The 114,805-nt window shown below is 39.9% G+C and overlaps 1 protein-coding gene, 1 long non-coding RNA gene and 1 pseudogene across 5 annotated transcripts; 2 read left to right on the top strand and 1 right to left on the bottom strand.

Annotated features, from left to right (window-relative positions):
• Positions 1-9,644: 9,644 nt before the first annotated feature.
• LOC308566183 lies at positions 9,645-12,073 on the top strand. Its single transcript, XR_014000136.1, has 3 exons — positions 9,645-9,742; positions 11,323-11,415; positions 11,550-12,073. It is a non-coding gene; the product is annotated as an uncharacterized lncRNA (long non-coding RNA).
• A 5,403-nt stretch (positions 12,074-17,476) lies between these two features.
• Positions 17,477-98,427, bottom strand: ASXL2 (ASXL transcriptional regulator 2). 3 transcript variants are annotated; one of them, XM_081157305.1, is made up of 12 exons: positions 98,116-98,427; positions 77,789-77,871; positions 63,089-63,197; positions 59,239-59,389; positions 50,226-50,341; positions 48,421-48,547; positions 47,213-47,353; positions 42,372-42,535; positions 39,710-39,806; positions 34,544-34,649; positions 31,611-32,319; positions 17,477-28,627 (listed from the first exon to the last, which is right to left on the bottom strand). In XM_081157305.1, the coding sequence occupies exons 1-12, from the start codon at positions 98,170-98,172 to the stop codon at positions 26,165-26,167; spliced, it is 4,323 nt and encodes a 1,440-aa protein (XP_081013431.1). In that variant the 5' UTR covers positions 98,173-98,427; the 3' UTR covers positions 17,477-26,164. The 3 variants fall into 3 exon arrangements, with proteins under 3 accessions (XP_081013431.1, XP_081013430.1, XP_081013432.1); XM_081157304.1 differs by having other exon boundaries at positions 47,213-47,356; XM_081157306.1 differs by lacking the exon at positions 77,789-77,871 and having other exon boundaries at positions 47,213-47,356; positions 98,116-98,183.
• On the top strand, positions 37,456-38,057 carry LOC308566134 (histone H2A.Z pseudogene; annotated as a pseudogene). The gene has a single exon. The product of its transcript is annotated as a histone H2A.Z pseudogene (transcript).
• Positions 98,428-114,805: the final 16,378 nt, after the last annotated feature.

Consider the following 114,805-nt stretch of genomic DNA (forward strand, 5'->3'; position numbering starts at 1 on the left):
CGCAAACACGTGGACCACGGGGAAACCCAAGCCCCACGCGCCCTGCGGGCAACTTCCCAGCAGCCACGCACAGCTCTGGGCTCCCCCTTGGGGCAGCCATCCCAGCTCCTTTCTTTCTCCCTTATACGTGCGACCGGACCCTTCAATTGCTCCCAGGGCAAAACCACCTCACTGTGAGGTGAGAACTCTCCAGGGGCTAACTTCATCCACAGAGGCCATCTCGGGGACCCAGATCACGCAGTGGGCACCGTCTGATTTGATTTGCTGTGGTTTTTAAACGCATATCTACCGCCTCACTGATTTATCTCCCCAACTTTTTTAGTGCCCTACCTCCACCATGTGCCTTGTGACCGCAGGTAAGGATGCCAGTCTAGCCGGAGGGAGACTGAGAGGCGTGTGGAGGGAGAGGAGGCGCCCTAGCTGTGGGTCAGCACCTCCTGCCAGGCAGCGAGTGAGGCCAGCTTGGACATTCAGTCACGCTGAACTTAGAGTTTAAGTGCAGCCCTGAGTGGCCCCTGGTGACACCAGCAGAGGAGCCTCCCCGCTGACCTGCAGAATGAGACAAATAATAATATTTTAAGACTCAAAATTTGGGGGGGATCTGTTACGCAACAATAGTGTACAGAAAGTGGTGCCTGGAAGGGGGTAATACCGTAACAAAAACACGAAGTGTTGGCTTTGGCTTGTGTGGCCGGTGGAGGCTGGAGGGTGGCACAGAGACCGAGCGCAGCCTGGAGGTTTTAGAGGGAGATGCTGCTGGAAGGACAGCCGCCTGCCTGTGTCTTGCAGTAGTGATGTGATTACAGTAGCGAAAGTAGTACTGCCACACTGTCACCTGCAGTAACTCAGAAGACAGAAAACACATCTATAAACTTGTGAATCTGGCTTGGGAAATTTCCAGGCAGAATGGTAAAGGTGCCAATTGTCTTTTCCGCAGCTTTAACCATAAGGTACGGGCAGGAGGAGCCGTTCAGTGTACAAGCAGAATTTAGAAGGACATGGAAGGTGGGAGATGTGCTGGGCTCCAAAATAAAATGTTTCACATTCCCAGTCTCTCCAACTCACAAAAGGGTCTCAAAGCAAGACTGGGCTTCAGGGTAAAGGTCAAATTAAGTTCACGGCTGTGACTCTTTGTTAAGACTGCAGAAAGATTTAAGGCGCTGCCCAGTAGATCCTCTCAGTCAGGAAAAGGAGCTTCTAAGAATCTTAGGTCACTAGGCCGGGCGTGGCTCAGCGGTTGAGCATCGCCCTAGGATCCAGGAGATGGCAGTTCGATTCCTGGTCAGGGCATATGCCCGGGTTGCGGGCTCGATCCCCAGCAGGGGGCGTGCAGGAGGCGGCCGATGAATGACGACTTTCTCATCATTGATGTTTCTGTCTCTCTCCCTTTCCCTTCCTCTCTCTGAAATCAATAAAGATATATTAAAAAAATAAATAAAATCTTAGGTTATTGCCCCCCAGCTCTCCAACATACCAGCCCCGCATACCATATACTGAATGGATGTTTTCAGGCCAAACCAGCAAGAGAAGCCGCTCAGCCAGCCCACAGAATCTACCGTGGGAAACTACAGATCATTATCAGTCTAACTGAAAATTTTCAGGATGGGTTTATAAGGCAGCAGTAGATAAATGCTACACAGGAAGATGGAAAAAGCTTTCATGGAGGAGCTAGTACTTGAAGATCAGACAGGGTGAGCACTTGGAGAGCCAGGGAGCGGGTACTCCTGGCATTGCAAGAGAAGTAGGAGTATAAGCAAAGGCCTGGGGGAGGAGGAGACTGGGCTTCACAGGCCACTTCACATGCCACAGTCCGCAGGAACTACTCCAAGGAGGACAGGAGCCCCTTTTAGAAAGCAGCGCCGGTAAGTCTTTCATTATTCAACAGAGGTGTTGGCTTAGCCATGGGGGCTTAAAGGTCCAGAGCTTTCCCAGCTCCACTGCCCAAATATACTGTGGAAGAGACTCACAGGATGGTGGTGGCCAGAGCACAAACGTGCAGTGTCCTTTCTCAGCTGTGCCTTAACAGGAAAGAAGCAAACACCCAAACTGCACCAGCTGGGCATGGCAGAAAGTACAGAGGCCTCAAGGTCCAGAGATTCAGGTTTACTATATATGTGCCATTGTTTTCAAACTTACAGCATGAACACTGTACATAATTTCTCAGGGTCTCATGTCTTTATTTACAAAGTGAGCAGATGTCCTCCAACTCTAAAGTCTAAGGTTCTAGGAAGAGATTTGAATGCATGAATAAATATAAAAGTGCCTCCCACATAAGCAGTCAAACACGTATTGAACCTGAGAAGGCATAGCAGTAAAATGGACTATGGTAGCACTGAAATACTATTCTCTCGGTGCAACCCTTTTGGAAAGCAATATGGGAACAAGAATCAGGAGTCATAAAAATGTTCGTCCCTTGACTTGTAATTCCATTCATGGGAATTTATCCCATGGGAATAATTAAATATAAGATAAAAGCTATAGTGCATCACCGCTAATGTAAAAAAAAAAAAAATCAGAAACAATCTAAATGTCTAATAAAAGGGGCAAATAAACTATTGCCTGGGCAATATTATAGAGACATTACAAGGATTACTATGAAAAGGGAACCATAGGAAAGTGTTTATGATTTCATAATTAGTGAAAAGGGCAATATATATAATATTGCTATTACTATTTAAAATAAACTATGCGTATGGCCAAAGGCTAAAATGAAACATGTAAATATGGAAACAGTTGTAAAAAAGAGCTGAGATTACAGTGAAGGTTTTCTTACTTCTCATAGGTTGCCCTTATAATAAAGTTATTGTTTCAACCCTGCTGTCTCTCTCTGCTCTTCATGCTCATGACTAATGAGACGTTCCTGTAGCAGCAGAACAGGGGAGCCCGCTGCTCATGGTCTGGGGGTGGCCTGGAGCCCTTCCAGCTGCAGCAGCCCGACACAGGCATGAGCACCTTCTGGTAGCGTCCAGCAAGCCCACCAGGGACCCAGAGGGGCTGACCAGGGGTCCCTACGCTAGGAGAGGGTCAGTTAGGCTATAACCCCATCAAAGAGGGCTACTCAGGAAGACCCTGCAGTGCCCTGCCTTTTGCCCAAGATGGTTCTGACAGAAGACCTGTAAAATCATTGATGCTGAGCTGAAATAAGGAACAGACAGGGTCCCTGAAAACCCTTGTGACCCCGGGGCATCAGCTCCAAGCAAAACAAAAAGAGTGGCCCCTGGCCAGGTAGCTCAGTTGGTTAGGATGTTGTCCCTGATACACCAAGGTTGCAGGTTTGATCCCCGGTCAGGGCACATGCAAGAATCAACCAATGATGCATAAATAAGTGGAAGAACAAATCGTTTCTCTCCCCGCCCCCCTCCTTTTCTCTCTCTCTCAAATCAATTTTTAAAAAAGGGTGGGTGAAGACAAGATGGGTAAGAATGTAATGAAGTTGAAAGGGAGATTTTTTTGCTGTGGGCTTGATGGCAATGTTGAAAAACCAAAAGCTTAAAGACAGCAAAAAGGATTTGGAAGAGTCACAGTGAAAAATGAGCGACTGCTTCAACCGGAGCTGGAAAACCTGGGATTTCCAAGCAACACAGAGGTGCCTGTTGAGCTGAGAGCGCGAGGAGCGCAGCCAGCTGGCACGGCCGGCGCGGGAGGCTGGCAGCCCCCAGCAGCGGCAGCGTGGGACGGTGATTATCCAGGTGGGGCTGACACAAGCCCAGCGGAAGGCTGGGACGTGAGGGGATTTCAGGAGCTTTCAAGGACATGCTGGAGAGAGCCAGCCCTTGCTGGGTTCCCTGTTTGCCAAGCCCGACAGCGGGGCTTTCTGTGCGCAGGGATGCGCTCCTTGGCTGCTCTCGGGGGGAGACAAAGCAGCTTTAAAGGGCAGGACACTAACAGCTTTGGACTATTTTCCATGGAATTTGTTTTTTAAGTTATGATAAATGGTACATAACTTAAAATCTGCCATTTTAACTGTTTTTAAGTGTACTGTTCTGCGGCATTAAGTACATTCACATTGCTGGGCAACCATGGCCATTGTCCATCCCAGGACTCTTCCATCTCCTCCATGGAAACTCGGTCCCCGTGAAACATGAATTCTCCATTTCTCTCTCCCCCCAGCCCTACCCTTGGTAACCACTGTTGTACTTTCTATCTCTGAATTTTCTTATTCCAAGTATTTCATATAAGTGAAACCGTACAATACTTGTCTTTTTGTGACTGGTTTATTTCACTTAGCACGATGTTTTCAAAGTTCATCCATATTGTTGCCTGAGTCAGGATCTCTTCCCTTTTTAGGGCTGCGTAATATTCCATTGCATGTGTACGCATATTGCTTATCCACTCCTCAGGGAATGGACACTTGGGTTGCTTCTGCCTTTTGGCTACTGTGAATAGTGCTGCTATGAACATGGGTGTACAAATACCTATGCAATCCCCATTTTCGATTCTTTTGTGCATTTACCCAGAAGTGGAATTGTCCATGATATTTTTTTAAAAAACAATGTGTATAACTGAATAAAAACAGATCAATGCAACTTTGACCAAAATGGGTGGTGCTGGGCATTTGAAAGCTGGGTACAAGGAGATCTGGGTACCAGCGCCCCTGCCCGGGCAGGGCTGATGGCACTGCATCGCTCATACTCATTTCCAGAGCCCTAGACTGGGATGTCTGGTTAGTCTTTTAGGATTCAAGGCCTGACCCTAAACACTGGCTATTTCGATTTTGGGAAAGAAAGGAGCCACGCCAGGCTCCCAAAGCCCATTCAGCCGGCAAAAGCACACATGTGGCTGTGTGAAGCATGAGGTACGCAAACAGCTGTGGTTTGGGCACAGATGATAAAAACCGAGCTGGTCACTGGGAAAAATAAAGCCAAGTTTCAGTGAGGAACCCTAGCCTTCCCTTTCTGGTATTATTTGGGCTCAAAGCTCAGGCTTTGGAGTCAAGATAGCCTCTATGCTCCACTAGTCTTAACTCTGTTATCTTGGGCAGGCTATTCTATCTCCCTGATTCTCAGTTTCCTCATCTGTAAAATGGGTAGCTAAAGGGATTAGATGAGATCTGTATGTGTAAGTGCTTAACACAGAATCTAGCACAGGATAGACTATCAACGAATATCAGTTTCCTTCTTTTCCCATCTCAGTGGCCTCCTTCACTGCCACCCCTCACCCTCTTTTGAACTTCAGGTGCCTAGGACCCCTGTGCTGTCTGGCACCTCCCCAGGTAGTTTGAAGTTACCAGAAAAAGAAAAAGGCAGAAACACCGCATCCTTGCCTCCTAGTGTTGAAAGAAGCCCATTGCAGGTACATACAATAAATCACAGGTTCATACTTTTTATTGGTTGATGAATCAGAGGTCAGCTCTAATTTACAAATACGTACCTGAGTCATCACTATAACTGGAGTTTACTGCGTGCTCTTATATATGATTAAATACTATCTAGCAGGATAATTACAAGGCATCATTAAATATATCCTGTAATTCTTAGGTCCCATCCTAGACCTACCATTCTGGGGTAGGGACTAAGAATCTATACTTTGGGTACGCCCCCCAAGGTGATTCCTATTCCTAGGGCTAATGACCTCTGCTTGACCAGCAGCAGGATGATCCCAGGTGCTTGGGCAGGGCCCAGTGGCTGTTGCTGAGATAAGGGCTGGGGGCGCAGGAAGTCCATATGTCACCCACTCCACAACCTCAAGCAGAAACGCCAGCGGCAGCCTTGCTGTCCTGGCACCGACAGAAATTTTACCCTGAGCTGACACATGGGCTCTGGCTTTGGGACCCTGATAGGCCACCATTTGATTCATGTAGTAAAAAGAATCACACTGGCCTCCACATTTTTTTCTTGACATAAGTTTTTTGTCTTTTTTTAAAGGTAAAGCATGAGTTGTACATAGAACCAGGGTTAGTGTCAAATCAAACAGGAGAGTGGTTTGTTTTTGGCTTCCTATTACAACCCCATCCCCAGGGTACCCGGTGGCAGTGGACACCCGAGCCCCTCTCTGTGGCCCCCTCACCACCGCCCTAGAAAGCACTGCGTCCTCTGGCACCTCCTTCAGCTATGTGACTCCTGCAGAAACCTAAGCACGCAACAAGCAAGGCATTAGGCAGTCGATAAAATTAGCATAAAGATTGTGTAGGAACTTAGGAAATCCTTATTAAAAACATTAAATAACATGGATTATTAAGTATAGAAAATATCGACGTCATTAGAGCTGTACAAACACGAAAAACAAAACAGTATGCCAAAAAGTGAAACTTTCGAGAGGGGTGACCATCTTTGTTTCCCTAAGACTTTTTAGAATGTGTTGCAGTGTTACAGTTATTAAAAGCCACCTTTCTACTGGCCCTTTTCCTGCCTGAATTACAGGACAGTAAGCCACAGTCAGGACTGAGGCCTTCACTAACGACCGAGTAGTCACTAACCTTGAAAGGTCAGAAGCCTCCCAGTGAAGCCCCCAGTAGATGCCGGGCTCTGAGCGCAGCCTGTTCTCAGCAGCCGGCCGAGCTACCTGTCCAAACAGCTTGTTAACGGCCCCGTGAGGCGCCAGTGGAGACGAGCAGCCCCTGAGCAGCTGCTTACGCAGCAGGCCGGGCGGCGCTCTCCCGCCAGCAGGCAGGAGCCACTCCGGGCCGGGTGGTGTGAAGCGCTCGGAATCTGGCTTCTCGTTTGGACTATTTCCAGCTGAGCTACACTGCGCGTCAGTTCATGCCTCGTCCCATGCTCTGCTCCAGCCTCTGCCCGCACATGGGTGGGGGAGAAGCTTCGAAGTGCGGCCTCCTTTCACAGCCTGTGAGGTGAGGGGGGCGGTGACAGGGGCCTCTAAATACCCCAGGGTTGCAATGCCTGAGGCTGGCCACGCCGGGGTGGAACTGCATAGACAAGTGGTGGGGTTATACGCAAGGAAACAGTCAGAGAAATATTCTTCTGAATGTCAAGTTTTCGTCCAGCCAACTGGGTGATTACATCATCTTTCCTTGAGGGAGAGAAGGCAATGGGAGGGAATGCCAGCTCCTGGGGCGTTCAGGAGAGATTTGGAGAATTTTGTTGGAAAGAGCGAGCCAACATAGATTATGCGTGGGCATGAATGTTGTGACCTGGAAGAGCCCTAGTCCCACAGTGCTGTGGGGTGCCCTGGGGAAGAGAGCTGGGAGAAGGTGAAGAAAAGCATCTTTGTCAGAGAAACAATAGGAGGTACAGTCTCACTGTGATGATTCCCTCTCAGCTTTTAGCTCTTCCGATCCCCAGGAATCCTAAGAATATAAGTACTCCATCATTGAGTTAATTCCAGCCATGAGTCTTAAGAACGGTTCTGTAAAATGGAGGCAATTAACTAAACAGAAAGTTGCTGGCTCACAGAGAACACTTGAAACAGTGATGCGCTGAAATAAAAAATGCAAACATCACATGTAATCTCAAGATTATAAGGTCTGTTGAGGCTTCTTCCTCCTACGCACAGCATCTGTGATTTGAGTAGCTGACAGGAGGTGTGCAATGGGACCAAGCTTTGGCCCTGTTAGCACCATGGTAAGACATAACCTAGGCATGAGCAGAAAAGAGAGGAATGTCTCTACGCTCTCTCTATAAACACTGTAATTCTTAACCCATGGCTACTGGTTTATTATTCAGTAAATGACCCTTACTCACTTAAAGGTGAAGAACCTATTTTGTACACGTTTATCTTCAAAATTTCAGTTCTAATACCCACATAATAAATTCAAGTCAAGCCTTAACATACAATAGTTTCTGAAGAAAATGTAGCACAATATACCAAAACTTATGGGCTGCAGCTAGTGCAGTGCATAGAGGGCAACTTATAGCTATAAATGCCTGGAGGGTCCAGCCAGAAAATTAGACAAGAAAATGAAAGAAAGGGCACCCAGATTGGAAAGTATGAAGAAAAATTAATATGGGTTGTTACGGGTTAAATTGTGTCCCCCAAAAAGATATGTTGAAGTCCTCTCCCTCTCCCTTCCTCTCTCTGTAAAATCAATAAAATCATATTTAAAAAAATAAATGAAAAACTTTAATTTAAAATTTTTAAATAAATTTTAAAATAGAAATAAATAAACGAGAATGAGGGACCTAGCATTTGAGTTCCTCTGTATCGACAGAATTTGATTAATGAAATAAATAATTTTAATATGTGATATATGGCATGAGCTCACATTATAAAGGGAAGGGGTGTAACAGGTACAAGTGTTCATATGTCATATCCCTGCAGAATGAAGAGAGCAGCTTGGGGTGAAGGTTAATGAGTAGAAACAGCGATGTCCTGCCAGGCCGGTGTGTCTCCTCGGTGGTAAACAGCAGCTCCACCTATGTGGGGGGAGGTAAACTCCGTCCCATGCCATTGCCCGGTCTGCCACCCTGGCCTCCTCCCATCACGTCACCTAGGCCTGCTCCCCGTCCAGGAAGAACCAGCCCCAGTCATGTCTGGGGAGGGGCGGGGAGGGCTGGCGTCGCCTGCTCGTTCGGACTGTTTCTCTTCTACACCCCCTGGCTCCGTTGCCATCTCCCAGGGCAGACCTGGCTTCCCCCCTGCCGCGGGATCCGGGGTAAGGAAGATGGGTCACTGTGCCCCTGGCTTCTCCCTGAATTTAAGTGTCTGGGCTTTGACCGTTTCTGCTAGAAATGGCCACGTGCCTGGCGCCACTCGCTGACGCACATCAACTACCGGACTGGTGACCGCACAACAGCCCAAAGCGCACCATTTTTTCAAGGACATGTATAAGGAACACTGGCTTACCCTGTGCCCAGCTAGCTTTCTTCCCCCAAACACTTGTACATGTGTGTAATTTGACATGCATGCTCCCCCGCAGGCAGGCTGCCCAGCCTCCTGGCTTATCTGACACCAGGCCTCCTGCTCAGGCCTCTCCGGGAGGCAGGCATCGCTCATGGTCTGGTCCCCACAGGAGTGATGCGGGCCCCGCCTCACCTTGCTCAGGCCGTAAGAGAGGCTGCGTTTCTGCCTCTGCCTGTTCTCCCCAGGCCGGCCCAGTCCTGCCTGCTCTTCACCCTGGCATGCCTGCTGCACTCCAGCCTGGCATAGCTTAGAGGCTGTTGGCTCCAAACCAGATCCTGCTCACTTGCCTCTCCCAAGCCTACACAATTGAGAATATACCCCGACCCCGAGCCATCCGGGGAGCTGCGCCGCGTGGGACTCAGGAACGGCGATCACCAGCGCTCTCTGGGGGAGCAGGTAGCTGTGCTCCGCCTGTACTGTGGGGCAGAGCATGGAGACTGGCCGGCCTTTCACGGTTCAAATCTCAAATTACCACAAAGCAGCTCTGTGACTTGAACAAATCATGCAACCTCTCAGGGCCTCAGGTTCCTCATTTGTACCATAAAGATGATACAGTAAAACCCCCGACATAAGGTGATGGGTGGGGCAAAAAGAGGTCAGTCTTGTGAAATGCTAGGGAGCACGTTTGAGAAGTTAATGAAATGACTTGGATCTCCAGGATTCTCACTATGGGAGCCAAATCCTTTCCAGTCTCAGCTGTGGTTTGTTGCCACCTGGGTGTTGTTTACCCTGGTTTAAATATTGACGGGAACAGGTATGGGTCCTGGCTGTGTGGCTGGCTAAGGTTCCCAGGCCAGCAGCGATAATTCCGGGAATCTCCAGTTACCTGACACCTGCTGTGTCTTTTGGATCCAGGGAAATTGGGCTGGAAGAATTCTGAGGACACAAGGACTCACTCTGCCTCCCCACTTTCCCAGGGGAGCTGCAGCCCTCCCCATTCTGCTCGGTAAGATCTTCAGCTCATCTCATTGAGAGGAGTAGCTGGGGGAAGGACAGGAACTGGGAGGCAAACAGCAATGAAGGGATATCTGAATTTGCTTTATTGTAGAGTTTTACTTTAAAACCTATCCTATTAGTGTTGTTGTGAGGATTAGGGTTAATATATGCATATGTTATAGTGTCGTGTAGTATTTGCTCATTTAATGCGGTATTCGTGTCGCAAATGTTTATTAAGCACCTACTATGTGCCGGTCACTATACTGGGTCTAGGACCATGACAGTAAATAAGATACATGTTGTTTCTGCCCTTATGAAACTTGAGGTTTAGCGGAACTAACAGCTTGGAGCAGTGCCTTGGAAGCTATGAAGGTTAAACTATCATATTTTTTTCTAAAATACCATCTTCCCCTAAACACTTCAAAACACTTAAGAACTTACATGCATATTTTGGGACAGAATATTTTCTCCACTTCTTTAAACAAATGGTTCTCAAAAGGGGTCAGTTTTGCTGCCCAGGGGTATTTGGCAACGTCTGAAGACATTCTTTTGTTTTCATAACCTGGGGGCTGGGGAGGATGCTACTGGGATCGAGTGGGTGGAGCCCAGGGATGCTGCTAAACATCCTACAATGCACAGGACAGCCCCACGACAAAGACTCACCTGGCCCAACACTTCAGTATGCCAAGGCCAGAAACCATGGTCTGAAGGGCACCTGCTGATCCACAATCAGTTATTTTTGGCAGCAAGGAGAGACAAACACAGGTCACCCTTAGGAAAGCTGGCCCTCTGTGCTGTGCTCTGTGGCACTCACCTGTGACTGCAGAGGGGGAGCTGAGGGGGCTCTTGGGCAGAGAGCTGGCCTGGGTGTGCGTTCAGAGTACTCGGCACCACAACCGCATTTGCCGTGTTATATCTGACCGAACCTTTTATGGAACTAGATTTTCAAACAAAAGCTCCTGGAAAATGCCTTGTCTTTTCTACCTTCTGAAAACCTTACCAAGATATGTCAAGGCCGCCGCACCCACGATTTCAGTTCACTTGGTGTTGTTTCTTGCTGTTTGAGTGTTTTAAGTTGCCTGGGAATCATGAATTGAGTTTGTCTTTGGGGCGCCCCGGCTCCCGCAGCGCCTGGCTTTGATCTGATGGTTTTCTCACACACGTGCAGCAAAGCAGTAGCATGTTGGAGACACCAGAGGATGGGGGAGAGGGAGGCCAAATAAAATGAAGCCAGAAGGACAGGGAGGGAGGAAGGGACGGAGGAAAGAGGGAGGGAGGGAAAGAGAGCGAGAACCAATGGGGGGGGGGGGCTAATAAGCACAGAAAGAGCAGAAATGGCCAGTTTAACGCTCTCGGCTTCAGGAGCCCTGGGTCCCAGCTTCAGCTCACCTCTTCGACTTCTGCAGCACTTTCCAAAGCCCTGCACTGGGAGCCCACTTCTCTCTCCTCCGGCTTCTGGCAGCTGCTGTCCCGTAGCTGGGCCCCGAAGCAGAATCCCGCGTGGAAACAGCACGCCTCTCTGAAGGGGAGCCAGGACGTGTGTGTGCACAAAACTCAAGATTATTTTTCCATCCCCATTTGCTTCGTCAGAGTGGATTATCAGCAAGTATGTCCCGTTGTTGGTGAAGCCTGAATATCCAGCAGTCAGTACCGGCAGAGAGGCACGAAGATTCAAGCTGTGATGTGAGTCCTTCGAACTCTGTATGTCTCATCCCATTTGCTGACCAAGCTACATCTCTTTTCTTAGAAATGAGATTTCGTTTTAAAATGTGCAAACATCTGATCTGAAATGTGCAAACCCCCTTTCCCCAGCGCAGCTCTTTCCTTGGGATTCGCGGCAGGTGTTAATGTGCTGCCACAGATCCTTTGACATAACGATTTCCCGAGCCCACCTGCAGACCTGCCGCCTCGTGAAGTCCTCCTCAACAGAAAGCAACAAATTCATCAGAATCGCTTGTGATACTTGCGGTTAACAGAATTTTGTGTTTTCTTAAGCATCATTCTTCATGCTCTTAAAAATGTGTTACTGGCTGATGCCGAGTGTTCTACAGCCCTTTCCTAATATAAAAAAGAATTCATAAAAGCTTCCGGAGATGGTATTTAATTGCTTAAACTTGCCCCCGACATAGTAGCCTTCAATAAGGAAACTCTTCTTTACCCCCAAAGTACCTTTCTTTCTCTTCAATTTCTCTAATTCTGGTGTGTGTGTTTTTTATTGTTGACACTATTACAGGTGTCCCCCAACTTCCCCGACTTTGCCTCCCTCCGCCCTGCCCCTGGCCCCCCTCTAACTTTGAACTCTTTAGAAATTCAGTGAGGCCCGGCTGGGCGTGGCTCAGTGGTTAAGCATCAACCTAGGATCCAGACGATCAGGGTTTGATTCCCGGTCAGGGCACATGCCTGGGTTGTGGGCTGCAGCCGATCAATGACTCTCTCATCATTGATGTTTCTAGCTCTCTCTCTCCCTCTCCTTTCCTCTCTCTGAAATCAATAAAGATATATTTAAAAAAAAGAAAAAAAGAAATTCAGTGAGTTTCTGCTGGTTTCTTTATAGCGTGATATCTAACAAACTCTCCACACGCCGTGCACATGGCAAGTGATCAGTAAGTGTGTCAGATAGAGAATGGGGGGGGGGCTTTGCAAAAATGGCTCATCAATACATTACGAGACTGTAGGGCCGCAGCATCCACTGAGGACCCTTCCTTGTTCTCAGCTCTCATCTGGGCATTTCCAGGACTGAGGGGTCTCTCACCCGCCAGCCTCCCTCCAGCTCTAAATAGGGCCATTGTGCTGGAGACGGAAGCAGGCTCCTCATGGGCAGGGGCCTCCTGGGCAGCCCAACGGCCCTCGGTCAGCCAGCACGTCTGCGCTCTCAGCGCTTGTCTCCAGGCCCGCAGGTCAGGCCGATCACATGGAAGCCCAAGCCAGTGAGAGGAATGGAAATGATGGGGCCTGAAAATCCTTCACTCTTTGTTCTTCTGATGGGTGACAGGATAATTAGTCCAAATGAGATGCAGCCTCTCCCAGACTATATTTAGTCTAATTGCAGAGCTTTCTTTCCCCTGAAGGAGGCTGGGATTCCTCCCTGGTAGATGGTAAGTGCCAGAAGGGGATCAGAGCCAAGCAGGCCAGCCACAGCCACGCCAGAGCACGCTCTCCCCTTCTCAGAAGGGAGGCAGTGGTGCCGCTTGGGTCCAGGAGTCAGGAAATGGGTGCCCCCAACTCACTAACTAGCTGTGTGACTGAGGACCCTTGATTCCCTCTGGGCCTCAGATTATATGTTAAATAAGCATGATAATCTCTAGCTCACAGAAGAGTGATGATAAAACGTGATAACTTGTGTAAAGCACTTTATGAGCTGTAGATGTGTGATAAAAATGGAGGTGTGTTGCTACAAATAATAGAAGTTCCCTGCCAGGCTGGTGTGGCTCAGTGGTTGAGCATCAACCCATGCACCAGGAGGTCACTGGTTCAGTTCCCTGTCAGGGCACATGCACACACGAGTTGTGGGTTCGATCCCTGGCAGGGGGCGTGCAGGAGGCAGCTGATCGATGTTGATGTTTCTCTCTCATCGATGTTTCTCTCTCTCTCCCTCTCCCTTTCTCTCTCTCTAAAATCAATAAAAACATATTTTTTAAAAATAATAGAAGTGCCCAGATTTCCCCCTTTACAAAGGGCCAGTGCCCACTTGACCTTGACATGTAAGGCTTCGTCTTACTTATGAAGTAAGTTTCTTATCATCTCTCCTTTCCTCCGTCTGGGACCACTGTTTCCCAATCTTTAAGCTCATGGTTAATGCTCAATAAATACTTGATTGCTAATATTACTATTGCAATTAAAATACAAAAATGGATCCCGGCTGGAGTGGCTCAGCGGTTGAGCATCGACCTAGGATCTAGGAGATCTTGGTTCAGTTCCGGGTCAGGGCACATGCCCAGGGTGCGGGCTCAAGCCCTTGTAAGGGGCATGCAGGGGGCAGCCGATAGATGGCTCTCTCTCATCACTGATGTTTCTATCTCTCTCTCCCTCTCCCTTCCTCTCTCTGAAATCAATAAAAACATTTAAATTTTAAAAAAAGATACTAAAATAGAGAAGTATTGATTCAGCAAACAGAAGAGATGCTCTATGTATTTAATTGTCTAAATATATATATTTGCAAGTAAATTGAGAGGGGAAGCTTAGAAGAGCACTTTTTCATTGCCAAGTACTCCTAAAAGACAACATAATATTGATATGCCTTTGCCTATTCCTTCAGCTATATATTTTTGAATTTAATAATTTTAATATAATTTGAAATTAGAGTGTTCAATGAACTCTTCTTTCTTTCAGATACTTTTTATTTTTATTTTTTTAAAACTATATCTTTATTGATTTCAGAGGGAGGAAAGGAGAGGGAGAGAGAGAGAGAGAAACATCAATGATGAGAGAGTCATTGATCGAGCCCGCAACCCCGGCATGTGCCCTGACCAGGAATCGAACCCCTATCGCCTGGATCCTAGGTCAACGCTCAACCGCTGAGCCGCGCCCGGCCGGGCTCAGATGCGACTTTTTAAAAAACTTCCTTACCCTTCTTGTCTTTTCTGTCCTATTTCCCCACCTCACATACGTCAAATGTTAAAATGCAAATGAAGGATTCTATTTAATTCAACATTATTTACTAAACACCTACTACGCAGAACTGAAGAAGATTGAAATCTATGGGGCTTTCTTCTCCAACTCACCCGTTGTGAAAGTCCAGGTACAATATACACAAGGACTTGCCATTCAGTACCCTGGGTCTCCATGTTTTGAACTTCTTCAACCTGTTTAACACCTGCAACCCACAGTTATTGGATAATTATGTACTTTCCCTTCTCAGTTCTACAGTTTCTACAAAACTAGACATACACTTACCATACAGTCCAGCAATCACACTCCTTGTTGTTTACCCAAATGAGTTGAAAACTCATGTCCACACGAGAACCAGCACCCTGATGGTCATAGCAGCTTTATTCATCATTTCCAACACTTGCAAGCAACCAAGATGTCCTTTGATATGTGGATGGATAAAATAAACTGTGGTACATCCAGAAGGTGGGCTATTACTCAGCGTTAAAAGAAATGGGCCACCAAGCCTTGAACAGCCACTGACGTGCATATTACTGAAAGCAGCCAGTCTGAAAAGGCTGCGTACTGCATGATTCCAACTAGCAGGCATTCTGGAGAAGGCCGGACTGTGGAGCCAGTGAAAACCTCGGCGTTTGCCAGAGGCTAGGGTGAGGAGAGAGGGCTGTAGGGCAGTGAAGCCGCCTGTAGGACACGGTGATGGTGAACACCTGTCATCATATGTTGATCAAAACTCAGGGAAGGTGCATCACCAACGTAAAGTATGAACTTTGGGTGATAATGTGTCAGTGTAGATTCATTGGTTTTAACAAACATACTGCTCTGGTATGGGGTGTTGATAGTGGGAGAGGTTGTGAATATGGGGGGCAGGGGGTATATGTTAATTCTCTGTACTGTCCCTTCAGTTTGCCGCAACCTAAAACTGCTCCAGAAAGTTTATTAAAAAATATACAAATCAAAAACAAGGAATTGCAAGGAAAGAAAATCTACCATTGCAGTTGAAGGTTTCAATATTCCTCTCTCAATAATTAGTAGAGCAAGTAGACACAAAAAAAAAATCAGTAAAAATATGGAAGTCACAAACAACTTTATCAAGCAAGCTGACCTAATTGACATTTATGGTACACTACCCCAACAGCTGCAGAATAGACGATTTTCTTTTCAAAAGCACACAGATTATGTAAGGGCCATTAAACAAGTCTCTCTCTCTTTTAAATATATCTTTATTGATTTCAGAGAGAGGAAGGGAGGGGGGAGAGAGAGAGAAACATCAATGATGAGAGAGTCATTGATGGGCTGCCTCCTGCATGCCCCCTGCCAGGGATCGAGCCCGCAACCCGGGCATGTGCCCTGACCAGGAATCAGACTGTGATCTGCATCCTAGGTTGACGCTCAACCGCTAAGCCACACCTGGCCAGGCCCATTAAACACGTCTTAATACCTTTAGAAGGATTCAAGTCACAAAAAGTATGTTCTTTGACTACAATGGAACTTAAATAAAATCTGTAAGAGAAAGGTATCTAAAATGTCTTTGAACATTTGGAAACTAGGTATCACACCTCTAAATTACATGAGTCAAAGAAGAAATCAAAATTGAAATTAGAAAGTGTTTTGAACTGAAGAGAAATGAATATCAGAATTGTTGGAATGCTACTAAAGCAGTACTTAGGGGGAAATTTATAGTACTAAACACTTTTATTAGAAAAGAATAAAGTTATCAAATTAATGACATCAGCCTCCATAGTAAGACATTAGATAAAGAACAAATTAAAAGAAGTGAAACATAGTATCAGAATGGAAAACGGTGAAATAGAAAACAGAGAAAAGCAATGAATCCAAAGCTGGTTTAATATTCTGAAGTTGATCAATGTAATTCATCATATTAACAAACAGAAAAACTATGAAATCAATAGATGCAGAAAAGGCATTTGACAAAATCCAACACCTACTCCTGATTAAAACACACACAAAGTAACAGCTCTCAGTGGGCAACAGTAGGGAACTTAGCCCGATGAAGGACATCTAGGAAAAACCTTTAGCTAGCATCCTATTAATATGAAATACTAGATGCTTTCTCTTCAAGGTCAAGAACAAAGAGTCCACTCTCACCACTTCTATTCCACATTGCACTAGTTCTAGCCAGTGCAGGTGAAAAAAAGCAAAGTTAATCAGAATAAATCTTTCTGTCTTTAGAAATAACATTGTCGTCCATATAGAAAATCCAACAGAATTATACAAAGAAGCCACTAAAACTAATAAGTGAGTTTAGCAAAATCAGTATAAAAATACAAATTGAGCCCTGGCCAGGTAGTTCAGTTGGTTAGAGAAACATCCCAGTACGCCAAGGTTGCAGGTTTGATCCCTGGTCAGGGAACATTCAAGAATCAACCAATGAAACAACAAATCGATGTTTCTCTCCAAAAACCAATACAAAATCTTAAAAATTTAAAAATAAATTTTATGAATGTTTATATCCATCAATTAACACTCAAAAGTTAAGTGAATTTTAAACATTTTTTTAAATTGTCACATTACCATTTTTTTAAAAATGTAGGTTAAATCTGACAAAAGATGTGAAAGATCTATTCATTGAAACCTACAAGACAATGTTGAGAGAAATGAAAGAATATGTAAATAAATAGAAAGATGGGTCAATGGCAAATACCAAGATCTCAAGTCTCTCCAAATTGATATATACCTTAAATAATCCAAATCAAAGTCCTGTTTTTATAGACCATTGATTCTAAAGCTCATATGGAAATCAAAGGACCTAAAATAGACTTTGAAAATAAAGAACAAAATTGGAGACTAACACTACCTTGTTTTAAAACATTCATAAAGCCACAGTAATTAAGATAATGTGGTGTTGGTGCAAAGATATACAAATACGTACATTTCCATCCGCAATGCACAAGAGTTCCAATTTCTCTACATCTTTGCCAACACTATTTTCTTGGTTTTTTGATAACATCTACCCTGATGGGTGTGGAGTTCTCTCTCGTTGCGGTTTTGATTTGCATGTCCCTAGTGATTAGGGACATAGAGCATCTCTTCGTGCACTTATTGCCATCTGTATATCTTCTTGTAAGGAATGTCTATTCAAGTTCTTTAATCACTTTTGTTTTTTTTTGTTGTGGAATTATAGGAATTCCTTATACATTCTAAATATTAGATGTACGATTTGCAAACACTTTATCTCATTTTGTAAGTACAGGTTGCCTTTCACTGTTGATGATGTCCTTTGATGCACAAATTTTTAATTTATTTTTTCTTCTGTTGCCTATGCTTTTGGCATCACATCCAAGAACTCATTGTCAGATTGAATTATGAAGCTCTCCCCATTTTCATCCGAGTTTTTGTTTTTAGTCTTAATGTTTTTGTATATGGTGTAGGGCGAGGGTCCAATTTCATTCTCTTGCATGTGAATATCAAGTTTTCCCATTAACGTTTATTGAAAAGGCTGTCCTTTCCTCATCGACTAGTCGTGGCACCCTTGTCAAAAATCTTTTGACCACATATGTGAGGCTTTAGTTCTGTGCTCTCTATTCTATTCCATTGGTCTGGATATTTGTGTTTATGCCATTACCACACTGTTTTGATTTCTGTAGCTTTGCAGTACATACGTTTTTGAAATACACACACTCTCTTTCTGGCTCACGTTGACTTCTTTTAATCCTTGAATGTTGCCTGAAGAGACCAGCACTCTGTGTCATCCAAATTTAGCCAGAACCCAGGGACACTTGGCGCCATCAGGCACAGGGGAAGGTACAACAAGCAGGTACATCATTTAATGTAACGTCTGGTTTCTTTGGAAAAGAAAAGGCACAACCTCTAGAGTAAAACCGTATGCCTTTATTCAACATAAAAGGAGTCATTAAGATAAAATACAGTTTGTCCATGTGCAGAAACATTATTATACATTCAATTCTGAAGGTAGTTTTATACAACCAATGAAAGGGACAGTCTAAAAATGAGGGGAATAAAGACAGTGAGAAGCTAAAAGGCAGAGTTTTATCTGTCAAAGTACTAAGGCCTATGTGCACAAAGATTTTAAAGTGAACAAGACCAACATAAGGTCATTTGTTCCATTCTGATTTCTCTTGGTGCTGGTGAAAGTCTTCAGATGTGAGTTACAGAATTAAGATGGGTTTTTAAAAAATAGATCATAGCACTTATGGCTAAGAAAAAAAGTTTTAAGTCCTAGAGTTTCACTTGTCATGTGCTCTAGATCTTTCATGGACTATTTCGTGAAATCTCTAAGAACAAAGTTGCCCTTCAGTCAGTAGTTTATTATCAGAAATCAAACCATCAGGTTCTTCCCAGCCCAGAATCTATATCCTTATGCAACAAAAGGGGAACCGAATTTGAGACTCAGGAAGAGTTCCATTAATTTCAAACTTATGCAGTGATTACATAAAGGTTCAGCTGGGCTCACTACTAAAGTCTTCAAATTGCCACTGCCTGAAAACCTAAAATGAAAAGAATTGCTGACTCAGGGTCCAAGTCCAACTCCATCATTCCCAAGCTCCAGGTTATCTGAAAACATTATAGACACTGGTTTTTGAAAAAAACTGACCCAAGAAACATACAATTTCATGTACCACACGTTCCATAGGAAGAACATAGGCTGGGTGTAAAATAATAGTTCTAAAGTATCTTCAGATATTTTGATAAAATTTAATGCATGGTTTTCTTATTGGGCTAATCTGAATTTTGAATATTTAAAAAGAGGACCCATGATTAAAGTTAATAAAATGAAGTGGTGACAGAAGTTGGTTTAATAGTATTTATGAGCCAACGTCTGCGTTACTTAACAGACACAGGTGCACAACCCTAAATCGTGATCAGTGGCTAAAGCTGCCACTACAATTCAATACTTAGCCACTACTGAGCCCACAAATGCCTCCAAACTCCGTGTTCCACTCAGGGCAATTATCTTAATGGAACCCAAAACTTTAAAAACAAGAATTCAGTTTATGTAAATCTAGCTTAAATCCAATCTCGGGTTTACCTTTCTTCTTCCCTAGGCATTCTCAAGGTTCGCAGTGAAGATGAAAATCAGATGTTTTTAAATACCCTATAACTTCTTTTGAGTTTGAAGAACCAAAAAAGCTGAGTTTAAAGTTACTCTTCAGGAGAATCCACTACCTACTCACAGCCCGTCTCCACAGCTGACCATCTCTGGCTCTCTTCCAGGCTCAGTCTGTCCTTCCTGTTAAAGGGACATTTTCTAGGAGATTCCCTTTTTAGGTTGAGACTGAAAGCCACATGGAGGTATAGAGAGGCCCTCGTTTATAGTCTCTACGAAAGAAACCCAACCTTCTGTTTAAGGTCACCTAGTACTAGGAGAATACAGGACATCTGTCCTCCTACTTCCTGGACAGAGATGACACTACATTGCACAGTGGAATACACCTAATACCTCTTTGACCAAAAGGTAACTATGGATGTTTTGGGCATAAAAATTCACGTTGCAAACCCAATAACCCAGCTTAAAGATAAATGGGTAAGGGAAATTCAAGAATAAGCACTGGTAAAATTTATTCTTTTAAAACCTTCTACCAGAAAGTCTTAAAGTATTAGGATTTAGGCCACTAAAAAAGGTTAGGATTCTGCTGAGCCTCTTTCCAAGTTTTGTAACTTAGAAAAAAAAATGCCAATTCCACAATATTAGAATAAAACCCTAATTATATCCATGGAAGAAAAACAGGGGTGCAACATGTTAGGGACACACTTCCTTCTCGCCAGACTACCAGGTGACAATCAAGCTGTGACTTCATTCCCTTTAGCTTCTTCTGGGTTATGTACCCACTTGTTATTCCAAAGGGTTCACTGAACCCAAGATAAAGCATCTTTACTGACAGGAAGTAACTGAAAGGCATTGCTTTCGGCCTGATTCTCTCATCAATTTAGGTATCACTGAGAGATTTCTATCAAGAACTCTAAACCTCCTAATGAAAGTTCTCAAAAAAGGTAAATTTATTAATGTGGCTCCTGACTTCCACATTGCTCTTCTCTAGGGGCAATGCCTTCTTCTTCTTCATGGTTTGCCAGTTTTGCCCAGTGTGTTAAACACTTCTATTTCGTAATTCATTTACAATTAAACTTCCAACATGCCTAAGCCTTGGGAAGTACATACATGTTGTATGGTTACGCTAGCAAGACCTTTCACAATCTGCAAGGCTGCTTTTGTTTACCCGTGCATAACCAGGACTTCAGCAGTGCTCAGCACAAGCAGGTGTTCAATAAATATTTGAATTAGTAAATAACATGATTTGTACACAAAAACAGCTGGAAACATTATGCAAAATCTGATTTCTGAAGACCACTTATGGTCAAGTAGTGTCAAAAGAAATGAACACAGGTTTCTAAGACTGTGGTGGGAAGCTGGGGAATCAAGTTGAAGCTGCATCCTGGGACACTGCTTCCTCACTCAACCGCAGACCAGCTCTACCGTTAGGCTCCTACGTCATTACCTGAACAGAAGTTTTATTTCCAGTGAGGTAGGAGGCCCGTTTAAACAATGATAAATACGCGCTAGAAATCGGGTGTGGGGGGTATCATTGTAAATGGCCATCATGGATGGGTTCACACACATTTAAATACTTCATCTTCTTTCCTACCTATTACATATGGGAATTATGGGGATGCAGATGCTCCCTAAGACTTAAGAAGTTTTCTTTAGAAATAGTGTATTTTCAGTAAGATCTGTTCTTTTGGACAGCTAAACTAACCTCAATGTCTTTGGGCAACCCCAATGTTTAAAATTTCAGTTTTTGAAAAACAGTAAGGCTGTCTTCTAAAAAGCATTCTATGTATCCTTAATTTCCAAAGTACACTATTTTCATCAGTGAAAACCACAGCTGAGCAATTTTGGGATGAACTAAACTAGTCAGTTTCATGGGTCACTAAGATACATTCTTCAAATTCTGACCTTATTTCCTTTCAGGTCATTAATAAATCTATATATTATCCATTTTAAAAGAATGGGCTACATACCTTTATTTCCAAAGACTACCTGGGTATCACTTTGCTTCCTCAAGCATATTCTAAAACTAAGTATTTACGACCACAAAATTACCTCTTGGACATCAGGATTGCAGATTACCTCTAAGTATAGGACTATGGACGATGTCCTCTAACATCTGGCTCCGTCCTCGTTTTCATAAACCTGACACTAAGGAGATGAAATCCAGGTCCACCGAGCTCCTCTACCTCTCCAGATCCACAGGGACATAAGACTGGCTATGAAACTTGCTTCTCAGAGAAAAACTGGGCAACAGAAAAAGTGTTCGATTATCTTCATGAGATTATTTCTTCACACTCTCCTCGCCCTGGAAGGTGTTGGCAGTGAATGTTTGTTAATGAATTATTAACCAGTGTGGAGAAAGGAAAACCTATTTTTCCCTGAGGTATTTTCTTACCATTCTTTGTTCTAGAAGCAAACAATGGACATATTTTTTAAAAAATGCACCTGGGGTTTTATTTTTTTGTTTTACTTTCCCAATGACATTAAGTGGTTAGGAGACAGAACAGTTTAAGGGTGAAAATAGACAGACAGATTATGAGAATTTAATATTTTTAATATAGTTCTGGAATAAATGTTACCCTGATTTATCACCAAGTTACTCACTTTACTCCCTTCTATACAATCTGTGGAAATCTTCCAATAGTAAATAAGGCAACAACTGAGGGCCCTTACCCACACCACTCTCAGATATATCAGATCTCAAGATTCACCAAAAACTCCACAGTTTTTTTCACTTTAATTATCTTTTACTTAATAAAATGAAAAATAAGAATATATGAATACACACAATCTATATACATATATTTATTGCAAATACTTAAAGTTCTTATGTAAAATGATTTTTCTATATTTGTGAAAAAATATGACTTTTAAATGGTGCTGACACCAACTTCTCTGTACATACCCTCAATTCCAATGTTAACAATTCCTTTAAAAAAGGCAAAAAGACACAAAAGTTTACATTTACCAAACCAGTCTGTACAAACCTTATAGCCGGAAGGAAAAAAAATAGCTTGTGGTAAATAAGTCAATTTTCCTTTAAAATAAAAAATAAACTCCAAGACTATCACCCTTATTGCATTTTTTGGAAATAATCTGAGTGTCTTTAGAGTAACCTCCTTTGAAATCATTTGAGCCTTAACAGTGAGGTCCTACATTAAACATACCATATATGAGAAATTCAGTCTTCCACTGTCACTTTTTACATAGATATTAAAATATATATTACTTAAAATATATTACTGGAAAGCTATTTTTAAAATTGATCTTTAATAGTTGTATCAAATGTAAAGCATTAATAAAAATAAAGTAACCAATAATCTATGAAGCTCTTACTTCAACTTTAGGAAATGTTTTACCTATTTTCTTTCAATAGGTATGTAGGTATTGAAACATGGTAGGAAAGATCCCTGCCTATCATCATGTTTCTCAGTCTCTTTGGACTATTCTATAAATTGAGCTGAAAACTACCCTTGGCCAAGTTTTTACTCAGCACATTGTTGTAATGCAATGGGGAGACTTTTCCCTCCTTGTCGTGAAGTCAAACCTCTAGGCTACAGAGAAAAACCCTGGCACTGGTCACTGACAGTGAGTTCTAGAAATAAATAGCAGTGTAATGACCAGAGAAGACCCTTTCATTACAACAAATCATTTCACCCAAGAGTTTTTAGGGACTCTAAGGCAGAGATGGCAGTAAACAATTAGGATGATGACTGTCAGGTTATTAATATGTATGAATTTACACATTTACCTGGAAAGCAATGAGGTCTTCCTTTGGCTATTTATTTAAATCTGAGATAATTTCCTAAAACAACCACATCTGTGTGCCTTCCTAGCCCATGCAAGAATGCTTCCCTACCCCAAGAAAAACTGCACCTCTGTCAGATCTTTAAAATGTTACATGGGGTACCACAGACAGCTTCAGTATCTTGAGTACAGGAGTTAGGGATAAAGCCGAGCAAACAACTCCAGGTTATTTGGCTTTATTTTCTATTTAACAGGATAGAGAATTTTAGTCAAAATTCTTTTAGATTCAAGGAGCCTTCTTTCCGAGATGACTCACAACATTCATAAGAGAGATTGAGATGATACACTGTAATGCGCCCTCCCCAAGGTGACCTGCAGTGGGAGGCATCTGCAGCACACCCCAGAGGTATAAGCATCAGACATAAACCTGCCTACTCACTCGAAACAGTGCAACTTAATACCAGAAAAATAAGCTTAGCACGTACTAGACTGAATTGAGTGGTAAATTCTGAAAACCTAAAATAAAAATTGCTTTAAAGGTACTGGAATACCATACTTTAATAATTTAACAATTTTTTTGTCCAGTCTGCCTTATTTTCAAGAGCCAAATAGTAATTTTTTCTTCCTGTTCAGCGCATGACTTTCAACTTGAAACCAGTTTTGAAACAAACTGATAAACGGACTGTATTCAATTTACTACCAACCTAAGAGAACCTAACTATTCTCTTATTTGGCCAATATTGGGGCAGTGTATCTAGTCGATTTCAATTTCTGTTTTAGGGGCATTAATAAATGCAGGTGTTTTATTAGCTGGGTATTAAGAAATTTTGGTGAACAGTAAATCTAAGGACCATCTGCAAGAGCCTAGGTCAAGATGAAGAGGCACGATATGGTTTGCTCTCTAAATGAACTTGAAAATCCCTGATGCCTTTCCTCCTTTCCTGATTAGTTGATCCATCCTCAGATTAAGGGAACCAGGGAGGAGAAACTTTCTATTTCAGGAAAGGTGCAAAGAAGAAAAACCTCTTTAATCAACCCAAATTGGTAATTGTTTAGCATGTGGTCAGTTCTAAAACTCTCAACAACTTCCAGCACTCAGACCAACCCGCAGCCTGCCACTGAAGTGCGGAGTGCAGAGGTGAGCATGGGAAATCTGAACCAGCAACAGGTCTTTTTAAGCTCCCCCTGAATTACCCAGGACACCAAAAGTCTGAGAACAGACTTTCTTACTGGTTCTTGGCTGGAGAACTTAAACCTTACCCCTGGGATCCTTGCAGCTGTGTGTGGCTGGAAGAAAAAGGGGAGTCAGAAGGACATTGTCTAGGCGGAAACAAGAACACAGATATTAGTCCTCTAATTGCCTTGGCCCACACAAAAAAACAGAAACAACAAATGAAAATAGTAAAGTAATGAGTTTCTTATAGAGTTTGAAAATATCAAGAGTGTATAACATGGAAGGAGGACAGGAAAGGGTAGCAGAATGGGGGCAAAGGTTACTACTGCTTTCTCCTAACCTGGAATGTGACTTAACCAGTTTACACTGTTCTGCATGTTGTAAGTATCACATCCTGAATAATAAGTACAACTACAACTGTACTAGGTTACAGCAGTATTTTTACTTTACCTACTTGAAATTAGAAAACTTGAAATCAATATGCAAATGATGCATATTGACAATACTCAATTTTAAAATTCAAATTCTGGTAAACTGTAGGCTTATTTTAATGTTCTTTAACCATGACCTAAATATATATACTCGAAAATTCTTTAGTTGCTAGATACAGGCTTAAAAACACAACAAGGACACAAAAAATAAACAAAAACAACAAAGCTTTGGAGGTAATTTCTCTCCTTTCTAGATGTTCCCTTAGCCATTCACTGAAGCCCCTTTACATTAGAAATTTCTAGTGCAGACAGCAGTAATCCAAAACAGGGGACATATTTTCTAAAACAGGAAGTGTCTGACTTTTATTGTGTGTGTGCAGATGTCTTCAAAGTAACATAGTAAGATTACTCTATACTCCTCAGATGCCTGGGAGGTCAAGACAGGCTTAACAGAATGGGCAAAGGCGGCATTCATGAGCTTTTCTACCTGAAGCAACAACTGACTACTGAACCCTGGGTAATGGATTGGGAGAAGAGGCTGTTTGGTTTTTAATGTTAAGATTCTTTCCCAGAGTTAAGTTTCTGCACCTTTATTCCCCTTGCCCAACAAAATACACAGTTCAAATCACCCCGTCACCAATATTTCCCTGTTAATTTTATGCTAGTATTTTAAACCTGTTTGTAAGCTCCCATGACTAAGTACACGGACCACATTCACTATCTCAGAGCAGGGGAGTAGGATTAGGGAGCAGCAGGGACCCACAAATTGCATGCATTGTGCTTGTCAATAGTACTGGTTTAGGGAAGCCAAGAACCAAGTCAGAGCTTTCAGAGTCTGAAGTACTAGATGTGAAATTAATACCTTATCAAAATTTGAATTCAGAAGGTTCCATCTAAGGTAAAGGGGCTGAAGGGGCTGAGTAAACCCTGAATCCATATTCTGGAAAGGCTGAAAAATCCACATAAAACCTACAGGCAGGTGGTCAAGACATAATCAGCATGAACAGTCACTTCTCCAGGCCATTCATTCACTCCTTCCCCTTCCTAGCCTCTTAGGAAAGGACAGAAGGGAGACAAGCTTCCTTTCACCATGCACGGCACTGAATTTTTCTCAGAGTCACATGAAGTAGAACATAAATTTGAATTAAAAGTAATACATTATTACCTAAACACTTGGAAAAATAATGTTAAAAACAAAATGTGACATATTTACATGATTTTGTAAGTGCAAACTTGTCACAAATTCACAAAGTCTTGCTTGACTTAGACTTACTATACAAGGTGCTCTTCCTCTAAAATGTAAGATCTGTACTCTGTATACCTGATTAAGCAACATTTATCTCGACAACTGAGATCTACTTATTTCTGTGATTCCAAAAGGACGCAAAAAACACATCCTGTCATCCCTTCCTGCCTCCTGTACAGTGTGTTCTCTTTCTAGTCTCGTTACCGCACAACAAGGCAGGAGACACACAGTTTAGAGGGGCCAATGCAGTCATCATGGCAGAAAGCTCCACACCCCTTGCACATGATCATGGCTTTCAATCGGCAGTAACATTTCGAAGGCGTGTCCTCTATGCTGTTCTCTTCAGGAAATGCCTGGACAGGAATGGTCTGACTATGGCTGCTGGGATTCATAGTTTGGCTAGCAGGGATGGTAGTGACAGTCACTGAAAAAGACATGACGTCACCTACATTGCTAGATACCTGGCCACAGTCAGGCATTCCGGGTACAGCAGAGTTATGGTCCATGTCCGATGAAGTAGAGACATTGATCATGCCTCTGTAGCTTGGCCCAATCTGTGTGGGGCTCCCATACAGCTTTGGGGTTTGCAGTGGTGGGAGGAGGAGAGGCTGATGGGTGGGACTGCCTGTAGGTGGAGGAAGAGCAGTGGAACTGAACATCTCAGGGCTGCTGTGCATCGCCTTACCTCTTGCCACGTGAGCCATCTGCTTCTGTGCTGCCTGAATCAGATCTCTGGCTAGGGTCTTTTCATCAAATGTCTGGCCTCTAGTGAACAGACAGTTCTCCTTGCTTAAAGTGGTTTGCTCAGGCACTGGTGTCTCTGCCTTCATATTCTTGTTAGCTAAACAATCAGTGGCTAGGGTTTCTCTACTGTGGGGTCCTGAACCTGCTTCACACTTGCCAGAGCCCTGGGGCTCCTCCTTCACCATGACGGACTCTCGCTCATCACCAGTACTTTCCTCATCAGTATCTTCTTTGCCGCTGCTATTATCTCCCATTTCATTTTTACAATCTGTATACCCCATTTTCAAGGCCTCAGTGGGGCTACTTAGACAAAAACGGTCCTCAGGGTTTACAGAATGGGTCCTCCTAAAGCTCTCTGAACCCCGGCCATAGGTGGAAATGTTAAGTAAGTAGTGACCTGCCATTGCAGGCTTCGAAGTCCTTCTGCCAGCAAACCCCAGCATGAACCGCTGGCTTGTGGAGATGTCTTCTAACTGGAAACCTGAGTGAGTGAAGTTGAACTGCGGGGGCTGCACAAATGAGAGAACATTATGCCTCTGAATATGAACCCTTTGGATGAGAGTCTGAAGGATCTGATCTTGGGTTGCTTTACTGAGTCCTTCTTGGTGTGTGTCAATGGTAGAGTCCCTCAGATCCTTACCTGAAAAGAGTTGAAGGGGTCTGGGAACTGGGGGGAGATGCTTACTTTGCAAGGTTTTACCCAGTTGCTGTATTGCTGGATGAGAAGGCCTCTCATGAACTTCCTCTCTGGTGCTGTTTTCTGTTATGTTGGTGCCTGTGGGTGCTCCTATCCCTATTTCCTCTTTTGCAGTCAGTGGAACAGTTTTCATTTCAACTTTGGTGAGTGGTTTAGGCAGAATTTGCTCCATGGGAACATCTTTGCCCTGGAGCAGCTGAGTGACCAAAGGATTATTAGCAGGGATACTTGAGCTTGGCCGTGAAATGGGTCCATTCATATTTGAAGAAGTTCCTGGAGTTTTAAGGCTAGAAGCTGCTGGCAAAGTGCTTGAGGATGGAGCTGATGCGGTAGGTGCTACAGTTACACTGACCTGGGGTATAGAAAGCTTTTCTAAAGTGGCTGCTATTAATAAAGATGTTAAAGGGGAGGAAGTCATATCCACTGAAGCCCTCGCAGTTGTCTCTGCTGAGGCTGAAGGGTTTGGTGTATTCTTACTAGGGCCTGTTTTGGGCTCAACTGTGCCATCAGCTGCAAAATGAACAGGTGAGGCACCTGAGATTAGAGCAGGAACTGTTGGAGCAGAAGGTACTTTCTCCTGCCTGCAAGGACTGGGCCCTTGTGGGTGGTTAAGAGAGGCCACCGTGGCTGCTGCCCTGGCAGCATTCAGTTTCTCAATATTCAATTTCCCTAAAGCTGGTGGGGGTGCGCTAGTGTGAGCTGGTGATGGGACACTTGTGCATGCTCCACTGATGGCAGATGTTGGAGGCACTGAGGGGGTTTGCTGTAGTTGTGCTCCAGAGACACTATGAGGCTGTGCCTGGCCTGAGGTCTTGGTCTCAGGTTGGGGCTGAGTCTCTGAACCACAGGGTAAAAGCTCTCTCGTACCTCCCCTGCTTCCAGTTCCTGCCAGTTCCAGTGTGGGGCCCTTTCCAGTTTCTCTGACTCTACCTGAGTCTGGACTCCCTCCTCTAGCAGTCTTCCTTTCACCACCCTCTCCTGGACCTTGTCCACCCCCTGGGCCAGGTCCTGGAATGGTCCCTCCAACTGCGGCGGCTGCAGCAGCTGCAGCTGCAGCGGCAGCTGCTGCCCTCTGTGCTTTGACCAGCTGGGCTTTTGCTTTGATGTCTGCAAGAGTTCTGGCTCCTGTTCTGTTAGGACTAGTGATGGAGATTGGAAAACGAGCCCCGGGAGAGACCTGCGATGTAGGAAACAGCATGGGGGAGATTCTGGAGACCGGGATCTGAAAGAAGTAGGGGGAAGAAAACCAACAGATGTTAGTTTTCATTTACAAGAATAACAAAACTTCATTAACACTTACATTCTTAGAGTAGGATGAGCACTACAACACCTGTGACAAAGATGGGAGGTCTCTGATGAAAGACCAAATCATGCAGACAGCAACACAATTTTGTTTCTAGGGTCCTTCAACCTCCCCTTCTGGTGCCAAAGCCTCTCCTCCCTCAACATTCACTCCCACCTCATATTTCCATACCTCTCTCTCCTAATGTCACAACTACTCAAAACTGCTTATCATTTAAGATATAAACCTTTCTATGGTATCTGCATTTTCAAATGTGTATGTGAGAGAAGAGAGAAACAGAAAGAAAAAAGCAGCGTAACACAACTGCCTTGTGCTTCTCAGCATTCCTACTGAGGTCCGGGAGAAAACTTGCTGCTTCTGCTCCACATGTGCACGTGCATATGCATGCATACAACAGTTAAGAGTACAGGCTGAGTTACCTCAAATTACAGTGGTTAGTAGATTGCACTGGAAGGAAGAGAGTATGTATGTGTGATCCACAGGTGCACCCCACTCTGCCCATCCACATGAGAGAATATGTATGTAATGTATACAATGTTTACCAGTCATTCTCGTCCCTGCCTGGTATTATACTTAACCAGTGGAGCTTTTGAAAAATACATATGCTGAGTCCTATCCCAAAATTCACAAATTAGAACCCCTAGGGGGGAAAATGCTTTTTAAAAAAGCTTCTTGAGTGAGATTCTGATGCATTATCAGGTTTGAAACCACTGATTTTCATGTAAGATATCTTACTTGGGAGGGGGATGGGAAGACTGGGTGAAAAGGTGAAGGGATTGACTAGCACAGATTAGTTATAAAATGGTCATGGGGATGTAAAGCACAGCATAGGGAATATAGTCAATAATAATATAATAACTATGTATGGTGCCAGGTGGGTACTGGAAATATCAGGAAGAACACTTTGTGAAGTATGTGACTGTCTAACCATTATGCTGTATACCTGGAACTAATACAAAATAATAGTGAATGTAAACTGTAACTGAAAAAATTTTTTAGGCACTCTCCTTCATGGGAGCAGGCCCGTGCCTTTCCCTTTCCCTCTCTCCCTTCCCCGAGGCACTTTACCATCAGCTTTCTCACTCTCAAGCTCCAAGGGCCCTTCCTTAACTCTATAACTTGTTTCCTCAGCCCATTTCTTCTAGGAATTACTTTTTTCTATCTCTGTGATTTACCAAATAAATGTTGTCTTATAAAAAGAAATATACACTGTATACACACAACACTGTTATAGATATGCATATATGACACATGCACATACACAATTTTTATATATATATATATGTGTATATATATATACACACATACATGTATAACATTTGTAATCAAATTTGTACTTAAATTTTGTTTAAAAGGTATTATTTTGTTATACATTAATTTAAGCTTTGTCTAAGAAAGCGGGATTTGTGATCAAGTCTACGGTAAAATTAGAGTTATAAAGCAAGTTCTGGTAGAAAGTCTTTCTTGGAGGCGATGAGGAAGGAGCAGAAAGTAAAAGGAAAAAGTTAAACAGTATTAACTTGGTCATAATGGATTTAAGTTTTCAGCATTGAGCCTCTTGGGATTAGCAGACTATGATGTAGTTTAGCCTCTTTACAGATGAGGAAATGAAATGATGGATCTTACCAAGTGTCATTTATATGAAGTAAAACCTAAACTGTAACTCAGCTCTCAGGTCTGAAGATTAGTTCTGACTGACATTCATTAAAGAAAGGTTTCTAATATTTGTATAAGAATAGTAAAAATAATTATCATATAAATAAAAATATCTGGCAAACCATGACAGAATGTGTTAATGGTAGAAAATTATCAAAAAATAAGGAGAGATTAGTAAGTACTGAAAGCATAAATCTTAAAAATAAAAAGTACTAAGGAAATGTCATACTATTAGTAATAAGAAGCAAAATGAGAGGAGTCACATGGTACATGAAATGGGTCAACTACTAGTAAGTGAATGTTTCCAAAGGGTGTTTCCTGACAGAACTAACTTTGATTCACCTAAATAAAAAAAAGGAGGGGGGTATTTCTATATGGCTTATTTTCCTACTTATATCCTAACGTGGATGAATACCCAGTGCCTGGGCTCAGAGTAGACACAATAATATTAATAAATACTATTAATAAAAACATATTAATAAATAAGTACTATTTATTAATTAAATGAATGAAAGGACTGCAAGCTGATATTAAGCACAAGCCCAAGTATTAATAAACCTTTAGATCAAAAGTAAAAATGAGGTTGGGTTTTCAAAGGTACACTACTAATTAGATGTAATCTTTATATACTGAGAGAGAGGCACTGCTATAGGAATTTGAAAGATTTTACACATAGTAATATATGATTAAAATGGAAATGAATGCCATATCCTATGTAGTAGAGCTTAGCAAGACTATTCCTTCTTACCAATATCCTTCAAGTAACCAGTGGTGACTCATGGTAGCCACACACACTTCCTTTGACAGGATGGAACTAAAGGTAGCTCTAGACCCATATCAAATCAGTTACAGCAGTAAGAAAAAGGCCAAGGAACACTTAAATATTATGGTTCTTGGTACAAATATATGATCTTTTGATAACACCAATGGCCTCATGTTTATCATTATACTTCTCATTTCGCCACATAAGACACTATAATTTCCCTGTCTTAAGATACAAGAGTAGCCAGCAGAGAGGTGGGTGGAGGTAATTTACATTAGATATCCAGGTATCTTACTTAATCAAACACCAACAAAGACCTGTAGGAATGCAGTTCTAAATAGCTGCTTATTAATAATTTTATTCATATAAAGACCAGAGTTACACGTGGTCTCATATGAATAAAATTACTTGAAATTTGGTAGGTGTCACCAAAAACTCAGTGTTCAGGCCATCTCTCTCTTTTAGTTCTTCCCATTCTCTTACCTTGAGAGGTGGTACTTTTCGCACTTGGATCCTGTCCCCTCTATTGAGAAAGGGCTGTGGAGAGACTTGAAATGGCTGCTGGTGCTGGCGATTCTCAGTGACACGCGGCCTTTTCTCCCAGCTCGTAGAGGCCTCTTCTTGGGTGAGAGAAGATTTCCTCTTGAGGCTTTCTGAGCTGTGATCAACCAGAGCTGATGAAGGCTCTTTCACAGTGGTCTCCTGTGGACCTGCTTCTACTATGGACTTCATTACTGGTTTCTCCACTCCAGGACTCTTGGGTTTGCTCAGAGACTTAACTAAAGCTTCTTGGCTTTCATTTTTGTTAAAGTCAGAAGGTGCAGTGAGATGATTCTCTTTCTCAGATTCCTGTTCAGCAGAAGCAAGTGGCTTCTGCCCCAAGACATCCTCATCCTCTGGGCACTTGATGGGAAGAAGGCTACGCTCACTTGTGTCGCTGGTGGAGCAAAGCAGGGGGTCAGTGCATTTAGGGTCTGGCTGCACTTTATCTTGGGTTTCCTGTTCTTTTCTGACTGATGATGGCATATGGACTTCTCCTTTAGATTCCACCTCGGGAATTACAGGGATTATACTGACAGGGGAGGCCTCTGAAGGAAACATGGATTTTGGTTGCTCAGTTGGGGTTTTCTTTACTTTGGGATCGCTGGGTGAAGCTGTCAATTTCTTTGAATCCTCAAGGCTCAGGCCAGAACTAAAAGGTGAAAGAAATATTCCAGTTGAGAAATGGGCCACGTTATTGAAGCATTATGAGATAATTGTATATGGCAATGCCTAGAAGAACCTGATACATAATAGGTATTCTTCATATAGTATTTTTTTATTATTATTATTATTATTATTATTATTATTATTATTAGTGACGGTTCTGGAGTCAGAGTGCCTGGATTCATATCCTGGCTCTGATTATGACTATCCATGTGATATTAAGTAAGTGACTAGCCTTCTGTACCTCACTTTCTTCAACTGTGCACTGAGGTTAATCATTTCATAGTGTTGCTAATTATTAAGTTAATGTATTTAAAGTACTTAGAATAGTACCTAGCCCATAATAAAAGTTCAGTAATGTTAACTGTTATTATTATTTCATATTATAAAGGGGCCACACTGTCTGGAGACATGCATCACAGACTACCCACTAGGGAAGTGAAAGGCTAAGACCCATGTACCCTGAGATTGTGGGTTTACTGTAGACTGTGATCAGTTCTGCTCTGCAGTACCTGTGGAAAGACTCGCCAAAAAAAACCTGAGAGACCCCGAGGAGACAATAGGAGAGTTGGCTGTCAGTGTTCGCCAGAGGACGAGAATTCTGAGTTTTTAGAAAATCTATTTAAATTTCACTTGGTATAGCTCTATAATTCTGAGATCCAGTGCCTCTGAGCTATTCTGGGAGTGAAGGCCAATTGAGACTTCCATAGTGCGGCCTGGCTAAGAGCTAGGCCACTCTGCAGGAGTCACTAGAAACTTCTTCTAATGATTTAGAATATTGTTTAATGGGATGCAATGGTGGTTCGGTGGTAGAATTCTTGCCTCCCACTTGTGAGACCTGGGTTCCATTCCCAGCTTATGGGTTGGATTTCTGGCCTATGCATTCTAGAATATTGCTTAACAGGCAAAAACAAGGCAGCTCTCTTTGGTGACTTCAAATAATTAGTACTGTGCCTCTGAAATGAAATGGCTAAGGACAAAACTGGACAGTAATCAAAAACAGTCCTCTATAAAAGCTGGCAAAAAGCAAGAGCTAAAAACGGAAGAATCCAAAAAGTGCTGTAATGCTCTCTCTGCCCAATGAAGAGGGAATGAACAGTATTTATGGAATACTTGATACCTGCAATAATAGTCTAAATGTACGCACACCATCATTTCTATAGAACTCAAAGTTCATATGAAGAATATAGAAAAACCAGGACATGAGACTCTTAATCTCAAGAGGAATCATTTCCTAAGTGACCGCGAAGGGGTCAATGAGCGCTGCCTGGAGGTAAGGAAGAGCCAACCGCTTGCCAGCGGTGCCTGCAGAGTCTCTGTAAGGGCTGCCGTCAGGTGTGCAGAGGAAGGAAGGGAGACTAACAAGTAAGACTCGGGATGTTCAATTCTATTTCAAACAATACAGCTCCACTGTCACCTATTTCAATGTTCCTCATTAAGACTTAATTTGGATTTTTTGTTAGAAAAAAACTGAGTTAGACTACAGTCTCTTGAGAACAGGATTTATATCTTGTTTCAGCTATACACATCTCCCAGAGTGCTTTCTACAGAGGAGGGAGGCTGCTTAATAAACATTGGATATAACAGGCTTTATTACAGTATTCCTAGCATTGTTTAGTGATTCTGGATAAGTTATATTGTGGGATTAAAATTAATTACTACAGCACGGCTGGGCGTGGCTCAGCAGCTGAGTGTTGAGCTGGGATCCAGGCGATCAGGTTTGATTCCCGGTCAGGGCACATGCCGGGGTTGTGGGCTCAATCAATGACTCTCTCATCATTGATGTTTCTGTCTCTCTCTCTCCCTCTCCTTTCCTCTCTCTGAAATCAATAAAGATATATTTAAAATAATAATAATAATAAAAAAAGTAAAGTTAATTACTACAAGAAATATACAGAATTTCAGTATTCTTATATTTTATAAAGATACTGGAAGAAAAGCCAATCTATTTAAAGAAAAGAGACTTTAATTCAAGATAATTAAAATCTTTTTTTTTTTAAGAAACCTTCCTACCCACAATGGTAATGTTTTAAGAGTTAAAGATTATGACTAATCCAACTCTGTGCACTTGAGATTGTAAAGAGAAAAAGTTTTCTTGGTAAAGAATTGTGAAAAAATAGAAGGAAATTGAGGACTACATTTTCTAGGAAGGTAACAAGATGAAGCACCACATGCCATGTAGGAATGAACAGAACCTATCTTGACATTACCTCTGACCATAGTAGCTTTCAAAGAATTGTTCTTTCCATGGCTCTACTTTTTTCTCCTTCTCAATCTCTTGTCGAATTCTCACTTGCATCTCAGGTGTAAACTCACCTATAATGCACACATACACAAAAAGATATTCAATAGAAATATGCTGTTTGCTGCTTATAACTATTTGTAAATCATGAAAGACTCATGAAGGAGTCAGAATCCTGTCCTGTGAAAGCAACATAAATTTGCCCATATTCCTTACTGTAAGAGTACCTAGGTATCATTAGGTGAAATAAAAATATTTGCACACCACTTCACGTAGGCAGCTGAGGGTCAACTGGGCCTCTTCTCTGGGCCCTCCTTAGAGCACTTTCCTCCTGCTCCAAACATACTCCCTACAGATTTATCACTAACCTTGAATTTGTAATTGATTTCCACTGGAAAAATACTCATGAGCTTTCAGTAAATAATGCCACTGGGCATTTTATTATTTTAAAGTTCTGTTTCTCCCAGGCAACGTGTGCTTTACGCTTTTTATCTCTAACTGCATAATGAACAGCTGTGGCCCTAATTAGAGGTACTTGAGATTCCAGTAAAAGATAGGAAGTTACTTTGAAGTTGTCAGTTTTCTAATTGTACCAGTCTATTGCCCTAGCAACAAGGCAAGCAAGATGCCAAAGACCAGCTGCTCTGAATATGCCATTTATTTGCATACACTACCAACCACCTTGGTCCTTCCCACTCCATCAGCAGAGAACAGTCAACGTGCTTGGTAGGCCATCTTCAAACTTGTGGCTCAGAAAGGCTGCTCCCTTTTGTATTCTAATGCCCAGGACATTAGGAAATAAGAGGTGGAAATGGCAGACATGACATCTAAACCCTCCTGGACGTAAGAAGAGGGAAAGAAACAGTTTTAGAGAACACTGAAAATCACAGTCCTGAGCATATGAGTAGGAAAAGAAGAATTTGGCTGTCAGAATCCAACCCAGGTCTTGTACTCTTTTGTTGAGTCTACTGTGCTTAACAGAAAAAGAAAATAAAAGTACTGAATGTACTGAACTCTGTTCATACATGTATAATGTTCAGTTTCTGCTGTTCAAAAAATATAATTGCATGACTATAGGTACAGCAGTGACTGCTCATATGAAAAAAAGTAACAATAATAACCAAGGTATCATTTTTAATAATACCTACTTAAAAGGGGGGGGGATTGGAAGTCATAGATCCTTCACCAAATTATTCTTCAAGAAAAGCATTGGTAATGGGTATGTTTTAAAGTGCCTGTGTTATTTCAATTCCTCTGCTCATGGAAATCTTTAAGAAAGAGAAAGGACCAGAGTAATCAGCAAGGGATCCCTCCTACACAGAATTTGTTCTAAAAAGAAAAACAGGACAGGAAAAGTCAACAATTGCAGTAAACAATATAGATATTAATTAGCTGGTCAATTACTCTAATTGTCGGTAATCTGACAAACAGTGAGCAATGGCCCGGCCAGGTGTGGCTCAGCGGCTGAGCATCGACCTAGGATCCAGATCGTGGTTTGATTCCCGGTCAGGGCACATGCCAGGGTTGTGGGCACAATCCCCAATCAGGGGGCGTGCAGGAGGGAGCCGATCAATGACTCTCTCATCATTGATGTTTCTCTTTCTCTCTCTCTCTCTCTCTCCCCCCCTCTCCCTTCCTCTCTCTGAAGTCAATAAAGATATATTTTTTAAAAAGTATGCAATAAATAGCATTCTTAATGCTCTCCTGAATAAATGTATTTATTTTAAAGCTTTTCACACTTGTTTTAATACAATCAGTGGTTTTAATAATGGTTGCATATTAGAATCACTTGGGGTAACTTAAAAAGGAGCTCCAAGACAGCAGCAGAGTAGGTGGAAGCTACACTCACCTCCTCCCAGGACCAAACTGGAATTACAACTAAAATACAGAGCCGATCAACCTGAATAACCAACTAAAGACTAGCTAAAGCAAAGTCTCATTATAATCAAGGATTTGCAGAAGCAGCCACATCGAGACTGGTAGGAAAGGTGGACATGCTGATAAAACTGGCCCCATTCCCATGGGCAGCAGCTGAGATTCCAGAGAGCCATCTCAGCTGCAAAGGTTCCCCCTGAGAAGTATAGGGTCTCAACCCCAAGCCAGGCTCCCCAGTCCAGAGAACCAGAGCAGAAAGAGGAGCCCACATAACATCTGGCTGTGAAAATCAGTGGGGATTCTGTCTGCCAGGGAGAGATGGTGTTTGCTAGAAACACAAGCATGCTCTTAAAGGGCCAACGCACTAAATCTCAATCTTATTTGCAGCCATCACCCTAGGCTCTGGCGGAGGGAGGGTGGAACAGACAAGAGTTGCATGAGGGGAGACTGGGGTTTGTGGCTCTTGGGAGAGAGCTGAAGGGAAAACCACCATGATACCTCTGCTGAGATATAAAGATAGTCCATTCAATAAATGGTGTGGGGAAAATTGGACAGATGTGCAAAAAAATGAAACCATACCACCTTCTTACACCATACACAAGAATAAACTCAAAATGGATTAAAGACTTAAATTCAAATATAAGACTTGAAATCATAAAAATTCTAGAAAAGAAACACAGGCAGTAAAATTTCAGACATTTCGTGTAGCAGTATTTTTTTCTGATGTATCTCCCTAGATAGGGGAAACAAAAGAAAAAATAAACAAATAGGACTATATCATACTAAAAAGTTTTTGCACAGCAAAGGAAACCATCAACAAAATAAAAAGACAACCCGCTGAATGGGAGAACATATTTGTCAATGATATATCTGATAAAGGGTTAATAGCCAAAATTTATAAAGAACTTTATACAACTCAACCCCACCCCCACCCCCACCCCCCAAACAATCCAATTTAAAAAATGGACAAATGAGTTTGAATCAAGGTGTGATGGAGTAGGCGGTGGGATCTCGCTGGGTGTCTGACTAGTCCTTTCTGTGCCTTGATTGTTTGAGCTTCAGCAGAATTCGAAATGGCTGGTGGTAAGGCTGGGAAAGACTCCAGAAAGGCCAAGACAAAGGCAGTTTCCAGCTTGCAGACAGCCGGCTTGCAGTTTCTGGGAAGCCGTATACATTGACACCTGAAATCTAGGACGACCAGTCACGGACCGGTGGGTGAGACTGCTGCTGTGTACAGCACAGCCATTCTGGAGTACCTCACTGCAGAGGTACTTGAATTGGAAGGAAATGCATCAAAACACTTAAAAGTAAAGCATATTACCCCTCATCATTTGCAACTTGCTATTCGTGGAGATGAAGAATTGGACTCTCTCATCAAGGCTACAATTGCTGGTGGTGGTGTCAGTCCACACATCCACAAATCTCTGACTGGGAAGAAAGGACAACAGAGGACTGTCCTAAAGGATGCCGGGATTTCTTATTATCTCAGGACTCTAAACACTCTAACAGCTGTCCAGTGTTGGTGATTCCAGTGGACTGTATCTCTGTGAAAAACACAATTTTGCCTTTTTGTAATTCTATTTGAGCAAGTTGGAAGTTTAATTAGCTTTCCAACCAACCAAATTTCTGCATTCGAGTTTTAACCATATTTAAGTGTCACTGTGGCTTCAAAGAAGCTATTGATTCTGAAGTAGTGGGTTTTGATTGAGTTAACCTTTTAAAAACTGTTTGGGTTTCATTTTTTATTTTATTTGATCCTCACCCAAGGATATGTTTTTACTGATTTTAGAGAGAGAGAAAGGGGAAGAGAGAAAGAAACATAGGTGTGAGAGAGAAATATTGACTGGCTGCCTCCTGTAGATGCCCTGCCCTGGCCAGCGATGGAACCCCAAACCTAGGTACGTGCCCTGACCAGGAATCAAACCCACAACATTTTGGTGTATGGGAAATGTTCCAACCAGCTGAGCCACCCAGGCAGGGCAAACACTGTTTGGATTTTAATTGTGATACAGAAGTTATAGTAACAAACACTTGGTTTTGTACAGATATTATTTCCACTCTGGTAGATAAGCTCAATAAAGGTCATATCCCCCCCAAAAAATGTAAAAAAATGGAAAAGGCACTTCTCCAAAAAGGACAGACATCAAATAGATATCCCAATAAATTGAAGTTTTTAAAAAGCCCTGGCTGAGTGACTTAGTTAGAGCATTGTCCCATTCACCAAAAAGTTGTAGGTTCGATTCTGGGTCTCTCACATCGATGTTTCTCTCTCCCTCTCTCTCTCTCCCTTCCCCTCCTTCCACTCTCTCTAAAAATCAATGGAAAAGTACACTTGGGTGAGGATTAACAAAATGAAACAAAAAAAATCAATAAAATTTAAAAAACATATCCTTGGGAGAGGATTAAAAAATAATAATAAAAAATAAAAAATTTTTTTTTAATTTAAAAGAAAGAAACACTGAAGCTCAAGCACCATCCTAGATCAATAAAAACAAACTGAGAGGGGGTCCTAGCCGTCAGTAGTTCGAGAAACACCAGAGGTGATTATAATGAGCAGTCAGGGTTAAGGATACTATGTGCTGTCCAAATGCAATCAATTACTCTAATTTAAGTAACTTTGTGAGATCAGAATTAGAAGCAAGGCATACATGGCAAACCAGTGACCACAGTCAGCAATTCTAAGTCATAATCTATATTAATTAAAACACTCTGACTGCCACTAAACTGTATACTTCCAACGGGGAAGTTTTACAGTATGTAAACACTTTTCAAAAAGGCTGTTTTTTAAAATGTTCTTAGTAATTCTTTTTACTGTTAGTTTTATTGAGGTTGGGCAGTAATAAAGAGGTTATGTCACTGCTTACCAAACCATAATTCATAGCACTATAAAATAACTCTAATTCTATACTTTTAGGGAGCTTATTAAAATTTTAATTCCTAGAAATCAACCTAGAATTACTAAATCAGAATCTTTGGGAAAAGGGCCTAAACATATGTACTCTTTAGTATCCCAGGTGACTTTAAAGCCTTAAAAGAAACATTGTTGGACTCCATCTGGAGCTAAACCTGGTTACACAGGCTCCAGATGAAAGTCTAGGAATGTATTTCACACAGGATAGCTAGTTCTACCTTATGAAAATACCCTGTCCTTTGCCTTCCAAAATTGTTCAAGTACCGTTAAGGCACAGAGGTGCCAATATGCCCTCATAGTGGCTCCAAGTGCAGAGACATACTAGGAGACATAAGATAGAGCACTCACCTTCTGAGAGTCTTTCCTTCCAGCCTTGGGCTGCTGAAGTGAAGAACTCATTGTTAAGGGCTGAGCCATTTAGCTTCATCAGACCATCTGGACCAACCTGGGTCAAAGAATAAGCCAAGGAAAGCTTACAAAGATAGCCAAACATCTCATGTGGAATTTGACTTCCTTTTCTTTTTAGAAAAGAATGTATGTACATTCATTTTACAGAAACATGACTATATCATACTATGCTGCTTACTATGGACACTTCTCTGTTATAATCTTTTTTTCTAAAAAATTTCTTTCTACCTCTTTTCCTGTCTTCCTCTCCTTTTAATCCCATTCCCTATTGAATAATTATACCAAAAAATCATTTGCAAACAAATAAATACATGTAAAAGTTTTTCTTCTGAGGTTTATTATTTGTTTTATAAAACTGTGACGAAGTTACATACATTGCTCTGAATCTTACTTGGCTCATGTAATACATTGTGAAAATCTCTACAAGTCAACTGGTATAGTTTTAGCACCTTTGTAATGCCTGGATATTGTTTCACTGTATGTATAATGTGCCTCAATTCATTAACCTATTTCCTATTCATATGTGTGTGTATGTATACACACACACACACACACACACACATATACTGTTTCCCCCTAATTAACAAAGCTGCAATATGCATTCTACTAAAGATTAATACGCTAGTGCTTTTATTTCTATGGAATAGGTTGAGAGCAAAGAAATATTTGTGTGTAACTAGGTATTATTTTCTAAAAAGGCTAAAACAATTCACATTTCGACTAGAAGTATATGAATATACCTTTTAACCTGTGAACAATATATGTTAACATGCTATTTAATTTTTGCCAACCTAATGGGTTTGAAATGGTAAAAATTCCCTTTATCCTGTCTACTAGAGTGTTGTGCATCTTTTTGTACTTTTATTGAATATTTTTATTTGCCATATTGCAATATGCCAATTCCTATATCATTTGCTCATTTTTCTATAAGGCTGCTTATTTTTATTATCAATTTATGAGAATCCTTTACATATCATTCATAGTAAAACTGTCACACATCAAAAATATTTCACCCAATCTGTCTATTGACTTAATCTGTGATGTCATGATGTCTTGCCAAAGGTTTTAAGATTCTTTTGCCTTTTATTACAGATTTTGGATTTCCTGTTCTGGTTTAAAAGCACAAAATCTGATTTAAGGGCATAAAACACAAGATCCAAAAAAACCTGGATGGAAAAACTTAATGAAACTGCCATTCTCCCCAAAGTTAATATCTAGTTTCCTGTTAGAATCCCCATGCAGATTTTTATTACTAAAATGACCTTACTGTTCATATGGAAAAAATAATTAAAAAATTGAAAGAGGGAAATTTCCTTTTGAATTGCACCTGTAAAATACGTACCACATATAAATATACAGACCATATAACACAGAGGGTATTTCAAACTGTAAGAAAAAGATGGTTATATAAATATGTAGTAATGGAATAACTGGTTATCTGTTCAGTAGAAAATAAAGTTGAACCCCAATTTCAGGGCAATATGAAAAAAAATTCTAGATGGATTAAAAACCTAAATGTTAATTTGAAGTCAAAAACAACTTTTTGAAGAAATTTTAAGTAACTATTTGGACATCTTGGAGACTGAGGAACTCTTCTCAATCCACTTATTTTCAAAATCTGTCTGGGTGAACATTACTTTCCCCTGGCTCTAGAACAAAAATTGGAAAACATTTTCTGTTAAAAGATAGACTGCAAGTATTTTAAGCTTTGCAGGCCATATAGCCTGTGTTGCAAGCACTTAACTTGTGTTTGTAGCATTAAAGTAGCTACAGACAATACATAAACTAATGAGAGTGGTTGTGGGCCAATAAAACTACAAAATCAAACAGTGGGCTGAAACTGACCTGAGGGCTATAGTTTGTTGTATTCTAGAGAGTTAATAGAGGGGTAACACGTTTTCCCATGAGAACAGTTCATCCAACCTTTGCTTAAATTCCAGTGATGAGCAAGTTACTCTATCACAAGTCAGTCCATTCCACAGTTTAACAACGCCAACTGTAGAAAAGTTCATCTCTTCCATATGACAGGCCTTCAATATATTTGAAGAAAGGTGTTTTAATCCACTTCCTTCTCTTATTCTTTTCTCTGGTCTAAATAATATTTTTCTACTGTTTGTTGCTGGGAACTCCATACACTGAAATATAGTTTTCAATGTTTCATGCTAATAATAACCAAAATTCTTTATAAATAATCCAAATTTCCTCTGATAGTAAAGTTGTATTTCATTTAATTTGAACTCCATATTCTGCATACATAAGAACAATATTTCTTAGGTTGCTATGTGCTCCCCCCATAATTACTGAAAGAGACAGGCCAAGTGACCTCCTATTAAGAATACCCCACAGAGCTCTGGCTCGTGGGCTTAGTTGGCTGGGAGTCCTCCCGTGCACCAGTCAGGGCACATGCCTGGGTTTCGGGCTCCATCCCTGGTAGGGGATGTGCTGGAGGGAGCCAATCAATGTTTTGCTCTCACATCAATAGTTCTCTCTCCCCCGCTGCTTCCTCTCTCTTTAAATATCAATTTTAAAAAAGGGTACCCCACAGATGAGTGAAGGAGGCTTCAAATGGATTATAAAACTGCTTATGCTTGAAATCACGCACCTGTCGATCCACCTCTGGAAGTAGTAAAAGCAGTCGTTGTTGGCAATCCCCAGGAAGGGCTGAAAAAGTGTGTTTGTTGATCAGTGCTCGAAGGTTCGTATTAACCAGAATGGAGTCTGGTGTCTCCACATCAATTTCAGCACATTTAGTCCTTTTCAGTTGCCCTACAAAAGGGTCAGAAAGAATCACTTGGGTCCCCTTCAAATTCCTGTTTCTCTCTACACTACAGTTTTTGCTCGGCAATGCAAAAAAAAGTCCATAGTTGTAAGTACTTTACATATCACACTATGAAGAAGGTAACACTTAAGGCTCTTAGACATTTATTCTAAGACGAACAAATCAAGTTTTGTTCATTCATAAAGGATAAAAAAATATAAATTATCTTCTCTGCAAAAATAGAGCAAGGTCTATAAAAGTGAATCTTTTGCCATACTAAAAGTGCACTGAATGTTTGAGAACTGATTATTTCCCAAATAGAACTGAGGAAGTTCATGATAAATAACACGCAAAGTTTGACTTAAAAAAAAAAGAAAAATTCCAATCTACATATAAATTATACAAGGTCTTTGCTCTCTTCCCATGAGAATTTTTTCAACAATCTGAGTCTGCACTACCTAATATTATGACTGACTTGCTCAACAGTTTCAGGAAATCCGTTCACAATCAGAAGGCTACAGTCTTTAAAAGACTGACAGATTTTAGGTACACCACGGTTTAAAATGTAAATGACAAAAGTATATACATAAACAAAAGACTAACTTGAAAAATATACTTGCAAGCCACGACAAAAGATTCTTCATATTAAAAGTGAATTTATAAATCAATATGAAAAAGAAAAATATCACCAAGAGAAAAATGAGCAAGGGTAACTAATAGGCAATTCACAGTTGACTAACCATAAACAGATACTAAGGTATCAATATTTAAAGAAATACCAGTTAAACCAATGAACATTTTTTGTCTATCAAAATGGCAAATACACACACACACAGAGTCTTTCCCTCTCACAGAGTTATTGTTGGTTATTTGTATAATGCTTCAAGTAAAACCAAAATTGAAATTTAAAAAAAGGGAAAATATTGCAATATAGTGAGCAAAAACCACTTTCAGATACTGCTGGTGGTGCTAAAATTAAAATAATCTTCTTAGCCTGGCCGGCATGGCGCAGCAGTTGAGCATCGACCTATGTTCCAGGGGACTGAGGTTCGATTCCCAGCCAGGGCACATGCTGGGGTTGCAGGCTCAATCCCCAGCACGGGGTGTGCAGGAGGCAGCCGATCAATGACTCTCATCATTGATGTTTCTCTCTCTCCCTTCCTCTCTCTGAAATCAATAAAAATATATTTTAAAAAATAAGAATCTTCTTAGGAGAAAATTTAGCAATATACAGCAAAATTTTAATATGCATAGTAATCTAGGATACAGAAATTCTACATTTAGAAATACCCGCACAAAGTTACACAACCCTGGATGTGGGTAACCTCTGGCTTCTGGACTAAGTACAAGCAAAAGTAATCTCTCTTAAAAGGAAAGGATTTCCCTTAAATTAGGCCCGTAGGATTCTTACAAATTAAAATCCAGCACTACCTCACAAAGATTACCTTGACACACCAGAAGGTATGCCACTATGACAGAGTCAACAAAAACCAGAAAGGAAAGATTACAACCTAAACTACTGCTATCACTGAAACTGTCACATATATAGAATATAGAATAGCTATATATAAAATGATTTAAAAACTAAAAGATGTAATTGTAAAGATGAGGATAATTAGGAATAAGCACAAAGATTTAAAAAATAAACGAGACTTCCACAAATTAGAATAAATATTATTGAAATCAAATACTATGACTAGATTAAAGAGCAGTTTAGACACTGTTAAAGGGGGGGATTATAACCTCAAATATATAGCCAAACAATTTACCCAGAATATAAGACAGACAGATAAGATTAAATATTTTGAGAGCTTTAGCAGAAACATGACTGATAGAATGAGGTCTAATAAAAGCTTGATTGAATACCAGAAGGAGAAAATGAAGAGAATGGGAAAAAGGCAACATTTAAAGAATTGACAGTAATACATTTATCTGAACTGATGAAAACTACAAACCTAAAGATCCTAGATGGTTACTTTTTTGCTAACAGAGTAGCAAAAGTTCTTAAAAGTTCACATCACAAGGAAAAAAATTTGTCTGAGTTAGGTTATGGATGTTACCTAAACTTACTGTGTTGAGCATTTCCCAATACATAAATATATCAGATCGTCATGATGTACACCTAAAACTAATATAATGTTACATGTAAATTATACCTCAATAAGACAGGGGGAGAGGAATGGTTATTTTAAAGAATTATACATACATGGTACCATCTAAATCACCACTAAAAGCCCAGCAGGGTGTGGCTCAGCAGTCGAGCATTGACCTAGGATCCAGGAGATCGAGGTTCGATTCCTAGTCAGGGCACATGCCCGGGGTTCAGCAGGGGGTGTGCAGGAGGCAGCCAACCAATGACAACTCTCTCACCATTGATGTTTCTCTCTCTCTCTCTCCCCCTCCCTCCCTCTCTCTCTGAAATCAATATATATTAAAAAAAAAAAAAAAAAAATCACCACTAAAAGAATAGGAATAGAATGTATACTAAACTCAGAAGAGAGAAAGAGGAATATAAGGGAATTAAGACAGACAATATACCAAAAAGCTCAGTAAAGCCCCCCAAAACCTTTAATTAAAAAAAGAAAACAAGAAAAACAGAAGCAGGACAAAAATCAACAAATAAGACGTAGAAACTAGTCCAAATAGATTAGCAATTACAATAAATGTAAATGGATAAAACTCACTGAATAAATGAGATTGTCATATTGAAATAAAAATTTAAAAATTCAGCTAGCTATATGTTCTGTAAAGGGATAATACATAAAGCACAAGAACACAGAAATGAACAAAGTAAAGACACAGCAGGGAAAAACTAACTATAGGAAAGCTTGTGTACCTTCATTAACATCAAACAGAAGACACTTTAAGTAAAAAACCTAATCAATGATTGATCAGGTAAATAAATAATGATAACGATAAAGGGTTCAATCCACCAGGGGGATTTTAAACATGAAGATATCTAATATAAGACAGCTTTAATGCCGGCGCTCAGCGGTTAAGCATCGACCTAGGATCCAGGCGATCGGGGTTCGATTCCTGATCAGGGCACATGCCCGGATTGCGGGCTTGATCCCCAGTCGGGGGTGTGCGGGGATCAATGACTCTCTCATCATTGATGTTTCTATCTCTCTCTCTCCCTCTCCCTTCCTCTCTCTGAAATCAATAAAGACATATTTTTTTAAAAAAAAAAGACAGCTTCAAAGTATGTGAAATAAAAACTGATAGAACAACAGGGAGAACTGGACAAAGCCACCATTAAGATAGGACATTTCAACACATCTCTCTCAATTATTAACAAATCAAGTGTAATAAAAGCAGCCCCTAAAAAGACGAGGAAAAAAAGCTGAGCTATTTTTCAGACTGACATGCTTATTCCAATAAACACAAAATTCTGGGGCGGGGGGCAGAGAGAAACATCGATGTGAGAGAGAACATCAATTGGTTGCCTTCCATACATGCCCCAAACAGTGACTGAACCCAAAACCTAGGTATGTGCCCTGACCCAGAACTGAACCCACAACCTTTCAGTATATGGGTTGACACTCCAACCAAGCCACACTGGCAAGGGCATATCTCAGTAAATTTAAAGCAATATTAGTAGTAATAACAACAACAATGATAAATAACAGCAGTAGTAAACACTTAATATAGGGCCTTCTAAGCACCAGGCACTATTTTAAACATTGGCATGTGGCCTAGCCGATTTGACTCAGTGGTTAAAGCGTGGGCCTGTGGACTAAAGAGTCCCAGGCTTGATTCCGGTCAAGGGCACGTACCTCAGTTGCAGGCTCAATCGGCAACCCCAGTCAGGGGCATGTGGGAGGCAACCAATCAATGTGTCTCTCTCATATCAATGTTTCTTTCTCTCTCTCTTTCCCTCTCTCCCCTTCTCCCCCTCTCTCTCCCCCTTCCACTCTCTCTGAAAAGCAATGGAAAAAATATCTTTGGGTGAGGGTTAAAAAAAAAAAAGTATTGCCATTGCCTGCCCATCTGCTGGCTACTTGTTTCTTTCACCCTTGTGGATTTAAGCTTTTTTATTTCCATATTCTCATTTTTGTGGGATTCAGAGGGAGCAGGAAAAAAATGTTCAGTTTGTCATGTTCAATTATAAGCCCTTTCTGTATAGTTAGAAATAAAATGTAGCCCTAGCCAGTTTGTCTCAGTAGTTAGAGCGTCGGCCTGCGGATTGAAGGGTCCCAGGTTTCGATTCTGGCCAAGGGCATGTACCTCAGTTGCAGGCTTTATCCCCGGCCCTGGCGAGCACGTGAGTGGGAGACAGCCAATTGATGTGTCTCTCTCACATCGATATTTCTCTTTCTCTTTCTCCCTCTCTCTCTCTCTCTCTCTCTTTCTCTCCCCTCCTTCCACTCTCTCTGAAAAGCAATGGAAAAATTATCCTCAAGTGAGGACAGAAAAAACAAGAAGAAATTAAATGTAAATAATGCCAAAGCAACCTATCATCAGAAAAAGAAATAAACCACAAAATGGCCTAATAACAGACCTTATGCTGAATAAAGTTTGGTAAGGGCAGGTCAGTTGGAACATGTAGATGGTCAAGACCTCACAGGTGAAGAGGAAGTAAGAATTACGCCAGACAGCTAATGAATTTCAGACACTAGGTTGATAAATTAAGTTGCCAAAAAAAATAATTTACAAAGAAATGAAGTCGTTGCAAATTAACTTACTTGTGTGAAGTCTGTCAGACCTTTGGAATGACTTCTTCCCCAAGCCTAGCAAAGGATTTTCCACTTTAACTGAAGAAGAAAAGCTAGAGTTTGAGTTCTGGGAGCTGCTTGACTGTCCATCAGATTGCTTTCCTTCCCATACTGCTAGGGGAAAAATATATAACAGACTGGTGACATTAAGGTTATAGATAGAAATCCGATATCAAAGAATTAAATCATTCAACACTAACTAAAAGTAGTTATGTATGAGGCAATGTGACCTTGCAAATGTGTTTTGAGTCTGAGGATTAAGCCCCAAAAAGAACGTAAAATCCCTCCTTCTTCTCAGCACATTACTGGCTTCTGGTGGTAAATTTCCTTCCCAACATAATGCAAAGCTCTGCAAGACACAGTTTAAATCTCGCAGGCACATATAATCAGCTGGCATCAAACCGAATTGTGTAATAAAACACAAAGTCTATATCCAGATGAGTTTAGATTAAAAACAAAATAAGCAACAACAAATCTAAAGGCCTGTAGATATGTCCAATGGAAATTCAAAGGTTGCATGTATTCTTAGTAAAATCTTTTATTTTTAAAAGAGATAATTTGTGAAGAGTTTAGTTTGAGTATCTTTTGGAAACATCAGTTTTCTAAGGTTACAGATTAGAGGGTTCCAAATATTATTAAGACATCTTGGAAGTTAAGTTGGTTATAGATCTCATTCTAACATACAAATCCCACTGATGTATTTTTAAATAACTGCATGAATATTTTGCATAAATTTCCCATTTAACCTGGAACCATTTAAATCAATGATTTGGCAATACAAGGATTATGTAAATAAATACAATAATTTAAAAATAAATGCAGTATACAAATTGGAAAAACAACACAAACTACCAGAAAAAGAAACTTCCACTGATGAAGGAAGCAAAAACAACAAAAACAAAACAAACAAAAAGCCCCTCATAGACAACAGTATGATGATACCAGAGGGAAAGGGAATGGGGGAAGGTAGGAGAAGGTAAAGGGGAGATAAATGGTGACAGAAGGAGACTTGACTTGGGGTGGTGAACACATGATACAATACGTAGATGATGTATTATCGAATTGTACTCCTGAAACCTATATAATTTTATTAACCAATGTCACCCCAATAAATTTAATTAAAATAAAAAAATAAAAATAAAGAAACTTCCATTGAATAGACACCCTCCCCCGCCTACCAGATTTGGCAGTTACAGAGTCACTGGCTGCTTTGACAGTTTTCAGAGAGAGATGCTGATTGGAGGAGATGGACATGCTTGGCCTACACTGCTGCTGTTGTTTCTTCTGCTGTTGCTGTTTTAGAGCCTATAAAGAGAAAACTGACTATAAGAAACAAAACAAATCAGTGTTTTAGTAATAACAAAAAGTAAACAACTTAAGTGGTAAAGAGCATGCAAGTTTTTGCTATTACAAACTTTAACGAAATATTTTTCTTTGTGTTTATATACGTACATATTTTTCTAACGTAAGTTCCAAAATGTTCAACTGCTTAGTTATGGTGTGTGTGCATTTAAAATTTCAATAAATAGGCCCTGGCCAGTGTGGCTCGGTTGAGCGTTGTCCTATGCACCAAGAGATTGCAGGTTCGATTACCAGGTAAGGGCACATTCCCAGGTCGTGCAGGAGGCAGCCAATTGATGTTTCTTTGTCTCATCGATGTTTCTCTCTATCCCTCTCCCTTCCTCTCTCTCTCTAAATGAAATAAAAACGTATTTAAAAAATAAAATTTTAATAATGCTACAAAATCTCTCTCCTAAGTAACTATAATTTATATTCTACTGACAAAACACAATAGCCATTTTCCCACACACTTGACAATGAAGATAATTAAGATTTATACCAATCTGAGGATAAAAGTAGTAGACTATTTTAATGCTCCCTTAACTACTAGTGAATTTATATTTACTGATCATTTGCATTTCAAAAAATCAGGTTAGTTCTTTAAAAAGTCCAATAAAATAGGTAGATCATTGGCAACTAGCATTGGGGAAAAAGAAGATACATTATAAAGGAAAAACACTAAAGAACAAAAAAGAGAGATAGAAGAATACTATATACAACTTTATACTAATATTTGAAAAAAATCAAGTGAAACGGATCACTAAGAAAAATAAATTTCCAAATTTAGCTAAAGCAGCAGAAAATCAAGAGACCAGTAAAAGTAGATAAAACTGAAATGCTAGGAAAACAATTTTAAAAGATGAGATTTACAGAATTTTCTTTTTTAAAATATGTTTTTATTGATTTTTAGAGAAGAAGGGAGAGGGAAAGAGAGATAGAAACATGGATAAGGGAGAAACATCATTGATTACTTCCTCCTGCACTCTCCCTACCTAGGATCAAGCCAGCAACCTGGGCATGGGCCCTGACCAGGAATGGAACTTTTTGGGACACCCTGTATAGAGAGCTACACAATTTAGTTTAGGATGCTAGAACAATCCTGATTCCAAAACTGTTTGTGGATAGTACCAAAAACAAACAAACAAATAAACAAAAAACCTCAGCAAAATCCAAGCTAAAATCTTAAAAAAGAAAATTCCACAACATATTTAAAAATATATAACAAACATATAGTTTATTTTAGAGAGTTAAGTACAGATTAACATTTAAAAATCTAGTTGTGCAATTCTGTATGTTACTAAATTTAAGGAAAAAAACTACCTGATTATCTCAATAAATGCTGAAGAAAACAAACCTGAAAAATTTAACACCTATTCATAATTTAAAAAATGAATACACACACACACACACACAAAAACTCTTAGCAAATTAGGAACAAATAAAGTGTGATAAAAACAGTATCTACCACAAACCTATGACACACAGATGCATAAATTATTAAATCCAAATTGGGAAACAGCATGAAATTTCTCCTTAAAAGGACATAATGTCCTTTCAAGAAACTTTCATTGCCTGCCAGAGTCATGTATTTTTAATGTAGGAGATTATACTTCTGACAAACAACAGAGACTAGCATGATTACCTGCTTTAGTGCCTTCTTGCTGTGCTTCTGCGATGGAGAAATGACTTTACCTGCTGGAATGGTGGGTGATGGGCAGCCTGACTGGGGAGAGGATGGCTGTGACAGTCTAGATGATACTAGGGGTGGAAATGACAATGAAAAATTTGTTATCAGAGTTGCTATCACGCACCATTCCTTCCCCAATCACATTCTGCTACCTGTATTAAGATCTGAAACACTTTTGGGAAGGGTCTTCTTTTTGGAGCGCTACGGCAAACAGCCTCCCTTTCCAGTTTATTTCCTCAGAAAGCTCTAGTGAAGGATGACAGGATGGGGAAGGGATGGGTGTTAGTATTCATTACACTTTGGTCTTTAATTTTTCAACAGAACTGATTGAAGCAGCAGGAAGCAGAATATAAACCATTAGTCACCAAATTAGATAAAATTAGGAAAGATTCTAGAGCCTGTTGGACAGCATATTTTTCAGGGAATAGACCAGTGGTTCCCTGGGGAGAGCAAAGTTGAAACTTCCAAATAACATGATTATAATGTCTGGCCTTCCCTTTGCTACTTTCCTATTATTAACTAGTTAATCACAACGGTATCATATCCAGCTATTTTACTAAATTCTGTTACCAATTTTTATCTCCACTGATATAAAAATTTTAGAGTTTGTCAGATATCACATCATCTGCACACAGAGGTAGTTTTTCCTTCTCTTGTTGCTTACTTTCCAACTGCTTTTTCTTGCTTACTTGTGTTGAGATAAACACCTCTAACATAATGCTATACAGGCATATCTTGGGAATATTGCAGGTTCAGTTTCAGACCACCACATTAAAGTGAGTTGCACAAATTTTTTGGTTTCCCAGTGCATATAAGAGTATGTTTATACTATACTGTGGTCTATCAAGTGCATGTTAGCATTTTTTAAATTTATTTTTTAATTTTAAATTTATCTTTATTGTTGAAAGGAATACAAATGTTCCCCTTCTCCCCTCCATTGATCCCCTCCCCCCTGCACTCCTCCTCCCAGGCAGGCCTTCACCACACTATTCTCTGTGTCCATGGGTTATGTATATATGCATATAAGTTCTTAGGTTAATCTCTCCCCACCTACCCATCCACCCCTGCCTTCCCTCTGAGATTCCTCAGTCTGTTCCATGCTTCTGTGTCTCTGGATCTATTTTGTTTACAGATTTATTTTGCTCATTAGATTCCACATATGAGTAAGACCATGTGATACTTGTCTTTCTCTGACTGGCTTATTTCACTTAGCGTAATACTCTCCAGGTCCCACCATGCTGTCTTCAAAGGGTAAGGGATCCTTCGTTTTTATAGCAGCACAGTATTCCATGGTATAAATGTCCGAGAAGATGTTTGATATGATTTCAATCTTCTTGAACTTGTAGAGACTTGTTTTGTGTCCTAACATGTGGCCTGTCTTTGAGAATGTCCCATGTGCATTTAAGGAGAATGCCTATTCTACAGCTTTGGGGTGAAATGTTCTGTAAATGTCAATTAAATCCATCTGATCTGTGTGTCATTTAGAATCACTGTTTCCTTGTTGATTTTTTGTCTGGAAGATCTATCCAGTAAAATCAGTGGGGTGTTAAAGTCTACTGTGACTGTATTGCTGTCAATCTCTCCTTTAAAGTCCTCTAGAAGTTGGGTTTTTTTCCTTTGGCCCGTGTGCCTTTGGTTCTGAGGTGGGTCTCTTGGAGACAGCATATATTTGGGGCTTGTTTTCTTATCCATTTGGATACCTTATGTCCTTTGGAATGTTTAATCCATTTATATTTAAGATTATTATTGACATTAGCTTTTTTTTAAAAAGAGTGTATATGCCTTAATTTAATAATACTTTATTGCTAAAAATGCTAACAATCATCCGAGTCTTCAGCAAGTTGTAATCTTTTTGCTGGCGGAGGGTTTTGCTTCAGTGTCGATGGCTGCTGACTGATCAGAATGGTGGCTGCTGAAGGGTGGCGTGACTGTGGTAACTTCTTAAAATAAGACAACAGTGAAGTTTGCTGTATCAAGTGATTCTTCCTGTCATGAACGATTTCTCTGTAGCATATAATATCATTTGACAGCATTTTACCCACAGAACTTCTTTCAAAATTGAAGTCAATCCTCTCAAACCCTGTTTCTGCTTTAGCAACTAAGTTTATGTAACATGCTAAGTCCTTTGTGGTCATTTCAACAATCTTCACAGCATTTCCACCAGGAGTGGATTCCATCTCAAGAAACTATTTTCTCTGATCATCCACAGGAAGAATCCTCATCCAATAAAGTTTTATCAAGAGATTACAGCAGTTCAATAACATCTTCAGGCTTCACTTCTAATACTAGTTCTCTTGCTATTTCCACCACATCTGCAATTACTTCTTCCACTGAGGTCTTGAACCCCTCTCAAAATTATACATGAGGGTTGGAATTAACTTCTTCCACAATCCTGTAAATGTTGATAATTTTACCTCTTTCCAGATATTACGAATGTTCTTAATAGCGTCAGGAATGGTGAATCCTTTTTAGATTTTCCATTTACTTCGTCCAGATCCATCAGAGAATCACTATGTCAGCTATAACCTTATGAAAATTGTATTTCTTAAGTAATAAGACTTGAAAGTCAAAATTACTCCTTGATACATGGAGTGCAGAAAGAATGTTGTGTTAGCAGGCATGAAAATATTATTCTCCTTGTACATCTATCTCCATCAGAGTGCTTGGATGACCAGGTGTATTGTCAATGAGCAGTCATATTTTGAAAGAATCTTTTACTGAGCAGTAGGTCTCAACAGTGGGCTTAAAATTCTCAATAAACTATGTTGTAAACAGGTGTGCTGTCATAAGGCTCTGTTGTTCCATTTATAGACCACAGGCAGAGCAGATTTAGCATAATTATTAAGGGCCCTGAATTTTTGGAAATGATAAATGAGCACTAGCTTCCATTTAAAGTCATCAGCTGCATTAGCCCCTAACAAGAGAGTCAGCTTGTCCTTTGAAGACAGGCACTGACTTCTCCTCTCTAGCTATGAAAGTCCTAGACGGCATCTTCTTTCAATATAAGGCTGTTTTGTTAACACTGAAAATCTTTTGTCTAGTGTAGCCACCTACATTAATTACCTTAACCTAGATCTTCTGGATAACTTGCTATAGCTTCTTCAAGAGCACTTGCTGTTTCACCTTGCACTTTTATGTTACAAAAACGGCTTCTTTTCTTAAACATCATGAACCAAAGTCTGCTACCTTCAAACTTTTTTTCTGCAGCTTCCTCACCTCTCTCAGACTTCATAGAATTGAAGAGAGTTGGGGTCTTGCTCTGGATTGGGCTCTGGCTGATAAAAATGTTGTGTCTGTTTTGATCTTCCATCCAGGTCACTGTAACTTTCTCCATATCTGCAATAAGGCTGTTCTACTTTCTTATCTGTGTGTTCACTAGGGTAGCACTCTTAATTTCCTTCAGGAACTTTTCCTTTGCATTCACAAATCTGCCTACGTTTTTGGTGCAAGAGACCTAGCTTTTGACTTATCTCAGCTTTGGGCATGCATTCCTCATTAAGCTTAGTATTTCTAGTTGTTTATTTAAAGTGAGAGACATGAGACTTTTCACTTGAACACTTAAAGGCTACTGTAGGGTTATTAATTGGCCTAATTTCAATATTATTGTGTCTTAGGGGATAGGGAAGCCCAAGGAGAGAAAGAGAAATGAGGGATGGCCAGTTGGTGGAGCAGTCAGAACACACACAACATGAATCGGTTAAGTTCACCATCTTACATGGACAAAGTTCATGGTGCCCCAAAACAGTTACAATAGTAACATCACAGATTACCATAACAAATATAGTAATAACGAAAAAGTCTGAAATATTGTGAGTATTACCAAAATGTGACACAGAAAGCAAATGCTGTGGGGAAAATGGCGCTGACGGACTTGCTTGACACAGGGTTGTCACAAACGTTCAATTTGTAAAAAACACAGTATCTGTGAAGCACAATGAAGCCCAATAAAACGAGGTAAAGTAAGAGAATTGAGAGTAGAATGGAAATGAATTATTTCAACCTATATACCAATGATTAGAAATAAACTGAACTAATATAAAACAAATCAAAGAAGCTAGCATATTAACTCAGACACTAAATGGACAAGAGGGTAAAACTGATAAAGGGCTATAAAACATCTTGTTCCTCTTGGTGTGTGGCTATGAAAATGTGAGTCAGCAGTGTTGCCATTCTCTGACCCATACTACATATCTTAGTTTTCCTAAGAAATTACTTTATGTACACCTACAACCTATAAGTAATGGAGAGTAGCAGTAAGATTAACAGTCTGATCCTAACTTCTTTCCTTTTCTTTTTTCCCACAAATCCCCTTCTAGCCAAACTTTTCTTCCTATGGTTTCCTGAAAACACTGTGCACACACTTCTACCTTTTGCCTTTATATATTTTTTCTATCCATCATGTCCTATCTTCACTAGAAATTATACTCTCAAGGGAAGGATAGTGTATTAAATTTTTCTATATCTCATACAATACTTACTAACCCAGGTAAAATTACTTTCTTCTGTAATTCTATCATAATATGATAAACATAAACACATGTCATTTATTAAGTTATTTGCTAATTATCTGCTTCTTTTTCTATACCTCTAGATATGGGTGGAACGCACACCTTATTCAAACTGGTCTCCCAAATACCTGACAAGTTGTACATAAGGGGAAAAAACTGAATGTAGCAAGTAGTTTAAATAGAGATATTTCTTTGTTTTTGTCAATAAATAATGGCCTGAACAATACCTCTCAAGATTATATCCTGATCTACTGGTCCTCCAACGTGAACTGCTAAATGGATTAAAAGCACTCATTTAAAAACTTACTTAGAATCTGATTAGAAACAAAATGCTTGCTTTTACATAAACATACAGACACAAGATTAACAAATTCTGGTCAAAAGATCAGTTGTTACTTATTTAATTTTAAAAAACAAAAAAAGTCACTCAAAAAAAAAAAAAGAGCAACCTAGTGGAGAAAACTTTAAAATTAAATAAGTGTTTTCAGGAAAACATTCAAAACAAGTTTGAAAACTTGGTGCTCATTAAAGCCAGTTTTGTATAACTTACTGAAGTAGTTTCAGGTTGTTGGATATTTATCACCACTCACTGAGTATATGTTCAGGAGATACTACTTTTCAGACATATCACAGCATTGAGAATTTCTCATTTCAATGGACAGTTATTATACTGAACATCATCAAAAGAATATTAGATACATCTGAATTTAAAGCTTTAGTAAATAATCTCTGACAATACTTTATATTCTCCTGAAAATATTCAATGGGCCCCTCTGAAATGTTAGAGAGATTATCAGAAATAATGCAGTAATATAAAAATTAAAATGTAGCTTTATATAGCTGAAGGATTAACAGTTGAAACAATGATAACAGCTGAAGCTTCCAAAACTGTTTTATTATTTTTTTAATTAATTTTTTTTGTTGCCACTTTTTTTTAAATTTTATTTTTGTTTAAAATATCACAGATGTCCCTTTTTCTCCCCAATGACCTGCTCCACGCCACCCCTTCCCCCTCCCCAACCAAAACTGTTTTAATCTTCAAAAACAGTAATCCTTCTATGAAGGGAAGAGTTCTTATTTCCACGATAGTCTTTCTTTATAGAGGAACTGCATTTCCAGAAGTAACAAATGTTTTAGTTCTAAGCCCCTTCTTCCCATTGCAAGCGTAGTCTACTCCAAACTAAGCAGACTGGTTCCTGATGATATTCGAACAGTCCAGTAATCAAAGATAGAGAGGCCACACCTGAACACCTTCCTTTCCTTCTGGGTACCCTAACTATCCAAGTCCTAACAGTGTAGCCATCTTTAATTCATGACAGAGCTAAAACCTCCAACTCAGCCACCATCCATCCACCCATGAGGAGAAAGAGAACATCTCTCCCAAAGTTCTCTCCCTACATAAGTTAACTTTGCCCAAAGGAGTTCTTCTTCCCCGTATACTTTTTAAAGGAGGTATTTCTATATATAATCATCCCCGTTCAGTTATCTTAACATAAATATAAATGATGTTAGAGGACAGGGAGGCCTATGGTATTTTAACTAAAAACACAATATATAATATCAAATTCCTGATTTAAAGTAGTTCTGAACAAGCAGTAAAATTAACATTAGGTCATGCTCCTGGAAAGAATTAGTAATTCCTTATAGGTGAAAAGGTATATTTCACATAATTTCTTTCTTAAGATACTTTAAAAGCAGACCAAAATCTAACAAGCTTTTCTTTATTAGAAGATAAAAATAATACTTCTGCAGTTGCTTCATGCTGCAATATTTGTATTTTATTTTGGGGAAAAGGCAGAGACTTACTTAGCTTTGATTCTACCAAAACAGCAACAGAAAAAGTTGATTTTAATTATTTTTCTGGAGTCATTCCACCTTACCTTGGCTTGGAATTCCATAAAGCTCTTCTCTGAACATTGTTTCCTGTCTGAAAATTAAAAACCAAAACTACAAGCTTCTAAGTTCTTCCACTTTACATGGAAATCAATAAAATAGTTTTAATATTGGGCTGAATTTCAAAGTTCTGTTCTCTATTCCTATCTGGCTGAAAGGTACAACTATATCAAGAGAGTTTCTATCAATTTTCAACTAGAAGTATCAGTTTTGCTGTCAGAGCTCTTTATTTTTGTACATAAAAGGAAGTGGGTTTTGATACTATCTCAATGTTCTTCCTGTCCTACAATGCATTTGAAATAAAGTGATGTCAGACTGAGAGTAAAAGCCCTAAATAAGAAAAAAGAATAGGCACAATTAGTTTGCTTTACCTTTATTAATTATTGCAATTGATTTAGAACTACTTGCTCCATGCTACTATCACTGGTAACTACAAGTTTTCCATTTTAACTTGCACTGGACATTCACAAATATATAATATGTACCTAAAAATGTACATATTTACGCCACATGTATGACACATGAATGAAAGACTAAATCATTCTTCATTATTGGTAGCTCGGCACTTATCCATTTCTTAAGAATATCGGAGCTGCTAGAGTAAACATGAGTTCTATATGACATCGTGTGCCCCTCCCACCTCCACCTTCCAAACGCTACATACAGCCCATTCTACTCTCAGTTTAGACTACCCACACTCAGAAAAGATCTTGCTGGAACATTTTATTGTAATGTAAATCAAGGATAAATATTCAATATTTGACAAGTTCTAGAAAAGGAATGAATCAAAGGCAGTTCAAAACAATTTATCTGAACCGCAATTTTTGTTTTGCCATTACCTTGCTGTTAGTATCTTCTATTACTATGCTGAATATTGGGCAAGGTCATGCTATTTTAATCTACCTCATAAGCTTCTGACAATGGGTTCTATTGTTATTTCTTAGTTCTTCCTGTATCATAATACATTTACCTTAAATTCTTAGACACAGCCTTTAACAACCATGTACAGCGACTACTCAAAACAGCTACTGCAGCATGTGTGGCTACTGAAAAGTCAAGACCTCCAAGACCATGGTTTGGCTTCCAGTTTATTAGTTGGGCCTTCTTTAACACTGATTTCCCTGTTTCCAGCCACATCCAGACATTATGAATCTTGCTCATTGTGTCTCTAGCCTGATGACTGGGCTTGGTTCCTAATCTTAGATCAGCAATTTCCAAACTTGAAAAGTTGAAACTGGGGAAACACAGAGGAGAGACAGAGCTTTTAATACGTTCAGCTCTACCCTTCCTAAAAAGGTCCTTAGTGCACAAGGAACATAGGCCTGGACTACACCTCCTTTCACTATTGACAGGGATTGCTTTAAAAACATGTATCAGAATATTGGTCACAGGTCCTGGCTTTGTCTCACCTTTATTCCATTCATTCCCAACATTTGAGGTCTGGGTTGCTCTCCAAGTGGTTGTGATCTTACAGCTAAACACCTCACAATCACAAAATTTTCCCAAATTGGTCATGTAGTAGCTGTACCAGAGAACCCACATGATGCCACCAATTATCTCAACTCTCCTGAAGTAGCACACACATTAACACAGGGATATTAATAAATAAGACTATTTTTCTAATACAGTTCAACATCAAAACTTCTAAAGGCACTTAAAATTAATGAGTCAAGCAGTCTAAAAAACATAACTCTAGTTTCTAGATACAAAGACAGTTCACCTAAAACTCAAACCTAATAAGATATCCAAGCTAGGGAAACTCTTGGATGTCTATTTTGCTCTGGAAAATCAGTCCAGAGTAAAAAATCCTTGTATCAGTCCTTATAAAGGAATAGTCATAAATTGGCTTAAAATCTGCCTTGCCGTGCATAGCTGAATTTATTAATATTTTGGTAAAAAAAAACAACTTTCTTTCCTCAAGACTCTGACAAGAAGCTCTGACAGGTAAATTAGCAAAAAAAGGTAATAAAATGTATCCTTAAGTGGAAAATCCATCCCAGGGAAGCTATAGCAACAAAGACATTATTCTTTAAAGAAAGTTTTTGAGTACGTTATGAAGCAGACACCAAGCAGAGGATGAGAGCAAAGACCAGCAGACTGAATTTAGTCTTTGCTAATAGAAATAAAAGCATTCTTTTCCTAGTAGGGAGAGAGCTGTTAGAGTATAAGTGCTCAAATTTTAGAAGAGAGGATTAAAGGGGCAAGTAAAATCAGAGCATCCTAAAAAAGGCTATAGACGGCCAAGAGCCATGGTGTCCAATGTGGTAGCCACTAGCCAGAAGAGGCTACTGAAATTTTAGTAAAAATAAAATTTTAAATTGAGTTCCTTGGTCACACTTGCTGTATTTCAAGTGCTCAATAGACACATGCAGCTAGTGGCTACTTTGTTGGGGTGGTCGGCAGAGATACAGAATCCTTCCATGAGAGCAGAGAATTCTATTGGACAGTACTGATCTAAAGGGTAAGGGAAGGAGACTAACTGACCTGGGGTCTGAAAAAAGAGGACCTACTAACAAGGGGATCTGTCCTAGTGTTCAGTACTTTATTGAGGGATCAGGTGGATTTACCTTTCCTTTTCCACCTGTTCTTTTTTCCCTCCTTGTTGCTGCCACCATCACTGCTGCTGCTGCTGTTCTCAGAACTCTGGGAATCTGACTGACCATCACTGCTTTCTTCTGAACCTTCTGATAGCTCTTTCACCCCATCCGGCACATCTTTCTGAAAATGTAGGCATCCAATTAGGATTAATCATTACCATTTCAGCAAATAGTAATTAAGTCTCTGATATGCATTGTTGCAACTTAACTGTGCTGATTAATTTTTATTATTACAGGATTCAACAGCAGAACCAACAATGTTTTCTGAATTCCTGTCATCTCTCTTCTTTGGGTCAAATTAGCTAATGTTTCAATCTATCCAAAGGTAAAAATTTTACATGACAATCATATACAGGCACAACACAGAGACTTAAGTTAGAAAAGAACTTGAGCCCGGCCAGGCGTGGCTCAGTGGTTAAGCGTCGACCTAGGATCCAGGTGATCAGGGTTCGATTCCCAGTCAGGGCACATGCCCGAGTTGTGGGCTGCAGCCGATCAATGACTCTCTCATCATTGATGTTTCTCTCTCTCTCTCTCCCTCTCCTTTCCTCTCGGTGAAATCAATAAAAAATATATTTTTAAAAAAAAAGAAAAAAAGAAAAGAACTTGATATATATAAGTCAGGTAAATGATTATATGCTCAGGATAAAAAAAAACACACACTATATAATAAAAATTTTGTAAAGTGTATGTACATCCACCATCCATGTAATATTTATAATATATAGATAAATATTTGTGTGTATATTAGTACCATTATGTATTGCAAATTCAATCAAGAGTCTGGGTAGCAAAAGATAGTCCATTATTTGAATCTAATCGGTTCCTAAATATTCGTTAATAATTAGGAAGACTCAAGTACAAAAGAAATCTGTCTTTTTTTAAAATCACATGCATCTTTGGTTTCTGCACTGGGTTGTGAGAATGTTAGTCAGAAAGGATACCTGTGTCAGCATAGTATGTGAGAGATTTAACAGGACAGCTGTAAGATCAACAACTAGGAAATTAAGACTTTCTGGGTTTGAATTCTGGTTTTATCTTCTCCTAACTATGTAGTCTTCATCAAAATCCTAACCTCTCCTGCCTCAGTTTCCCTGTCTATAAGATAGGAATAAAAGTACCTACCTTAAAAGGTAATGCTGAAATTAAATGAGTTAATAAATGAAAAACAGTGCCTGGCATATGATAAGAGCTCAATAAATATTAGCTACTTTGAATTTATGTAGTGTATAAAAATATATAAAGAAATATACACATATAAAAAGTTATAAAATTACAGATGGTTTTTCCCCTCTCAATATATTTTTTATTTTCCCACATAATTTATTTTTCTAATCAGATAAAAATAATTCTGACATGTGACCCTGCTACCTATAACTAGCATTTGTAAACTGATCTAGTAAGAAACTGTTTTTTTCCACTTCTGTTTATATCCTAGTGCCATTTCTTGTGTTACACACTTTATCAAAATACATATCCCATCTTTCTCTATTCTTTCCTTCAAAAACTTTTTACAGAGTTAGTTGCCAGCCATCCCTCTTGACCTGCAGGTTCAACAAGTATTTTAAATACAAATATAATTAACTTCTGTTCTTAAACTTGTGATCCCTCCAGGATCAACTGCTCATGCCCCACATCTTTTAAGGTAGGTACTTTTATTCCTATCTTATAGACAGGGAAACTGAGGCAGGAGAGGTTAGGATTTTGATGAAGACTACATAGTTAGGAGAAGATAAAGCCAGAATTCCTTCTTTTACTCACTCCATATAGTATATATTTTATTTCTCTAATGTACTTTGCCTTCATCCCTTTACTACTTTTGTATTTCAGGCTCATTATCTCTTTCAAACAACCATAACCATATTTTTGACAAGTTTTCCTGCTTTACCCTTAAACATATCCTACTTATCTCCTAAATATGGATTTGATTATGCTCGTCTCCTAAAAAACCTCTGCCATCTCCTCCACACACATGCTCGCTCTCTCTTGCTCACACCCTCCTCCTTTATCTTCTCTCTCTCTCTCTGTCTCTAAAATTGCTCAGTCAGGTTTTCAAAAGCCTACAAAGTTTGATCATTAACGTTTCCCCCACCCCCGACTCCTTATCACACTAGCCCACATACAGATTGTGGTCGAACCACTCCAATTTACTCTACATTCAAATCCATTCGGAATCCTTCTAGCTGTGCCTCTGCTTAAGCTATTCCCTTGTCCTGGAAAGCCCTCTTCACATTATTATCTGCCAAAGTTCAACTCAAGTTTTACAAGTTTAAAAAAACAAAACAATCTGTAGTATTGTCAACAATGAAATTAAAACAAACAAACCAAAAAAACCAAACACACAATAACTTTCTAGATCCCTTTATTAATCTTTCTCTATACCATCAGAGTACTTTACAGTACAGTACTTTCTATCACAGTTAAATTTTGTCAATGTGCAATTACTTCAATAACTATGTGAGCTTCAAGAGCTCAGACATCACAGTTTACCCTTCTTTATATCCTCTACGGTGTTCAGCATGGAGTACACATTTAATAAATGTCATTAACAATACAAATCTAGAACGCTAAAGCCTAAAAGAAACGCAGAAAACTCCATGTGGCACTACAGCCCTGTAATCCCAGGAAGTTCAACAGTGTGTATGAAAAGGACCTATTATAGGTAAATTAGATCTTTTTGATGTTAGTGGGCTACATACAACCACTGAGCATAGTGATGACTATAGCTCAAAGCTAAAAAGGTAAGGGGACAGAATCCCACATAAACATGGACACAGTCATCACACGCTAAGCACTGATTCTTCTGCTGATAAATTTCCTTTGGGAAACAATCCCTCTTCTGAATTCATCTGGCTTGAGTGGGCTTAACTTTAACCTCATATCAAAGATAATCATGAACCTAAGAGTGCCCAAAAAGAAGATCAATACATCTGGCAACAGCAATCATTCAGGTGTATACACATGAGCCAAACCAAACTAATTAAGCCAAATCAAAACTAACTGAAAGCTCCTGCTTTAGTTCCTGAGACTCCATCCTCTCCAGACTTACAGCTGGCAGAGTAGGGAATGGGGGCGAAATCACGTACAATGAGCAGAGGGCCTGCCTGAGAATGAAGCCAAAAGAAAGGGAGACACCCTGTTGTCAATGGTTACCAATCCTAATAACATCATTTGAGCTCCTGGATCAGGGCTGAGTTTCCCTAGAATTTTCAGTTATCTAATAAATTGTTTTACTCAAGCTCATTTGAGTTGGTTTTCCTATTTGTAACTGAAAGGATACTGATAGGTCAAGGACCCTTCTCAGTGTAGGAATTAAATATTACTAAGCCTGCTATGGTAAAAAGAACATGGGCTTGGGAATTCAGCCAGATGTGGATTCTGATTCTGATACTATTTGGCCAACAACAAAATCCAATCTTCTGAACTTCGGCTTTTCTCCATTATCATAATAACCATAACTCTACATTGCAATGAAGAATTAAATGAGATGGTACTATAAAGAATCAAGGCTGGAAGCTCCTTGAGAGGCAACACTCATTATTATTCAAATGTGAGGCCCTTGAAAAAGTTTCTGGAAGACATTTTCATTTCATCCTTTTAAGATAATATTATCATAAACAATAAACTGACTTTTCTTCTCTGATTTACCTACAGATGGTTACAGATTAGTAAAAAAAATATTTTTAATATAGAGTTGAAAATATTACCTCTTCCTGAAAATAAGTTCTTCAAGAACACAATTCTGTCCCCTATGACACAAATATTATTTATATGTAGTCACTTCACGATTTACTTTTTAAATGACTTGAAAAACATTTACCTTCAAAGTATACACTCCCATTCTGCCCGGGACCTTGTAGAAGATGCCCTCTTCGCCTCGGGAGTTTGTGTGCAGCATGGCGTTCAGGCACGCAAGAGGGGAGGTCCCACTGCAAAACAAAGCCAGCACAGCGGTCAGCTTCTGTCTCTGGTCAACATTCATTTGACATAAGCACATTTGTAAACTGTAAAAAGCCTACCAACCCACAGAGGCTGGCGTGGGGAAACGGGCGCAGAGCGCACCCTCATCATCTAAACGAAGACGGTCCCTGCTTTCCCTCGTCCTCACCCAGCGCCTTGCACCAGAGCCGGAGGAGGTCAGCTCGCGCAAGTATCGAAAATGTAACGCGTAAAGATTCTATTCCACCTAAAACTGTGCCAGTTATACCTCAACTAAAGCGGAATTCTTTCAAAACGACTCTTTTATTTAGCACAAGCTTCAAATGTCCAAAGGTAAAAGAGAGGGGAAAACAGGGCACAAAGATTCAAATAAAAATTATTAATCTCCTTGCCTACCACCGCACCCGACTAAAACTGAGCTGTGGAACACACACATTTCTTGGTTTTTTTTTTGCAATATAACCAACATATAGTTTCAGGTGTACACCACAATTCCATATACGTTAATATTATACTGTGCTCTTATATTTAGACCTATTATGAGATCACTTAAAAGTAGGTTTTGGAATAGTTATCTTCTTCCTTTTTTTTTTTTTTTTCCAGGTATGTCTGAGACATTTTTATTTAGTTTTTCCTAAATTTATTTTTATTTTATTTTTTCCATCACTGTTTATCCCCTCTCTGCCTCTTTCACCTCCACCCAACCCCCATACCCCTCAGGATCACCACACTTTTGTCCATGTCCGTGAGTTTTCTTTTTCTTTCTATTCTGTTCGATCTCTCCACTCACCCCCCTCTCCACCAGAGCTGTGTGCCTGCCCTCTGGCTATGAGTCTGTCTCTATTTTGCTTGGTAGTTCAGTTTGTTCATTAAATGCTACATGAGTGAAATCATATCGTACTTGTATTCTCTGCCTGGCTTATTTCACTTAGCATAATGTTCTCCAGGTCCATCCATGCTGTCCCAAAGGGTATGATTTTCTTCCACTGTGTAAATGGACCATGGCTTTTTCATCCACTCATCTACTGATGGACACTTACGCTGCTTCCAAATCTTGGCTACTGTAAATAACACTGCAACGAACATAGGGCTACATATATTCTTTCAAATTAGTGTTTTGGTTTCTTAGGATAAATTCCTAGAAGTGGAATCCCTGGGTCATGAGGCAGTTCCATTTTTAATTTTTTGAGGAAACTCCATCCTGCTTTCCACAGGCTGCACCAATCTGCACTCCCACCAGCATTGCACAGGAGTCCCCTTTCCTCCACATCCTCTCCAATACTTGTCCTTTGTGCACTTACTGGTGACAGTCATTCTGACAGGTGTGAGGTGATACTTCATTGTGGTTTTAATTTGCATCTTTCTGATGATGAGTGACATAGCACATCCTTTCACATGTCTACTGGCCATCTGTATGTCCTTTTTGGAAAAGTGTCTATTCAGGTCTTTTGCCCATTTTTTAATTGGGTTGTTTGGGTTTTTCTGGTGTTGAGTTTTGTAAGTTCTTTAGAAATTTTGGATATTAACCCTTTATCAGATGTATCATTGGCAAATATGTTCTATGTTCTCCCATTCAGTGGGTTGTCTTTTCATTTTATTGATGGCTTCCTCTGCTGTGCAAAAACTCTTTAGTTTAATGTAGTCCCATTGGTTTGTTTTTTCTGATTTCCCTTGCCAGAGGAGATATATCGGAAAAAATATTGCTACAAGAAATGTTCTAGATTTTACTGCCTATGTTTTCTTCTAGGATTTTTATGGTTTCGAGCCTAACATTTAAGTCTTTAATCCATTTTGAGTTATTCTTCTGTGAAGTGTAAGAAGAAAAAATAAAAACATCCACATTGGAAAGGAGGAAGTAAAACTGTCATTATTTGCAGATGGCCTGATATTGTACATAGAAAACCCTAAAGACTACACCAAAAAACTACTAGATTTAATAAACGAACTCAGCAAAGTAGCAAGATGCAAAATTAACATCCAGAAATTGATGGCATGTTTCTACACTAATAATGAACTCTCAGAAAGAGAAACTTTAAAAAAATCCTGTTTACCATTGCAAAAACAAAAAAAATAAGATACTTAGGAATAAACTTGACCAAGGAGGTAAAAGATCTGTATTCAGGAAACTATAGGACATTAAAAAAGAAATGACAGCCTTTCAAGCACTTTAAGACTCTTTGTAAAACCCTGAAGTCTACTACTTTTCAAATTTTTGGTCTCCCCTCATTGGCATCGCTTCCTGTAACCAATTAAAAGAAATTTAGTATATTGAACTTTTTAGTCCATCCTCAATTCTCCAATATTTATTACCTCCATTTCAAGCCTTTGATAAAGAGCTTTAAGGAACTTCATTAGTCTAATTTATTTAATCCTAGAGATATTCCCTCTTGAAACAGATTACCCTGCCTAATCCCTACTGTAATCCCAATCTCTTGTTCATTTTCTGTACTCCCTCTAACAGAATAGCCTTGTCCAAACTAGGCCTTAATCAGCTTCCCTATCTCTGACTGAACTCTTATACATTCTATATTTATCCTTCAAAGCTCAATCCCTTGAATTTCAATTGGATTAAATAAAAGACTCAGACTTTCAAGGTTAAAAGAAAAATAAAGTCATCTAGTTCACCTTACGGATGTTTGAATGCCCTCTTTCAGGTCAACTTTAAATATAAAAAGATAATAAACTTATAAAACTCTTTCACTCACATGATACACTTATATACATATATCTACAAACACACACACACACCCCTACCTCTGCAACCAGTATCCACATACAAACTAAAAATTCAACACCAAATAGGGTTAAAAGCTAGAATGATTTTTATGGCATGCTTACCTGACAGCACACGGAACAAAACTGAACTCATCTGCACCCTTATGTTGGAAAATAGTGAGTTTAGGAATCACTAAATTAATAAATAGACTTGGTAGGTTTTAAATTCACTGGAAATTTTTGTATTATTATAAACTCTTGCATTAAAACCTTTTTCTTGTTTTCCATTTATCTTACTACCTGCAATTCTAAGAAAAAGTATATTTGGGTTAACAACTAATCTACTTTTTAAAAAGAAATAACGTAAGTGTAGATTTTAAATTCAAAAAGTAGCATCTGACTCATCTTCAGATTTCATCCATAAACATACCATGAAACATATGAGAGTGAAACAACCGGAAAGAGAGAAAAGGGTGTGAAGGGAAATTTTTAAACAGGTATTTTTGGAGAAGCCCAGTGGGACTCCAAAATGACAGTCTGTATTAACAGACCAGTGAAACAAAACAAGTAAGAAGCAATCTAGGAAGAGCCTGGAGAGCGAGGTCAGAAAAACAAACAAACAAAAAGATTCTCTGGAAAATCTGTTTGTATATTCTCTCTGTCCTCTTAATACTTCACTGTAAATCTTTATCTTCTCATTATTGTTTTTTTCCCCACTATTTTTTTAAAAGCATGGTTTGTCTACTACGAGTAAGAGGTAAGCAACCTATTTGGAAGGGAAAAAAGAGTCCAGTTACTATGTTTTATTTTGAAGTAAATATATGTAACAGTAAGGTTTCATTTTATTTAGATTAATCACAAACTCTTAGTATAGAAGGACCTTGGAGAACACCAAACTTTTCACCTGAAGTGAAATACTAAACATTTCATCAAGAGCCTTACCCAATGTTCTGATCCTACTCAAAAGTGAGGCAACAGATGCAGCACTTAGGTTTTTGAGTCAGACAGATGTGGGTTCAAGTTTTATCTCTAACTAGTTATGCTATTTCTCACTGCTTCAACATCTTTATCTATGAAATAAAGACTTCAGAGGGTTTCTATAAGATTAAATAGATCAGCCTGGCCAGGCATGGCTCAGCGGTTGAGCACTGACCTAGGATCCAGGAGATAGCAGTTCAATTCCTGGTCAGGGCACATGCCCAGGTTTTGGGCTTGATCCCCAGCAGTGGGTGTGCAGGAGGCAGCCGATCAATGACTCTCTCATCATTGATGTTTCTATCTCTCACCCTCTCCCTTCCTCTCTCTGAACTCAATAAAAACGTATTTAAAAAAACAAAAAGATTGAATAGATTATATGCATAAAGTACCTGAATCCTATCTTAGTCCACGGCCATTTCCACAATTGGTGACTAAGAGCATCTTGCATTTCAATCTTATAAGAATAAGTCACAAAAAGAAAAAATAGACTTTAAGGGAAATATAATGCTCCTAAAAGGTCACCTTGTAACTATTGCATATAAAGAAGTATCAACTGCCTTTATTTCAGCTGATCAAGATGCTAATATTTCTTAACTGGCTGGGCCAAGTTCCTAAAAATCATGTGTCTCTGAATTAAAGAGGTGTAAACGGTTGCATATGAAGACATACTGTTTGGGGTAAAAGAAGCATTAGTGTGGAAAACAGAAACTAAAAATAAAATATTTTTCATATAAGTTATGGGACACAGTTCTGAAACAAAGAGCTGGAGAGAGAATAAAATTTAACAAATTTAAATACATCAAAAATTAAGAATTTGTTGTGATTTTATACCTTTGTCCTATTTGGTATTTCTTGTTCATTTAGCAATATGGTTTGTAAATCTAAACAGCAAAGCTGTTTACTCCAATTATTTTCTGCTTCTGAACAACAGCTGTCAGTACTGACATAGCGACTTAGGTCAAGATCCAGAGTTCTTAAGGAGTCATGTGATCCCTTAATTTTATTAATTCCTAGCATTTTCCAACTCACAGACATAACAGAGTTATAATAAAGCTTTTATAATTAAATGGCTTTGACTGAGCAAGTTATCTTACGTCAAGCAGCAAAAATAAAGACTAAAATAAGAAGGTGGCACCAGCAAGTGAGATCAGACCGTAAGCAGCAGCCCAGCCCAGAAAGCCTTTTTGTCCTTCTGAACTTGAGACTACCATCCCCCAGAAATGCTGAGCAACCCACTGCACAAGGAGGGATCCTGTCACAAGCACTTGACTCAGGAAGCCTCTGTTCCCATGGGCTGGACACTCCCTTTTCTCCCCATCTAGAGGCATAAAGAAGCCAACTCCTCCCACTCCCTCACAGAAAGAAGCAGCAGAGATCACTGGGAGCCCTGTGTCACCAGATAAAACAAGAAGACCAGCCCTAGCAGGCCTGGCTCAGTGGTTAGAGTGTCGGCTTGCGGACTGAAGGATCTCAAGTTTGATTCTAGTCAAGGGCACGAACCTCGGTTGCAGGCTCAATCCCTGGCCCCGTCGGGGTGTGCGTGGGAGGCAACCAATAGATGTGTCTCTCTCACATTAATGTGTCTCTCTCTCCCCCTTCTACTCTCTCTTAAAAACAATGGGAGGGAAAATATCCTCAGGAGAGGTTTAAAGAAATAAAATCATTAATGCATCACACAAAAAAAAAACAAAGCAAAACAAGAAGACCACAGTTCACCATAAGCGTCCAAGACTCACATGGTAAACCCGAGCAGTGTGAATTCCTCCATTAATAAAAGATTTAAACTTAATAGGACCCAACATCTCCTACCATAATAGCTAAAATATCCAAGGTTCAATAGAAAAATCACCCATCAGACCAAGAACCAGGAAAACTCACAATCTACATGAGAAAAGACAATCAACTGATGCCAACAGTGAGACAGATATTGAAATTATAAGACAAGAATTTTAAAACAGCTGTCATAAAAATGTTTCAATAAAAAAAAGTTTCAATAAGCACTTATTCATTCTCTTGAAACAAATGAAAATACAGCAAATATAAGCAAAGAAATAGAAGCTATAACAAATAGAAATTATAGAACTGAAAAGTGTAATTAGAAATGTAAAAACTTGCTAGTTGAAAAAAACCACAAACTTGCTAAATGGGCTCAATAGTAGAATAAAGATAACAAAATAGAATCAATGACCTTGAGGACAGATCAATAAAATTTACCTGATGTGAACAACAGAAAGTAACATTGAAAAAATTTAACAGAAATTCAGGGAGTTGTGGGATAATAACAAAAGTTTCAAAGTTTATACCATCAGAGTTCAAGAAGGAAAGGAGAAAAAGTATTTAAAGAATTAATGGCTGAAAACTTTTTTTTTTTAAGAATTAAAAAAAAAATTTTTTTTAAATATAGCTTTATTAATTTCAGAGAGAGGGAGGGAGAGGGAGAGGGAGAGAGAAACATCAATGATGAGAGTCATTGACTGACTGCCTCCTGCATGCCCCTGACTGGGGATCAAGCCTGCAACCCGGGCATGTGCCCTGACCGGGAATCGAACCTTGATCTCCTGGATCCTAGGTTGTTGCTCAAACTCTGAGCCATGCCTGGCCAGGCTGAAAACTTCTTTTATTTAGGGAAAAATAAACCTACATATTCAAGAAACTCGGGGAATCTAAATAGGATAAACTCAAAGAAGTCCATATACCAAGACACATCATAATTAAATTTCTAAACGCTAAATAAAAAAATTTTTTTAAGTCCCAAAAGTAGAGAGAAACAACACATTACGTATAGAGAAACACAAATGACAGCAGATTTCTCATCTGAAACCACAGAGACCAGAAGTGGCATTACATTTTATAAATGCTGAACAAAAGCAAATGTTACCTCTCACATTCCCAGTATCATAAGTATTTTCATTACTAATCTGCAGAATACTAGGTATCCCAATGCTAGTAAGTCAAATGATGAGTTTAATAAAATTAAATGTAGATTGAGTTTCTAAATTATGACCAAATAATGCTTACAAACTGCAAGAACAAAAAAGTACATATAATAAAACATTTACACAGTAATATCACTCTAAGTTTCTAGGCTAATTATATCATTTCAAAAAGTAAAAATCATGCACCCAAAGGTAAGGTCAATTAAACTTGCTAAAGTGCTTTATAATTGTATAATAATTCTTTAGAATAAAATAATACTTCTTACCTTCTGGAGTTGGAATGCACCCCAAGAAAATGAAAGGAGGGAAAAAAAGAGCTTTTAATTTCTCTTTACAAAGCAACAATAAAGCCAAAATATAAACTCTCCCTTCCCCTCCCAGCATTGTCTAAAACACTTCAAATTAGCACCCCCCCCATTGCTATATAAAACATTAATTTCTTCTTCAGAATTTACAAGTTAGCCTAACAATTAAATTCAGCTCAACAGACTACACCATTTCAGATAACAGTTGCAGTACCCTACTTATGTGGCAGAATAAAACTATTACATTAGTTTACACTTAAATGTGGATAAAATGAATATTCCCTGTTCTTTAATATTCTTCCCATGCATTTCAATTTCAAGGAGCCATCATAAAGCCATCAACTATGGAACCTAAGGTTTATTAGCTTCCCTTTGATCCATAATGAAACTCATTAACAATGAACAGGAATATTTTCTGCCAATAGCCAAGCATTTTGGTTTTGTTGCTGTTTATTAGTCTTTTTTGGCATCCTTACCAGGTTTGAGGGCTTGAAAGCAGACTGCAACTAACAGATAAAGAAAATGCAGGCCAAACTCAAAGGTGTCAGCCAACCTTAGATAAATATAGTACCAATTTAACATTGGTCTTCATTCTTAAACTGAGCTCTTTCTAATGAAATCACTTCAAAGCAATTCAGCTTGGCAAATAGTCAAAAGATCTACTCTGCAGGAATAATTTCTGCAGTAAAGTTACTACTTTACAATGTTGATTTTATTTCCCTTGCTGTATAATTTTACATAAGAAAAGGTGGGAACAATTAGGTGATGGGATTTGTTTTTGGTGTGAGTTGAGCTAACACATACTTAAATGCTATGTAAGAGAGATTATTTTGTTTACAAGTAAATGTATTAATACTAATCAGCTGCAATGTGGACTCCTCCAAAGAGGTAAATTTCAATCTGACAAACGTTTATTGAGCATGATCTTTGCTATATGGTTCCCAGAGTTCTTTACAATTCCAACCCTAAAGGAGCTTGCTTGTAATACAAGACTGAAACATGTAAGAAAAACTTCTTGCTAAGTTAACAACTTTGAGCTCTGTATGACAACAAAACAAAGATCTATTTAAAAGCTGTTAGGTCTGGCCAGCATGGCTCAGTGGTTGAGCATCGACCTATGATTCAGATCAAGGTTTGATTCCCGGTCAAGGCACATGCCCGGGTTGTGGGCTCAATCCCCAGCAGGGGGTGTGCAGGAGGCAGCCGATCAATTCTCTCTCATCACTGAAGGCTTCTGTGCCAGTTATCAATTCATTGACTTTTAGCTCTAAATCCAACCTCTTTTGTCCCTCTCTGTGACAGCAGAGTTGGACCCTATAAACATTTCTCCTTTGCCAACGGCTCAATGTTAACTTTTGTCAGAGTGCTGAAGGAACACTGCAGAAAGAAGAGGTGCTTTTCTTTCTGGTTTTAGTGTGCTCTTGCCTGTCTGCTCTGTAGCATGCAGCACCCAGTAACATGAGAGACACTCAACAGCACTCACCCTTCAACAAGATTCAGCAGAATGCCTGTGAGTGGCTTCCCAGAAAATACTGCTGGCATGCCAGTGAGTTGGACAGGTGTCCAGCAGGAGGCTTTCCAGCAAGTTCTTCCAGTCCCCAGTAGGCTGTTTCCCATGTGTCCCCACACTACAGCACCAGTGAACTTTGTCATCCACTGAACCAGAGCCCACCCTTCTCCATGGACATCTAAGAACATGGAGGGGCCTCCCTGAATGTTATTCTTTCCTAGGGCACACTGCCTCAGCCCTAGAGGTACTGGTTGCTCTCTGTATCTGCTATTACTGTATTCTTTTGCGTTCTCTTTACCTTTTAATAGTTAATTCCTGATTAACAAGGTTAAGCAACTTAAAATTTTTTAAAAATTAAAGAAAAATTGCCCCCAAAGCCCAGAAACAATTCCATGAAACTGTGTGGTAGTAGTTGTGTGGGTGGATTTGAGAGACTGGGGTTTGAATTGCTTCTGAAACTTCATGACCAATGGCACAGTTTATAATCACAGGAAGAAGTATGGACTCAAGTCAGAAGAAAATAAGAGTTAGTTTTCCTGCTAACTGTAAAATCTATCTCCTCAGACAAAAAGGATATATCTTAAGTTTTTCAAAGGCTATTTAAACTTTTTTTTAAATATGCTTTTATTGATTTCAGAGAGAGGAAGGAAGAGGGAGAGCAAGATAGAAACATCAATGATGAGAATCATAGATAGGCTACCTCCTGCACGCCCCCTACTGGGGATGGAAGCCAAAACTCAGGCATGTGCCCTGACTGGGAATTGAATCGTGACCTCCTGGTTCATAGGTCAATGCTCAACCACTGAACCATGCCGACTGGGCTCAAAGGCTATTTTAAATATTGATGGCTACCAACAGCCATTTGTCATTAATGTTACTGATTCATCATAAAATAAAATTTCGCTTAGAAACTGAAGTATATAGCCAAAATGCAAAGGACACATCTGTATCTTTGAATCCTTGATTTCATTTCTAGTGTTTTGTGTTTTTTTAATCCTCAACCGAGGATATGTTTTTATTGATTTTAGAAAAAGAGGAAGGGGGCCCGGCTGGACGTGGCTCAGCGGTTGAGCGTCAAACTAGGATCTGGGCGATCAGGGTTCGGTTCCCAGTCAGGGCACATGCCCGGGTTGTGGGCTCAATCAATGGCTCTCTCATCATTGATGTTTCTATCTCTCTCTCTCTCCCTCTCCTTTCCTCTCTCTGAAATCAATAAAGATATAGTTAAAAAAAGAAAAAGAGGAAGGGGGAGAGAAAGGGAGAGAGAAACACTGATGTAAGAGAGAAACATCAATTGGTTGCCTCCTGTACGTGCCCTGACCAGAGATGGAACCCGCAACCTGGGTATGTGCCCTGACTAGAATTCGAATGTGCAACCTTTTGGTGTACTGGACAACGCTCCAACCAATTCAGCCACCTGGTAAGGGCTCATTTCTAGTGTTTTGAAACAAAAATAACTAACTCTTCCTTCACGTAACACCTTGCTGACCGGTCAGTCGTGATGGAAAAGTAGCCAGCTACATGGGTGAGCTCTGGCTCAAAATAGCCCGTAAATGTGTAACATGATCCAGGATCAACACATCAATTATAATGAGAATGGAGGGTTTGTAACAAAATAAACCCAGTAAAGAGAATCTCTACTCCATTAATAATACTGACTTTTTAAAAAAGGTAACTGTCTAGATTAAAAAATGATTAAAAGCTTACAGAATTTTTTAAAAGGTTCTAACAGGACTTCAAACCTGGAACAAGCAATTCTGTTTGGAGAGTTCGGCCCCAGAGAACTATCAGCAAGTTATTGTGGTATGTAAGAGAAAAAACAATTATAGAGCCATGGAAAATTGAACAAGAAGGTGAGATGTCACAGCAAATTTTTAAAAACATTTCTAATTTTCTGAAATAATTATTTTCTGACAAATAGTACAGAAATTGGCTTCTTTTTCTTTACCAAATAGCACAGTTAGAGCATCTACTTACATTACCGATAACTGTTACAACCTACAAGTCCCAAATTTCTCTTTTCCCCCCAATCTTTTAAATCTTTTTATCTTTCTTCTTCCTATGGGCTACTCCAAGCCCTTTCACATCTTATCTGTTCTCAACAGAACTAAGCTACTTTTAGAACAGCCTTGAACATTTTTCACCTGCAAGAACACAATCTGTATCTTCTTTCTTCCCTATGATTCTATGAGAAATCCTAAACTATCTTTAAAAGGGGTGCACTTGGGTATAAAAAATAATAATAAGGGAATACACAAAGTCACAGGTTATTGTGAGGGGGAAAATTTGAGGACCTTTTTTACTCCCTGTTGTCAAAAATGCAGATATAAAAGAGAATTTAACTTAAATGTTATAATATTTTTTAAATGTTCTAATTAATTAAGAATTACATATTTTGGGTAAATAATTTTCCATATTATCACCTAACTTCTTAAAGGAACAAGTAGCCTCAATTTTTCTCATCCAGGAACCAATCATTTCATTTTTAATACATTTTTTTTTAGTTGTTTGTGGCAAAATATACATAGCATACAAGTTACCATTTTAGCCTTTTTTTTTTTTTTAAATATAACTTTATTGATGTCAGAAAGAGGAAGGGGGAGGGGGAGAGAGAGACAGAAACATCAATGATGAGAGTGTCATCAATGACCGGCTGCCCCCTGCGTGCCCCCTCTGCTGGGGATTGAACCTGGAACTCGGGCATGTGCCCTGACTGGGAATTGAACCGCAATCTCCTGGATCCTAGGTCGATGCTCAACCACTGAGCCACGCCCAGCCAGGCTAGACATTTTTAAGTGTACAATTCAGTGGTATTAAGTACAACCACAATGTTGTGCAACAATTACCACTATCTATTTCTAGAACTTTTTCATCATCCCCCAAAAAACTGTACCAATTAAACAGTAACTCCCTATTCTCCCCTGCTCTCAGCCCTGGCAACCTCTATCACACTTTCTGTCTCTATAAACTTGCCTATTTTAGGTATCTCATGTAAGTGTAATTGTACAATATTTGTCCTTTTGTGCCTAGCTTATTTCACTAAGCATGGTTTTTTTCACTAAGCATGTTTTTAAGATTTATCCATGTAGCATTTATCAGAATTTCATTCATTTAAAGGCTGAATAATATTCCATTGAATGTATATACATTTTATTTATCCACTCATCTGTTGATGAACATTTGGGCTACTTCCTCATTAATACATTTTAAAATAAAACAATACAGTATGGAATAATCAAAATTAAGCAAGAGTCTTTAAAATGGGACAGCAGAAAAAAAAACCACAAAGGGAAAAGTATTGAAATCCATGTATGTATTGAGGACTGAGAAATAAAAATAAAACTGTAAGAAACAGCACATCTTCAATAACCACAGTATCTACTTCATTCTGTAACCTGTCTAAAAAGTTTAAAGATTTTTTTTTTCTAATCCTCACCCAAGGATATTTTTCCATTGCTTTTTAGAGGGAGTGGAAGGGGGGGAAGAAACACTGATGTGAGAGAGACACATCATCCATTGGCTGCCTCCCGTACACACCCTGACCGGGGCTGGAGATGAAGCCTGCAACTGAGGTACGTGCCCCTGGCGGGAATCAAACCTGAGACCCTTCAGTCCTCGGGCTGGCGCTCTAACCAGTGAGCAAAACCAGCTAGGGCTCTTTAAAGGTTATAAGACTACTATTTGACATTAAAACAGCAGCAAAAGAATAAGTTATAATTACATTTGAACGTGATCTTCCAAATGAAATTTCACATATTCATTAATAAGTAGGTTTCAATACCTGTTACATGCCAAGCACTATGGGGGGAGGAGAAGAGCAGGCAATGTCACTGCCTTAATGGAGCTAGCTTAATGTAAGCTATAGAGAAGCTACATGATGTTTTTAAGATCACAAAAATATGTAATTTTAAACCTTAAGTGCTATGAAGAAACAACACAGCACACTATAATAAACTAAAAAAAAAAAAAAAAAAAAAAAAAGTGATCTAGACCAGAAATCAAAGTTTTCTGAGAGAGACATATTCAAACTGACACCTGAAAAATAAATAAGAGTTAAGGGAAAGCACATTCTTTGCTAAGGGGGAGTCAGCATGTACAAAGGCTGTGGTGGGCACCAAATTCCCTATGTATTTGAGAACTGACAAGCCAAAAATTATATTTAAAGCTATGAGAATGGACAAAAATGCACTTAAGTTGGAGAGAAGGTAATAGGCAAAAAAAAAAAAAGGAAGAGAAGAAAAACTTAGAGAGGAAGGAAGGAAAGCAGAAATATTTGTTTGTAGTCACTTCAGGTAACAAAACAGTTTCAAGAAGGAGCTAGCAGTCAGCTGTGATAAATAATGCTGAGAAGAGGGGAAGAGAGGTGAGAACTAAAAGTCCCATGGAGTTGGCAAAATACAGGTCACTGATGACTTAGAAAGAACTGTGTTGTGGTCACATAACTGCATCACCACAAGTTCACCCTTCTGTTCTTTTTTAAAATTTACTATTCTTTACTTATTTAGTGTTCTTGCCTACTTCCTAAAAATTATGAAAAGTTTAAAGTCACAGAGTCTTGCTATGTTAGAGCTGGATGACCCTGCAATTGGCATTTTGAACTAAAATGACTGGTGAAGTCTGATCTCTTTATACCAGATTTCCTGACCTATTTCTCCAGTGTGTATCAAGTCTAATTTTATGAAGAGAAATGAAATCTCTAGCTCACTCCTATTCTATAAGACCCAATAGTTGTTATAAAAGGATATTAGAATACCTTAGCAGAATTCATTCCTCAGTCACAATAATCACTTATCCTGTTCTCCTACAGTCTTATACGAATGGATCTGTGATTAAATGGGTATTGTGCTTTAATTTTAACTTAATAAATCTAATTCAAATAACAACTTAGAATTATATCATTGATAAATTTTTAAATAATTTACAAAAAATATGTTTAAAAGCTAATTCTTCAAATGAATTTTAATGTTTTAATTTACAAATGTTCACATAATTTTTCAGGGACATACATTATATAAAGCGAGATATACTAATTTACACTTCATTGTTTTATATTAATAAAGCAAGCCTAATTTATCCCAGCCTACTGACATTTGGCCACAAATCAAAACAATTTTTTAACTGCATTAGCAAAAAAAGGCCAATAAAAAAATTTCAAATTGAATTTCTTGTTAAAGAAAAGAAAATGATAATTAAAATCTAGAACACACAATACCTATTTATCAAAAAATATTTTGTTGTTTATTGACAAATATATCAGCATAACTATTTCTCAATAGGAATACTATTGGCATTTGAGCTGAATTCTTCTTCAATGGAATACATTTAGCATCCCTGTTACCTGCCCATTAAATGTCATAGTTACTGTGACAATCAAAAAATAGCTCCCCAAAATTCTGAACACTTTCCCTAAGGGTGTTACACAACACCATCCCCAGCTGAGAACAACTAGTAGCAGTTTTAAAGCACCTCAATCTTTTCTATCTTGATGAAAATATCTCTAATGTAGACTCCCAGATTTCTGCCTTAACCTACAAATTATGTTGAACACAATTTTAACATTTCTTGATGACAAAGTGTCTTGATTATGAACAGTGACTATTATGTGCTATTTTAATATAATAAGGCTCTTAGAAATTAAAGCATGTTTACCTTCCATCCTATATTACTTTACCCTAGGCTGTTTTATTTGAACATATATGACTATTATCTGAAATATATACTCCTTATGTATCTTTTCCATTGTATTCTTTGTGGCCAAGGCTATTTCTTCCTAGACTGCCTACCTCTAGCACTCTCCTTGCACTAGAGTACTTTTTATCTGCTAATGACCGAGCTTATTAAATCAAAAGCCTGAATTGATAGATGAAGGCTTGAAGATGGCTCTAGGCCTTCCTAAGAATTAAAGTGCATGGGTGTGGAGATAGTTACCATCTAAAACTTTTTTTTTAAACTTACTTTTGGTTTTATAACTGTGTTATGACTGAAAATGCCAAAGATCTGACAAATGAATAAATCAGAAATTAACAATGCAGTTATCACTATATAATCAATCTTCAGGACTAAAGTACACTGCGATATACTATAAAATAGTCTAATCATGGATTATAATTATTACTAATAATATTTAAATAACTCACCTGATTTCTTTTAGTCCTTCTCTCTGGATAACTTGAAGAATTTCTTTATGACTCATGGGTGTGTTTGGATATTTTTCTAAGACCTGAGAAACAAGTATATAATAATAAATTACTTCTTCTTATTTTAAGTTCTTATCCTTATTATAATTATATATTTAAGTATATTCCTTATTCTTACTAAAACTGTTAATTTCATTCAGCACAAAAATATCCAGAGACTTTTCATCCCTTATATTTTGGGATGATAAGAAAAGTGGAAAATTAATGGAATATAAATAGGATCGTCTCTCCTTTAGACACAAAGTCAAACCTGAAGCAGAAATAGATCAAAAGGATATGATTAATAACTCAATTATTATTAATGCATAATATGAAATTATGTTTACTTTCTGCCTCCGCCCCTACATCACATGCCTACCTGTGGAACTACTATAAGCACCTTAAAGATTATCCATCTTCACATTTCCAGCAAAGCCTAGTACAGCACGGATGTCCAAAAATTCTTAACCAAAACAAATTAACAATACAGTTATAGAAATTAAAATGGTATCTGTGTTCTGGTTCTGAAAAGAAACAGAGTAAGCACAGTTTATCCTGTCTCTCCCACTGAATATATACAACTAAAAACCTAAACAGAATACATGGAGCAGCTATCTTAGGACTCTGAAAATGGTAGCAGTTGGCTTGAGGGGGGAAACCACAACTATAAGTACTAACCCAGCTGTGAGTTTCCTGGTTTTGTTTCCCCTGGGACTACTCAGCCTGGACTCAATGGCAGTCCAAACTCAGAAGTGCACTCTAAGTGCAAACAGAAATGGCTCCAAGAGAAGTCTTTTCTTTTTTGGTCTGAAGAGCAGTAAAGGCAGAGGAGGATCCTCTCGGATTTTGTTTTTGTTTTCCCTTTCTCTTGGCCTCTGTCCCCAGGTAATCCGAAGGCAGCAGCTGTGGCAGTGATGAAAGCAGCAATGGCTAGACAAGGACGTAAAACTCCAAGAAAGCAGAACCCTTAAGTGTAAAGGGAATCCTCATGGCTAATACTCTTTCTCTACTATCCTGCTCCTTGGCATAGAAGGCAGATGTGGTTGTGGAAGTGTGTAGCAAAACAGAAATGACAACCCTGGTTATCTAGTGACAGGACAAGGGAGAAGGGTTTCTCTAGGAGCCAGAAAGTGTCAAGGAACTTGCAAAAAGAAAGGAGCTAAAGAAAGAGATCCCATAAAGTTTATAAAAACTCCTGGGGTCACCTGGAGCTAAGCATATGTGGCTCTGACCCTCAACATATCACTTATCTGGTTCTCAAATTAGCCACTAGGAGGCATACATGCAAAACAGAGCTGAAGAGCACTACAAAGACTGTGAAAACTAGACATTGGAATTTTAGTGTATAGAAGGTAGGTAGAAACTTGTGCCCTGAATCTAATGAGGTCAAATGTCTGCCTAAAAAATCCTCCCATCCCTCAAAAACAAAACAAAGTAACATCCTTACATTCTCCATGGGATTTAAACAAGACAGTATCATAACATCAAAATATCTAATATATGTACAAAATCACTTAACATATGAAGAACCAGGAAAATCTCAGTATCTCACAAGGGAAAAGACAACCTACACAAAACAAACTCAAGATGAGAAAGATGTTGGAATTATCAGATAAAATTTTAAAGCAGCTTTTATAATCATGCTTCAAGAAGTTGGGAAGAATATTCTTGGAATAAAATAGGCAAGAGTTTCAGCAGAGAAATAAGATGTTTCTTATTAATCTTTTTTGTGGATGTCTTTTCCTATGCCATCTGTTAAATATTTTACAAGCATCAATTTGCAGCTTTTGTTTTATTTGAAGTAGCATTAGGAATATTATGACTATCATTTTATGGAATGCCATTATAAATTTTAATATATTTTGTGCATTAACTGCTGTATTTCCTCACTTGTAAACTGGTTCTTCATGATATTGTCCACTAATTTATATACCATTTGTATGAGCCCTTTTTTCATTTTACTTTAAATTTTTTATTGTTGACACTATTGCAGATGTCCCATTTCTCCCCCCCTTTGCCCACCTCAACCCAGCCCCTGCTCCACCCCCCCTTGGCCCTCACCACACTACTGTCTGTGTCCATGGGCAATGCACAGGTTCTTTAGCTAATCCCTTCACCTTCCTTTATCCAGTCCCCCCCCACCTCACCCCACCCCTCCAACATTTGTCAGTCTATTTCATGCATCCATACCTCTGGTACTGTTTTGTTTCTGTTTATTCTGTTCATTAAATTCCACATATTAGTGAGATCATATGATACTTCTTTCTCTGAGTGGCTTATTTCACTTAACAATCTCCAGGTCCATCCATGCTGTCACAAAGGGTAAGAGTTCCCTCCTTTTATACCACATCGTACTCCACTGTGTAAATGAACCACAGTTTTTTTAACCACTCATCTACTGATCGGCACTTGGGCTGTTTCCAGATCTTGGCTATTGTAAATAACGCTGCTATGAACACAGGGATGCATGTATTCTTTCTGATTGGTGTTTGGGGATTCTTAGAATATATTCTCAGAAGTAGGATCACTGGGTCAAAAGGCAGTTCCATTTTTAATGTTTTTGAGGAAACTCCATACTGTTTTCCACAGTGGCTGCACCAGTCTGCATTCCCACCAAGAGCACTAGGGTTCCCTTTTTCCCACATCCTTGTCAGCACTTGTTTGCTGATTTATTGACAACAGCCATTCTGACTGGTGCTAGGTGATACCTCAGTGTAGTTTGGGCGTTTTTTTAATCCTCACCCGAGGACATATTTAGAGGAAGAGAGGGAGGGAAACTTTGATGTAACAGAAACATCCGTCAGCTGCCTTCCACAAGGTCCCTGACTAGGGAGCAAACCCTCAACCCAGGTATAGAACTGATATGATACCTCATTGTGGTTTTAATTTGCATCTTTCTGATGATTAGTGACGTTGAGCACCTTTTCATATGCCTATTGGCCTTCTGTATATCCTCTTTGGAGAAGTGTCTATTCAGGTCCTTTGTTAATTGGACTGTCTTCCTGGTGTTGAGTTGTGTAAGTTCTTTATATATTTTGGAGATTAACCCCTTATCAGATGAATCATTGACAAATATATTCTCCCATATGGTGGGTTCCCTTTTCATTTTGTCGATGGTTTCTTTTGCTGTGCAGAATCTTTAATTTGATATAGTCCCACTTCTTTATTTTTTCCTGTTTCCCTTGTCCTCGGAGACATATCTGCAAAAATATTGCTCTGAGAGATGTGAGATTTTACTGCTTATGTTTTCTTCTAGGATTTTTATGATTTCACCACTTACATTTAAATTTTTTATCCATTTTGGGTTTATTCTTGTGCATGGTGTAAGTTGGTGGTCAAGTTGCATATTTTGGCATATACCTGTCCAATTTTCCCAGCACCATTTATTGAAGAGACCGTTTCTCCTCCATTGTATGCTCTTGCCTCCTTTGTCAATGAGTTCTATTTTCATATTAAATACATTAAAACTTATATTTTCACATTTAGCAAATAATTTTCCAGTTTATTTTTCATCTTTTCATTTCTGTTGTTTTTCCATGGAGGTTTTTATTAATTTCATGTATTATAAATGATTTTTTAAAAAAAGAAAACACACACCAGTCTATTGATTTTGAGAGAGTAAGGGGGGAGGAGAGAGAAACACTGATGTGAGAGCACAACACTGATGCCACCTCCTGCACGCCTCCTGCCAGGGACTGAGTGGTAACCCAGGAATATGCCTTTGAACAGGCAACCTCCTGGTGCACAAGACGAAGCCCAACCAACTGAACCACACCAGCCAGGGCTCTCTTTCTTTTAGCAGATCAACATTTAAGTACAGCTTCCATTCCTTCAATAGCTTAATAATTTTTCCATCTTTTCATTTTCATTTCACTTTTTTTTTTTAAATATATCTTTATTGATTTCAGAGAGAGGAAAGGAGAGGGAGAGAGAGCGATAGAAACATCAATGATGAGAGAGTCATTGATCGGCTGCAGCCCGCAACCCGGGCATGTGCCCTGACCGGAAATTGAACCCTGATCGCCTGGATCCTAGGTTGACGCTTAACCGCTGAGCCATGCCCGGCCGGGCTAATTCACTAATTTTTAAAAAGAAAAAGAGAGAAGGAGAAAAATGTAGACACACACTAGAGAAATCCAAGAGGAAAAATTGGAGAGAAAAACAAAATGGCTACATATATTTCTGAGCAAAAATATAGTACTCCATTACAACACTATCACTGTACTGCAATACTATTACATTTTTTTACCATAGGTTTCATGTAAGTGGAAGCACTGGTTTTATAAAAAACATTTAGCTTAATTTAACCACAGGAGGGCAGTGTTTATCAAACAAAATGCCATTCATTGGAACTGTTTATGGAACTACGTAACACAATTTTTAGAAACTACTTTATGACAATCTGAATAACTGCTCAGAAGAATTAAAGTCAACACCAGGTATAAGTAAAGCATGACAAAATAGTTTTTTAGAGCATGCTAATAGATCTTATAGATTCTCACATCCAGCTAATAAAAAAAGTGTAAGCCCTGGCCAGTGTTGCTCAGTGGTTAGAGGTGAGCCAGTGCACCAAAGTGTCCTGGGTTCAATTCCCGGTCAAGGCCCCGCACCTAGGTTGCAGGTTAGATCCCTGGCCCTGGTCAGAGCGTGTGTGGGAGGCAACCAATTGATGTGTCTCTCTCACATCGATGTTTCTCCCCCGCCCTTCCTCTCCTTTCACTGTCTAAAATCAATGGGGAGAAAATATCTTTGGGTAAGGATTAACAAAAACTATACACACACACACACACACACAGTCTAAGTAAGCAATAATCTAGATAGTCCCTACAATTTGAGTTTGACTCTAGCCTAAATGACAGCAGTGTTTCAATTGTTGATGCACTTTTGAGTTCATTCCAAATATGCACAGATACGTAGAACCTGCATTTTGTGTAATCTAGATAATTTAATTTTACATTTAAAATGTACATATAAAACACGGGAATCTTTATGGATTTACTTCGGTGTTATATGGCTTGTTGTCCAAAAGCTTTAATGAGGTTAACGAATGCCATAGTACTGAATGAGGTCACCCAGGAAATATGGAGAATGAGAAGTGATTAGAGCCTATGCTACAGAGCCAATGTCCCAACGTCTGTGAGAGAAGGAAAACTAGCAAATCAACTAAGGAGCGGCAGCTAGCTGGAAGACCAGCAGAATGAGAGAGCAGCCCTGTGAGGGGGATGGAGCGGTGGACAGCGGCGAAACCGCCGAGAAGTGGGCACAGCTTCAAGACCCACTGGGTTCAGCAGCAGGCTCTTTGATTAGCTTACAAGTTCAGGTTCCATTTAATCAGGAGGGAAGAAATCAAACTTGAGGGGTTTAGCGCTGAATGGGAAGTCCAGAGGTGGCAAAGGGGAGTTAAAACAACTCCTGGACAAGGGAAGGAAACAGGAATTCGAGGAACTGTGTTAAATGGACTTGAGTTTCACTGGACAAGGAAAAAGGAGTGAGAAGTATCCCCAGCTTCCCCAGTTCCCCCAGCACACCCCCCCCCCCAACATGAGAGGCAAACAGATTCAGGTACAAAGGAGAGACAATTCCCTTATTATCCGGAATGGTGCTAATCTGACACTCAGAAACAAAATTAATTCAGAGGATGCAGTATCCCACACCTACTAAACTCACTATACAAACACTCGCCGTGTCAGTTCAGGAGCTGAACAGGTGATAACAAAGAATACATGGAATTTAGAAGAAATAACTTACAGAGGCAAATATTTGAAAAGTAAAGAAGGACCTTACCTGGCTGCTTAGCAGTATCTCTTGATCACTACCTCTGTCCTGAGATGCACTTCTCTGTTCCGCTTCTGTGACACCAGACTCTCCTAGTTTCCCTTCTACCTCTCCACCAGCAACTTTTCATTCTCTGGTCTTTTAACGTTAATCTTCCTCAGGATTCTGTCTCAATTTCTACTCTCCTTGGGCATCTCATCCTCTCATGGTTTCAAAAATAATTATGCTCCTGCAGCAGCACTCTGTACCCCGCCCCCCCCCCCCCCCGCAGTGCTTATCACACTGTATTTATTATAGCTGCATTTTAAATCATCTGTCCTCTGTCCTGCCCACTGGTACATAAGCTCCAGGAGGGTTGGGACCATCTGTCTTGTTCATCTAGTATCCCTTTAGAGATCTAAAACATGTGATAGATGACTGACGGAATTAGGAACATGGGTTTTAGACAATAGTAAAAATGCCTGCCTCTCTCTCCGTGTGTGTGTGTGTGTGTGCGCGCGCGCGCACGCGTTCTGTTTTTAAACAAGAAAGATGAAAGGTGAGTGATATTGCAAATAAGTTTGCAGATTCAGGGTCAGAAACCTGAATATAAGAAGTGGCTGAGAATATTTAAATACAAATCTATACAGAGAGGCAGCTTAGAAAAACCAGAGATTACACAGGCTGGCTTCATAAGCCCAGGAGTAGTTTTACCTCAATTCTGAAGAGCTCTATCAAATTATTCTGATATAGTTCATTTCTAGCTTAGATTGTTTTTACTTGATTATCCAAGAAGTCCAGATATTATGTACACTCCCTAGTTCAAGCAACAACAAAAAAGTTCTCAAAACCCAATTTTTCCAAAATCTTAAAATGACTAAGAGTACTCAATCTGGCGAAATCAGGATAATTTTGTTTCTTTTGTTTTTAAACTTTCCACAATGCACATTATTAGCCAGATAATCAAGGAAAGGGAAAGGGGGTAAATTATGTAAAAGTGTCCACAGTTCACAAAAATAAATTACTCCCTAACAAAAATAGTTAAAGGACCTGCTTATTGACACATTTCCTTAAAACATTCCTATCAACTCAAAACATACAGTTTTCATTTGTTTTAAATAATACTTCCAATTTGCCCAATTCTGGTCCACAATGGAGGATTAAGATTTCATTCTGGGTCCAGCCAATGAAGGACGGGAGTAGGACACCTATGCTGGTAGTAGCACCCCATAAAAATAACATATTACTATCAGAAAAGAATTTCAATAAAAGGATTATATGTCTAAGCTAAAAATATAGATTCCAAATTCTAGGGTTGTTTGGCCATACCTGATAAAAATTTCCAATTAAGTGAACTGGTTTAAATCATATACTAAAAAACTGAGTTGGGACAGCAATCATAGATCCTAATTAAAGTTAGGGTGCATCTCTTATTCCAATCTTCCCTCTACTACAGTTCTTATTTATTATTACGATACAGAAATAAGAGTGTATAAGTAATAAAATCAGTAAGGTTAATTTCAAAGATATACCAAACTTTTTTTTTAAAATTTTTACTATTTTTACACATCTTTATTGATTTCAGGGAGAGGGAGAGGAAGAGGTAGAAACATCAAGGATGAGAGAGTCATCATTAATCAGCTGCCTCCTACACACTCCCGACTAGGGAATCAAGCCCTCAGCCTGACCATGTGCCCTGACCCGGAATCAAACCTCGATCTCCTGGATCATAGGTCAATGCTCAACCGCTGAACCACGCCCGTCCGGGCAAGATATACCAAACTTTAAACTCTTCAAAAAAGTCATTTTTTCCCTAATCACACTAATGGAATGGTTAGGAAAACTGTTTATTAGGAAACCTCAATAATTACAAAACCCATAAAGGGTTCAAATGTATGTTTTGATTGTAAAGCAATAAAAGCACACATGACAAAAAATAAGTCCTTACAATTGTTTTTTAATCCCTACACCCAAAAGATCTTGGACCAAGAATTACAATTGTAATATTCAGAGACAACAGAAGTAAATCAAAGGTATAATTATAGAAAAAAGACATTTTATTATTTGTAGATGTGTTTCTCTTATTCTCTTAAAACTACTTGATTTTTTTTACCATATGTGATAAACAAATATCTGAGCATCTTCTATAGTTCCAAAACAAGTCATCTAAAACATCCCAATTTAGCCCGGCCGGGTGTGGCTCAGCAGTTGAGCATGGACCTAGGATCCAGGAGATCAGGGTTCGATTCCCGGTCAGGGCACATGCCCGGGTTGTGGGCTCCATCCCCAGTCGGGGGTGTGAAGGAGGCAGCTGATGAACAAATCGCTCATCATTGATGTTTCTCTCTCTCTCTCCCTCTCTCTGGAATCAATAAAAACATATTTTTAAAAAAATAATAAAAATAAAAAAATAAATAATAAAACATCCCAATTTATACTCTACTATGCTCAACATATCTTCAAAGAGTCAATTCCACTAGTTCAATTCCACTGTCTCTCAAAAATGATTCTCACATATGTCTTTGGTAATGCACCTATCCTCAGTTCAAATGCCCTTTTCTCCCCAGACCCATATCAATACTTAACTTTTTATATGGATGTAGACCCCTTAAGAATCTGATGACAGCTATGCAGACTCTGCTCAGAAAAAAACCCACTACTTGTATACTGAATTCCTAAATATACTTGACTATCTGGACTTTCACATCTATACTATTCAGTCTTGTCTAGTCACACAAATCAGGGACATGTTGCTTTAATCACTGGATCTTTGCAATACATTTTAGTACCTAGTAATATGTTATGTCCCTTTTTAAAAGAAGTTACACTTCTTTTTTGAAATATATTTTTAGTCTAACCCAGATGAGCTTTTGTTTTGCCAAAGTTGAATTGCTTTAAATTTATAAATTTACTTAACAAAGACTGAAATCTTTATCATACTGATTATTTCCATCTGGTACAAATTGGCTCTCTTCAATTGTTCAAGTTTTTCCCCCATCCTTTTCAGGGACTTCAGTTTTTTTCACCTAGATCCTGCACATTTCTTACTCTACTTATTCCTAGATATTTTATATTTTTCATTATATTTTCTGTTAATTATAAGATATAGAAACTCTATTGGCATTTTTATATTTACTTTAACCATCACCTTTCTGTACTCTTAAATCTCCAACAGGTTTTAGTTGCTTCTTTGAGGATTTCTAAGTAAGTAATCAAGAGCTCATCAGCTTATCATTAAATATAAAAAATCCACTTAGGAAAACTGACCTTGTATTTAGTTCTTACATTCTTTTCATACTTCTTCTGGTCTCTTAAAAATAGAGATTTAGTATTGAAACTTTGGAAATTAAAAGAGAGCTTTTCAGCCCTAGCCTGTTTGGCTCAGTGGTTAGAGTGCTGCCCGAGGGCTGAGGGTGCCAGGTTCGATCCTGGCCGAGGGCACATACCTCGGTTGCAGGCTCTATCTCCCCCCCATATGGGAAGTGGGCAGGAGGCAACCAATTGATGTATCTCTCTCACATCAATGTTTCTCTGCCCGCCGCCCCCCCTTCCTTCCGCTCTCTGAAAGGCAATGGAAAAAATATCCTTGGGTGAGGATTAAAAAAAAGTCATAATTTTCCCAAAGCCCTTAAAGGAATTTATAAATTTTTTGGTGAAGCCTTGGCCATTCCCTGCCATGACGATGAGACCCCATGTAAACTACCTGCCACAGGCCAATGCCAATCAATCGAACCTGCTGCCATTCAGTGCATGGGATGATGCTCCAACCAATTCAGCCACACCAGCCAGGGCCCACCTTTTTAATTCAAAGAGTCCTACTCTAACCCTTATACCTCTCTACAGCTAGACTTCTCCAGTCCTCTGCAATAAATACCGCAAAGGGCCCCATCAGATAGAAACAAAGATGTTATCTCCTGCACAAAAAATGCTCTATGGCCTCTCGAATAAAAATACCTGTCGGCCTGACTTCTATAACTCTCCAATTTTGGACCCAAACTACCTTTTTGGGCCTTATTTTTCACTCTACAATACTCAAAACTAAATTAGCCATGCATCAAATGTAGCCTGCCTTTTTCAGTCTTCCCGCTTTCCAGCTCTTCCCTCTGCCTGGAATGCCCTTACCCATCTCACCTGTAAATGCTTTATCCATCATCCATGACTATCCATGTCACACCTCCAAGACCAATCCTGACGCAGTCCCACCTCCACAAATTTTAGTCTAACTACTAGTTTGCTATTATACAGCCCCAACACAAATTTACTTTGTGATTATGTTTTATTATGAAAACAACACAAATGTATCTCACAGGTTGTGTGTGTAAGGATTCTGGACATGGGTTAATTGGGTCTTCTGCTTAGGGTCTCACTAGGCTGAAATCAAACTGTCAGCTGGGACTGTGAAATCATTTGAGGTTTGGGGTTCTTTTCCAAGCTTACTTGTTGGCAAGTTTCCGTCCTTTTCTGTTTTGCTGGCTCTTGGCCAGAAGTCACTCAGCTCCAAGAGGCTGCCTGCCATTCCCTGCCACATGGCCTTGTCAGAGGCAGTTCCCAAAGTGTAAGTCAAGAGAGTGGGATTTGGTGCAGAATCTCCTAAAGCAGGAAATGGATGCATTCCCAAACTTGTTCACAGCTAGTTTATGTCTCTGTGTGGTTACACAATGACCATTAGAAACAAGTGGCAAATGGTATCCCTGAGGTTAAAAGGCTTTTCATTAGTACTGTGTCAAACCTCTATAATTCTTTACTAAGAAGTAATATCTTTACAATATATAGTTTTCCCATTCAGAAACACAAAATGATCTATATTTATTAATTTTTCATAATATTAACAGTGTTCACAACATACTAGTCATTGTATAAAGAACTTGCATACATTCTCACCTAATCACCAAACATCCCAAATGGTAAGTTCTACTATTATATCTATTTTAAAGTTGGGGAGACTGAGAAAGCTTAGTGTAAATCCCTACAACTAGAAAAGTGGTCCTTAGACCAAAGCACCAACATTAGCTAAGAACTTGTTAGAAATGCAGAATTTCTGGCTACACTGCAGACCTACTGAATAAAAATCTGCGTTGTAACAAGTTCTCCAGGTGATTCTTATGCACATTAAAGTTTGTACACTGGTTTAAATAACCTGCCCAAGCTGACATAATAAATGGTAGAACCAAGATAAAATCCAGACTGTTAAGGTCATTCACAAGTTGCTATTAGAAACAGATTTTTATTCCCCATTATGCCTTTCTTGGGTAATTTACATAAAACTTTTTTCTGTTATTTTTTTCTTGTAATCCATCTTTTTTACAACTACACACACACACACACCACAAAATAAAAAAAGAAAACCTTTCCGAACATATTAATATATTTAATGGTACCGTCTGTTTAAACTTTCAGAATCTGTCAGAACCACTCAAATCATATGGAAAACTAGTCACTAGCAATATATTTAAAATTTTACATTACTATTTAGAAATAAGTCACTAACACCATTAAGCATTTTATTTGAAACTGAACATGGTTAAACCAGCTATTGAATAATTCAGATGTCAGTAAGTTAAAGATTCAGGATGATTTAGGTCATCCCAAGCTGTGAACTCCAATGAAAGTCCATTCTAAATGTAGTATCAACTGCAAAATGTCAGTAAACCAAAGAATTTTCAAATGAGTCTTTAACAACACAATTTTTACCAAAAGATGGATCAAATTACTCAGAAGACACTATAATTAATAAGGTTTACAGTGTGCCCTGATGCCCAGGACCAAGTACATATATGTATTCACCATTAACCAACTTTAGTTTTGTCAACCAAGATCAAAAGTAAGAATTATCACAGAAATTTCCCCAATGTCCAAATGTAACTCAAAAGAGTCTTTGGAGGGAATACCCAGGTGTGTCTTGAAATAATTTTCTTTCACAAACAAGACAGATACTCAATCTGTTTTCCTGGCAAACAACACTTAACATCGGTGACTAACTTTATTCAAATTGTATTCCCTTGCAAGTGAGAACAATGTCTTCTTTTACCTCCAATTAAAAAAGATTAAGCCCTAGCCAGTGTGGCTAAGTTGATTGAGCGTTGCTCTGGGCACTGAAAGAAAGGCCACTGGTTGGACTCCCAGTCAGGGCACAGGCCCAGGTTGCGGGTTCGATCCACGGCCAGAGTGCCTGTGCAGGCAAAAGATCTATGTTTCTCTCTCACATTGATGTTTCTCTTCCTCTTTCTTTCTCTAAAAAAATCAATAAAAATATTTTTTTCAATTTAAAAAATGATTTAAAAAAAGATTTAGCAGTCATGTGCAAGAAAATGAATTAAGCTCTGCAGGTAGAAACATTGAAAAGGAAACTCTCTGCCTTTAAGGAGCATAATTTCACTAATATATAATCTGAATTTCCTCTTACCTGTCCTCAATAAAATATGTATTTTATTTAGGGAAGATATACCTTCAGAGCTAAACATTTTTTAAAGCACTCAATTAATAATCTTTAAGTGGGGAATGCTTTTCGTAAGAGAATTCAAAACCTAAAAAGCACAAAAGGCAAAAATTGATAAAATTTTTACACTAATATTAAGAATGTCTGGGAAGCAAAAAACTGTATAAATTAAATCAAAGACAAAAATGGGACCAGATCTATAACACATATGACTAAAGGCCAGTTTTCTTAATCTACAAAGCACTCTTAGTAATTACTATAAACACTGGCTGGGTAGCTCAGATGATTAGAGTGTCCTCCTCATATGCCAAGGTTGCGGGTTTGATCTCCAGTCAGGGCACATTCAAGAGTCAACCAAGGAATGCATAAATCCAATGAATGCATAGATAAGTGGAACAACAAATCGAAGTTTCTCTTTCTCCCTCCCTTTCTCTCTTCCATTTCCTCTCTAAAATCAATAAATTTTAAAAAAAAAATTTTTTTTTTTTAACTTAAAAAAAAGGAAATGAGTATAAAAAAGACCAGGAAACAAACAAACAAACAAAAATCTGAATGGGCAAGTGAAAAATATACAAATAGTCCATTCACAAACTATTCCATTCACACAGATGCACATATACACACACAATGTATATGCATACATATATGCCCTGATGTACGTTAACTAAAGTATTTGGTACAAAAGGGGAAAAAGGTACAATGGTTCAAAAGGTACAAAAGGTACAAAAAGGTACAAAAGGTACAATGTAAAATAATCAAGGACTGATTTTTTATATGACACATCCAAAAACAATGAAATATTAAGAAACCATTTAAAAGAATGAGGCAGATACATAGGTAATGGCATTAAAAAGACATCCATGATATTCATAAAGAAAGCAAGTTGCAGAACTGTATATAAAAATATATATGGCCCGGGAGGGCGTGGCCCAGCGGTTGAGCGTCGACCTAGGATCCAGGTGATCTGGGTTCGATTCCTAGTGAGGGCACATGCCCTGGTTGTGGGGCTTGATCAATGACTCTCTCATCACTGATGTTTCTATCTCTCTCTCTCCCTCTCTCCTTTCCTCTCTCTGAAATCAATAAAGATATATTTTAAAAAAAGAAAAAAAATAAGAAAAATGTTTAAAAATATATATATATGTATACATGTTTATGCATATTTCTATATAGTTAAAAGTCCAGAAAGTTCTATTCAAACAATTGACTATACCTAATTTCAGTATAACTCTAAATATTCTCAATGTTTCAGTATGCAGACTTTCACTTAATCCTTTTTTCACTACAGTGAGGCATCCAAGATTAACTCTTTACATACTTCTGTTCTACTTGTTTTTTTTAAATAATGAACGTATATAACTTTAATAGAAACAAAGTATTTTTGTTTTTTTATATGTTTTTATTGATTTCAGAAAGAGGAAGGGAGAGGGAGAGATAGAAATATCAATGATAAGAGTCATAGATCAGTCAACACTCAACCACTGAATCACGCCGGCCGGGCTCAATTAAAGTTTAAAGCAAGTAATATTGCCCTGGTTGGTGTGGCTCAGTTGGTTGAGCATTGTCATGTACAAGAGGTAGCTGGTTTGATTCCTGGTCAGGGCGCATGCCAGGGTTGTGGGTTCGATCCCCAGTAAGGGGCATGCAGGAGACAGCCAAGATGGTTCTCTTCTCTCATCAATATTTCTCTCCCTCTCTCTTCCTCTCTCCCTCTAAAATAAATAAAAACATTAAAAAAAATAAAAAATAAAGCAATACTATTGTATTTAAGTCATATTTAAAAGAGTTCAAAAACTGCACCTATGTTCATCTTTGTATTTTTTAATTCTAAACTTTCTAGATAAAGATTTTTTTCCTTTACAAAAATAGAAGAGTTGAAAAACTCAGTACATTCAATTACCTTTTAAAACACTAAAAACAGCCCTGGCTGTGTGGCTCAGCTGGTTGGAGCACCACCCTGTACACCAAAAGGTTGCAGGCGTGATTCCTGATCAGAGCACATACCTGGGTTGCAGGTTTGATCCCCAGTCAGGGCACATACAGGAGGCAGCCAAACCATATTTCTCTCTCACATTGATGTTTCTTTCTCTCTCTTCCCCTTCCTCTCTCTAAAATCAATTTTAAAACAAAGTCTAAAAAAATAAAAATAAAAAGGTTTCTTGTGGTAAAGATTGATGCCCCCCCGCCCCAAATCAATAAAATATATCCTATTTTAATCCTCGGTGAGAATTTAAAAACACACACTAAAACCATGATAAATCAAACTGTACTAAAAACACTAAATTGCACAATACTATAAACTATGAGGATGGAATCTATGAGATATGGAAAGAAAAAATTCAGAACCAGAGGGGCATTCAGAGGTTTTTTGTAAAAAGGACAAAAATAGCAGGTTTTAGCAAACCCTACTGGTCAGTTCCCTACAATTATATCTTCCATATACTGGCCTCTTTCCAGACAGTTTTTGTAGTGAAAACATAATGCCCTTTCACCGACAGCAAAATTGCACAGCCTTTTAAGGGTGGATAGATTCTGTGGATGATTAAACAGCAAAGACTTCTGCAAATCTGACCTTATTTTCTCAGCTCCAGTCAGAATTCTAGGAGATGCAGTGGCAGCAGTACCTTTACAGAAAGGTTTAACTTGTGTTCAAAACAAGATTTTGATTTTTTTCCCCTTCAACAAGTTAGGAGCATTGTGGAACATAAAACATGACAGGAGGAATGGTGAACTGAAAACAGTAATACAAAATTCAAGAAGCAAAACAGGGAAACTTCATTTATTATTATGGCAAGATGTAAGATCACTCAAGAAAGTGTTACATCAAATCACCTAGCACAAATAGACTTGCAGATAGCAACTTCATAAATGTATGAATTATCTTACAATTTTATGTCAATCATACCTCAATAAAGTTGAAATAAAACATGCAGTTATCATTTTAAAAATTATGCATCAGAGCAGTTTTTCAATTTTTAACCCATGCCTCTTACAAAGCTTTCTCACTCTATTTTTTACGTACATCACAAACCAAGACTTTGCCCAGTTTTACTTTCTATAGCCTATTATTACAAAAAGAGATTTGTTTAATGTTTTTTCAAGGTGCCCACTCTCTCCTGGAGATTCTAATACAACTACAAATATAATACAAATACAGACTTACAAGGATTCTGGCCTAGTCAAAATATATCCAAGGGGCCATAACCAGGCCTGGCCATACTCCTAGCCGCGTGCGTGCGTGCGTGCGTGCGTGCGTGCGTATTTTAGAGTGAGAAACATCGATTGTTGTTCCACTGCATGTTGTTCCATGCAGTCATTGCTTGACCCCCTTATGTGCCCTGACCACCACCCTAGCGCAACAGGACAATGCTCCAACCAATTGACCCAGGGAGTCCTAGCCTTATTTTTTAAGAAAAAACTTATTTTTGCCCTGGCTGGTATGGCTCAGTTGGTTGAAGCATCCTCCCCTACACTGAAAAGTGGCAGATTTGATTCCTGGTCAGGGCACATACCCAGGTTGCTAGTTCCATCCCCACTGGAACTTTGAAAAAAAGTTTGAAAGGAAAATAGTTACTCATGGTAAAGATTAAGAGTACTGAAAATTTCTAAGTTAATGCATCTATTTTTTAACATGTATTTAAGACATTTTTCTAAACATCTTTCTAATTATATATTTTTACTATACTTTTAAGTAACTATTTTCCATTTTCTAGACTTCCTATATAAAAGTAGCCTTTGAGTCTTACTTCTTCAATGGAAATTTTCTATCTTCCATCTTATTCCCCAAAGTTAAGTGTTAGGTAAATGACAAAAAATAAAAATCTAAGTACATTCAAATAGTATTAACATGCAAATGAAGTCTATATTAATACCATCCAAAAAAAAAACCCGACTTTTTCTTCAGTCTACAAACCACATGCTAAAGATCTACTCTACAGCCCAGCCGGGCGTTGCTCAGTGGTCGAGCGTCAACTTAGGATCCAGGCGATCAGGGTTTGATTCCCGGTCAGGGCACATGCCTAGGTTGCAGACTACCATCCCAGGTCAGGGCGTGCAGGAGGCAGCCCATCAATGACTCTCTCATCATTGATGTTTCTATCTCTCTCTCCCTCTCCTTTCCTCTCTCTGAAATCAATAAAGATATATTTTAAAAAATAAATAAATAAAATAAAATAAAGATCTATTCTACAGATTGCTGTGCTCCTCAACTCTAACACCCATACTTCACTTCTAGTACTTTTACCACTTTACTCCCAAAAGATACCTCTAGTGTACAATCTCTAAGGTCTGTGTCTTTGTCCCTTCCCCCTATAATCACAACAAACCTGTCCTCTTAGGTTATTTTTCTCTTTTAAAGCTTTCCTAGTTGTGGTTGGTGACAAGAGAAAAGTAAAAAAAAGAAACACGATCAACAAGATTATACTATTTCGAAAGCTCTGCTTTGTAAAACAGCTAAACTCCTCAGGGATGTCAAATATTTAGATGACGTCTTTTTTTTTTAAATAAGCATAACTTTGAACATTAGAGTCAAGTATAATGGATCTCAATATCTCTGGCTTACTAGAAATTTTTTTATTTAAATTTCACCAAACACTATTCTACAGATCCCTCATCCAAATCATTTTATCACAACCATTACTACCAGCCTTAAAATTTAAAAACATGAGACTGTTAACTAAATACCTGAATAATGCATTTTATAAGTAGTGTATTTGTATAAGGCAAATATAAATAAGATCAGCAGGGAGACACCATAATCCTGTCTGGTGTCCTTAGTTACTGGAACCAGTCTATACATTTAATCAGGCTCTTGGCATAATGGCATAATTTTACTATTATATAATAGTTATGAATCTTATTATTTTTTTTTTGGATTGTTCGTAGCAACCTTACATCAATCCATGTAGCTCTCATATACCCATCCCTCATATCTTATTATGTATATAGACATATATAATTGATTGAATAATTTTATCTGTTGCTCCATTACTGGTCAGGAATACAGCCCCATTTTAATAGTGCTCCCCAAAACAGGACAGCTCTACAATGCAGGTACCAAGAACACAATAAAATAAGAAGCAGATATTGCCTGTATTCATAAATAATTTAATTATTTTCTTGCTCTGTTCCTAGAACATCTGACCTTAATGCTATGAAATAAGTTTAAAACTTATTTCTCCTGCCTGGCTGGGCTGGCTCAGTTGGTTGAGTGTTGCCCTATGCACTGAAGGGTTGCTGGTTCAATTCCTAGGCAGGGCACATACTTGGGTTGTGGGTTTCATCCTCGGTCGGGGCATGTAGGGAAGGCAACTGATCTGTGTTTCTCTCACATCGATGTCTCTCTCTCTCTCTCTCTCTCTCTAAGCATGTCTCTGGTGAAGATTTAAAAAAAAAAAACACAAAAAACTAACTTCTCCTAGTCTTCTTGATCTTATAAATATACGCACCGTTTCTTTCCTTTTTCTCTCTCTTTTTTTGTGAGCTTAGAGAGAGAGGGAGGGAGGGAGAGAAACATCAATTTGTTGTTCCACTTATTTATGCATTCATTGGTTGCTTCATGTATGTGCCCTAACCAGGGGTCGAACCCACAACCTTGGCATATCACGATGTTCTAACCAACTGAGCTACTCACTCGGCCAGGACACCATTTCTTAATTTAGGTCAAAGTTAATTCCATTTGTCAAATCACCAATTCTCTGATTTCATTCTACAGTCTGAAATATTAAAGATTTACTTTTGTTTATTCCACTTACATTTACTTCTAAACCTACAAGCAGAAACCTTTTGAACATTGAGGTTTAGTCTAATTCCTTACTTTATAGATGATAAAGCAAACCAAAAAGGGTATGGTATTTTCCAGATTTTGGCTACTAGAAAAAAGAAAAAAGTCTTAGTGTCACCATTCTCTTTTTAAAATTCATTTTTAGTTAGATTGAGGCCTTATGTACATTTGCCAGAATCAAAAAAAAACACCAAGCCACTAATATACTGATCCCTTCAGGAACTAACTTAGAACTCGATTAATTAGACTCTTTGCATCTTTAAAATACTATTTTTCACATAGCTACCTAGGGCATGAAATGTTTATTATAGATATGGAAATATACTAATTCATTATAGGAAAATATAAACAGATGCAGACAAATTTTTCCTATTTGTCACAATCTCCCCATGATTAGACTATTTTATCCAGCAATCATAATTCAAAAAATACTAAGATTCTAGAGACAAAATTAATTAACATAATTAGGTTTGGGGTCTGCTTACCTATAATTAAAATTTACAATTAAAAATTACCATCCTTTTTAATAAAAGAGGTCTTGAGGTATTTATCAAGTAGAAAAAGGTAAAACAGTCTTCTGTGAAGGGGCAATTTCCCAACCACCAAAAAAATTATTTCTATAGTTTTGGTTTTTTTAATATTTTAGAGGGAAACTACCAGCAGTCACAATTACACGGGCATACTGTAAGTGAAAACATTCAATAAATAAAATGTGCTTTTATTTACTAACTTTTTCACATTTCCAACTAAAACAGAAATACAAGTTTAAGACTCATCAACCCTCTAAAATATATCAAAATGTTAACAAGATACAGCGGAGGGGTGAAATACATGATTTTTATTTTCTTCTACGTTTCTATAATCTTCTGAATTTTCCCAGTGAACATTTATTACTTTTATATTCAGAAACATCTCGTTTAAAATAAACCAAACAGCCCCGTCGGGCGTGGCTCAGCGGTTGAGCATGGACCTAGAATCGAGGAGATCGAGGTTCATTCCCGGTCAGGGTACATGCCCGGGCCCAGGGCTGGATCCCCCTCCATCCTCAGTCGGGGGGAGTGCAGGAGGCAGCAGATCAATGACTCTCTCATCACTGATGTTTCTATCTCTATCTCCCTCTCCCTTCCTCTCTCTGAAATCAATAAAGATATATTTAATAAATAAAATAAAATATCATATAATAAAGGTTCATTTAGAAGAGCTCGCCATGTTGTACAAGAATTACTGACATGATTCACCATTAAAGATAATGCCTCCAAATCTTCTCATTCCCCAACACTAAAATGCTGTTTTAAGTCCTGTTACTTTTCTGCTGCACCTTCATTTCTACAAATATAGTGTGTCCCCAAAAAATGTATACACACACTTTGAGTAATTATAAAGGCAGTGTTTATTAAAATACATTTCACTTTCAAAATTGAGCTATCAGCTGTTAAAGTGTGTATACATTTTTGGGACACCCTGTAGACACACTTTTAAGTTTTTTCATAAAACAAAGTTCTCACTAATGCTCAATAGCCCTATTTTTAAAACCTACCTCTAAATTTCGTTATAGCAAAATTAGAAAGAAAGAAAAAAAGATGGTTTTACCCACTAAGAACAACTTCGTGAGGCCATCATCACTTTAACTACGGAAAAGTAAAGACCGGGTAAACTACACGTCCCGCCATGCATTGCTGCCTTGTTCAGAGTAGGTCTCTACGGAAACAGAAGAAAAAAATTCTACAAGTCCCACCTGTTACTTGGTTTCTAAACACCTCCTGCACTTTCAGCTCCAACAGCAAACAAAAACAAGAGCCTCGTGACCTCACGCTGGATCTGGGAGCCCAGACGAGCAGGGGGCCCGAGGTCAGGCGGCTTGTCTGCTCTAGCGGGCAAATTCTGCCAAGCTCCTGCGCTCCCCTTCTTTCCGGGGCTGGGTGCACGCACAAGCCTCCTCCTATCTGCATCCAATGGGGGATCTTCAGCCGCACAAGGGAGAAGAACCGGTTACTGTGCAAGCACAACAGACTTCCCCATGCCGGGGCGGGGGCTACCACAGAATGGGGGTGAGAGCGACGTGACCCCGAGAGACAGCTTCCAAACACGTAGAGGGCTCGTCGCAATCGCAGGGAGAAGCCACAGCGCCGCGACGACCCTCTTCCGCCGGCCGCCTCCATTCCCAGAGATCACCACCCGACACTAACCGCCACCTCTCGGCGCGGTTTTGTGCCCCCTCAGCCGGGTCGCTGGGCCAATGACCTCCCTTCCCCTGCGACCTGAGGTCAGCGAGAAGCGAAATCCTCCCGGCCTTCCCCTTCGTTCCCTCCCACTTACCGTCTTGGCGGCCTCCGCCCAGGTCCTGCCCTTCTTCCTACGGCCCTTTTCCCTCATGTCGGGTCTTGAACTGACTGGGAGGCTCCCGTGTCCGGGCTCCGGCCGCCCTCCCTGCCTGCTCTGCCCTGCGCTGTTTTTCCCGCGGTGCCGGGAAAGGTGGGAGAATGGGGAAGTCAGGCCGGAGCAGCACCCAAGCAGAGGAAGCGGCAAGGGTGGTGCGCGGGGGGATCTACGGGGCGGCCGGTCCTCCCGCTGCCGTTGCCACTGCTACCGCCGCTGCCATATTGGGTCCTTACTGTACAGGCAGCCGCTAAGGTCATGTGACCGCTCCCGCGCGGCCGTCACTACTGTACGCGGCCGGCAGCGCGAACGTGCGCGCGCGCGCGTCCCCGCCCACCGCGCGCGGCTGCAGGGAGAGCGAGCGAGTCAGCGAGCGAGCGGGCGGTCCCGGCGCCTGCCCACGCCCCCGCTCGCCGCTCTCCGCCTTCCTCCGGAGCATGCGCGTAAGACAGTCCGACGCTACCCGGCGTGGGGCGTCGGGCTCTCACGCCAGCGCCGAAATCTGCCTGCGGAAGCGGAAATTGACCCATCGCGGAAGGCTCCTTTCAAAGGCCTGGGGCCGCGCGCGAGGCACCGGCTTGGCGTGCGGAGTTGGCATTGACAGCCTCTTCCCTCGACGGGCGACCCTCCCAGCTATCCTCTTCAGTAAACCTCGTACTTGCGTTTTTTCATTTGTCCATGTTTATCTTTACAGAAGTTATCTTTTTGAGGATTTGCAACAATTCTCTACTTAATGGATGAAGCAATTTGAAATTGAGTTATTTACCAAGCTTACAAGTCTAGGATATTGAGAAAACAAAAATGAGATCGCTAGTCCAGAGCCCTTCCCAGCCCCCCGGCCGCCTCAGACCTGGTGAGCTCGGCTCCTGCACAGCTCCTGCGCATCAGGCGCCCCGTAAATATTTGCGGAGTGATTCAGCTGGGTCTGTGGTCAGAAACCATTATTTGTAGTGTCCATAACAGCCTCCTGAAAGATCAGGCATGTGACATCTTCGGTCACGTTATCCGCGTCTTTATTCCTTGCAAAGTAAAAAGAATGTGTAATAATGCCTACTGATCTCCCAAGTCCATATGTTTCAAGAAGAAGCTTTCAGTCTACTAAACTTTTTCCTAAAATAGACCTGAGAGTTGGGCTGCTGCTTAGGAAAGACAGGTGAGAGCAATTCTTGGAGTCCACGGATGGGCTTCCGAAGTTCGTGGACTCCCTAAAATTAAGGACAAATATTTTGGGTGTGTTCACTGCTCATTTTTTTTTGAGACGAGGATACATGATTTTCCTCAAATTTTCAAAAGGGATCTGTTTACACTAAAGAAAAGTCTTAATAGGGAGTTTGAGAGGCCGTCTAGATACTTCTATTTCTCTTTAAGACATTGATCAACCATGGATATGGATATATTTTCACAAATTCCTTTGGTAACTCAGCGCTATCCATAGCACTAAGGTATGTACCATCTCTCTTTAAAGCCTAGGTTTATAGTCATTTCAAGAAACGCCTGTCCATCCCCAACTGTTGGCTGGGGCTTGCTGCACAGCCCTGTCCCCAGGACAGTCTCCCTCATCTTGTTTTCAGACCCGCTAGGCCAGTACGCCCACTGTCTTTACAGCCATGCGCCATACAATGATATTTCAGCCACTGCCCGACCACATGCATGACGGTGGGCCCATAGATTACAGTGGAGCTGAAAAGCTCTTATGTCCTAGTGACATGGTAGTTTTTGTAATGTCCTAGCACAACACATTACTCAGTGTTTGCAGTCATACTGGTGTAAACAAACCTACTGCACTGCCAGTCTTGTAAAAGCCTAACACCTACAATTATATACAGTACATAATACTTGATAATGGTAAGAAACGACTGTTAATTGGTTTATGTATTTATTATACTATACTTTTTTTGTTTTTTTGGTTTGTTTTTAATTTTTATTATACTGTACTTTTATTATTTCAGAATGTACTCTATTTACTTAAGCCCGGCTAGTGTGGCTCAGTTGGTTGAGCACCGTCCCGTGCACCAAAAGGTCACTGGTTTGATTCCTGGTCAGGACACATGCCCAGGTTTCAAGTTCAGTCCCCAATACGGGAGGCAACGGATCAATGCATTGATGGATTTTTTTTCTCTCTCTCTCTCTCTCTCTTTTCCTCTCTCTCTAAAATTTAAAAAAAAAAAAAAAAAAAAGCATCTGCTTGCCCTGGCCAGTGTGGCTCAGTTGGTTGGGCATTGTCCTGTGCACCAAAGAGTTGCCAGTTTGATTCCCACATATGTTTCAATATGTTTCTTTCTCTCTTTCTCTCCCTCTCCTTTCTTCCCTTACTAAAAATCAATTTAAAATCTTTTAAAAAAAAACACCTGCTCTGATCTTTTTCTTCCTTCTACTGTCAACTCAGTTTGTTCTTCCTTTTCTAGTTCCTTGAAGTGTAAAGTTGCGTTGTCTATTTGAGAGCTTTCTTTTTTCTTAATGTAGTTTATTGCTATAAAATTTTCTCTTAAAACTGCTTTGTTGTATCCCATGTCTTAGTATGTTGTATTTCCATTTTCATTTATCTCAAGATATATTTTGATTTCTCATTGATTTCTCTGACCCATTGGTTGTTCAGTAGCATGTTGTTTAATCTCTGCATATGTGGGATTTGTCCAGTTTTCTTCTTATAATCAATTTCTACTTTCATATCATTGTGACTAAAAAAGATGCTTGATAGGATTTCAAAATTCTTAAATTTATTAAGACTTGTTTTGTGGCCTAACATGATCTATCCTGGAGAATGTTCCATGTGAGCTTGAGAACATGTGTTCTTATGCTGTTGGATGAAATGTTCTGTAAATGTCTGTTAAGTCCATCTGGCCAAATATGTCATTTAAGTCCAATGTTTCTTTATTGATTTTCTGCCTGGGTGATCTATCCATTGTTGAAAGTGGGATATTGAAGTCCCCTATTATTATTGTATTGCTGTCTATTTCCCTCTTCACGTCTATTAATATTTGCTTCATATATTGAGGTGCCCCTATGTTGAGTGCATAAATATTTACAAATGTTAAATTCTCTTGATGAATTGAACCCTTTATCATTATATAATGACCTTCTTTGTCTCTTGTTACAGTCTTTGGCTTAAAGTCTATTTTGTGTGATATAAGTATAGCTACACCTGCTTTCTTTTGGTTTCCATTTGCATGGAATATCTTTTTCCATCCCTTCACTTTCAGTCTCTGTGTGCCCTTAAAGCTGAAGTGAGTCTCTTGTAGGCAGCTTATGTTTTTCAATCCATTCAGCCACTCTCTATCTTTTTATTGGAAAAGGAAAAAAAAATTTTAAGTTACTTCTGTCCATATGTTTATACTCAAGTACTGTTTATATTTCTGTGTTATGTTTCAGTTTAGGCCTAGATTAGGTAAATAATGCGTGTTTTAATCAAAATGCATTATCATCATTACCATTAACTTAAACACTCCAGTTTATTGATTTTTTTTTTTAAGAGAGAGAGAATGAGAGAGAATAACATCAATGAGCGAGAAACATCAATCAGCTGCCTCCCGCATGCCCCCTCCTGGGGATCTAGCCCACAACCTAGGCATGTGCCCTGACTGGGAATCGAACCAGTGATGTCTCCATGCATGGGATGGTGTTCAATCAACTGAGCCACACTCGCCAGGGCAATACCCCAGTCTAATTAAATTAATTAATTTAGTATATTTTAGTCATGAGACATATACTGAAGACCAGAAAGGAATGCAAGACTACAAAGCAGTGAGGACAGGGGCTGTGTATATCATGTTCATTATTAAATTTGCAGTGCCCAGAATAGCACCTTGTAAGAGGAAGTGCTCAATACATTTTTATTGAATAAATAAATAGATAAATGAATAAATAAACAAGACACAGTCCCTACTCCCAAATAGCTCTTTACTGATTTTTTTTGGGGGGGGAGGAAGGGAGAGAGAGAGAGACAAAGACAGAGAAATACATCAATTTTGTTGTTCCACTTATTTATGCATTCACTGGTTGCTTCTTGTATGTGCCCTGAGGATCGAACCTACAACCTTGGCATATTGGGACGATGCTCTAACCAACTGAGCTACCCGACCAGGGCCCCAAATAGCTCATATTAAAATAAGAAAGACCTATAACAATTAAATACCATGCAACCATAAACATGTATGCAAGATCCTAAAATGACATAGAGGAAAGGTGATAAACCCTATGGGGATTAGGGCTGGGGAGGGTGTCTGGCAAGACTCCAAGGAGGAGCCTTTTAGATTATGATTTAGAATGACAGGCAGTGAAGAGTGGTGGGGACAGGGAGAAGAAATCACATTAGAAGCAGGGAGACCAGTTAGGGAGGCTTTGTAGCACTGCAGGGGGTGTTATGTCAGGTTCTAGATCAGGGTTCCTAACCTGGAGTCCAGGGGAGGGTCCCATTAGCTCAGACAAAATTACATTTTCATTTTCACTAACTTTCAACTGATTTGTCACCTATGACTTTGTCACTAACAGAAATCACAGATATTTTTGTATTATATTACAGTTGATCTCAACTTCACAATTTCAGTATTTTAGGCCTGCCACTAGATCTTGTTATTTGATGCACATATACCGTCATAAATATGAAGCACATATACTGTCATATCACAGATTTGTTTTTCTAACAAGCTGCTCACTGTCTGTCAATATAAATGTCTTTGTAATCTTACGCATTTTGTTTACACATTGAGAGAGATTCTGAGAAGGGGTCCATAGGCTTCAATAAACCGCCAAAGGCATTCATAGCAAAAGCAAACAAATAAACAAATGCAAACAGGTGGCGGGTGGTTAAGAACCGACTCCAGAGTCAAGTCAAGAGGATGAAATCCTGCTTCACCACATGCACACGTCACTTCAGACAAAAAATATATCTTTCTTGGCCTCAGTTTTCTCGGGGAAAATGGGTGTGATATTGACAGTATCTACTTCATAAGTTTGTTATAAAGATAAAATACACATAAAGAGATTAGAATAATGCTAGGTATATAATAAACATTCAATAAATGATAAGATTATCACCTGTCTAGAGCTTGGTTTCTGGTTTTTTTGGTTTGTGTTTTTAACCCTCACCTGAGGATATTTTTTCCATTGCTTTTCAGAGAGAGTGGAAGGGGGAGAGAAACATCAATGTGAGAGAGAGGGACACATAGATTGGTTGCCTCCCGCACATGCCCTGACCGGGGCTGGGAATCAAGCCTGCAAAGGAGGTAGTGCCCTTGGACGGAATTAAACCCAGGACCCTTCAGTCTGCTGGCCGACGCGCTAGCCACTGAGCCAAACTGACTAGATCTTGGTTTCTGCAGAAAATCCAACAAATGATCTCTTAAATCCAGCATTCCTTGAGACTTGCCTATTTGTGAAGATTTTTCTAAATGCCATTTAAGGCAACAGCAGAAGAGACCCCATTTTCTCTCCTTTCCCTTTTGAGGATCAATGAAGTGTCGACACAAGGTTCTCATTTTCTGCAGAGAACTAAAAAGGTAACCTGTTGAGAGTTAAGGCTGATGTATAAACCCAGACTTAGAATTGATAGACCCCCTTGGAAAATACCCTGTTCCAGGTTCTCTACAGCATGAATCTAGATGCTGTTGACGGGCAAGGACTAAGCAGAGTTCATGGCCATGAAGGGAAAAGCAGGGCCCACCTACACTGGGGGGACCACAGAGGGTCAGAGACTCAGACTGGGAAGCAGGAAGGCGGCGGAGGGGCTGGAGGCCAGCCGGGGGCAGCTGGGGAGCGCCAGGCTGGGCTGCTCCTTAGTTACCACCGGCTTTGCCCAGCCAAATGTCCTCAGCATCTCCTTGGTTTTCTGCCTGAGGAATTTGACTATTCATTCTGAAGTTGTCTTAAATGCTGTCCACATTCACAGCACTCCTCAGGAGCCAAATCCACTGTAAAATGTTCATCCTTGCAAGAGATATTTTACATTAGAAGGGGATACAGCCTGGAAGTAAAATGATTTAGGTTCAAGTCCCAGCTTTGTTATTTACTACTTGGATGAACTGAAGCAATTTATTTAGATTGTCTAATCTTCAGGTTCCTCATCTGCCAAAAATTGAGAAAATAGACTCAATGAAAATTCATTTTTGAGCCTATTATGTGACAGGCTCAGCTTTGGGTGTCGAGAATACAGAAGTAAACCAGATCCTAAAGTAGGTAAGACCCTGCGGTCATGGAGCTTTATTCGAGTGGGGGTAGGAGAGAAATAAATAGACAAGACAATGTCAGATGTTGATAGATGCTTGAAAGACAATAGAGCAGGTTGTTGTGCAAGAGAGTGACTGAGTGGGAGCACCTCTAGATTATAAGGAAAGGCTCTCTGAGGATTTGACATTTGAGCTGAAACAGAAGACAAGAAAGACAAGAAAGAACTAGCACCGGGAAGCCCAGGGTGTGGAGCATTCCAATCGGATGGCGGGGGAATTCCGAAGCCCTAAGGCCCAGGAAGGGGTTTGGGATGTCAGCGGGATGTAAAGGAGATCTAGGATGGGGGGGGGGAGATCTAGAGAGGGCTGGGCGGGGCTGAGGAGTGAAGGAGGAAGTGGGAGGTTTGAGGAGAGCAGAGAATGTGCGAATTAATTGTTTTGGAAAATGGGGAGAGAACATACTGAGGAAGTGTAGTAGGTTGCTTGGCAGCCTTGAGAGACTCCTTTTGGGATGTGTGGCCATGAATTTAAACTAGAACTAGTTGGCATAGTGGATGTTGGTCTGAGGATTAGATAAAATGAAGGGCAGTTTTTGATACACGGTAGATAATGAAAAAAGTTAAATAGCTATCATAAGGTAAGAAAAAAAGAGTAGGGAAACTAAAAAACTCATTTATTTTTGTCACCGTTTGCCATTCACAGAAGTAAATAATACACTGTGCGCTCTGATCTTTGGTTTAAGACTAAGGTTTTCTTCTAAATTGAGTTTTGTTTTTTTTTGCATCTGGATATTTTAAACCTGAGTGCTTTGCATGCCTAATACAAAATGCTGTGATTTTGGCTCTTGTGGCCTCAGTAAACTGGAAGTAAGTTTCTTTGGTTGGTCCCTGGTAGAACCACTTCCTTATATTCTAAATACAGGAACACAGCTCATTTTGGTATATACATAAAATTTGCTTTATCTTTTTGAGTGTTCAGACAAAAGAAAGATTTCTCCTGGTAGCATTCCCTATTTTGAAATGTTAATTTCCAACATTTGGTACCTGGGAACAACTCTGCAGCCTAGGATATCACATCTGTTGCAACTTTAAATATAATCTCCCTGCAACCCTGAAGTGGAGGTAATCACACCTGAGATTTCCTGTAATTTCATCTCACCAATGAGATCTTTCTTTAAAATTGTTTTATCACTTTTATTTTACTTTCTTAAAAATTTATTGATTTTTAGAGATGGAGAGGAAGGAGGAGAGAGAGAGAAACATCCATTTGTTGTTCCACTTATTGATGCATTCGTTGGTTGATTCTTGTATGTGCCCTGACCAGAGATGGAACCTGCAACCTTGGCATATGGGGATGATGCTCTATCCAACTGAGGTACCCTGATGAGATCTTTTTACACAAATCTCTTTTTTCAGACTTCTTAAGGTTTAGAAGTCCTGATATGCGAAAAACTCTGATAACTGATTTGGGATATAGCAGAAAGGCTGAATGAACTAAATTTGAACAGGACAGGATCTGGAGTTGGTAGGGACTTCAGGGAAAGTGGCTGAGACAGGTAGGTGCTGAGGGGTGAGAAGGACAACAGGTTTGATAGGAGGCTCACGAGAAGCCCAGTGAGCTGGCCCCCTAGGAGGCAGAGAGCGAGGGCGAAGAATCAGCTCAGGCGAAGTGTGGGATTCTGCGTGCAGTCTGACCCCAGACCTCGAGAACGCCAGCTCTTAGACGGTCAGAGAAGTTGACAATTACGAGGCAGGCCCCTGATCTGTCTTTGAAAGCCCCATCTCTATGTCCTGCAAATTTTTCCCTTAGGCGGTGGTGTCTCCCAGAGGCACCATCCACTCCAATGTTTCCTCAAAGAAACCTCCGACCCACCTCCCACCCCCATTCCACATATGTTTACAAGTTGGACAAAAAGAGGTTCTGAGGTTGTAGCAAATGTGGCTAGTTTCTGACACATCCGCTCAGCACTCAGCGTTCCTGTGTGTGCTGACAGCTCCTTCCTGCAAGCATCTGGGACTCTCTGCCTGAGAGTTTTCCCTGATCACTGGGAGCAGGCTTGACTCAGAGCAGGGCAGACCAGAAAAGCAGGGGCTTCGTGCCCCTAGGAGCAACCATCAAACAATGATTGGCTGGAGTTTGTGTAGAAATACATATTTCAGTTACTTATTGCTGTGTAACAAACTACCCCAAACCAGAGGCTTAAGACCACAATGACTTGTTATTGCTCATGATTCTGTGGGGAGGCTGGGTGGTTCCTCTTTGGTTTTGCTGGGGCTCACTCACATAGCTGTATTCAACTACAGAGTTAGCTGGACTGAGAGGTCAAGCAGGTATGACTTACATTTCTTGCAACTGACCTTGGCTGCTAGCTTGGGACACTTTGGTATTCTTCCACATTGGCCTTCTTTCATTTACTGGGCTAGACCAGCTTCCTTGCCCAGTGTACATATCAGCATGTCAAGAGGCCAAAGGCAGAAGCTGTAAGGCTCCTCAAAGCCTAGTGTCAGAAGCTGGCATATCACTTTTGACATTTTTAGTGGTCAAAGCAAGTCACAAGATCATCCCAGATTCAAGGGGCAATGACTAAAGACCATGGTGCTCCTAAGAACAAGATAGATAGGTAGACAATAAGGGTCTCGATTCACTTTTATACTCAAAACAAAATAAAGAATGAATGTGGCAGCCTGGCCGGCGTGGCTCAGCGGTTGAGCATCGACCTATGATCCAGGCAATAGCGGTTCAATTCCCGGTCAGGGCACATGCCCAAGTTGTGGGCTTGATCCCTGGCAGGAGACATGCAGAGGGCAGCTGATCAATGACTCTCTTATTGATGTTTCTCTCTCTCTCCCTCTCCCTTCCTTTCTCTGAAATCAATAAAGATATATTTTTTTAAAAAAAAAGGGCAATGGAGTAGAAATTACCTGGATGAGCAGCCTCTTTAGAGTCGGTGACCTAGGAAAGGCTATCTGAGAAGGTGACATTGGATTTGGGACCTGAAAGATAAGAAGGAGACTGTCATCTACAAGTCTAGGGGAAGGGCAGTCCAACAAAAGGTCTTATCAAGTGCAAAGGCCCTGAGCAGGGAACAAGCATAGCATATTAAGGAACAAAATAGACATTAAAAGTGCCAGTTTAGCTGAAGAGTATTTTGAAGGGGAAAGAGTGATACAAGATTGTCATAGAAACAGACAGGAATCAGATCTTGTAGGACCCTATAGACCATTTAAAAAATGGTCCAGTTTTTTAAAGTACAATGTAAAGCCATTGGAGGGTTTTGAGCAGGGGACTCATGTAATCTTATTTTAATACATTTTAAATATAATTTCTTTGCTACAAAATATCTCTTTGGCTATTGTGTGGAGTATGTACCAGGAGGTGCAGGAGGGGAGGTGAAAGAAAAGGTAGAAGCTGAGAGACCAGGTAGGAGGCCCTTGCAGCATCCTGGGCCAGATTTAATAGGGGAGGGGAAGTAGCAGTGAAAATGGTGTTAATGGTAAGCTATGCAGAGGTGAGGACTTGTTGATGGGAGTGACACTTAGCATAATGCCTTGCTCCTTGTAGGTCTTCAGCAAATAGTCATTAAATAAATGAAGAATACTGTAAATTGTAAATGATCATTCCGAAACTGGATTTCATTTTTTTAGTTGGTAGCAGGGATTTTGTATAGGTGTGTGAGTTGAATTCTAGCTCTCCTTTTAAATATTTCATTGCTACCCTCCCCCCTTTTTCAGATAGAATTATTTTCCGTTTGTAAAGCAAATTGAGTGGGGGGTGAACTGGGAACTCTGCAGTTTCCCTGGGAGGTCTATGGAGTAGGCTGGTTTCAGGGGCTCTTGTTGCTGGGAGAGGCTGGAAGTAATGAGTGACTTTTCCCTACTGCACTGAGGGCAAAAATCAATGTATTCCTTTCAGTTGTTTTCACCAAACTGTTTTATTATCCTTTCCACTGCATCCCATCTTCCTAGTACAAAATGCAATCAAAATGTGGATTTAATTTGACAAGGGGAAAGGACCACAAAAACTGTAAATTGTCAGGACTGTCACATACGACAGCCCTAATCTCTGCAAGAACAAAAGATGAACAAAGATGAGCCAAGCTGCTTCTGCAGATCAAAGGGAGCTGCCACACGGCTCCGCTGCCGCCTGGTTAGGTATGGGCGAGAATGTCTGAGGCACAAGTCACTCCTCAAATGCTAGCCAGACCTCTAGGATTCCCGGGTCTCCCCTGCTTTAGCATTAAGTTTCAAAAGTTAAATACACAGTCATAAAAGCAGAAAACCTGTTTTTCTTTGCAGAGGTGACACTGAAATTCTTGCACCAGTCAAAAGGATCCAAAGGTCAGCTTTAACTTCCTTTAGCTCCCAGGACCCAGGCGGGCCAGAGCGCAGAGCTGAGCACAAAGCGCTTCCCGCTGAGCCCCTTCCAGGCTCCTGCACTCCTTGCTGTTCGCGTATTGTGCTTTCTGAATACATACTGTCTTCCAGAGGACATCCCTGGATAGCTCTCTCACATCTTAATCTCTTCTCTGCAAACCTATTTCCTCTCTCTAATGTGTATTTTAACCAACCAAATATAAAACCAGCCCAACTGCAGGACTGAAGTCCATTGTTTATATGTTTAAGTATTATTTTATGTTCTTCAGTCTTCATTTAAAATGCAGAGAAGTAAAATGTATTACTATATTACTCAAAAATAAAAGTAGTCTGTTGTTTTTTTAAATCATGATTTCCCACCCCGTGGGTCTCTGGCCCCTGGAAGAAGAGAGACAGAGGTGGGGAGCAAAGAAGGAAGGAAGGAAGGAAGGGAGGGAACATGCACTTGAATTTCCTCCTGTGAGAGCAGCTTAATTGCTTCATCAGACTTTATACCTATTTTTAAATAAAGATGTTCTTTTATGAGCTATATTCCAGGGTTGAAACTAGCTCGGGCAAGGGGAGGTCACAGATTGGACCTAGAATATGATCATTTGATATAATTTTTAAAAAATGGCTGTTTGAGCCTGGCCAGTGTGGCTCAGTGGTTGAGTGTCAACCCATGAACCAAGAGGTCACCGGTTCGATTCCCGGTCAGGGCACATGCTCGGGTTGAGGGCACATGCTCCTCCCCAGGAGGGGGCATGTAGGAGGCAGCCAATCAATGACTCATCATCCATGTTTCTTTCTCTCTCTCCTTCTCCCTTCCTCTTTCTGAAATCAATGAAAACATATATATAAAAAAAACCAGATGTATGCGGGGAGCCGTGTAGGTGATGAGCACGTTGGGTTTTTCATCTTTTGCATTCAGAAAGAATTTCTCCCTATTTTATTTATAAGCCCCTAGAGTAGAGGCAGTTCACTTCCTTTCTTTTTCCATCCTCTTGTGCTTTTCTAAATTTGCTTCAGCACACACAGAGGAATGTGAAATAGGGGAGGGTTCCTGCTTCTGATATAATGTGTCTCTCCCTCCTTTCCTCCCTTTTTCCCTCCCGTCCTTAGTAATTCAGTCAAAAGCCAGTAGGCATGGCGAGCAGGGGCCTTGCAGAGGTCAATGCCCATGGGAGACGGGCAACTGAACGGGGTGGCAGCCCCGTGTGGGTCAAGAAATCGAGCACGTACTAGGGAACTGGGCAAACAAGTAAACACATTGAAGTTAATGGGAGCCAGGTTTCTCAACTGTCAGAGAAAGGAGTTGTAAATATGAAAACAGGAACACTGGAATAAACCCTGGGAGTCTGGGTTGGAACTGGAGGAAGCAGTGTGAATTCATGGATGGGTAGGTAGAGGTAAAGTAAATATAGTAAGTGTGTGTGAGTGAGCAAGTGTGTGTATACTAAATATATTCATTCCAACCTCTGCCCACTGAGAGCCTGGGAGTAGAGTCAGCCATTAGCAATAAGCACACCACTCACCACGAAAAGGAATCAGGAGTGCTCCCATGAATCTAACATCTTTTTGTGCCATAAAGTAAGGAAGTGCTCAGAGAATAATGGGAACATTTCAGAAGACACAGAAACCAGCTTGAAGGCAGAGCTGCTAACCAAATCTGGGATAATTTGAACATCAAAACTAATAATAGTAATAATAATAATAAATTATAACCCATTCAATAAAATAGGAATGCATGAGTCCACATTGATATAAACAAGAAGAGAAAGCAGTTTCTTACAAGTTAATGTCAACTAATAAAAGTAGAAAGAAATAATAAAATTAAAAGCCACCATTTAGCAACCATACAGCAATAATGAATTCAAGCAGGAAACATCAATGAGCGTTCGAACTAATGGGTGAAATTGAGAGGAGTGGGATATTTACATAGTTTCACAGTATCTCCTCACCAAATGAAGCCTGGCAGACACCACCTTAATAAATAATCAAAGTTAATATGATCAGTAATAGGACAAAGCAATGTCATCATGTTCCACCTGATGGACACAGTGAGAAGACCACATGCCGCTTCTATGCATCACCTGAATCTAACCGTGAGGAGACATCAGACAATCTGAATCGAGGGACAGTCCACAAATTAACTGGCCTGTAATATTAATGAATGTTAAGGCACAAAGGTCAAGAATGGGCTGAGGAATTCGTCTAAATAGGAGACTAAAGAGACGTGACAGTTAAGTGCAACACACGATCCTGGATTGGATCCTTTTGCTGTAAAGGTCATTCTTGGCAAAACTAGAACAGGATCTCTGGGCATATGGGAATTCTTAGTGTGATTACTGCAACTGCTCCGTGAGTTTTAAATTATTTCAAAAATAAACACACAACAAAAAACATAAGCAGTGTGTCTAATAAGTCCTTATGCCTTCCAGGACCATCTTGCCTGATAACCATTTGTGTGACTTTGGGAAATCACTTTCCTTTTCTGGGTCTTCTTTGCCTTACTGCAAATGGGAGCTTTGGATGTGAACAAATAATCACTTTGGTTTTCTAGTCCGAACAAGTTAACACCCTGACCCCTCCCTCCATCCCGTTGTGAAAAAGAGACATGTCGTTGGGCACAGGGGCTCAGTGCCCTCAGTGACTTTGTGCCCTCTGCCTCTACCATCCTTGAGCACGGGCAGGTGGCCCTGGTGCCAGTGCTTGTTGAAGGGCAGGCCCACTGCTAGCATGACTCAGAATCACATGTGGCTAGAACCGAGATCCTCAGACTTAAGTGGTTCGTTGGAATCACCTGGAGGTGCTAGTTTCAAATGCAGATTCTTGGCAAATCCTCCTAACACTGGCTTAAAGGGGTCTGTCTGGCACCATTATAAGTCAGCAAGTGGACAGATCTGGACTGGCACAGAGCACAAATCCCATCAGGGATGTGGGTCTCCTTGTGTCTCTACACTTGCATGCAGTGCTTATTGCCTCAGGGTTGCAACATGGCTGCTGCTCCTTGAACAAGCCTGACCCAATCTTGTCCACAAAGTTCGTGCATTTTTCTTCCCCTGGAGTCCTTCCTCCAGATAGCTGCACAGTTGGTCCACTTCCTTACCTCCTTCAGGAATTTGCTCAGATGTCACCTTCTTAGTACGAGCCTTAAAACTGCAATCCCTCCCCCTCTCCCTTCTTAGTAGCTGGAACTCCCTATCTCCCTTCTCTGCTTTATTTTTCTTGACCACTTATCACCATCTGATATGCAATATGTTTTTCTTGTTTAACGTTTCTCCCCACCCTGGAATGTAAACACTGTGAGGATAGGGACTTCTGTTTGTCCCATTCACTGCTGCATCTCCAGCACTTACAACAATACTTGAAGTATATGGGTAACAGGTGCTAAATAATTTTTTGTTCAATGAAAGAATATACTTCCATAACGTGCCCTTGAGTTCTAGGCAGAAAGAAGAAAGGGGAAGATGAGATGGGTGATGTCTAAATCAGGAAAGCAAAATAATTTCCCAGAAATCCCTAGCCAACTTTCATTTACATCTCCAAGGCCAAAACCATGTCACATGGCCACCCACTGCTACAAGGGAGTCTGGAAAGATGAGTATTTCTAATTGCGTGCACTGCCCTCCTTAAACAAAATTACTTTGTAAGACAGAAGGGAAGGATGGATATTGGAAAGGCAACCTACAGTGTCCACCACATGGATCTATCCCGGACCTAATGAAGTAGAATCTCTGAGGGTGATAATTTTGATGCAGGTGAACTGTTGTAAGAAAAATGGCCAGAATAAGAGAATGAGCCATCCTGGGTGATGGACACACTGGTCATGAACATGTTTGGTTGACTACCAGAGCATACTCCACACTCCCTGTTACCCTCGCCTTTTTTGAGAAATATCTTTATTTGTACCCCTGCCCGCATATACATGGTTATAGCAGTAGGACTCTTGGAGGTCTCAGTTATATATCATGTTCCCACCCACCTGACCCAAACCACTGAATCAGAATCACATTACCATGAACTTGGCACTAGGACTGAGATTCTAAGTCTCTCCAGATGACTGGATCATGTAAACAGAGCTGCTGGCAGACAGATCTTCGACGTCATGAACTGGAGCAGCTGAGGGAAGAGCATGAGCCCCACACAGGAAGAAGTGCTGTGAAACAGAGGGTCTTTGTGGTGTCCGAGTTCCTGGTAGCAGGTCATTCCTGAGGCCTGGTTCTGTTCTCACCCTTGGAGTCCACGGCACGCCTCTGCGTTCTCATTTTGTTCAGGCCAGCTTAGGCAAATCTTCAGTCCTGGCTGAGTTCTAACACACACACACCCTGGCCCTAGGCATCTGAAAACAGAAGGAAGTAACTCTGGAGATCAGGTGTCCAGTCTTGGAGGAAGAAGTGAACCACGGCAGTTTCTTTATCAACTGTCAACAAAGGGCTGGGTCAAAGGAAAGTTCTTCTCGCTGTTTTGTGAAGCTCTAGAAAACCACCCTTGTCAGCCACACAATGGAGCCCACTGCTAATGGGGGGAATGAGTGCTTTTAGAATAGGACCTCTAGGTTAAGGGTCTGGGGGTTTGGTTGTATTTCCAACCACTCTGCCCTTCGGCCCCTGGCTTCCACTACTTGTAAAGCATGTAGGGTACATATCCGTTTTCCTGAGGTACAGATGGGCCAGACAGGTAGTGTGGCACAGAAGAAAACAATGGGCTCTAGAGTCTGGAAGTCCACTTTCATTGCATACCCTTAGCCTCGGCACAGGCATGCCTCGTTTTATTGCACTTCACTTTTACTGAGCTTCCTAGGTGTTGCATTTAAAAAAAAAAAAAAAAAAGAAAAAGTTTTTATTGCTTTCAGAGAGAGGAAGGGAGAAGGAAATAGAAAATCAATGATGAGTCATTGATCGGCTGCCTCCTGCACGCCTACTGGGGATCGAGCCCACAACCAGGGCATGTGCCCTGACTGGGAATCGAACCCTGACCTCCTGGATCCTAGGTCGATGCTCAGCCTGAGCCATGCAGGCCTGGCCGGTGTTGCACTTTTTACAAATTAAAGGCAAGACCCTCCATGAGCAAAAAGATTACTACTCCCTTTATGACAGCAGTCTGGACCTGACCCCACAGTGTCCCTGAAGGATGCCTACAGTTAATTCCCCAAGCCTCATGTGACCCAGTGGCAGTGCCCCACCCGCGAGGAAAAAAAGAACCTGTGTGCGTACAGCCCCCACCCCTGGCAAAGCCTCTCAAGCAGCAGGGCCGTTTGAGCCTGGAGCCCTGTTAGAAGGCAGGGCTGGGGCCTGGCACAGGCAGGGAGCCCCTCCAGGAAACTGGGTGCTGAAACAATGGCCCACTGCTGTGCTGTGCACCAGTCAACTGCCGGGCTCCTGAGAGTCAGGGGCCTTGTGTTTGTTTTTTAGCAACTACCTTTCACTTCCTATAAGACCTCCATGCTGCAGGAAGCCAATCCCTGGAACCCAGAGGGACGAAGGGGCCCTGTGAAGGGATGAAAAGGGGAAGCCAGTCTTTAAGTTATTCTAATTCAACACCCACCATGTGCCAGGCACATCGATGTGCTCTGCACACATTATTGGCTGTTTTAGCTTCTCTTGGCTAATAAATGGAGGCGCAGGCGAGGCAGAGCCGTCAAATGCTATTGACCACTTATCTGGACAGCATCTAGGCAGTTCTCAAATCTGCTAATAGCTCAGATTTGAGAACTGGGTGGAGACCGCTACTAGAACATGAACAGCTGCTGCCACAGCTCTGGCACAGACCAGACTAGAGCCTAGGGCCTGCCCCTCAGCCCTACTGGGCAGACGGGTTCCCTTTTACTAAGCAGCCAAGGCACTGATCATTGCAGCTGGGCTCCCAATGCTGTTGAACCCTCACTGGAAAAACAAGAGAGAGAGAGGAGGGAGACAATGAAAAAGGGAGTAAAACTAGAAGACACAAAGGGAAGAAAAGGCAGGCAACCGGCTCCGTAAGGATGCTCATTCCTTTATTGTCAACTGTTAATTCAAACAGGGCTGGGGCCTGCCGGCTGCTGGCAGCACCGAGGTGCAGGTGCGTTTCAGCTCAACAGAGAGGCCTCATCCTAAGCCAAGGAGACACAGGGCAATG

The sequence above is a fragment of the Miniopterus schreibersii genome (assembly GCF_964146895.1).
Source record: "Miniopterus schreibersii genome assembly, chromosome: 13".
Taxonomy (NCBI): Eukaryota; Metazoa; Chordata; class Mammalia; order Chiroptera; family Miniopteridae; genus Miniopterus; species Miniopterus schreibersii.

Excerpts from the sequence above, each read along its gene's own strand:
- ASXL2 (XM_081157304.1), bottom strand. The coding sequence starts at position 98,172 with ATGAGGGAAAAGGGCCGTAGGAAGAAGGGCAGGACCTGGGCGGAGGCC. Across the intron at positions 63,198-77,788 it reads GAAGGACTAAAAGAAATCAG|TGGGACCTCCCCTCTTGCGT; the intron begins GTGAGTTATTTA and ends TTTGTTTTGCAG. Across the intron at positions 32,320-34,543 it reads GAAAGCTACTATGGTCAGAG|TTCTGGCCTGAGCCTTGAGG; the intron begins GTAATGTCAAGA and ends TTCACCTTTTAG.